This window comes from Azolla caroliniana, unplaced genomic scaffold (genome assembly GCF_043228905.1).
Source record: "Azolla caroliniana isolate FFs.n. ecotype wild unplaced genomic scaffold, voAzoCaro1.0.p SCAF_14, whole genome shotgun sequence".
Lineage (NCBI taxonomy): Eukaryota > Viridiplantae > Streptophyta > Polypodiopsida > Salviniales > Salviniaceae > Azolla > Azolla caroliniana.
In genome coordinates this window covers 4,934,455-5,078,633 of record NW_028230449.1, presented here as the reverse complement: position 1 = coordinate 5,078,633, position 144,179 = coordinate 4,934,455, and the positions used below count along the sequence as shown (strand labels likewise).

The window sequence follows — 144,179 nt, the reverse complement described above, 5'->3', positions numbered from 1 at the left end:
TTGGTTATAAGTAGTAGTTGATCTTGCAGAACCAAGTGAAAAGCTAGAATTGGGATCTAAAGTTAGTTTTGAAGGTAGCTATCTACATGAAAGTTAACTAACTAGATTCATTGAATTTTGGGTTAGCTAAAAGTGATAAGACCACAAGGTTTAAAACCACCTTAAACCAATCATTTTTGCTCGAGTGAAGGTTCAAGAAGAACTATTATCATTCATCTCTATTATTCATTCATTAGTGAAACTATATGAGTATTGGGCCACTATTAAAGTAAATCAACATTGCTTAGTCGATCCAAATTTATGACAATGATCTCCAATTTGCCTATGGTTCCATTCATCGTGGGTATTCTTTTTGTGTTGTTTTCAATTCTTTGCGTTGCAGCAATTTTTGTACTATGCTACAATTGGGCACTATATTTCATGAAGAACTTAAACGTAACACTATCACCGTCGAGCCATCAACAACAAATGACAAATCCTAATGGGAGTCATCCTACACAAGTAGACTTCTTAATGACGCTTGATCATGTAATTCTTTTCATATTTGAATTTTGTATTTGGGTTGTAAACAACCAAAATACCAATTGTAAATTAAATTTTAAAGTGTTGTGATTGTGATTCAGGTGTGCCCATGTCCACCTATTGTGTATATGCCAGGGGAAGCGAGACCAACATTCATTGCTTTTCCATTACCATACAATAATGTTGATGATGATGTTGAAGATACTAATGCCCAATTGAAAATGCAAAAACTTTCTGTTGGAGACACAAATGAAGGGAATGGAAGTTCAACCCTTGGGAAAACACTTAGTGAGATTAGACTCCAAATCCACTTATCCACCTAGAGTGCAGAAGGTGGCCGTTTAAATCCATTTCTTCACACTTGTTCACCCATACTTCCTCATTGAAACTTCAAGAGCACATGTTATTGTCATTTCGAACTTTCCCTCTTCATTGCAGAAACTGTATCACATTTTGATCACACTATTGACACTTTATTAAAACACATATTTTACATTCATTGCTTCTTCATCAACTTGTGATTACCATCGACATCAACATTGCCCACAACTTTATAGGTAGATAAAACACAAAATGAAAATTTTGGCCATGGAAAAGCAAATCCAAATTTGGAGAACAGACTCCACATGCCCACAACTTTATAGGTAGATAAAACACAAAATGAAAATTTTGGCCATGGAAAAGCAAATCCAAATTTGGAGAACAGACTCCACATCCCGGTGTTCTCATATAGTGTGAAAGCTCTTCTAGTCAAAGATATATTTTGGAACCAATTTAATATTTTCAATCACATGTTTACAAAACATCAACATTGTTATGCATTTCTCATTGAGGCTTTATTTGACCACACATTTATGTAATATTCCTGACATCTTCATCAACATTGATACATTCATTGTCATCATTATCAACACTTTTAAGTGACCTCGTGGTGAATTTCTCCACCTAATTTTCCTTCATTCAAGGTGTTTTCCTTGTGATTCCTTAATGTGGTGTTCTCATAATCCAATTTTCAATTACTCAAATTTCCCTCACTTTTGTCCTATAATATATTTTTACTCAATGATACATTTATATTCCTCAATTATCAATAAATCCTATTCACACTGTTTACATACTATGCATGATGAGGGCAGTTCGATTCCATCTTCTTTATAGAAAATGCACATTAAGTGTCACTTTGTTCATTTTTTCAAATTTCATCCAACTTATGGAACTTGCCACAATTGGATGACCGAGAGTATGTCACTTTGTTCATTCTTTCAATTTTCATCCAACTTATGGAACTTATCACAATTTGGATGACCAAAAGTATGTCTTCTATATTAAAAAACCATATTGATATTACCTTGTTGTAATTTAAAAATTTTTACCTATAGCATTTAATGGATGTGTAATTTAATATGTTTTTACCTTGTGCTATAACATGTAGGGTCTTGTTCAACGTCAATAAGCATGCTAACGTTGAATGTTGATGTCATCTTGTTTTAACTTTTCTTTCTTGAGAAAGAAATTGGATCTCTAGATTTATATTATTTGCAAAATATCTGAATGAATTCATATTTACACAGTACAAGTTTTGATAACATAAGAAGAGTTCTACAATATGTATCTATACCTCTCTTTCAAAAATTGATTTCAGCCACATAGCCCATTGTACAGAATTTTGTATTGTGTTAATGTTAAAAGCACATTCCCACATAAGATATAAACTTTTATACCATTTCGTAACATATGTGTCACTATACTTCCCATTCATAATTTGATTTCCATCACATAGCCCATTGTGCATACTTTTTATCGCGTTAATGTTAAAAGCACATTCCCATGTAAGCTATAAAATTGTACATCATTTGGTAGCGAGGGGATAAAAACGACGTTGGTTGAATGATGACAATATCCGCATTGATTATGATTCACAAGAAAATATCAGCATTATCCATATATTAACCGTATAAGGGAAGTGAATATTATTTGAAAGCAATGACAAAGCATGCTAAGTTTTGAGTTAGTTATATGAAGTCTATAATATTTTGTCTATTTTCATCTCAAACATTGCAACCTTTTGTACGGCTCACATTTATTCTCTTATAATGTAGATTTCTTTGAATAAGATCATATTAAAAGCTCAAAATGAGAAGAGAGGTCAAATTACATTACATTAGTCATCAAGGCGACTAAATAAATCTTGATCCACATCAACAATAATAGAGAAGAGCTCAACCTCGTCAAGAAGTAATAGCCGCATACAGAACCCAAAACAAATTATTATTTCACTATAGAAATAAAAGAATAGTTGGAAAAGCTATTAGTAGGTATCGAGATTGTGCTCCTTTCATGTTGCATTCTACTTTATCTTGGAGAACATAAAAAACTCTTAAGGACCACCTTATTTTGAAGTAATAACGCAATTGTTTGTTCCTTATTCCTTTCGAGTTTCATTTCAACTTTATCCCAAAATAGATGAAAACCTCTAACAAGTCAAATTTGATGGTTATGTGATTGCCATCCACTCAAATGTGAACTAAAAAGCTCAAATGGTGGATCTGAAATTGCTTCCACGAAACATCTTATCTACTATTTCTTAAGAGCATAATTCACCTAGTATTTCTTAAGTACTACCAATAAAAAATATTTCTACATTTGAATATAAACATACAAAAATATTCCTATACTTGAATATACGCACATACAAGAATATTTAGATTTTCAAAGCACCTAGACAAGTGTTATAGTGGAAGTATGGGTGGTAAGATCCCTAGTTTTCTTAGAGAAATATTTTGGAAATTTCCCAAAACATTTTCTAACAAAGTTTCTCCAAGTTAAGTAAACACTTACACCCTCATACTTCTTAAGAGAGGATCACTTCTCATTGAAATTATGGTCCATGGATATCAAAAGGTTTGTTGAGTACATACTCAAACTTCCAAAAGTTCGCTCAAATGGACTTCCTAAAATTGCATGATAAGTAAGTAAAAAATTCTAAAAAATGCATAAAATCTTTTGTGTTTTGGTGGATGCAAGATATGGAAAAATGGTTTGGATGATGGGATACAACACACTTTCTTCATGATGAATTACTAGATTCCTTTGTGAATGAGGCATATTTGCAATGTCAATGTATCGTGGCATGAGAAAGTTATAGAAGCTTTTTATTCACACATTATACTACATATGTTGCACCTAATGGGAAAACCATATTCTTCATTAAATGGACAAATTACAGATTGTTTCGAGTCCATCTTGTTATTTGACACTTAACCATTTCTTCCAGGTGACATTGGGGAACATGTGCTAAGAATAGTCAACTATGCACATTTTCCAACTTTGAGACAATGCTCAACCATTGATCATATTTGATTATGTTTTCCACACATCTTGAAATCAATGCAATACGTGCACACATTTTATTTTTTTTCGTAATTACCTTACCTTAATGGTAAATTGTTAAAACTACAAGCATTGTGTCTTGGGTTTGTAACCCAAATTTCTCACTTCTCTCTATTATATACAGTAAGCATTCGGTTAAGTTCGCACTTTGAACGCATGGGTGAAGTGTGCACTTAACCGAGCTGCGCAATTAGGGGTTTCCTGAAAATTTTTGGGGTTTTTAAAATTTATTTAGGGTTTCTAGAAATTTTTTCCTTCTATGTTAGTATCATATGTTTCTTCATTACAAATTTGATCGATTAATGTGATATAAGTGACTTGAAATGTTTATGGTTTCAACATACTCTTGTTTGATACCACTGTTTCCCGATTTCATATTACCTTGAGTTTTTGCCTTTTTGTTAGGCCTACCTAATGAACTTCCTTGGATATGATGAGATTTTTCCTTGCATTCTCTTCCTAGTGGCGGGAGGTTTGAGGAATCGTAGTACAGGTGGAGATGGAGGAGACCGGAAAAGAGAGAGGAGGAGCAAGGGAGAAAGCATAGGTTGGAACAGAAATAAAATAAACAAGATGCACAGAAAGAGAAAGAGAGGGAGGAGGGAGGGAGGGAGAGAAAGAAAGAAAGAGAAAATTAAGAATGAACGAAGCGGTGGCGGGTGGGGGCGGCGACGGTGGCGGTGGCGGGAGGAGAGATGGAGAGAAAGAAAGAAAATTAAGAAAGTGAGGGAGGGAGAGAAAGAAAGAAACATAGTTAAGAATGAATGAATACAGAAAAGGAAAAGGAAAATTGGGTTAAGTAAGAAAGTTTATTTTCTTTAACGAGAATCAAAATTACCGTCTCGCAGAAACACACACACACACATACAAAACATAACACACACACACACAGACACTACGACTCAAGAGACCGATTCCGAAATTTGGTTCTTTTTTTCCTTGCATTTCTCTTTGTGCATTTCCAGGAGACCCCCACCCACAATCACGAGACCCCACCCACCATCACGTAACAAATTCTTTTAATTTTTCTTTTTGTTAGAAACTCCTTTCTTTTATTGTTTTTTTGAATGTTTGGAACATAGTTTTAATTTCGCTCGATGTAATTTCATCATGAACAATGTAATTTTTTTGATCGGGATTTTGACCTCTATAGAAAGCGCACTTAATAGAATGGTGCACTTAAGTGGGCACACACTTAACCGAATGGTTACTGTACTTCCTATATATCTCTTAATTCACTAGATGCCACTATGGAATGTAGGGGTTGAACCCATGACCACCTGGTCTCCATTGGGCAACCTTACCAACTAAGCTACATCCATCTGGGCTCGTGCACACATTTCTCTCATAGTGACAATGTGCACTCTCAATTGAAACATTCATTAGTACAATCCTTATTCATCAAGAGTCATCTGAGAATAAGTATCACATCAATTAGCAAAAGGCGTTACACGTTTCTAGATGTACAACCATCAATAATTCTTGTTTATCAACTCAATTGCTTTGAAAATTCTAAAATGTCCAATGAGAGAGGAATACTGACAGCACATATTTCCTTCCATTGTCCTTCTCTCGCATGCCACATGAATGTGTGGAAAGCTTCAAATATCTTGGCCTTGAAATTCCGTCAAATCATAGATGCAATGAATGTGCTACATGCCGCTTAGAGGTAGGAAAGCGAGCATATTATGCATTTGAGAACACATGCAATCATGGTGATACTAAGTGTTGGGTTCTCAAGAAATACCTTTTCGACACTTTAGTGACACCAATGCTTCTTTATGAGGTGGAATTATAGGGTGGTAGCATCCCTAAATCTACTTGGAAAGAGTTTTGAAAATGTCAAAAAACATTTTCTTACAAAGCTTCTACAAGTTAAGAAACAAACGTCATACATCCTCCACCTTGAGATGGGATCACTTCCCATTGAGATCATGGCCATGGAAAGGGTTGTCGAATTCAAAAACGTCCCACACACAGACTTCCTAGAATTGCATGGGAAACAAGCAAAAAGATCTAAAGGATGCATAAAAACAAAATTTTGTGTTCTCATTGGATGCAAGATATGAAAAAGTGGTTTGGTAGATGGGATGCAACACATTTGCTTCATAATGCATCACTAGATTCCTCTGTAAATGAAGCCTTTTTGCAATGCCAATGCATCATGACATGGGAAAAATTGGAGGCTCACGTGGTCATGAAGATTTTCGACAACGGTGTGAAAATCACATGGAAAGGAGAAAACCGAGAAGGGTTCGCTTTCGTGCTTTTCTCACTGTTTTATTCTCAGTGAGTTATCCCACATATATATGCAGCTAATATGACTCTCTCTATATGTATAAAGACTCACTTATCTTACATATATATATGACTATGTATATATATATGTGTGTGTGTGTGTTTTCGTCTGAACTTCTGTTCGACCGACTACTGTTTGACTGAATCCTATTTTGGCTTTTCGGTCGATTTCGGCCAATCGACTCTTGTTTCGGCTTTTTTGACCGATTTCACCAGCCGACTCCCATTTCGGCTTTCCGGTCGATTTCGACAACTGACTCCCATTTCAGCTTTTAAGGTTGATTTTGGCAACCGACTCCCGTTTCAGTTTTTCGGTCGATTTCAGCCAACCGATTCTTGTTTCAGCTTTCTGGACGATTTCGGCCAACCGACTCTCATTTCAGCTTTTTCGGTTGATTTCGGCCAACTGACTCTCATTTCGGCTTTTTGACCAGCTCCCCCCCACAAGGAGCGACAACCTTAAATAACACAATTGACTTACCACAAAGCCAAGTCATTTCTTTAAAGGTTGTATTTTCATCATCATACTTTTTTATATGTAAATTCTCATACATGAGAGCTTGAATGAGTGACATGGTTATCATGCATCACATCTAATGCATGAGCACCAAATGGCAAACATGCATCACATGCATTTCATACATTGCATGCATTGTATGCATGTCTTGCACCCTCACATGCATGGGGGCATCTATAAAAGATTGGAGGAAAAAGAAATGGGGATCAATCAATCAATTGATCAAGCAAGCAATGTACTAAATCAAGAAGAAATTTAAAAAAAAATAAAATCTAGTTATCCTTTTGGTAATATATCTTGTCCCTCAAAAAAATTGAAGTCAAGGGTTCAAAATCTCGCTCTCAATCTGTCTTTGTATTAGAATCTCCGTCTCTCAATCTCTCTCTCTTTGTATCTATCTTAAATACTTTCTCGCTTATGCTAGTACAGACTTCGAATCCTTCCGGTCTAGGACCCTAGTGGTCCCGCTTCATTTTCGCGAACACGCGAGGATTTACTCAACATCTTTCTTGGTGAACCTTACGGGAAGAAGCGGTAGGAAGGATCAAGATGAGGATCGACTGATACTTGGAGATGGCATCCTCAAGCAATCAAGCGGGAGAGTTTGAAAGGATGATGGTAATCGTCGAACAAATGATGAGATCTCGAGACAACGATGTGAGCATGGAGAAGGCTGTCGACCGTGTCATGGAGATCAAGGGTCTATTTGATGGAAGGAACATTACGAAGTTCCTTGATGCATGTCAAATCTCAAGTTTCAAGAGGGTTGTCACCAACAACATCCAAAGACAGGTCATCGAGCTTCAAGAAGGGAAGACAACATGTTCCGAGTTGAGAAAGCAATATTAGCGGTGTTCGTGACGGAAGAATTGTCAAGGATGATTCGACATGTCTTGATGAAGTGGATAGAGAAGAAAAATAAGAAGATGGGCTCCTCGAGGGTATATGACGAGTTCAACCAGATGTTTAGTCGTCTCCCCGCCACGGACCAAGTGATGCTTGAGGAGGACAAGATTTTGTACTTCCTGAAAGATGCGGATAGACGAGAACTGGGGACTCTCCTCGAAGATGACACCCAAGTGAACGGGCTTGTGGCAGACTGGACTATGGTGAAGTGAGAGTGCAATAGGCTCGACAAGCGTCGTCAATGGGTTGATGATACTGACTTGGTAGGATTGAGCGGGGAGAAAACGAGACAACCAAAAGTGGTTGAGCCGCCCAAACAAAGCAACCCGGAAGAAAAGAATATTGATGATGACATCGTCGAAGAACTGGCGAAGAAAATTCGAGACGGCCACGTTAGCAAACATGAATCGTCGGGACCTAAAAGGAAAGGAACCCTTTAGATGTGTGTGGTGCGACAACATGGACCACATGAGAAGGGATTGTGCGAGCCTTCAAGAGGCCATCTAACAAAATATTGTATACATGGATGACAAAGTATCACTGGATGGTCGGATCTGGTAGATGACAACACCATACTCGAGGAAGTGATGTGTGACAACCACGAGGTATTCGTGGATGAAAAGAGAAAAAGAATGGAAGGGCAAGGTAACCCATCAAAAAGACATGAAACAAGGAGCGCGAATGTTACGAGCATGACCATATGTTAAGTAATTAGGTAATTAACTAGGGTTAATTAGAGACTAATTATATGGTTACGTTAAGCAGCGGAAGATTAGTATGATATGCGCGTGATAGTGTGTGAGAGGAAGTTACACTTAAACACAAAGATAAATGGGGGATGATTGACTATATTGAAAAGTGTCATCAACGTTCAAAAATACCCACAATGAGGTATATATACAACCCATGTGCAAAGGTGCACATGTGTGGGTAGAACATAGGTACTTATGTGTAAGTCCTACATTAAATGTACTAAGGAGTGGAGGATCTAGAATATCCCACTTAAGTACAAGGTCCTATTTAAAGGCTTAAGGTCAACACATTAACTAGATTCGATCTAGATAACTACTAAGTTACATGTGTTGACTAACTAGATTAAACTAGTTGAGCTTGATATCTCAACAACATATAATATCCCGTGGTCACAATTTACCGTAGTATTCTATACACGTGGATAAGTGTGAGGGTTAAACAAGAGTGTAAAGAAGGGGAGGATTACTTTTAATCCTCGGGATTGAGACAACCCATTAGGCCAAGTGTGAACATGGCTAGGGACCTTGGGTATCGCTATAAAAAAGAGGCCTAGCTACCCTCATTTCATCATCTATTGACTACGTTGAGACGTTGTTCGTGAGTGGTTCAACTCTTGTAGCGAGCATGCTAGCACCAGGTACGACTCGACGCAAGGCGGTGGTATGGGACGTTAATCAAGGCTCGAATCCGTCTCAATCCCTTCGCTCCGAGGTGGTCGGGTGGATCGACACCCTTCTTTCTCTCTCTCCTCTCTATCTAGATCTATCTATTCAACTATATTCCATCCTTATCTAATGCTTACATTAGTCTATGTCTCTAAAAGTTGGTATCAGAGCTCATTTTCTAATGTTTCTTTTGTTGTCTTTTGTGTTCTTGATTGATGGCGATTGATCTACGTGCGGTCGGCCTTCATGCAGACAAGGATCAAGAAAGGAACTTCGGTAATCTTTCTTGTTTTTTTTGTCTATTTTTTCTTCTCCCATCTAATCATGTGTATGGTTAATATGTAGATTTTTTTCATTAATTCAATGATGTTGTAGTGGTAATTCATTGGTTGTATAAAACGTTTACATATGTGTATGAGGTCAATACCTCATTTGACGTATATTGAATATGTGATGAGTGTTGTATGTGCACGAGGTAAATACCTCAATTGCGTATTACATTCACAAACATATGTTACGCTTGCGTATGAGGTCAATACGTCGATTCGTTGTAAATGATATGCGTTTGGTCTCGTATGCGTAAGAGGTCAATACCTCAATTGCGTATTACGATTAACCCTTATTTTTGGATGTCTCGTGTGCGTAGAGGTATATGCCTCGATTACGTATCTCGATTACGCCATTCTTGGCTATTAAATATAACGATTTGTTTAATATAGGCATATGTGGTCACGTGTATACGTAGTTGATCGTATATATGTGATAATATACATATGTGTATATAAGTTATTACGTGATTTTAAATCGAATGTTTTCCTTTTCGGGGAAAGGATCTTGGTGGCCATCCTCACATTTTTGTGAGAATAGCGTTGTCACCATCCCTTTTTTCAACAATTTTTTATTGTTGAAATCCCCGTTGGTGACTTCGATATTTCGTTATGTAAAGAAACGCCTATAGCCATAATGATGTTGAGTACGTAGGGCTTGACCCACTTCATGTGAGGTCGCTCCTATGACACACGTATCCAACATCCCTCCCTCATTACATGGATACGATGCCACCATGAGATCATTCTGTTAGGAAACAGGTCCCTCCGGATGGGAAGTGAGAAGAACCGTGTTGATGAGCAACTCGGCCGAGGCCGAAACCGGATGTGGAGTACCCGGCAACGGAAGACCCAGTGAGAACCAGATGTGGAGTACCTGGCAACGGAAGACCCGATGAGAACCGGATGTGGAATACCCGACAACGGAAGACCCGGTGAGAACCGGATGTGGAGTACCCGACAACGGAAGACCCGGTGAGAACCGGATGTGGAGTACCCGACAACGAAATACCCGGTGAGAACCGGATGTGGAGTACCCGGCAACGGAAGACCCGGTGAGAACTGGATGTGGAGTACCCGGCAACGGAAGACCCGGTGAAAACCGGATGTGGAGTACCCGGCAACGGAAGACCCGGTGAGAACCGGATGTGGAGTACCTGGCAATGGAAGACCCGGTGAGAACCGGATGTGGAGTACCCGACAACGGAAGACCTGGTGAGAACCGGATGTTGCAGGCCCAGTGAGAACCTCTCAACGGATGGAAGGGACATATATATAAATATGTTCCAGAGAGCCCATTGGGGCTATATTTGTAAATAGCTTGAAATTCATATTAGTATAAATATCACCTAGGGCAAACTTAATAGATTATGATAGAGTTATTGGTGTAACTTCTGTATAGTGCGTAAGAGAGTGATATACAGAGTTTGTTGCCTCCGTTGTAACCGCCTGGTGGCGAAGCGAGGGAGCAAGAGGTCGTTGCCTCTGTGCCCCATTGTTGTAATCTTGATATAGTGATATTTTTGCAGTCTGAGGGCTGTCGTGGTTTTTCCCATATTTGGGTTTTCCACGTTAACATCCTGTGCACTCTCTTCTTTATTGTTTCGTGCGTAGATACATCTCTCCACATCCTTGTTTTCTTTGATTGATCCGACGTCTCGGTTGTGGCCAAGCATAGTTGGAGACAAGTATCCTATCAAATTGGTATCAGAGCGAAACGACACAAAAAAATGGACGATTCGTTGGGAGGCATGTTCAAGCTCACCGGCTCCAACTATTCAATGTGGAAGTCGAAGATGAGGGACATGCTCGTGGTTAAAGATCTTTGGTTGCCGGTTCAGTTCGGGGAGAAGAGACCGGACAAAATTGATGCCACGATATGGGAGGTGATGCACATGAAGACAACGGCGTACATACGGTGCTTCATCGACATGAGTCTATACAACAACTTCAATGAAGAGAGCAAGGCTCATGAGCTCTGGGAGAAGATTGACATTATGTTTCAGAACAAAAATGATGTTAATCAAGTTTCGGTACTTCAGAAGCTAGTAAGACTCCGGTACCAACATGGCTCCAACATGGCGGAACACATGAATCCCTTCCAGGGGCTGATACACCAGGCAACATCATTGGAAGTACCTCTCGCCGATGAGGTACTACCACTACTCCTACTCGGTTCCCTCCCGGATAGCTGGGAGATGTTGGTTGTCACTTTGGGCAACGCCGGGCCGGAAGGGAAACGGTTATCCCTAGCAAGAGTGAAGTCGAGCTTGCTAGATGAGGAGGCGCGTCGGAAAGACAAGGATACGAACTCCAACTCCAAAGCGCTCATTACCGAATCAGAACGTGGAAGACAAAGGAACCATAGTCCCCAGAACCGGGAGAAGTCAGGGACACGGTCAAAGTCAAGGGGGAGGCCTACCTGCTTGTACTGCGGCTAGCCAGGACACTTCCAGAAGAAATGTAGGCACTTCCGAAAAGACAAGGAAACTGATGGTACCGATTCGAAGCGGACACCGGATCGGAACGGTAAAGACCGGAGGGGAACAGACCGGAAGGGAACGATGGCAATCACGGCAAGTGAAGAAGAGTTGATGCTCATCACCGAGGAGAGTGAGTTGAACCTTGCCGGCGACGAGACAACGTGGGTTGTTGATTCCGGAGCGTCGTTCCACCTTACCTCGGACCGTAAATACTTCTCATCCTACACAGCCGGTGATCACAGTTGTGTCCAGATGGGGAATGAAGGTACATGCCGAATTGTTGGCATAGGAGACATGCTCGTGGCAGCATGTTCAAGCTCACCGGCTCCAACTACTCAGTGTGGAAGTCGAACAGGAGGGACATGCTCGTGGTTAAAGATCTTTGGTTGCCGGTTCAGTTTGGGGACAAGACATCGGACAAGATCGATGCCACGATATGGGAGGTGATGCACATGAAGACCGGCATACATACGGTGCTTCATCGACATGAGCCTGTACAACAACTTCAATGAAGAGAGCAAGGCTCATGAGCTCTGGGAGAAGATCAGCATTATGTTTCAGAACAAAAATGTTGTAAATCTGGTTTCGGTATTTTGGAAGCTAGTGAGGCTCCGGTACCAAGATGGCTCTAGTATGGCGGAGCACATGAATGCCTTCCAGGGGCTGATTCACCAAGCAACCTCGTTGGAAGTACCTCTCGCCGATGAGGTACTTGCTTTACTCCTGCTCGGTTCCCTCCCGGATAGCTAGGAGATGTTAGTTGTCACGTTGGGAAACGCTGGGCCGGAAGGAAAATAACTATCCCTAGCAAGAGTGAAGTCGAGCTTGCTAGATGAGGAGGCGCGTCAGAAAGACAAGGATACGAGCTCCGACTCCAAAGAGCTCCTTACCGAATCGGAATGCGGAAGACAAAGGAATCGTAGTCCCTAGAACCAGGAAAAGTCGGGGATACGGTCAAAGTCAAGAGGGAGGCGTACTTGCTTCTATTGCGGCAAGCCAGGACACTTTCAGAAGAACTGTAGGCACTTCCGAAAAGACAAGGAAACTGACGGAATGTGGAAGACAAAGGAACCGTAGTCCCCAGAACCGGGAAAAGTCGGGGACATGGTCAAAGTCAAGGGGGAGGCCTACTTGCTTCTATTGCGGCAAGCCAGGACACTTCTAGAAGAACTATCGACATTTTCGAAAAGACAAGGAAACAAATAGTACCAATTCGAAGCGGTCACCGAACCGAAGGGGGCCAGACCGGAGGGAATGACGACAATTGCGGCAAGTGAAGAGGAGTTGATGCTCATTACCGAGGAGAGTGAGTTGAACCTTGCCGGCGACGAGACAACATGGGTTGTCGATTCCGGAGCGTCATTCCACTTGACCCCGGACCGGAAATGCTTCTCATCCTACACAACTAGTGAGAACGGCTGTGTCCGGATGGGGAATGAAGGTACATTCCGAATTGTCAGAATAGGAGACGTGTGATTGACAACACCAACCGGATGCAAGCTGATGCTGAAGGATGTCTGACACATTCCGGAGGTTCGACTGAACCTGATATCAGCCGGTCGGCTAGATGATGAAGGCTACACGGGTAGCATCCGGAACGTTGTTATGAAGTTCAGCAAAGGGAGCCTGATTGTGGCTCAGGCCCGGAAGGTCAACACACTGTACCTGATGAATGCCCGGTTATGCCTGAAAAAAGTGAACGTGGCTTCTAACAGTACCGGTGAGCTGTGGCACAAGAGATTGTGTCATATGAGCGTGAAGGGGATGAAGAGGCTTGCCGATGACAACCTCATTCCAGTGAAGAATGTGCATCTTGAGAGGTGCACCGACTGCCTAGCCGGTAAACAAAACCGGACCTCCTTCTGATCGAGGCCACCGATGAGACGTAATGCACCACTGGAGTTGGTGCATACTGATTTGGGTCAAGTGGACACGAAGTCACATGCCGGATTGCAGTACTTCGTGACGTTCATAGACGACCACAGTCGGAAGCTGTGGGCCACACCGTTGAAGACGAAGGATCAGGTGCTATCTGTCTTCAAAGAGCTCCATGCGAGAGTGGAAAGAGAAACCGGCCGGAAGCTGAAGGCGGTTCGAGCAAATAACGGAGGTGAATACCGGGGGCAGTACGAGGAGTACTGTCGCTCGAAGGGAATCCAGCTTGAATTTACCGTGCCGAAGACGCCGAAACTAAACGGGCTGGCCGAGAGGATGAACCAGACCATAATGGAGAGGGTCTGGAGTATGCTGGCGCATGCAAAACTACCCAAGAAGTTTTGGGCTGAGGCACTGTCGACGGCGACATATGTGATAAACAGATCACCCTCAGTACCCTTGGACAGAGACACGCCACAGAGAGTCTGGACCGGTAAGGAAGTGTCCTACCGGCATCTAAAGGTATTCGGGTGTCTTGCGTATGTGCATGTAGCTAAGGACCGGAGAGGAAAATTAGATCCGAAGACCCGGCCATGCATATTCCTCGGTTACGGCGACGATGAGTTCGGCTACCGAGTGTGGGACCTGGCTGACAAGAAGGTATTCCGGATTCAAGATATTATCTTCATGGAGGACAAGACGCTCGCCGACTTGGAGTCGGAGAAGAAGATAATGAACTCCAAGTCGACCGGTAAGGATCGATTCTACGATGAGCAGACCCAACCGACAAGAGACCGGTTAGCACTCGATGAACCGGCCGGTGACGGTAAGGAGACAAGACAGGCCGAAGAAGAAGGATTAAGTGAAACCGGAACCGGCCAAGACCCTGAATCGGATTCGGATGAAGACCAAATAGAGGAGCCGGTTGCCGAAAGCCAAAGACGGAGATATCCTCTCAGAGAGAGAAGGCCCCCCCAGAGATTTCCAGATGCAGAGCATGTGCTGCTAACTGATGAGGGGGAGCCAGAAAGCCTCGAGGAAGCTAAAAGTGACACCTACAGCCGCAAATGGTTAAGTGCCATGCAGGATGAGATGGATTCCCTGCATGAGAACCATACATACGAATTGGTGGAGTTGCCGAAAGAAAAGCGGGCACTCCGAAATAAGTGGGTGTACAAGTTGAAACCGGGAGATGCCAACAAACCCTCGAGATACAAAGCCAGGATCGTGGTAAAGGGGTTCCTGCAGAAGAAGGGTGTGGACTTCGACGAGATATTTGCCCCGGTAGTAAAGATGACTTCCATCCGAACGGTGCTGAGCATAGCGGCAAGCATGGACCTCGAGGTAGAGCAGCTGGACGTGAAGACGACATTCCTTCACGGTGACCTCGAAGAAGAGATCTACATGCAGCAACCGGAAGGATTCGTGGAGACAGGGAAGGAGCACCTGGTTTGCCGGTTGAAGAAGAGCATGTACAGACAGAAGCAGGCTCCCCGGCAATGGTTCCGGAAGTTCAACTCCTTCATGACCGATCAAGGGTACCACAAGACGCAGGCCGATCACTGCGTATTTGTGAAGAAGTTCTAAGGTGGAGACTTCCTGATACTCCTTCTGTATGTGGATGACATGTTGATTGTCGGACGGGACCAAGCCAAAATACGGATGCTGAAGAAGGCTCTCAATCGAACCTTCGTAATGAAAGACTTGGGCCCAGCAAGATAGATACTAGGGATGCACATCATCCGGGACCGGTCGAAGAAGCAATTGTGGTTGTCATAGGAGAAATACGTGACAAAGGTGCTTTAGTGGTTCAACATGTTAGAAGAAAAACCGGTCAGACCGACACTCCCGGAAAACTGCAGACTATCCGGTAAGTAAAGCCCGAAGACGAAAGCAGAGAAGGTAGATATGATGAAGGTTCCATATGCTTCTACCGTCGAGAGCTTAATGTACGCAATGGTGTGTACTCGACTGGATATTGGATACGCAATCGGAGTGGTGAGTGGTTTATGAGCAATCCCGGCAAGGAGCACTGGAACGCGGTCAAATGGATACTTCAGTACTTGAAGGGCACTTCGATTATGTGTCTCCGATTCGGCTCCGGTAAACCTCAACTTGACGGTTTTACCGATTCGGACATGTCGGCTGATGTGGATACCAGCCGGTCTACATCCGGGTATGTAATGACATATGGAGGGGGAGCTATTTCCTGGCAGTCGAGGCTGCAGAAGACGGTTGCGTTGTCAACCACGGAGGCGGAGTACATGGCGGCTGTGGAAGCCGGCAAGGAAAATATTATGGATGAAGGACTTCATCGGTGAGCTCGGTATCCGACAAGATGAATACCGGCTCTATTGCGACAGTCAAAGTGCCATCCACCTTGCTAAGAACGCAGCGTACCATTTCAGGACGAAGCACATCCAACGTAGGTATCACTGGATCCGAGAGCGAGTAGAAGATCGAGAGTTCACGCTGACAAAGATCCACACGGCCGAGAACGGGTCAGATATGCTGACCAAAGTACTGATACCTGACAAGCTGGATGCATGTCGGAAGCGGATCGGACTAGTAAGATATCCCATGCCGGAGTGAAGGGGGAGTTTGTTAGGAAACAGGTCCCTCTGTATGGGAAGTGAGAAGAACCGTGTTGATGAGCAACTCGGCCGAGGCCGAAACCGGATGTGGAGTACCCGACAACGGAAGTCCCGGTGAGAACCAAATGTTGTAGGCCCGGTGAGAACCTCTCAACGGATGGAAGGGACATATATATAAATATGTTCCAGAGAGCCCACTGGGGCTATATTTGTAAATAGCCCGAAAGTCATACTAGTATAAATATCACCTAGGGCAAACTTAATAGATTATGATAGAGTTATTGGTTTAACTTCTGTATAGTGAGTAAGAGAGCGATATACATAGTTTGTTGCCTCCGTTGTAACCGCCTGGTGGCGAAGCGAGGGAGCAAGAGGTCGTTGCCTCTGTGCCCCATTGTTGTAATCTTGATATAGTGATATTTTGTAGTCTAAGGGCTGCCGTGGTTTTTCCCATATTTGGGTTTTCCACGTTAACATCCTGTGCACTCTCTTCTTTATTGTTTCGAGCGTAGATACATCTCTCCACATCCTTGTTTTCTGTGATTGATCCGACGTCTCAGTTGTGGCCGAGCATAGTCGGAGACAAGTATCCTATCACATTCTTACGAGAAGCATTCGTAATGACGTGACCATGTGATGGGCCACGTGGGCTTCTTATGAAAAGAGGGCTCATTTGTCTTGAGCATTAGGTTGCACTTTGGCATATGCCATCATAATTACTCTTGACGGGAACCCAACGTTCCTTATGCACGACACTCGGCCACAACCGAGCGTAGAAAGATACACAGAAAACGGGAAGTAAAACACGACACAAAGAGGAGGAAGATATACACACACTACACAGGAGGTTTACGTGGAAAACCCCAAACTAGGGGAAAAACCACGGCAGTCCACAGGCTGCAAACTGTCACTATGTAAGAATGTACAAAACAGTGAGTCCACGGAGGCAACGACCTCGTGCTCACTATCTTCGCCACAGGCGACGGTTACAACAGAGGCAACGACCTCGTTCTCTCTCTCTCTCTCTCTGTACAGTTACACACTCTAATTTCGTGCAAGACAGAAATTGACAACAACAACATAATTAGTTTTGCCCTAAGTCATATTTATACTAATATGACTTTTCGGCTATTTACAAATATAGCCACAATGGGCTCTCAGAAACATATTTACGAATATGTCTCTTCCTCCGGTTTATACTGGGTCTGCACCATCCAGCTCTCCGTAGCCAGGTACTCCTCATCCGGCATCCGGCTCTCCGTAGCCGGGTACTCCTCATCCGGTTCATACCGGGCCTGCACCTTCCGGGTCTCCGTAGCCGGATACTCCTCATCCGGCATCCGGCTCTCCGTAGCCGGATACTCCTCATCCGGTTCATACCAGGCCTGTATCATCCGGCTCTCCGTAGCCAGGTACTCCTCATACTGTTTCGGCCTCGGCCTATCAGCCTCGGCCAAGTTTGTTCGTCGGCACTGTTCTTCTCCCTTCCCATCCGGAGGGACCTGTCTCCCAACAATTACGAGACTTGAGGTTAGGTAATGTACCAACATAGTTGTAGTAAATGAGGGCGAAATAAGGACTGTTGACATATATGTTTCTTTTAAAAAAAACATATATGGGCAAATTCCTCGCATATCTCTTATATGCATTAAGCCTTAAACATTCAAGAAGAGCAACCTACTTGGTAGGCTCAAGTGTTTAATACATTTGTTCTCGAGGTCTCGAGTTCAAATATGACAAAGACCATACAACATTGTTGATACATATGACTATAACACATGTTTAGACTTGAGGTCTAAGTGCACTTCGGGGTCCTCGTAATAGGACTTAAAGAGCCGAAACCACATATGTGGGCACTGAAACATAGTTTATTGTTAACATTTTTTTCGTGTATAAACTATTCATGACGCGAACATACATGGTTGAGCCTCGGGGAGCCGCCATGAAAAAATCGATATAGAGATTAGGGAAAGACATTCATTTGTCACCCCCATGGTTTTTAAAATACCTTTGTGTTACCATAGTAACCTGATCTTGAACTTCATCTCATATGTCTAGAGGGGTATTGATGTGAGATCATGATATCGATTAATGTTTTCCCATGATATGTTTACATCACGACATGATGTTATGACTATTTGTCTGACCTTATCCTATTTCTTTGCCAGAAATAATCATTCAATGGCTCAAAATAACGACCCGATGTCATCCGCTCAAGTGGAAGGAACTCAAGGGAATCCTCTTGGACAAATGTCCATTGAGATGTATTTTTTTCAAATAAGCCAATACCTTAGTTTCACCGCTCAACAGATGACCGAACTTTGGCAATCTCAAAGTGCTCTCGAGGCACGTGTCATTAGTTTACAACGTGAGACTAATAGACCTGATGAGCGACAGGGTGAGACATCGTTTGTCGTTAAGCCATTTACGTGAGAAAAAAAGGAAAGAACCGAAGAAGCAATTTGCACGTGGCTGGGCCGATGGGAGTCTCATTTGGAGCTAGAATCCAAATCCAAAAATCGGGTCTAGAAGGGGACAACTGGTTAATAGCTTGTTTTGTCAATGGCATCCCCAATTCGGACTATCACTGGATAGTGCACGATAAGGATCCAAAATCCTTCGAAGAGGCCGTTGAAATAGTTCTTCGCTATCAACGCACTTCGAAGAAGGACCACAACAAACCCAACGAAGCACCCGGGACTAAGCAGTCGCAATTCGTTGGGAAACGCAAGACACCCAACGAATTCATGGATCGCGATTGTAAGCGACAACATCCTTTTTGCGTATTCTACAAAAAGTAGGGTCATACAAAAGAGCAATGTCGAAATCTCCAACGGAAAGAGCACGACAACAAAGCTAAAGCTGTAGACCATAAAGGTAAGATTCCTAATGTCCTTCAGGTCTGTACACATCATTTAAGTAATTGTCAATGTTCTTTCCCTCACTATGTATTGGGTCCCAATGATTTCCTACGTGCAAACGGGTATATCAATGGATCTCCCGTACAATTTTTATTTGATTCGGGAAGCTCACACAACTTTGTCAATGATCGTTTGGTTTAGATATGGGGAATCCAACCCACCGTAAGTGATCACACCTACACGGTGCACTTGGCTGATGAAAGAGTACAATACATCAACCGGGCGATTCATTCATTAGGAATTTCTATTGATACTTATATAGAGGAAGTAAACTTCCATGTAATGAATCTTTGTACCACCGATGCAATACTGGGTTATCCCTGGTTTTATAATAAAAACTCTTCTTTATTTATTGATTGGTTCATCATTCGATAACTTTTGTACTGAATGATTGTACTCATTTTATTCAATGTGTCAAAAAACAATCCCTCTCGATTGTTTCCTCGTGTCCATCAATATCCGAGTTGTCTTGTTCTACTCTATTTTATTGTGTACTTGATCCGAACATTCACATTTACAATATCGATAATGTCTCGGTTCAATTAACATATTTTGAACAACAACAACTTGATAAAATCTTAAATGATTTTCGTGATGTTTTTCCGAGTGAACTACCAGATGGTTTACCTCCTAAACGTAATATAGACCATCGTATAGATATTGTACCTGGCGTTGCACCAATAAGTGTACCTCCTTATTGCTTAAGTCGATTTGAAGAGGATGAGGTAGCTAAGCAACTCAAGGACTATTTACAAATGGGTTATATACGTTATAGAAAATCTCCATGGGGGGCACCAGTTCTCTTGGTTAAAAAGAAAGAGGGCACATGGCGTATGTGTATTAATTACCGACGCTTGAATAAAGTGACGATCAAGAATTCGTATCCATTGCCCCGGGGCTGACGATCTAATTGACCGTCTCCAAGGAGCTTGGTATTTTACGAAACTTGATCTCCGTACTGGCTACTATCAAATTCGTATAAGTGAGGACGATGTTCCTAAAACGGCATTTTGTACACGCTATGGCCATTATGAGTTTTTGGTTATGCCTTTTGGTTTGACCAATGCTCCGGCTACATTTTAACAAGAAATGAATGATATTTTCCGAGAATAACTTGGAAAATTTGTCGTTATTTTCTTGGATGATATTTTAATTTATAGTCGTACATTACAAGAACATGCTAAACATGTCCCTGTGTTTTACAAACATTGCGTGACAAACAGTTTTACGCGACGATCTCAAAATGTGAGTTCTTCAAGAAATCAACTCAAGGACCTGGTGTGCAATTATGCTATAGGTGTTGTCTTATATCAAGATGGTAAACCAATAGCATTTGAGAGTAAGAAACTTGATTCTTCTCAATGTCGGTATATCGTTCAAGAAAAGGAATTATTTGCAGTTATACATGCGCTCAAAACATGGCGCCATTATCTTTATGGAAATTGCTTTGTGGTAACTACGGACCACGAGTCCTTGAAATATTTTTGTGACCAACAAGACTTGAAAGGTCGTAAGGCACGATCGGCTGATCTCATCCAAGACTTTGATTTTTCCATACGATATCGTAAAGGTTCCATGAATACTGTAGCTGATGCACTAAGTCGCATCCGTGAAGTTAACAGGCTCTTAGCTTCATTGAAATAACATCAGATCTTTATGATCACCTTCGAGGAAAGTATCCTGATGACAATTATTTTGTGAAATACTGGGCAAGAGTTGAGTCTGGAACAGAGACCACCACATCCTCGAAGGAATACTTCCACATTGCTAACGGTCTGCTCTACCCATATTTACCCGAGGTCAAAAAGAGGATTCTTTTTTAATGCCATGATGCACCCTCAGCAAGGCACCCTGGAATACATCGTACACTTGTTCTCATCTCCACTCAATTTTATTGGCCTAAGATGCATCCTGACATACATAGCTATGTGACTAAATGTCACCAATGTCAGGTTAACAAAGCCGAGCGACTTAAAGCCACAAGACTTTTACATACCTTGGGCATTCCCAATAATAAGTGGGAAAGTATATCCATGGATTTTATTGTTAGCCTTCCTCGCACCCAAAAAGGTCATGATGTCATCTGGGTTGTGGTTGACAGACTAACTAAAATGGCCAGATTTATTGCTACTAAAACCACGGTAACAACCCTTGAATTGGCTTACCAATTCATTGACGAGTTATTTCGTTTTTATGGGTTACCGATGGATATCGTGAGTGATCGAGATCCAAAGTTTACTAGTGATTTCTAGACGCAAGTCTTTAAGAAGTTAGAAACTACGTTGAGCATGAGCTACACGGATCATCCTCAATCCGATCGATAGATAGAACAAGTAAATCAAATTATTAAGGACATGCTTCGAGCATATGTTGGTGCAAAACCAATAAAATGGGAACGTTTATCTCCCAATTTTTGAGTTTGCTTATAACAACTCCAAGCATACGTCGACGGGATATAGTCCTTTTATGTTGATGTATGGTTTTTAGCCACGAGCCCCGATTGATGTTAATATACATCATGATGAGTTGTGAAGTTCACAAAACTTTCTTTGGGATATGCAAGATATGTTGTATATTGCACGAGATAATATAAAAATAGCTCAAGATAGAGCACATTTTTATGCCGATCATCATAGGCAACCTCGTGTATTCAACCTTGGACAGAAGGTATTTTTACGTGTACCTCACAATTCTAAGACATTGTCTACGGGTAAGTGCGCTAAGTTAGCCCCACAGTTTTGTGGATCATTTACATTCCTCAAACACATTGGGTCATTAGCCTATCATCTTGCTCTTCCCAATGGTGTTGGAATTCATCTAGTCTTTCATGTGAGTCGTCTAAAAGAACTTCTGCGTTCTGGTGACAATACAGTTACAACTGAAACTCTGGTTACTTTTGAAGATTTATCTTCCAAACCACATGTACCAGAAATAATTCTCGATGTTAAAACAAAAAAATTACGTACAAAAGAAATCCGAGAATTTAAAATTAAATGGATGGATAAATCAATAAAAGATGCCAAATGGAAACGCGAAAATACTCTCAGAACTAACTTCCCTAACTTTCCATTGCAAGAGTGCAATGTTTTAAAGAGGGGGAGTATGTTACGGGCATGACCATATAATATCCCATGGTCAGAATTTACTGTAGTATTCTATACACGTGGATAAGTGTGAGGGTTAAACAAGAGTGTAAAGAAGGGGAGCATTACTTTTAATCCTTGGGATTGAGACAACCCATTAGGCCAAGTGTGAACATGGCTGGGGGCCTTGGGTATCGCTATGAAAAAGAGGCCTAACTACCCTCATTTCATCATCTATTGACTACGTTGAGACGTTGTTCGTGAGTGGTTCGACTCTTGTAGTGAGCGCACTAGCACTAGGTACGACTCGACGCCAAGGCGGTGGTATGGGACACCGATCGAGGCTCGAGTCCGTCTCGATCCCTTCGCTCGGGGGGCGTTGGGTGGATTGGCACCCTTCTTTCTCTCTCTCCTCTCTATCTAGATCTATCTATTCATCTATATTCCATCCTTAACTAATGCTTACATTAGTCTATGTCTCTAAAAGCGAAAAAGAAAGAATATGTAGAATCAAGTCGAGCTTTACGAACGGAGGATGGAGACTCAAGCCGGAAAGGGGAGTCGAGCAAATGAGTCAAAGAATTGGTTCGGCCCGTGAGGGTTGATGTCGAAGACCCTGTTCGGAAGACAAGAACTATGCCTACCTATAAACTAAGGTCGGACATAGAACAGACAACAAACCTGAAGAAGATTCTCGAGGAACGTGTTCTTGACAGCCACGTGACCTTGTCCTTGAGGGAATTGCTCGGTATTAGAAAGGAGTTCCATGATACAATCGTGGACCTCGTAAAGAGAAAACGGCAACAGTCGGATGAGGAAGAAGAGAAGCCACTAAAAGCAAAAGCCAATGCCATAACAATGGAAGGGGATGAAATCGATGAATATATGGTGGACAATCACTATACTTGGCCTCATTGGGCGTGAGCGACGACGGAGACACCAGTAAAGTTGGGAGAGAGAAAAGAGACAGTTGTAGCTTTAATAGACCATGGGTCCAAGATCAACCTTATGTCGACTGAGGTCTACAAAAAGGGAAGATGGCCCATAAATACGAATCATGGCTGGAAGATCCATGCGGCAACGAAAGTTAGCGAAGACTTCAATGGGGCATGTCCTAATATCCCCATCACGATTGGCGATGTCGACATAGATCAACAATTTTTTGTTCAAGTTTGGCATCCCATCCCATCATTCTTGGGCAACCATACATAATTGTTAATGTTAACGTGTGGAAGCATTTAGACAGAACCGGCTCAGCCGGATAGCAACAGAGAATAAGATGAAGGTGACGTGTGAATATGTGGAATAATGCTCGGCCACAACCGAGTCTTCGATCACTTAGTTGAGAATTACAATCACAGAAATGGGAATGTAGAGATAGATACACGTATACACAAAGAAACTGTAAACAGGAGAGTACACGAGATGTTAATGTGGAAAACCCTAAGAGGGAAAAACCACGGGAGCCCACGGACTCTAAACTATCACTATATCAAAGAATACAATAGGGGGCACAAAGGCATCGACCTCATGCTCACACTCTTCACCTGGCGGCGGTTACAACAGAGAATCACTCTGTCTCTCTCTCCCTGTTACACTCTATACATTAGTTACACCAATAACTCTATGCATCATCATACTCTGTTTGCCCTAGGTCATATTTATACTAATATGACTTTCGGGCTATTTACAAATGTAGGCACAATGGGCTAACAGAGACATATTTACATATATGTCCCTCATCCGGTGAGAGGTTCTCACCGGGCCTGCATCATCCGGTTCTCACCGGGTCTTCCTTGCCGGGTGTCAGCACTTTGGTCAACATATCTGACCCATTCTCCTCCGTGTGGACCTTCGTCAGCATGAACTCTCGATCTTCCACTCGCTCCCAGATCCAGTGGTACCTTCTCTGGATGTGCTTCGTCCTGGAATGATACGTCGCGTTCTTCGCAAGGTGGGTGGCACTTTGACTGTCGCAATAGAACCGGTATTCCTCCTGCCGGATCCCCAGTTCTTCGATGAAGTCCTTCATCCATAGTATTTCCTTGCCGGCTTCCACAACTGCCATGTACTCCACCTCCGTGGTTGACAATGCAACCGTCTTCTGCAAGCTGGACTGCCATGACACAACTCTGCTTGCATACGTCATGACATATACGGATGTTGACCGGCTGGTATCCGCATCAGCCGACATATCCAAATCGGTGAAACTGTCAAGTTGGGGTTTACCGGAGCCGAATCGGAGACACATACTTGAGGTGCCTTTCAAGTACCGGAGTATCCAGTTTACCGCATTCCAATGCTCCTTGCCTGGATTGCTCATAAACTGGCTCACCACTACGACTGCGTATCCGATATCCGGTCGGGTACACACCATTGCGTACATCAAGCTCCCGACGGCAGAGGCATATGGTATCTTCATCATATCCGCCTTCTCTGCCTTTGTCTTCAGGCTTTGCTTACTGGATAGCCTACAATTTGCCGGGAGTGTCGATTCGACGGGTTTCGCATCTGACATGTTGAACCGCTGAAGCACATTTGTCACGTACTTCTCCTGTGACACCCACAATTGCTTCTTTGACAGGTCCTGGATGATATGCATTCCTAGTATCTGTCTTGCCGGACCCAAGTCTTTCATTGAGAAAGTCCGGTGAAGGGCCTTCTTCAGCATCTGAATCTTCGCTTGCTCCTGTCCGACGGTCAACATGTCGTCCATATATAGGAGCAATATCAGGAAGTCTCCTCCATCGAATTTCTTCACAAATACGCAGTGATCAGCCTACATCTTGTGGTACCCTTGGTTGGTCATGAAGGAGTCGAATGTCCGGTACTATTGTCGAGGAGCCTGCTTCAAACCGTAGAGGCTCTTCTTCAACCGGCAAACTAGGTGCTCCTTCCCTTTCTTCAAAAATCCTTCCGGTTGTTGCATGTAGATCTCTTCTTCGAGGTCACCGTGAAGGAACGCCGTCTTCACGCCTAACTGCTCTACCTCGAGGTCCATGCTTGCCGCTATGCTCAGCACCGTCCGGATGGAAGTCATCTTTACTACCGGGGAAAATATCTCATCGAAGTCCACACCCTTCTTCTACTGGAACCCCTTCACCACGATCCTGGCTATGTATCTCTTGGGGTTGCTGACATCTCCCGGTTTCAGCTTGTATACCCACTTGTTTCGGAGTGCCCTCTTTCCTTTCGGCAACTCCACCAATTCATACGTGTGGTTCTCATGCAGGGAATCCATCTCGTCCTACATGGCACTCAACCACTTGCTACTGTGGGTGTCTCTCTTAGCTTCTTCGAAGCTTTCCGGCTCCCCCTCATCGGTCAGTAGTACATGCTCTAGATCCGGAAATCTCCGGGGCGCCCTTCTCTCTCTGAGAGGATATCTATGTCTTTGGTTTTCGGCTCCCCCTCATCGGTCAGTAGTACATGCTCTAGATCCGGAAATCTCCGGGGAGCCCTTCTCTCTCTAAGAGGATATCTATGTCTCTGGGGCGCCCTTCTCTCTCTAAGAGGATATCTATGTCTTTGGTTTTTGGCTCCTTTGTTTGTTCTTCATCCGAATCCGATTCGGGATCTTGGTTAGTTCCGGTTTCTGCTTCTTCTTCTTCTTCTGCCGGTTCGGTGTCCTCTCCGTAACCGGCCGGTTCCTCGAGTGTTAACCGGCTCTTTGCCAGTTGGGTTTGCATCTCACCGAATCGGTTCTTACCAGTCGACTCAGAGTTCATTATCTTCTTCTCCAATTCCATGAAGATAATATCTCCACTCCTGAAAACCTTCTTGTCGACCGGATCCCACACTCGGTAGCTGAACTCATCATCACCATATCCGAGGAATATGCAAGGCCGGGACTTTGGATCCAACTTTGCTCTCCGGTCCTTTGCAACATGCACGTAGGCGAGACACCCGAACACCTTCAGGTGCCGGTAAGACACTTCCTTACCGGTCCATAGTCTCTGTGGCGTGTCTCCGTCCAAGGGTACTGAGGGTGATCTATTTATCACATACGTCGCTGTCAACAGTGCCTCAGCCCAAAACGTCTTGGGTAGCTTTGCAGGTGCTAGCATACTCCGGACCCTCTCCATTATGGTTCGGTTCATCCTCTCGGTCAGCCCATTTAGCTCTGGTGTCTTCGGCACGGTAAATTCGAGCCGGATTCCCTTCAAGCGGCAATACTCCTCAAACTGCCCCCGATATTCTCCTCCGTTATCTGCTCGAACCACCTTCAGCTTCCGGCCGGTTTCTCTTTCCACTCTCGCATGGAGCTCCTTGACGGCGGATAACACCTAATCCTTCGTCTTCAACGATGTGGCCCACAGCTTCCAGTTGTGCTTGCCTATGAATGTCACGAAGTACTACGATCTGGCATGTGACTTCATGTCCACTTGACACACATCGGTATGCACCAACTCCAGTGGTGCATTACGTCTCATCGGTGGCCTTGAGCGGAAGGAGGTCCGGTTTTGCTTACCGGCCAGGCAGTCGGTTCACTTCTCAAGATGCATGTCTTTCACCGGAATGAGGTTTTCATAGACAAGCCTCTTCATCCCCTTCTCGCTCATGTGACACAATCTCTTGTGCCACAGCTCACCAACAGTGTTGAATGCAATGTTCACTTCTTCCCGGCATAACCGGGCCTTCATTAGGTACAGAGTGTTGAATTTCCGGGCCCGAGCCCTTATTAGGCTCCCTTTGTTGAACTTCATGACTCCGTTCCGGATGCTACCCGTGTAGCCTTCATCGTCTAGCCGACCGGCTGATATCAGGTTCAGTCGAACCTCCGGAACGTGTCAGACATCCTTCAGCATTAGCTTGCATCCGGTTGGTGTTGTCAATCACACGTCTCCTATGCCGACAATTCGGCATGGACCTTCATTCCCCATCCGGACACAACCGTGCTCACCGACTATGTAGGATGAGAAGCATTTCCGGTCCGGGGTCAAGTGGAATGACGCTCCGGAATCGACAACCCATGTTGTCTCGTCGTCGGCAAGGTTCAACTCACTCTCCTCGGAGATGAGCATCAACTCCTCTTCACTTGCCGCAATTGTCGTCGTTCCCTCCGTTCTGGCCCCCTCCGGTTCGGTGACCGCTTCGAATTGGTACTATTGGTTTCCTTGTTTTTTCGAAAATGTCGACAGTTCTTCTAGAAGTGTCTTGGCTTGCCGCAATAGAAGCAAGTAGGCCTCCCCCTTGACTTTGACCATGTCCCCGACTTTTCCCGGTTCTAAGGACTACGGTTCCTTTGTCTTCCACATTCCGTCAGTTTCCTTGTCTTTTCGGAAGTGCCAACAGTTCTTCTGAAAGTGTCCTGGCTTGCCGCAATAGAAGCAAGTACGCCTCCCTCTTGACTTTGACCGTATCCCCGACTTTTCCCGGTTCTAGGGACTACGATTCCTTTGTCTTCCGCGTTCCGATTCGGTTAGGAGCCCTTTGGAGTCGGAGCTCGTATCCTTGTCTTTTCGACGCGCCTCCTCATCTAGCAAGCTCGACTTCACTCTTGCTAGGGATAGTTGTTTTCCTTCCGGCCCGGCGTTGCCCAACGTGACAACTAACATCTCCCAGCTATCCGGGAGGGAACCGAGCAGGAGTAAAGCAAGTACCTCATCTGCGAGAGGTACTTCCAACGAGGTTGCTTGGTGAATCAGACCCTGGAAGGCATTCATGTGCTCTGCCATACTAGAGCCATCTTGGTACCGGAGCCTCACTAGCTTCCGAAATACCGAAACCAGATTTACAACATTTTTGTTCTGAAACATAATGCTGATCTTCTCCCAGAGCTCATGAGCCTTGCTCTCTTCATTGAAGTTGTTGTACAGGCTCATGTCGATGAAGCACCGTATGTACGTCGTTGTCTTCATGTGCATCACCTCCTGTATCGTGGCATTGATCTTGTCCGATGTCTTGTCCCCAAACTGAACCGGCAACCAAAGATCTTTAACCACGAGCATGTCCCTCCTCTTCGACTTCCACACTAAGTAGTTGGAGCCGGTGAGCTTGAACATGCTGCCAAATGAATCTTCCATTTTCTATGTTGTTTCGATCTGATACCAGATTGACGTGAATATGCGGAATAATGCTCAGCCAGAACCGAGTCTTCGATCACTTAGTTGAGAATTACAATCACAGAAATGGGAATGTAGAGATAGATACACGTATACACAAAGAAATTGTAACCAGGAGAGTACACGAGATGTTAACATGGAAAACCCTAAGAGGGAAAAAACACGGGAGCCCACAAACTCCAAACTATTACTATATCAAAGAATACAACAGGGGGCACAGAGGCAACGACCTCGTGCTCACACTCTTCGCCTGGCGGCGGTTACAGTAGAGAATCTCTCTCTCTCTCTCTCTCTCTCTTTGTTATGCTCTATACAGTAGTTACACCAATAACTCTATGCATCATCATACTCTGTTTGCCCTAGGTCATATTTATACTAATATCACTTTCGGGCTATTTACAAATGTAGGCACAATGTGCTAACAGAGACATATTTATATATATGTCCCTTCATCCGGTGAGAGGTTCTCACCGGGCCTGCATCATCCGGTTCTCACCGGGTCTTCCTTGCCGGGTACTTATATCCCATCCGGAGGGACCGAAATCCTAACAGAAGGTTTAATGGAGAAGCTTAATACATAGAGGGTATACGCGGGAGTGACAGAGAGAGCAGAACATAAATGTAGATTCAAAATAATAAAAACACACTATACATACAATGTGTTAAACAACACTATTTATACAAGTCCTCAAAGGGACTGACAGAATTATTATGCACTTCAATGCTCATACGAGCGACTGACACTAACTACGAGACAATGATTACCTAGTAGTTTAGGCTACTATTAGGCTTCCGGTTCATACTCGAATCCAGCTCCCCGATCCGTCTCCTCGATCTGGCGGGCTATTTCCGGATACCGATCCGGCTCAGGCTTGTCCAGTTGATCTGGATCCGGTTGAGCTTGCCGCTCAACAATAACTTCGTCCCGGATGGAAACCAAAGTGTTCAACAATGGTGCGGCATTTGCTCGAGTAAGGAGTCTTGATGGAAAGAAGGTCGTGCAATTCTTGACTGTACGTGCCAACCACGAAAGGAATCGAGATTGTCTCGGAGAAGATGCTTCGGATTTTTAGGATGGGCTATTTGCAAGAGGGGGGTGAATAGTCCAAACAAGCGTATTGCCAAAGAAGATAGAAAAGCTCGTGAATTTGCGAAAGGAGGTTTGCATGTAGCCTATAATGGAGTGTGCAAAATCAATACGTTTGGCAAAGAAGAAAAGTCTCGAATGCAAAGCTTCGAGGAAACCTTAAGGGAAGAACAAATATTGGAAAGAGATGAAAGCATCAAATGGGTAATGGAGGAAGCCTCATTTAATGACACCATTGGCGAAATGGGGAATGTTGTGGACTTGGGACCTCGTAGCCAGAGATCAATTCAGATAAACTCCATCAACATGTACGTTGGCATCTATGAGTATAGTCAAAGTATCATGTCAGAGAAAGTCGAAGTGAATACGAAATACAAGATGGTGGACAAGAAAGTGAAGGTTGTTGCTATTCCACTACCTGAGGATAGTTGGCAAAGAATGAAGAAAGTTGCACATGATCCAAGCCTACGAGATCCGAGAGGAATCAGACATGCCCTCACTAAAGAGACAAGAGAGAAGCTTCATATTGGGAAAGATGAATTTCTCTTACCAGAAGAGGACGTCGCATTTCGGGAAATGCTCGAAAGACATGGGAAAGCATTTGCTTTCTATCCAAATGAAATCGATGCACCGATCCAAAGATAATAGAACCGATGGTGATATTCACAATACCACATGTGTCATGGAGCCTGAAACCAAAACCGGTCCCAAGAGCACACATTCCGAAGCTAATCAGGCTCTTGAAAGAGAAGGTCGAGATGGGAATTCTAGAGCCGTCGAATGCTCCTTACTCGAATAGGTGGTTCACGGTACCAAAGAAGAATGGAACGTTAAGGTTCATACAAGATCTTCAACCAGTGAATAAAGTGACGATCCACAATGTCGGGATCGGTCCAAGTATCGATGAGTTCACAGAAGCATTTGCGGGAAGGTCCATTTATTCTATTGGTGATCTCTACTCCGGCTACGATTAGTTTCAACTAGCAGTCGAGAGCAGAGACATCACAACAATGAGGACTCTGATTGGATTGGTACAGATGTGCACCCTACCTCAAGGCGCAACCAACTCTGTACCACACATGGTAAATGCCATGAACAAAGTACTAAGAGACTGCATCCCAGATATTACGATCCCTTTCCTCGATGATATCCCTATAAAGGGGTGCCCTGAATCAGAAAAGGACGAAACTTTAGATCAAGATGGATGTCGAATATTTGTTTCAAACCATATTGAAGACTGCGAGAGAGTGCTACAAAGACTAGAAGGAGCCGGGCTCACATTATTGGAGAAAAGTCGGCATTCGGCCAACGCGAGGTCCTAGTAGTGGAACATCTTTGCGGACCATACAGACGGAAACCCTCTCTTGAGAAGGTGAATGTTATTCAAGAGATGCGAGAAGAATGTATATCCCAGACAGAGGTGCGAAGCTTCTTGGGAGCGTGTGCCTTTTATCATATCTGGATTCCGCACTACGCTCATGTCATCGAGCTATTCTATGGATTGCTAAAGGAAAGAAAGAAGTTTGAATGGCAAGAGGAGTATACAAACGCGATGCAAAGATTGAAGAAACTACTTCTTGAAGCTCTAGTGTTAAGAAAGGTCGACTATACAGAAGGAAAGCCGATTTATGTGACTGTGGATACGAGCCCAACCGGAATCGGGTGGGTCATCAACCAAGAAGGAGAAGATAGTGCACGGTATGCCATCCAGTTTGGAGCAAAGGTCCTCAGTGAACAACATCAAGGATATGCCCAAGTCAAAGATTACCGGATCGGGTCTGCGGTGAAGGTAGATAAAGACTACCTGATCGGGTCGGAAGTGATAATTGACACGGATTGCCTACCAATCCTCGGGATGATCTCAGGATGTGCGACACCAGATTAGGCCATGCTAAGGTGGATCGCCTATATCAAGTCTTTGAACCCAGAAATCCACCACATTGCAGGAAAGAACAACGCCATGGCGGATATGCTGTTAAGAGCAAGATTCAATAATGAAAGTGACATGGTTTCGGAAGATGAAGACGTCACCCTCGACTTCTTCAAGATGGCCCTTCTGTCGGCAGAAAACAAGGATGCGCCAAACCTCCATACCTTCAACGAGAACGAGTACGAGGGAGAGTGGTTACTAATCGGCAGGTTCTTGAGAACAATGACGATGGATGCTTCGTGGACGAAGGAGGAGGCTCTACGAATCCCGAAGAAAGCTTACCAATACTTTTTGAAGGGAGGATTCCTCTGGAAGTACCCAAAGAGAAGGACAGGAATGCCACGTCGAGTAGTGGTGAAGAGAGAGGACCAAGTAAAGCTAATGTCTGAATTCCACGAGAGTCCTTGGGCAGGTCATAGAGGAAGATAGGTGACGTTTGAAAAGCTAAAGGAGAAGTACTTGTGGCCGAGCATGTATAAAGATGTACTTCATTTTGTGTCCACATGCGAAAACTGCCAAGTACATTCGAACATATGTCACCATGATGAGTTACGAGCAACATACCCACTCACCATACACTTCAAATGGATGGTGGATCTAGTCTGGATGCCGATGGGAGTGGGACAGATGAAGTACTTGGTACTGGCAAGCGAAGACCTGACAAATCAGGTAAAAGGACGAGCCTTGGAAAATAAGGCGACGTTAGCCGTTTGCAAATTTCTACTCGAAGAGGTCGTCTACCGATACGGATGTGTAGGAAAGATAGTGGCTGCCCGAGGGGAGTTGGACGCACGCGAAGCAATGGAGCTGTTCGAACGACTAGGCGTGAAGCTCTCCCTCACGGCTGCCTACAATCTGGAAGAAAATGGGAAGATTGATAGTCAAAGACATCGTACGAGCATGTGATAGTTGAGTCGGGAACTGGTCGCGACTATTGCCCTATGCCTTGTGGGCCGACAGAACTACGCACAGTTCTATGACAGGGTATATGCCAGCAGAGCTTATGTATGGGCAGAAACCGGTAATGCCCATCAAAAAGACGATTGCCTCTTGGGTAGCGATACCATGGGAGAGCGAGATGACCCGAGAAGAATTACTAGCGGCAAGAATAAGGCAACTCGAAAGAAGACCTGAAGATCTCCAAAATGCGCGAAAGATAATGGAGGCAGCCTAAGTGAAGAACAAGATTCGGTTCGACAAGACACATCAACTGCGTCCCAAGAAAATCGAAGAAGGAGATTGGGTATTGATCTACAACATCAGCCTTGACAATCAACACAAGACAACAAGAAAGTTCACAAGAAGGTGGTTCGGACCATATGTGGTGACGAGGGCCAACGACAATGCCACCTACCACCTTGTGGAGCTAGACGGATCAAGGTTGCCCATACCCATTGTGGGGAAAAGAGTAAAGATCTTCAAGAAAAGACAAGATGAGGGTCCTGACCTCGACGACCTCAACAATGAAGATGATAGCGCGGAACCCGGGAACGTGAGCGAGGTCAATGAGGACGTGGAGGAATCATACTAATCATCGTAGCCAAAATCTCACTCTCTCTCTTATTGGCACGTACCGGAGGACGTGCAGTTGGGTGGGGGTGAATGTCATGAAGTTTTTCGACAACAATGTGAAAATCACGTGGAAAGGAGAAAACCGAGAAGGGTTCACTTTCGTGCTTTTCTCACTGTTTTCTTCTCAGTGAGTTATCCCACATATATATGCAACTAATATGACTCTCTCTATATAAAGACTCACTTATCTCATATACATATATGACTATGTATATATATGTGTGTGTATTTGTTTGAACTTTTGTTCGGTCGACTACTGTTTGATTGAATCCTATGTTGGCTTTTCGATCGATTTCGGCCAACTGACTCTTGTTTCGGCTTTTTTGACCAATTTCGGCAGCCGACTCTTGTTTCGGCTTTTTGGACCAATTTCGGTAGCTGATTCCCATTTCGGCTTTCCGGTCGATTTCGGCATCCAACTCCCGTTTCGGTTTTTCAGTCGATTTCGGCCAACCGACTCTCATTTCGGCTTTTCGACCGACTCCCCCCACAAGGAGGGACAACCTTACATAACACAATTGACTTACCACAAAGCCAAGTCATTTCTTTAAAGGTTGTATTTTCATCATTATACTTTTTCATATGTAAATTCTCATACATGAGAGCTTGAATGAGTGACATGGTTATCATGCATCACATCTAATGCATGAGCGCTAAATGGCAAACATGCATCACATGCATTGTATGCATGTCTTGCACCCTCACATGCATGGGGGCATCTATAAAAGAGTGGAGGAAAAAGAAAGAAGGATCAATCAATCAGTTGATCAAGCAAGCTATGTACTGAATCAAGAAAATAAAAAATAAAAAATCTAGTTATCCTTTTGGTGATATATCTTGTCCCTCAAAAAATTGAAGTCAAGGGTTCAAAATCTCACTCTCAATTTGTCTCTGAATTAGAATCTCCGTCTCTCAATCTCTCTCTCTCTATATATATATATCTATCTTAAATACTTTCTCGCTTACGTTAGTACAGACTTCGAATCCTTCTGGTCTAGGACCTTAGTGGTCCCACTTCATTTTCGCGAACACGAGAGGATTTCCTAGACAACACTTCACATATTATACTACACATGTTGCACCTAATTACAAAACCATATTCTTCAAGGAACAGTGAAACCGTACACATTGATACATGTTAGAGCCCTTCCCATTATTTTCCATTCGAACCATTTCTTACATGCGACTTAGCTCATATGCATTGTGATGTGAGACACGACGTTGGGGCACAAGTGATGAGAGTGGTCGATTATGCACACTTTTCCCTAAACAAGTTCAAGAGTTTGAGTATCACACTTTGATACAATGCCTTGCCTTTGATCATATTTGACCATGCTTTCCACACATCTTCAACAAAGCCTAATTTTTGCACGAATTTCTCTCACAACCACAGTGTGCACTCTCGATTGCAACATTCATTGGTAAAGTTCTTGAACATCGAGTGTCGCTACTCACTTTCACACTATCACGTGAAAGGTAGTAGTTTTTTGTCTCATAGGTCATATTTGACCTCCGAAGACAATAATATAATCTATCTATCTATATATATCCACTACTATCTCATCTATCCCTTTCATCATCATTCTTTCACTCTTTCTATTGCCATCTTGCCTTAGATCTGACACAAATATAATAACCCACCATTAATTTGAAAAGCATTATAATCTTGTTTCCTGAATGTGGATGATAGTTTTGTTGACATCGATGTTAAGTATATGTCATGCATAGCACGGCCTAGGAAGACATCGGCAACAACATTCATATGAAAGACCAAGTTTGAGACTAATAGAAAGGGGAACAAAACAAAGTATCTCTTCAACTTTAAGCCTAATGGCCACTCCAATGTGACAAGGGACAACCCTTTTGTAACTAAGTTATAAAAGTCACTTTTGTGCTTTTTCTAGCTCTTTCCATAAACATTGGTTTTCTCTCACCTTGTAATCTAAGTTGAAGCTCTTTCTCCCTTTTTCTCTCTCATATACTTGTGAAGTGATTGATTAGCATTAAGTATTATTTATTCAAACCCTAAGTTCTCCTCCTTTTGTGTGTACTATGGTGACTTTACTAATATAGTTATGCAATCTTCTTAACGTATGTTGGTGTCTTTAGAAGACATTAGTTAATCTCTTAGTCAAGTTATTTTCTAAAAAGAGAGGCAAGTTCGTTAGATTAAGTAGAGTGAATGATAATGTTAAGCAAGCAAGCTCAACTTGGGCCAATCGGTTGAAGAAGCTGAGAACTGGATCGGATGGAAACCGATTGGTTAGGCCCGGATTAGCTGAAGAAACCAGGAGACGGATCGGATGGAAACCGATCGGCTAGGCCGGATCTATGGGGAGCCATCAGGCCGTTAGGACTTATATTCCTTGTAGGAATATATCAGGTGTCAGTTTCAGTAGCTCATTTATGAGCATCGAAGTACTTGTATAAAGAGTGCTCACTAAGCACATTGTATAGATAGAAAGAGAGAATATTTGCTAGTAGAAGTTTTGTTGTCTGCTCTATCTCTATCTCTCTCTCACTATCTATCTTTAATCTTTGTGTATACCTAATTGTTGTGTTTCTGGAATCAACTGTGTATTTTGTGCTTAACATAATGCTTCCGCACGTAATCTTTTACATGGTATCAAAGTGCGAGGGTTAGAAGAATCCTATGTTGCCAACAAAGTGAACAAGATAGAGACAAGCTTTTGTCTTCCGAAGAAGAAAAGACAGGAACATGGACAGAGGTTTGGGAAGCACACTTCCGACAGAAACACTCGATAGGAGCAACTACGCATCTTGGTCGTACAAGATGCAACAATACCTACTTGGTCACGGATACTAAAGTTATGTCGAAGGAGCGAATGATGCAGCACCAGATGCGACACCCAAGGACTTTCTGGCTTGGGAACAGACGGCAAACAGAGTAATGTATTGCTTTGCCTCTAGTGTCAGAGATCAACTACTCAGCTACATCCGGGACTCCAAGACGCCAAAAGATGTGTGGCCAAATCTCAAAAGGATTTCGTTGTCTGCACAACATCCACGAAGCTACAGCTCAGGCAGGAGCTCGACAATGTTCGGCAGAAAGATTTGTCTATGGCCGACTACACAACCTAGATCAAGGAGATCTGTGACTCTCTCACTTCCATCAACGTGACCATCGAGGTGGACGAAATGGTGCACGTCTGTTTCGGAGAGTTAGTGTCTAGATTTAGATCATTCTAAATGGTAGTCTGTATGAGAGAGAATGTGTCGTCCTTCTTCAAGTTGCAGTCGATGCTTCTCGTTGAAGAAAATCACACGGGTGTGTTGGCGAGCACGAACACCGACAACAAGATGATGTACACAGAGGCGGATCAGCCCCGTGGTCATGGTGGACGAGGCGGGTCGGCACGCAATGAAGGCGGCCGAAAAGAACATAACCATGGCCATAATAGAAATGTCGACAGCAATTCTGGACCCTCCATGAGCAGGGGGAGTCAAGGCGGCGCCAAAAGCCAAAAAGGAAAGGCCGCAATGGACTGCTGGTATTGTGGCCGAAAGGGCTATGGAGAGAGAGCTAGTGTTGGAAAAAGCACTTAGATTTGGATAGAGCCAGATCGAGCCGAGGTGATGCAGATAGACGTCACCGATCACACTTCGCTGAAGCATCAAGGCGAGCCGAAATGGGTCCCGCAGTTGTGATGAAGCATAAGGCAAAACATATGGGAGTACGTACCACAAAACCGGAAGAGGTCTGGTACGTTGATTCCGAAGCGTCAAATCATATGACGAACCATGTTGAATGGTTCTCGAGCTTGGAAAAACTAGAACAGTCAGGAATTGTCGAGACTGCTGACAATACCATGCACCCTATCAAACACGTGGGTGATGTACCACTCCGCCATGTCGGACAAAAAGGCCAAATGTGGAATGTGTTGCATGTCTCGACAAATGCTAAGAACTTGGTATTTGTCCGACAGATTGTCAATCAAGGCATGCAGATTCGATTTAATCACCACATCTGCTTCATCGAAGATGAGAGCCGGCTGATCGTGCATGGGTGCAAAGACAGGAGGATGTTTATCCTCGAATCCAATGATGTTGGTGCCGCCATGTTTGCAAAAGGATAGAAGGTCAAATCTGACATGGACCTATGGTACAAGCGGATCGACCACATCAATTTTAGAAAGCTTCAAGAATTGCAGTCGGAACAAGTAGTTTCTGGAATGCCGAAATTCAGTAGCCGGAAGGACCGGGTATGTGATGTTTGCCAACTCGGGAAGCAACATAGGATTCATTCCCCTATGAGAAGAATCGGAGCTAGAATCAGCTAGATCTTATCCACACGAATGTATGGGGACCGGCAAGCTATATGAGCATGGGCAGGAGCCGATACTTTGTCTCCTTCATTGACGACTTTAGTCAACACACTTGGGTCTAGCTAATTGAAAAGAAGAGTGAAGTCTTCTCATGTTTCCGTGACTTGAAGAACCTTGTTGAATGGTGTCATGTTATTCTGCACGCGTAGGAGAAACCAAGGCGGGACCGCGGGGGCCCTGAACTAGGGAATAACCAAACAAAGGGAGCGACATGAAACCATGGCCGAGCCGCACTCACAAATACACAGAGAACTCACAACAAAGATCGAACAACGACTAAGGCAAATATATACTTATGATCAAGATTACAGTCGGCTAGCTGGTAAGTGTCAACGCGCTGACACCAACTCACACAACGCACACGGACATGCGGGATGGCTCTACCGGAAGCACTCCGGCTTTCCACAAAGCAGAGGAAACCTCCCAAAACCTGCAGAGAATGATGAAAGAAAGAGGAGAAGAGCTCGGTCCCAGTCTGACATCACTTCGTCCTCCACCACGCGATCCCCACTCAGTTCCCTTTCCTCTCCTTTTATAGCCCAAGGAGAGAAAGACGTTACAGTCTGTTACATCACTTTTATTCTCTGTCCTTTTGGATAGAGTTACTCCTCGATTCCCTACCTAATGCATACGCGCTACCTAGGATATTCACATCGCCGACCTGTACCTAACTATGTACAATACATCAAAACATGTGCCCGCGTGTAAGGGCCGGGTCACGCACACTATTCACAGATTCCTCCTAGGGAAGGTTTTCTCCACGACATCCGCCCCCACCTAACCGCGCATTCACCAGTATGCGCCAGAATAGGCCTTTGCTAGAGAAGATCAGCCCGTTGTCGTGAAGATTTCTAGCTATATTGTGAAACCGGGGTGGAATGGGCAAATCGGTGGTGTGCAACATGTGCACATGTATACTAGGAAATGGTGTGTAGAAAGAAGAGGGGAAATTTTATCCCACATTGTAAGGTCCCTCCCTCCTTGGGCTATAAAAGGAAGGGAGGGGTCACTTATGAAGGGTTGCCTATTTTGCGTATGAAAGGTATACCACTTAGTCTAGAGTTCTTACCGTTTTAGGGTTACGGTTTCGTTTAGGGTTTCCTTATTCATGCTCGGTTAGGGTTTTCTCATAGTCATTTGGTGCGGCCCATGCGGCCACCATTGTTGTGACAGGAACTAAACGCTCCGGATGAACAACGCTCGGCCACAACCGAGCTTAGAATCAAACACAGAAAACAGGGAATGAATAAACGACACAATGGAGAGAAGAGTACACAGGATGTTTACGTGGAAAACCCAAACACGGGAAAAACCACGGCAGTCCACTGAATGCTAACTATCACTATGTAACAATATACAATAGATGAACACAGAGGCAACGACCTCTTGTTCACTGTCTTCGCCACAGACGGCGGTTACAACAGAGATACAAACTCTTCGTCTCTTTCTCTCTCTCTCTCACTCTTTGTACACTGTTGCGCTCTAATCTTGTGCCAACAAGAATGACAACTACAACATATACTAAGTTTGCCCTAAGTCATATTTATACTAATATGACTTTTCGGCTATTTACAAATATAGCCCCGATAGACTCTCAGAAACATATTTACGAATATGTCCCTTCATCCGGTGAGCACTTCTCACCGGGCCTTCACCATCTGGCTCTTGCCGGGTACTACTCATCTGGTTCTCACCAGGTCTTCCGTAGTCGGGTACTCTTCATCTAGTTCTCACCGGGTCTTCTGAAGTCGGGTACTCTTCATCCGGTTCTCACCGGGTCTTCCATTGCCAAGTTTGCTCATCAGTACTGTTCTTCTCACTTCCCTTTCGGAGGGACCTGTTTCCTAATAGGTTGTAATCATTCGTTTGTTTTAATATAACTTGTTGAGCATCTTGCCTTGGCCGATCTCTCCTTCTATGTCATGATCTTATTCTTTCTTCTTCTCCTCTTGAGCTAAGCTTCCAAAACATATCTTATTCTTTCTCCTCTACTCCCTAGTCCGAGACCCCCGTGGTCCCGCCCCTTCTACACGCACGCGCGTAACAACGCGACATCTTTGGTGATCCCGACGTGAAGGGCGGCAAGGGAGCATGGAGATGGAAGAAGACTTCGACTTCGAGGAGATGATGGCAAAGATCGTGATGGAAGCCGGACAGAAGATGGCGAAGCGAGATGCGGCTCAACAAGTCGTCGAAAGGGTGGTCGATCGAGTCGGCCGGTTCAATGGGAATGAGGTCCTAAAATTTTTGGGAGCCTACAAGGCCGAGATGGCGAAAGGGGGCGTGGATGAGGTGATGCGGCTAGAGTATTTTCCTTGAGTGGCAGCCGTATCGGTGCACAAGGAGGTCAAGGAGCTCTGAGAAGCTCACGAGTCATGGGAGTCCTTTGAGGGAGCGCTATTGGACGCATACGGATACGCGAAACCGGAGTGGGTATCCCGGCAACCCGATGGGGAGCGGTCGGCAACAACGTGGCCCAGGAGCGGCGGAGAAGAGAGGGCGGTGAGTGGCTACGCACTACCGTCGGAAGAGAGCTCAACGCAAAACGGTTCGGGGGAGCTCGACCTAGAAGCGCTAATACGGGAGGCATGCGAGCTTGTGAAGGGGAAAATCGAAGCCGAAGAAGGGCTTATTATGGAGTCGGGCCGGAGGCGATCGGAGGATGCGGAGGAAGAAGCCTCCCTAAGCGTAGAAGACGGGGCCTATACGGAGGTTAGAAGAGCATACGACGGCGACATGGGAGAGGGTGCGGAGCAAGCAACCCTCTTGCCTTGCGGTGAAGGGACGGCCATGGAGGCCGGTAACTACGGATTCAGGACATGGCGGCCCGAAACATCGAGTGGGGAGGAGACAAGCGGCGGTGCCGCAACCTTACACACACCGGTCCTAGAGGCTCCGGCGGTCGGCCCGAGTGCCGGCGTGAGACCTAGAGCGACGGGCGGTGGTGGCGGCAAGGCGGGCAACCGAGACGATGACATGGAAGAGACGGTGGCAAGCGTAATCGAGGCTTGCGCGATTGGAGGCGGGGTAGCCGCGGACAATGACGTCCGGACGGAGGGGGCTACGGACACAACGAGCGGTGGTGCCGGGTCCTTACCCACACCGGTCCTAGAGGCTCCGGCAATCGGCCCGAGTGTCGGCGTGAGTCCTACAGCGACGGGCGGTGGCAACGGCAAGGCAGGCAACCGAGACGAGGACGAGGACGAGGAGGTAGCAAGCATAACCAAGGCTTGCGTAACCGGGGACGAGATAGCCACGGACCATGGCGTCCAAACGAAGGTGGCTACAAACATGACATCGGTGAGTGAGGGTACCGAGACTTTTCCCACACCTATTCTAGAGACTTCGGCAGTTGGCCCCGAGAGCCCACGTGAGACCGCAGAGATGGAAGGTGGCGGCGGCAAAGCGGACGATCGAAACGACGACGAGGAAGGTCATAGCGGACGGAGGAGAGACCCCTCGACACCGAGACCTGAGACTACGACGGTTGCGCTCGAATGCCAACATAAGACCGGAAAGAAGGGCAGTGGTCGTGAGGAGGCATGACCCGGAGCAAACACGTACGAAGATGAGGATGCGAGGCCCGGAACGGGCATATACAAGAGGACCGACGGAGAGGTCAGGAGCGGCAAAGAGGAGAGAGTCGGGAACCGACCCGACCGGAAGATGACGCGGAAGAAGATTGGAGCGGGGTCCGGTCAACCGGGCCCGAACCGAAGAAGAGCCAGCAAGGCCGGATTTGTTCAGACAAACATGTACCGGACGGTTACGATTACAGAAGGGAGCCGACCAAACCGGAACTCGATCAGCCGAGACCGATCCAGGCGAAGGCTAAGTCAGCATGATTGGAGGTCGAGGCGAACTAGCCGCAACACCCGGTGGGAGCCGGTGAGCACGAGAAGGAGGCCAAGCATGCATGAGGAGTACGACTCGGTGGGAGGCCAAGAGCGAGAGGAGCCCTCCACATCTATCCTTGAGACTTTGGCGGTTGCGGATCGACATAAGACCAAAGGGACGGCGGGTGGCGGCGACGAGTCGAAAGTCGGAGCGGACGAGGATACCGGAATGGGTATCCGATACGGAATGACGGACGAGCGGGCCCAGGACGATAAGCCGGGGTCGGAAGGGGCTACGGCAATGAAGGGAGAAGCTGCCGACGCGGTGTCGTGAAGAATTTCGGCTAGAGGCGGAAACCGGGAAATATTGGCTACATCGGTGGGGTGCAGCATGTGCACTCACCCTTGTACATTTAGTGTGAATAACGAGGGCGCCTTTATGGCGCCGAAGAGTAGTCAAGTCAGGACAGAGAATCCCATGTAAGTCAGGATTTATCCCACATTGTAACGCATCTCCCTCCTTGTTCTATAAAAGGAAGGGAGCGCCTCTTGTGAAACGGTTACCCATTTTTGCATTCATAGGGTATACCGTTAGAGGAAGAAACGTTCTCTCTTCCTCTTTCTTTCCTCTTGTTTACGGTTTCGTTTCCTTTCTCTGCTTCTTCCTCTTCATCGTTCTGAGTATCGAGCCTTAGCATCTCGTGTTCCTATTTTCTGCTTGTTCTCTGTGCAAGACCCCGCTCGGCACGACAAGCCCGAGAGCTCCCCTGATCGGCGGCTTGGCAGTAGACGTCCATTGTAACCTGAGCTACTTAGGTCGGGCTCGATACCAGTATTGTATCTTATTCTTGTAATATATGCATGGAGGGTTCTGCGCACCGGTGTTTGTGTAGGTGTTTTGGTGTTCTCTTACCTCCGTTTCTATACATAAGGGCGTGAGTTGGGTCGGCGTGGTGTGTGTGTGTGGGTGTGAGTCGGTGTCAAGCACGCGCTCTCTCTCTTTCTCTCTCCCGTTCGGTTGCTTCTGGAACGCGTCCGGAATCGTTTTCTCGGCTTCCCTTCTTCCCTCGTCCAAGACCCCCGTGGTCCCGCCCTTCTACACGCACGTGCGTAACAACGCGACAGCGGAGGTCGGGACTACGGCGGGAGAAGCGTGTAACACGAAGCATGCATTACGGCGTAAAACGGAGCATGCACTACGGCCGGCGAAGGGCCAAGAAGCAAGCATGCACCCGGAAGAGCGGCGACGAGTGACCGGCAACGGCGGACCAGTCGAGCCTTTGAGAGGCAAGCACACGGCAAGAGACGGAGCAGTGAGTTGCCGGGATCGGCGGATGAACGGCGAGAGCGAAGGATGGTGCACGGGGAACAACGGGGTACACACCGGGAAGAGAAAACGCGGCGGCTTCCTGGAGGGCATGCAAAGTTAAGCGGGCCAAGAGGGCGCAAGTCAAGGCGAGGCAGTAACGAGAGCCTCGAGGGACACTAACACGGAGGTCGGGATGACGGTACGCTCTACGACGAGAGAGCACGGCGGGCAAAGGAGAAGCAAGGAACGCGGAATGGGGTCGCCCAAGGGCCAAAGAATGAGCGCATATTCGGGGGACTACATAGGCGCACGGGAAGAGCCTACGGAAGGCAAGCGCAGAGCGGGAAGAGTCGACACACCAAGGTGTTCGGCATGCGGAGACAATAAAACCAAAGGAGGAACATACGCAGCACGCAAAGGGCAGAATCCGAAGTGCGATCGGAGAGATCGGTAGCGCACCCGGAGGATATACGAGGCAGACAAAGGAAGAGCAACCGGGTCGGCAACGGCGTTCGAGAGGGCCGTTCGAAGAAGAAGGCGTGAACGTCGGATATGGCGGATCGGATGGAGCCTCCGGTTTGGGGACACGCGGTGAACACGGTGGACGGGTCGGGGCCGGTAAGGGACCGGCAAGACGGTTGGGTGCCGGTAAGGCAAAAGACCCGGTTGATCACTGTCGCCGAAATCTCTCACCCTTTTCCTTTCTTGGCACATACCGGTGGATGTGCGGTTTGGTGGGGGTGGATGTCGTGAAGATTTCCGGCTATAGTGTGAAACCAAGGTGGAATGGGCAAATCGGTGGTGTGCAACATGTGCACATGTATACTAGGAAATGGTGTGTAGAAAGAAGAGGGGAAATTTTATCCCACATTGTAAGGTCCCTCCCTCCCTGGGCTATAAAACGAAGGGAAGGGTCACTTATGAAGGGTTGCCTATTTTGCGTATAAAAGGTATACCAATTAGTCTAGAGTTCTTACCGTTTTAGGGTTAGGGTTTCGTTTAGGGTTTCCTTATTCATCCTCGGTTAGGGTTTTCTCATAGTCGTTTGGTGTGGCCCATGCGGCCACCATGGTTGTAATCATTCATTTGTTTTAATATAACTTGTTGAGCATCTTGCCTTGGCCAATCTCTCCTTCTATGTCATGATCTTATTCTTTCTTCTTCTCCTCTTGAGCTAAGCTTCCAAAACATATCTTATTCTTTCTCCTCTACTCCCTAGTCCGAGACCCCCCTGGTCCCGCCCCTTCTACACGCACGCGCGTAACAACGCGACACCGCGCTTATCTTTCATTCTCCGGATCGCCATCCACTCTGAACCGGTCGTCGTCGCTATTCATGTCCTCTGCGTTCGGTTCGTCCTCGTGCCGCTTCTTGAACGCCTTGATCCTCTTCTTGGCCACCAGCACAGCTATTCTCATTCCGTCGAGCTCCGTGAGATGGTAGGTGTCGTTGTCGTTGGCGCTTGTCACCGCGTAAGGCCCGAACCAACTCCTCGCAAATTATCGCATCACCTTGTGCTGGTTGTCAAGGTTGTTGTCGTAGACCAGAACCCAGTCGCCTTCCTCGATTTTCTTCAGTCGTAATCGGTGAGTCTAGTCGAATCGCCCCTTGTTCTTTGTCCTTGCCGCACGCACCTTCGCCGTTGCTCGTTCCACGTCCTCCGGTCTTCGCTCGAGCTGTCGGATTCGCACCGCTAACAGCTCCTCCTGGCTCATCTCGTCTCTCCAGTCCACCGTGGCCCATGAGGAGATCGTTCGCTCCATCGGCATGATCGGCTTCTGCCCGTACATCAGCTCCGCCAGCATGAACCCGGTTACCACGGCCAACTCCCGACTTGGCCTTCACATGCCCGTACCAACGCCTTTACGATTGGCCCATGTTTGCGTTCCACCTTCTTGTTTGCCTCTGAATTGTTAACCGTGGTGAACAAGATTTTAACCCCTAACCGATCAAACAACTTGTGCATCCAGTTCTCCACGGTCCGCTATGATCTTCCCTACGCACCCGTACCCACATACAACCTCTTCGATCAAGAACCGGCACACGGTCGCGATCGTCTTTTTCGGTAACACTCGGCCCTCCACCTGGTTCGTATGGTACTCTCATGCTAACACCAGGTATCGCATCTACCCTACCCCTATCGGCATTGTCACCAGATCCACCATCCACTTGAAGTGGATGGTCGACGGGTAAGTCGGATGCAGCTCATCCCGATGTCGAACCATGGAATGCATCTGACAGCTTTCGCAAGTCGTTACGAACCAATGCATGTCCCGGCCACCAGTACTTCTCCTTCAGCTTCTCGAACGTGGTGTTGGGAGACAGGTCCCTCCGGATGGTAAGGGAGAAGAACAGTGTTGATGAGGAGTACCCGGCTACGGAGAGCCGGATGGTGCAGACCCGGTGAGAACCGGATGAGGAGTAACCAGCTACGGAAAGCCCGATGGTACAGACCCGGTGAGAACCGGATGAGGAGTACCCGGCTACGGAGAGCTGGATGGTGCAGACCCGGTGAGAACCGAATGAGGAGTACCCGGCTACAGAGAGCCGGATGGTGCAGACCCAGTGAGAACCGGATGAGGAGTACCCGGCTACGGAGAGCCGGATGGTGCAGACCCGGTGAGAACCGGATGAGGAGTACCCGGCTACGGAGAGCCGGATGGTGCGGACCCGGTGAGAACTGGATGAGGAGTACCCGGCTACGGAGAGCCGGATGGTGCAGACCCGGTGAGAACCGGATGAGGAGTACCCGGCTATGGAGAGCTGGATGGTGCAGACCCGGTGAGAACCGGATGAAGAGACATATTTGTAAATATGTTTCTGAGAGTCCATCGTGGCTATATTTGTAAATAGCCTAAAAGTCATATTAGTATAAATATGACTTAGGGCAAACTTTTATTGTGGGTTGTTATTCTTGTTGGTGCAAGGAGAGAGAGAGAGCGCAGAACTGTGTACAGAGAGAGAGAGAGAGAGAGAGAGAGAAAGAGGTCGTTGCCTCTATTGTAACCGCCGCCTGTGGCGAAGATCGTGAGCACGAGGTCGTTGCCTCCGTGAACTCACTGTTGTACATTCTAACATAGTGATAGTTTGCACCCTATGGGCTGCCGTGGTTTTTTCCCTAGTTTGGGTTTTCCACGTAAACATCTTGTGTACTCTTCTCTTCTCTGTGTCGTGTTTTATTTCCCGTTTTTTTTCTGTGTATGATTCTAAGCTCGGTTGTGGCCAAGCTTTGCGTATAGGGAGCGTTTGTGTTCCTGTCACGTGGCCCATGTCCCCCGATGTTCGGCCCAAGGACTCGTGGTACGCCGTTAGCAATGCTTCCTACTCCTCCTTCCTCGCCACTACCAGGAGTGGGACACCGTCTCACTTCTTCGGGTGCTTCCACATGCTTCCGTCCCGTAGGAAGAATCGGTATGCTTTCTTCCGGATCTGGTTAACCTCTTCCTTTGTCCACGCCGCGTCCGGCGTCATCATTTTCAGGAACCCACCGATCTAGAGCCACTCCCCATCGTACTTGCTCTCGTCGAACTCGTTAAGCGCCGGAGTGCCCCCCTTTCTCGTCGTCACGTAAGTTGTCTTGAAGGAGTCCACGCTGACTTCCTCGTCCTCTTAAACCATGCTGCCCTCGTCATCAAACCTCGCCCTCGAAAGCATGTCGGCCATGGCGTTGTCCTTCCCGGAGATGTGCCGAATCTCCGGATTCAAGGACTTAATGTATGTTATCCACCTGAGCATTGCCAGGTTCAGCGTTGCGCATCCGGAAACCATACCGAGAATCGGTAGGCAGTTCGTCTCTATTATTACCTCTGTCCCAATCAGGTAGTCTTTGTCAGCCTTGACCGCCAAAACGATACCCCAGAGTTCGCGTTTAACCTGGGCGTATCCTCGTTGTCGCTCGCTAAGTACTTTCGCACCGAACTAGATGGGGAATCTCTAACCATTCTCATCCTCTTGGTTGATCACCCATATGATTCCGGTTGGACTCATGTCTACGGTTTACATAAATCGGAACATGTTTGTCGTAGACCGCTTAAATGATACCCCAGAGTTCGCGTTTAACTGGGCGTATCCTCGTTGTCGCTCGCTAAGTACTTTCGCACCGAACCGGATGGGGAATCTCTAACCATTCTCATCCTCTTGGTTGATCACCCATACGATTCCGGTTGGACTCATGTCTACGGTTTACATAAATCGGAATATGTTTGTCGTAGACCGCTTTCCGGAGTGTCGGTGTCGTGGCAAGCACTTCTTTCATTTTCCGGACCGACTCCGCATGCTCCCCGCTCCACTCAAACTTGCGCCCTTTCTTCAACAACCCATAGAGCGGCTTCGCGATATGGGCGTAATGCGGGATCCAAATGTGGTAGAACGTGCAAGCTCCCAAGAACCTCCAGACTTTTGTAACCGACTTGCAGTCTTCCTTCATTGCGGCTTCCATCTTAGCCGAAGACGATTGCACAGGTGTCCGACGACCATGATTTCTGATTGTCTGAAAGCCGATTTCTCCCCGGAGAAGGTGAGTCGCGTCCTTCCAGCTTCTGTAGCACCTTCTCGTAGTCTCCGATGTGGTACGAGACAAATTTCCGACACCCGTCCGATCCGACCGTTTCGTCCTTATCCTCCACCGAACATCCCTTGATCGGAATGTCATCCAAAAACGGCATGGTGATGTCCGAGATGCAGTCCCTTAACACCTTATTCATCGCATTCACCCTGTGTGCTACCAAGTTTGTCCCCCCTTGCGGAAGGGCACACATCCGCACTAGGCCGAGAGGAGTCCGCATTGTCGTAATATCCCTGCTCTCCACGGCTAGTTAGATTTGGTCATACCCCGAGTACAGATCCCCGACCGAGTAAATCGGCCTTCCGGCGAAGGCTGCTCTCCACGGCTAGTTGGAATTGGTCGTACCCCGAGTACAGATCCCCGACCGAGTAAATCGACCTTCTGGCGAAGGCCTCCGCGAACTCGTCAATGGTCAGTCCGATTCCCACGTTCCGAATGGTCACCTTGTTGATCGGCTGCAGGTCCTGAATAAAGCGCAACGTGTCATTCTTCTTTGGCACGGTAAACCACCAATTCGAGTACGGGGAACTCGATGGTTCGAGGATGCCCATCTCCACCTTCTGCTTCAACAGCTCCATCAGCTTCGGGACGTGAGATCTGGGTACTGGAATCGGTTTGAGGTTCCACGGCATATGCGGTACCGTGAAGATAACCATCGGGTCTACGCACCGATCTCTTCCGGCGAGAATGTGAAGGCCTTCCCGTGCCTCCCAAGCATTCTCCGAAACCGTTCCTCCTCCGCTGGTAGTGGAAAGCCACCCCCACCAACCTTGAGCTCCCGTAGCGTTATGTTGGTGAACCGGTGTCCTATGCCGACCGGATCCCGTAGACTTGGGTTCGACCATGGTTGTTTACGTACCCGTATTTAACATTTAAATACGTATAGTACCTCATCATTTGTATAGTACGTATTATACCTCAATGTTGTTCGGTTAAATATCATGTACATTTGTCCAATACGGTATTTAACGTATTTATAAAAAAACAAGTATAATACGTATTTATAAAGAAAATGTAAGTAAAACCCCAACAAAAAGCAAAAGAAAAAAAAGATTTTAGTGAAAAAGAAGCCAAAGAAAGGAAGAAAGAATAATAGAAGAAACGACGATGAAGAAGAAGAAGAAGAGAGAAAAGAAGACATAAACTTGTCCTGGCTCCGAGTGTGATAATCGCAGAAGATAGAAAAAGAAGAAGAAAACGAAGAAAAGAGAAACCTATCATGAGTGTGATAATCGTAGATGATTCCTCAATCTATGACGGCATAATTGTAAATAATTACAATTTGAAGTAAAACATCATGATACACACTTACACTTATTTATAGAATAAGGGAATGTCGACATCCATATTACTACAAGTATTTTAGGATGTGAAATGTTCAAATGCCTTATATGCAGTTTAGGATATAGAACTATACTCTACATCACAAAATTGTGTAAACATAGATGTTTTTTACAATATTATAGATATTTTTTAGAAAGGTAAATAATAGTATTTAACGTACTATACGTAAAATACGTTGTCGTGAAGATTTCCGGCTATAGTGTGAAACTGGGGTGGAATAGGGCAAGTCGGCGGTGTGCAACACGTGCACATGTATAGTAGGAAAACGTTGTATAGAATAAGGGGGGAGTATTGATCCCACATTGTAACGTTTCTCCCACCTTGGGCCATAAAAGGAAGGGAGGGGTCACTTGTATGGGGTTGCCCATTTTTGTGTTAGAGGGTATACCGTTAGTTTAGGGTTAGGCAGTTTCTCATACTCTTGGTTCGTTCTAGGGTTTCTTCTTGGTAGTTCCCTTTTCTTCTTCTTCTTTGTCGTGTGGGTGGAGAGTTCGTGTCGGTTTTGGGGTTTGCTTTTGCCTAGCCTCCTGTGCAAGACCCCGCTCGGCACGACGGGCCCAAGAGCTCCCCGATCGGCGGCTTGGCAGCAGATTGCTGTTGTAACATACCCTACCTTGGTTCAGCTCGAACCTGGGGTTGTATTCTTTCCCTTGTAATATACATACTCATATCTGTTTATGCATATTGGTGTATTTGGTGGTGTCGGGAGCACAGCCCCTTGTTTCCTGTGAATAAGAGTCGGTGCCACGCGCGCATGCTTTCTTTCCTCTCTCCCTCTCTCATGTTCGGTTGCCTCCGGGCCGTGTCCGTAGTCGGTTTTCTTGTCTCTCGAGCTCCCTCGTCCAAGACCCTCGTGGTCCCGCCCCTTTCTACACGCACGCGCGTAACAATGCGACAACGTAAAATATGTATGTTATTAGTATTTAACATATTAAGAAAACATATTTAACGTATTTTTAAATTGGGAGGTACTATACGCGTATTAATACGTTATATATGTATGGTATCCATACCGTACCTAACATACCTAACAACCTTGGGTCCGACGCGACCCCTTTCATCCATAACTCGCTACCCTCCGGCAAGGGTGTCGCGATTGGCCTCACCTTCCGATTCACAGTCTTGTACTTCGTATGCACATGGGCCGCCCGATCCAACTCAACACTCTCCTCGAAGTCGGCGATGACTTCGTACATCATTTCCAAACTAACCGGAATCGTCCGGTCTTCGCTGAGGCCTTCTTCGAACACCTTCTTTAATCCCCCCAAGGTGTCGTCGAAAGAGACCGCCTCCACGGCTCCACCAATCTCATCGTCGGGGCCTAGGACTCCGCACGCCCTGAGATGTCTCTCTGCCTGTTTCTTCTCCTAGCCGCTAATGTCGGTTATCGTACAGCCTCCGTTGTTGGAGAACCAAAATTTCCTATCTATAGTACAGGGTTTCCTTCCTATGGTACACGTGTGGGGTGTTTCTGGGGTGTCCGGACTATCGCGGCCCCACGCCTTGATAGCCCTCTCTAAAAATCCCCTCAGCTTTCGCCGCCGAGGGTCTTGCGGTTGCGCTCGTGGTTCGGTCACACCATTAGAAATTGGACGGAGTGTCGCCCATCTTGGCTCTTCACGCGTGTGTACGCCGAACCGTTATCCAGCACCTTCATCTCCATGCGTGCTGTCGTAATGTACGGTTCTCCGAGTATCACCGGATGGGAGGATGTCTCCTGCACGAAGAAGTGCTAGTCAATCTCGACATCACCGATTTTCACCCGTACATTTGGGCAAGCCCCATGTAGCTCCTCCATGGCGTGCGTCGCCGCTCGTATTTTCCACCCGTGCTTGGTGTTGATCGACCACTTGCCCTTCTTGTAGAAGTTCATAGACATCAGGTTGATCTCCGAACCGTGGTCTACCAACGCCACCACCGGCTCCTGGACGTCTCCAATCCGAACTGGGGTCTCCGTAGTGGCTCTTGCCCAGTGCGGCTTCGAATAGTGGCTTTCTGCCAACTCGTCTTCCAGGGCCATATCTTCTATGTGCGTCGTTCGCACCTTCACCGGCTTCTCCGGCTCCAGCTCTGGCTTCATCGAAAGCCGTTTTCGCTTCACCAAGTCCATGATGGAGTCATGGAATTCTTTCTTGGCGATCCCAAGCACTTCCCTCAACGAGAGCTCCACCTTGCTGTCGAGGATTCGTTCCTCAAGGACCTTTCGCAGGTCCGTCGTTCTTTCTATCTCCGTGCTCAACCGATAACTGGCTTTCTTTGTTTTATCCGGTGTGTCGGAAGTACCAGCGTCATTCTGCTTCGGCCCGAACCAGGTCTCATACTGCTGTGAGGGTCCGGCCCCTCCAGCCTTCCCGCACGCTCGTCTTCTACCAAAACCTCGTAGTTCTGGCACGCAGCTTCCACGAAGCCGGTCCTTTCCTCGACCGGATCGCTCCACCCGGTGACCTCCCAGACCCATCTTTCCGCACGGTCCGCTTCCTCCTTCCTCAACCGCACACCGGTGAGGCCTTCTAGCACCAACGGCCAGAACCCGGAGTCCTTCGTGTTCCTGCCTTCGTCACTCCCGACCCAAATTCCTGCCGACGCCGAGTAGTGGATGGTCTCCACATGGCGCGCCACCGCTTCTTCTATCAGCCTTTTCATTCCTCTTCGTCCGATATTCAACTCCAGGGTTCTCCGGGTCTCGCTAGCGTGCACCCGCCCGTTCCACAAGTACACCACATTAGCCGTTATCGCTTCTGCGAAGTCCACGCAGTACTTTCATATGTGACCGACCGCGTCACACCACAAGCACCGATGCCCACCCGGAGGCCTCCGATCGCGAAACTGTTCGTCGTCGTCTCTCCGGCCCTGCGCGATTTGGAGATCGCGCACCATCTGTATCAACTCTTCCAAAGCCGCTCCTCGAACAGGCCTTTGACCATGCCAGTCGATGTCAAGCCTGCCTCGAGCCAATCCTAGGTTTCCTCCCTTCGCATCAGCGGGGATCCCTCGAGCTTTCCTGCCGCAATAGAACCCACCCCCGATGAGCCCTTGTCGCCCCACTCACGCCGTTTGTCGAAACGGCCGCAGACTTTTTTCACCACGGCCCAGTCAGCCGTCAGCCCGTCATCCGTCTCCAGTAGGAGACCCACCTGGTCTCGATCCCACACGTCCACGGATTTGACAAACAACAAGACGCGGCTCGTGTCCAACACTGCTCTATCCAGCGTCGAGAGCCACGCAAAGCGTTCTTCAAACTCTCGGAGAAGCGCCGATGCATTCCTCCCCTTTCTGGGGGTCTCCACCCAATCCATGAAGTCCCTCTTTGATAACCGAAGCATGTCATCAAGCATGTACCGTTCAAGGAGCCGCGCTTCGAATTCTTCCTAGGTCCAGCATCTAGCCTGCACCTCGAGCACCTCTACGTGGATGCACAATGTCGCCACCCGAGGGAACCCAACCAGATGCCTTTCCTCCAGGATGTCCCTCATCACCATTTCGGCTCAGTAGGCCACCAAATAACTCGTGGCGTCCTTCCCATCGAACCGGCCTATTGCACCGACAATTGCTTCATTGGCCCTGTCAATGGCGCTCGTGCCCTCGCGAGCACTTACTATCCGATCGACTATTGCCGCCATGGCTTCGACGAGCTCTGATGCCCTCATCTTCGACTCCTCTGCCGCCTTGTTTCACATTGGGTTCACCAAATATGTCGTGTTATTCTACATGTGAAGGAGAAACCAAGGCTAGACCACGGGGGCCCTGAACCGGGGAATAACCGAACGGAGGGAGGAGCGACACGAAACCACAACCGAGCCACGCGCACAAATACACAGAGAACTCACAACAAAGATCGAACAACGACTAAGGCAAATATATACTTATGATCAAGATTACAGCCGGCTAGCCGGTAAGTGTCAACGCGCTGACACCAACTCACACAACACACACGGACATGCGGGATGGAGCCTCTACCGGAAGCACTCGGGCTTTCCACGAAGCAGAGGCAGCCTCCCAAAACCTACAGAGAACGATAAAAGACAAAGGAGAAGAGCTCGGTCACAGTCCGACAACACTTCGTCCTCCACCACGCAATCCCCACTCAGTCCCCTTTCCTCTCCTTTTATAGCCCAAGGAGAGAGAGACATTACAATCTGTTACATCACTTTTATTCTCTGTCGTTTTGGATAGAGATACTCCTTGATTCCCTACCTAATGCATACGCGCTACCTAGGATATTCACATCGCTGACATGTACCTAACTATGTACAATACATCAAAACATGTGCCCGCGTGTAAGGGCACAGTCATGCATACTATTCACCAATTCCTCCTAGGGACGATTTTCTCCACAACAACAGGAAACTGAAAGGAAGATCAAGTGTCTACAGTCAGATGGCAGAAAAGAGTACTGTTGAGAGACAAGCTCAACATCGGCCGGATTGGCTGAAGAAGCCGAGGACCGGATCGGTTAGGCTGAGTGCATAAACCGGGAGGCCGTTAGGAAAGATATTCCGTGAGGAATATATTTGGGAGTTAGTGTAGGAGCTCTTGATGAGCATTGAAGTACTGTCAGTACTTCGGTCAGTCCTTCTAGGACTTGTATAAAAGTGCTCACTGAGCACGTCTTATGTACAGATTGAGTATTATTGTTGAATATAGTTTTTTTGTGTTTCTCTCTCTGTCTCTCCCGAGTATACTGCGTAAGCTCAAGCTCTCCATTGAACCTGAGTTTCCTTCCTTCTGTTCGGTCTTCATACTTGCTTCCGCACGTTACTTTCTACATGGTATCAGAGCGCGAGGGTTAAGAACCTCTCTACAGCTGACACAGCTTGACGAAGAAGAACAAGAAGAACGATGGATAGAGGCATGGCGAGCTCGCTTCCAACAGAGAAGCTCGACGGAACCAACTACGCGTCTTGGTCCTACAAGATGCACCAGTACCTGCTCGGGCACGGCTACTGGAGTTATGTCGAAGGAGCTAATGACGCGGCACCCAAATCGACACATAGAGACTTTCCGTCGTGGGAGCAATCGGCGAGCAGGGTATTATACTACTTCGCGTCGTGTGTGGGCGAACAACTATTGAGCTATGTGCGGGATGCAAAGACGCTGAAGGGTGCGTGGGAAAATCTGAAGAAGATCTTCGCCGCGAGCACCACAGCCAGGAAGCTTCAGCTCCGACAGGAGTTGAGCAACCTATGACAACGCGACTTGTCGGTGGCGGACTATACCTCGAAGATCAAGGATATCTGCGACTCCCTCGCCTCCATAGAGGTGAACATCGAGGAGAGCGAGATGGTCCAGATCTGTCTCAGAGGTTTGGCGTCGAAGTTCGGAGCGTTCCGAACGGCTGTGTGTACCCGGGAGAATACGTCGTCCTTTTTCGACTTACAGTCGATGCTCCTGGTAGAGGAGAACCACGCGAGTGCATCTACAAGCACGCACACCGACAGTAGAATGTTGTACACGGAGGGAGATAGGCCCCGTGGAAGTGGAGGACGAGGCGAGTCGGCACGCAATGGAGGCGGCCGACGAGATCAAGGAAGAAGGCACCGAAGTGATGCCGACAGCAACTTCGGACCCTCCGGAAATAGAGGGAGTCAAAGCGATGAGAACCGGCAAGGGAAGTCCATCGCGGAGTGCTGGTACTGTGGCAAGAAATGCCACAAGGAAAGTGAGTGCTGGAAGAAGCGCGCCGATTCGGAGAGAACTGGTTCCGGGAACGGCTCCAGACATACCGACAAGGGAAATCGGCAGCGATCGCACTATGCCGAAAACTCCGGGAGAGCCGGAGAAGGGACTGCCTTCGTGACGAGACACGAAGCAAACTCAATGAAGCAGACCACCCCGAGATCGGACGAGGTGTGGTACGTAGACTCCGGCGCGTCAAACCACATGACGAGCCATAAGGAGTGGTTCTCGTACCTTGAAAAACCGATACAACCTGGAGTAGTCGCAACAGGAGACAACACTCCGCATCCGATCGCGAATGTCGGAGAAGTTCCCCTTAGCCATTGAGGGCAGAAAGGGAAACTCATGAACGTGTTGCACGTTCCGACAATCACGAAAAACTTGGTCTCGGTCGGACAGATCGTCGACCAAGGGATGGAGGTTCGGTTTACACACCTCGGGTGCTTCATTAAGGAAGAAGGCCGTGTGATTGCGCAAGGGCGCAGAGACGGGAGGATGTTCATCCTCGACTCCACTGACGGCGGCACCAAAATGTTTGCGAAGGGACAAAAGACCGAGTCGGACATCGACTTGTGGCACAAGCGGATAGGCCACGTCAACCACCAACGGCTTCAAGATCTGCAATCGAAACAGGTAGTGTTCGGATTGCCCAAATTTAGTGGCCAAAAGGCACAAATTTGTGAAGCCTGCCAGCTCGAGAAGCAACACCGACTTCCCTTCCCCAACGAGCGAAACCGGAGCCGGAACAAACTCGACCTTATACACTCCGATGTGTGGGGGCCGGCACAAAACGTTAGTCTTGGCGGGAGCCGATATTTCGTCTCCTTCATCGACGACCACACGCGGCACACGTGGATCTACCTCATTGAGAGGAAGAGCGAAGTCTTCGACTGTTTCCGGGACCTCAAAGGGTTCGTGGAAACCAAAACGGGACGAAAGATCAAGTGCCTGCGGTCGGATGGCGGGAAAGAGTACTTTTCCTGTCAATTCAACGGTTACCTACAACAAATGTGAATTCGCCGCGAATTTAGTTGTAGATACATGCCGGAGCAGAACGGCGTGGCCGAGAGAAAGAATCGGTCGATTGTGGAAGCGGCACGGGCAATGCTGGAGGAGAAGAGCTTGCCCAAGTTCTACTAGGCCGAGGCGGTAAGGACCACGGTATACATCCAAAACCGGATCGGAGACAAAGTGTTGGCGCACGAGCTATATTTCGGAACGAAGCCGAACTTGCGACACTTGAGGGTGTTCGGTAGCATTGCGTATGTGCATGTACCGAAGGAGAAAAGGAGGAAGCTAGACGCAAAGGCTGAGAAGTGCATCTTGGTCGGTTACTCGGACGAGCAGAAGGGTTATAAGTGCTATAACCCTTGCACCAAACAAGCGCGTGTCAGCCGCGACGTTGTGTTTGATGAGTCCGCGTCCTGGTACCTGCCCCCGACTCCAAACCTTGCCCCCAATCCGAGCTCTAACGATGAGGTCAGCGAGGCCGAGATGCCTCCGGATGAGCCCGAAATCGAGACCTACGAAGAGAGTCCGATTTCACTCCGGTTAAGTGGACCGATTGGACGACTGGGTCGGTACGACCAGTCCGATGAAGAGCCTGCGAGTAGTGGAGACTCGGCCGTGCATTCCCCGCGCAGGAAGCTGAGGAGATGGCTTACGCGCAAAGAAAAAGGGAAGAAGAAGGTGTCGGATTCCGGCACAGATAGGAATGAGTCAGACTGACGCGAGTCCGACTCCGAGGGAACCGGTGACGGGTCTTTAAAGGTGAAGACCGCGTCGACCGAGAAGGCCTCGACATCGGCTAATGTGAGATTACGCCGATCTACCCGCCACAAGAACCCAGTTGTGTGGTTCGGATACAACGAGTACATGGCGCATCATTATGCGTACATGACCCATGTAGCGGAAGTGCGTGAGCCGGAGAGCTACGCAGAAGCAGCTAAAGACGCTGTCGTAGTGTATTTTGTACACTACGTGAAAAACGTATATAGTATTAGATTCAATAAAAAATGAAGAAATAGAAGAAAATAGCAAAATAAATGGAACATGCATAGGGCAAGATTCGAACCTTGCACCTCCATGTTAATAATGTAATGTCTTACCATTACACTAGCATTTCATTAGTGTTAAAGCATAGATGTCCCACATAGAAAGGTAAATTCACGCTAGGATAAACATTAGAAAAACGCATAACAAAAGAAAAAGCTACACATACACATCTAGCGTGCATGATAAAAAACGCACAAGTTAGAAAAAAAGCATGATCACTTTAGATAAAGCATATAGTCTATCTATAGGAAAAGCATGGGGTCTATAGTTAGAGAAAAAGCATAGATTACTAAGACTTCCTCATCACTACATAAGGATGGGGAGCACAATGTAATTGTGTGTGAAAAATATTTGGGAAATTGGATATATTTCCTAAAACACCAACAATCAATAAAATATACTCGTGGGATTCACGAAGTTTAAGATAATCTATCTCTTTCAATCTAAATTCATATTCTTACATAAATATTGATTAATGTAATACTTGTGGGATTCACAAGATTAGCCTCAAATTCTTCCTCCTCCTAGTCCAAAACCTCGGCGGTTCCCACCCGACTCACGCAACGATCCGGAGCCGAAAGGCACGACACAGTTGGTGAACCCGACGTGAAGGCGGGTGGCAAGGAGATGGAGAATCAACAAGAGGCGATGAACATGATGATGATGATGTTCGAGAGAATGCTACAAGAACAACGCGAGATGTCGGAGATCACGACAGTAGTACAACGGCTCGTACAACGAAACGGACAATTCAACGGAAACGATGTGTCATGCTATCTACGTTGTCGCGAAGATTCGCGCGTGCGTGTGCTACTCGAGCGACCACCGGGGTCTTGGACTGGGGAGGACGTTCGCGGAATTATCGATGCTAGATGACGATCAATGTAAGATTAGATGAAATTGGTTTACTTGAGAAGGAGAAAAATTGTACACTTGAGAAGTAGAAAATAATGAAGAAGATAAAGACAAATATAATTATATTGATGATAATGGTGTTGGTGATATCACATATTGAGCCCCCCTTACACAAGCCCAACTAGAGGCTTTTATAGGTCTTTCCATGCTCGTGACATGCACAAAACCATGGGCTAAAACCATGGTTTTGTGCACACGGTTTTGCTTATGTCATGCACAAACCATGGGTTTAAAACCATGGTTTTGTGCACATGGTTTTCTATGGTTGTTTCGTCTATAATTTGTATATGAAAAGGAAATACATATAATCTACACTATATGATAGTTGTCCTAGTGGTAAGGCAATTATCTTGTATGCTAGAGGTGCAAGGTTCAATCCTTGCTTGCACCCCTCTGTATGAACTCAAGTGCCACTAGGCTAGGTTTATTTGCTAAGTGCATGTGCAATGTTGCACATCCTTGGTTTATTCGTCTCACTCGGTTTCACACCGTAGCCGAAAATCGTCACGACATCCACCCCCACCAAACCCGCACATCCTCCGGTATGTGCCGAGAAAGGTGAAGAGGTGAGATCTTTGGCAACGGTGATCAACCGAGTTCCTCTGCACGCTCGTCGACTTCATCTTCCACTTCGAGTATGCGCAATCTTTCCAACCGAACCACCGTAGCCACCCGATCCACCATATCCGGCGCTCACACCTTCTTCCCCGATCGGTTGTAGTAGATCTACCGAACGATGTCGTCGATACGACCGCTCTTCCTTCGTCCACCGCGCGTGTCCTTCGATTGGACTCCTGGCCACTCCTCACGCTCACCGTCTTCAACTGGGTATTGTAGATCGTTCGTGTCGATCTCCGATTAGGCCGGGTTTGCCCTTGTCCGGATCGGTCTCCACCGATCGCTTCTTGGCTTGGTTGGCCTTCGTCTGCATTCACATTTCCCCGGGTCGGGCTCGACCGATTGATTCTGGCTGGGTCGGCCCCCTTTTGGATCGGAATCGTCCGATCGATTTTCGCCGAATCAGGTTTCGGCCGGGTCGGCCCCGGTCGATCGGCTCCCATGTGGATCTTCCTTCGTTCGGGTCGGAATCCCGGCCGGATCGTCTTCCGGTTCAACCGGTTCTCGACTCTTCCTTCCTTCCCGCATGCAACCTCTCCATCGAACTCAACCGCAGCTTCATCCTTGGCCTCCACGTCGGCCATATCCTTCCCTCTGTGTATGCTCGCCTCGAGCCATATTGTCTCCTCTTCGCCACCTCCTTTATCTTCGGTCTTATGTCGACACACGGTCTCGACTGCCGAAGTCTCCGGAACCAGTGTGAAGGAATCCCTTCGTTCATTTACATTTACCTTGTCTTCTTCATCGCCCTTCCGGTCGTCCTCTTTTTTGTCCACACATTCTGTCTCTCCGGTCTCACGTTGGCGCACGTGCACAACTGCCGAAGTCTCTAGAATAGGTGTGGGGATATCCTTTCTTCCTCGATCTTCTTCCTCTTTGTGTTGGGCCTTTGTCTTCCCGTCACCACCTTCCGTCTCTCCGGTCTCACGTTGGCACATGGGCGCAACCGCCGAAGTCTCTGGAACAAGCGTGAAGAAAGTGTCGACATGGCTATCCGTCGTCGTCTCATCCATAGCCACCTCCGACTCGATGTTGTTTGTCATGGCTACCTCCTCAATCTCTTCAGACTCAAACAGTTTTTCTCCCTCGATCATGCAAGCTTTTCTCATGCTTGCGCCGTCATCACCCGATGTTTCGTACACAATGCGTGTTCCGAAACATTTATCCTCCCTCGAAGTGGCGTTTGCCGTCCTCGAGTCATCGGCCTCCTCCTTCGCCGTCGTTTCTTTGTAAGACAAGAAGGTGACTTGTTTCACACCTTCTCTCTCGGTACCGTCATACCGAACCTTAGCCTTTGTATCGGCCACTTCATTAACCCGCATTTGTTGGGAGGTCTCTTCTTCCTCGATCACCATTTGCCTCGGTTTTGTCTCCCTTTTAAGCTTCATTTCTTTTGTTGGTGGCGCGTTGTTGCATCTTGTCCCTCTTCGATCGTCCCTCATGAGCCGTCTTGTTGTCGTCGATATTCTCGCTTGCCCCTTATCGTGTAGTCGGCATACACTTCCCACTTTGCTCCAATCCTCGATGAGGCCATTTGCACCATCATCTTCTTCGAGTTTGAGACCGATCGCCATCCTTTGCATTCGATCGATTGACTTCACGAACATAAGGACCTTATCAACCCCCACCAATCTTTGTTCCCGCTCCGACAATTGAGAAAATTGATGCTCGAAGTCTACGAATGCTTGTGTCGCGCCTTGGTGGGTCTTCGCTGATGTCACCCATTGGTCGAAGTTGCGTCGATCTTGTCCCTTCTGCCTCTCATAGCCATATTCCTCCAATAGAGCCTTCTTGAAAGTCGCCCACGAATCATGAGCTTCTAGAAGCTCTGTTACATCTTTGAAGATCGGTTGAGACACCACCCGACAAAAGTACTCTAGCCTCATAGCTTTGTCCACACCTCTTGAATCCATCTCCGCATTGTAGACTTTTAGGAAACTTTGGACTTCGGCACCGTTGAAATAGCTCATTCGTTCGACTACTTTGTCGACGGCTTGTTGGGCTTCATTTCTTCTTTTCTCTTCTCTCAGAAACTCCATCATCCTTCTTGACATTGCCTCCATGAGATATTCGCCATCCATCTTCGTCCTCCCCTGCTGCTCTTCACGTCGGGTTCACCAAATGATGTCGCGAAGATTCGCGCGTGCGTGTGCTACTCGAGCGACCACCGGGGTCTTGGACTGGGGAGGACGTTCGCGGAATTATCGATGCTAGATGACGATCAATGTAAGATTAGATGAAATTGGTTTACTTGAGAAGGAGAAAAATTGTACACTTGAGAAGTAGAAAATAATGAAGAAGATAAAGACAAATATAATTATATTGATGATAATGGTGTTGGTGATATCACATATTGAGCCCCCCTTACACAAGCCCAACTAGAGGCTTTTATAGGTCTTTCCATGCTCGTGACATGCACAAAACCATGGGCTAAAACCATGGTTTTGTGCACACGGTTTTGCTTATGTCATGCACAAACCATGGGTTTAAAACCATGGTTTTGTGCACATGGTTTTCTATGGTTGTTTCGTCTATAATTTGTATATGAAAAGGAAATACATATAATCTACACTATATGATAGTTGTCCTAGTGGTAAGGCAATTATCTTGTATGCTAGAGGTGCAAGGTTCAATCCTTGCTTGCACCCCTCTGTATGAACTCAAGTGCCACTAGGCTAGGTTTATTTGCTAAGTGCATGTGCAATGTTGCACATCCTTGGTTTATTCGTCTCACTCGGTTTCACACCGTAGCCGAAAATCGTCACGACAACGTGACTACAAGGCGGAGATGATACGATGTGGGATACCAGAAGGATTGCAAGTGACATCCTTCAATCGGGTGGCCACGGATGAGCTACAAGAGAGAATCCACAAGATACGGCAACAAAACTCGACATGGGGGTCATTCGAAGAAGCTTTACGAGAGGCATATGATTACAAGAGATCGAAGGGAAAAGATCGGCGAGAATTCGACGAATGGGTGGCATCGGAGAAGACCCACCGAAGTGCAACACAAGCATTCCTAGAGTTCGAGCATCGTTTTGCTCGACTCTCGGAGCGGGAACGAAGATTGGTGGGAGAAGATAAAGTCTTAATGTTCGTAAGATCGATCGATCGGAAAGAAAGGATGGACATTGGGATCGAACTCGAAGATGATGACGGTGCGAACGGCCTTACCGAGGATTGGGCCAAAGTCGAAAGGGTATGCCGAAGACATGATGAAAGGAAGCTGAGAATCTCGTCAACAACGACATGGCCCATGAAGGATGGTCGATTGAGGAAAAACGATGAAGCCAATATGAAGGCCGAAATACAACATGATGGTACCACGGGAGAAAGAGTGGAACAAGACACCCACTCGTCTTGTGAAAGAACGATGGCGAAGGATAAGGCCGATAATTCAAGTGTAGAAGGAAATTTCGGGATACAAGTGCCCGAGACATCGGGTCAAAAAGGGGTAAGCATAATAGATGTTTGCATAATTGATGCAGATAAAGAGTGTGAAGCGGATGTGATTAAGGAGGTAGCCACAAAAGAAGAAATCGAATCGGAGGTGGCTATGGACGAATCAATGGCGGATTGCCATATCGAGACTTCCCCACCACTGATTCCAGAGACTCCGGCGGTTGCGATCGAAAGGCAACGTGAGACCGAAGAGACGGAAGGTGGCGGAGAGAAAACGAATGTCGAAGCCGACGAATACGATGAAGAGATAGCCGAGAAGAATGCTAAGGGTGAAACTACGAAAGAAGGTAATACCGAGGATTCATGCCAACAATATCTAGAGACTTCGGCGGTTGTGTCCGAGAACCAACGTGAGACCGGAGAGACGGGAGATGGCGGCGAGGAAGGTAAAGTCGGAAGTCGGTTCGGATGGAAAATGATCCATCCGAAATTCCAATCTAAAAGAAAGTGCGACAATGCGGAGGTCGGGTCTACGACGGGAGAAGCGCGTAATACAGAGCACGCTCTACGGCGAATAAAGAAACGCGTGTTATGGCGAATAAAGAAGCACGCGCTACGGCGAGAAAAGAAGCATGCATTACAACCACACGAGGACCGAACAACGAGCACATATCGGAGGACCTACGTGGCGAACAACGGAAAGAAGTGCCGAAAGTCGAACCGGACAAGGCAGGTGAAAACGAAGAAAAGAAAGCAAATCCGGACGAAAAGAAAAGAAAAGAAACCGACCCGAAAGAGCACTGAATCGGTAAAAACCGATCAACCGAGTCCGGATCGACCGAATACAAATTGGAAAGGAAGCCGAACTAAACGAAAGACGATCCGACGAGACCGAATCGGAAGTAAGCTAATCCGACTAAACCGAAAATCCGAAAAGAAGTCGAGATTGATGAAGAAAAGAAAGAGGGCAAGAAAAGATACTACCGCGGATGACAAGGACCAAGCGGGCCATGCAAAAAGCGAACATAGAATATGGTGGATCGGATGGCGACAATGGTTCGGGTGGAAAGAATGGGTCTACTCAAAATGGAGAGACAAAGTTGACATAGCGGGACAAACGGAGGATGAAGGAGGAGACTAACAAACACCAACAACTTCGGCACATACCGGAGGATGTGCGGGTTTGGAGGGGGTGAGTGTCGTAGTGTATTTTGTACACTACGTGAAAAACGTATATAGTATTAGATTCAATAAAAAATGAAGAAATAGAAGAAAATAGCAAAATAAATGGAACATGCATAGGGCAAGATTCGAACCTTGCACCTCCATGTTAATAATGTAATGTCTTACCATTACACTAGCATTTCATTAGTGTTAAAGCATAGATGTCCCACATAGAAAGGTAAATTCACGCTAGGATAAACATTAGAAAAACGCATAACAAAAGAAAAAGCTACACATACACATCTAGCGTGCATGATAAAAAACGCACAAGTTAGAAAAAAAGCATGATCACTTTAGATAAAGCATATAGTCTATCTATAGGAAAAGCATGGGGTCTATAGTTAGAGAAAAAGCATAGATTACTAAGACTTCCTCATCACTACATAAGGATGGGGAGCATAATGTAATTGTGTGTGAAAAATATTTGGGAAATTGGATATATTTCCTAAAACACCAACAATCAATAAAATATACTCGTGGGATTCACGAAGTTTAAGATAATCTATCTCTTTCAATCTAAATTCATATTCTTACATAAATATTGATTAATGTAATACTTGTGGGATTCACAAGATTAGCCTCAAATTCTTCCTCCTCCTAGTCCAAAACCTCGGCGGTTCCCACCCGACTCACGCAACGATCCGGAGCCGAAAGGCACGACAACGCGAATTGGCGTGCCGCGATGGAGGAAGAGATGCACGCATTGGCGGAGAACGAGACCTGGGACCTGGTTGACGCACCGAAGGGGGTAAAACTGATCGGGTGTAGGTGGGTGTACAAGGTCAAGTACAACACCGATGGCTCGGTCAACCGGTACAAGGCTCGGCTAGTGGCAAAGGGCTACGCGCAGAAACACGGCATCGACTACGATGAGATGTTTGCGCTGGTCGCGAAAATGACGACCGTTCGTGTTTTGCTCGCAGTAGCCGCGACCAAGGGGTGGCACCTACATCAAATGGATGTAAAGAATACGTTCCTACAAGGTGACCTTGAGGAACAAGTGTACACGGTACAGCCCCCCGGATTTCACTCCGGAACGAACTCCTCGGCAGTATGCCGACTGAAGAAGTCCCTTTACGGACTGAAGCAAGCCCCGCATGCCTGGAACGCGAAGATCACGCAACAACTGTGTCGGATGGGTTTCGTCACGTCAAAATCGAACTCTTCCCTGTTCATCTGGAAAGGTCGACTCGGCCCGGTTAGTATTCTACTATATGTCGATGACTTGGTCATCACCGACGCCGACCTAGGTGAAATCGACCGCGTGAAGCTCCAGCTTGCGGCATTGTTCGACATGAAGGATCTGGGAGACCTTCATTACTTCCTCGGGATCGAAGTGATCCGTACCCCCGAAGGCATATTGATCAGCCAACGTCATTACGTGTTGAATATGCTCTTCAAATTCGGGATGGCCGACTGTAAGTCCATCTCGACTCCTCTGGACAGAACCGTCAAGCTTCGTCCCGATACGGGAAAGGTATGTGACCCGACGAGGTTCCGACAAATTGTCGGAAGCCTTATATACTTGACCATCACCCAACCCGACCTCAGTTATCCGGTCGGGGTGATCAGTCAGTTCATGGTGCGACCTACCAAGGAGCACCTTCAGTGTGTGCAACGCATACTTCGGTATGTCAACGGCACTAAGGACTGGGGACTGCTATATCGGACCGGTGCAGCCACGCAGTTAGTCGGCTACACCGATGCTGATTGGGCTGGCAACGCCGCCGATCGCCGATCCACGTCTGGATACGCGTTCTCCCTCGGGAGTGCCGCGATCGCGTGGAGTAGTAAGAAGCAGCCGACAGTTGCACTGTCGAGCACCGAAGCCGAGTACCGAGGAGCGGCTGTCGTGACATGCGAAGCCATATGGTTGAAGCGGCTACTTAAGGACCTGTGAGAGGAGGTGTCCGATCCAATGACGATCTACTGCGACAACCTCGGCAGCATCCAACTCGCGAAGAACCCCGTCTTCCACCCACGGACCAAGCACATTGAGGTGCACTACCATTTCGTCCGTGAGCGTGTTCTTTCCGGTGAAGTCGAACTTCAGTACGTTCCGATGGATCGGCTGACTGCCGACATCTTCACCAAGCCTCTTGGTCTGGACAAGTTGCGGCAATTCTCAGGTGCGCTCGGATTGCGTCACCTTGACATGCCAAACATGAGGGGGAGAACAGTCCCGAACGACCAAGCAAAGCAGCAGGAAAGGAGCGGAGACCGCAACACCGAGTCGGTTGTCGAGTTCGACTTTGGATCGGTTGAAGAAGCCGAGGGCGGACCCGCCGAAAAGTTCGGAAGCGGACAGAAGGGGAGCAACCGAAGGAGAGAGCCGAAGCCAACCACGCATGAGGAGGATGACGCCATCGAGGGCGAGAAGACTGAAGACGAGTTGGAGACAGCCAACTCAGACGAGAGCGAAGACCGATCGGAGGTAGCCGAGTCGGTTCGGATGTTTGATTCAGACACGCTGAATCAACCGAGGCCCAAGCGGAAGAAAAGGCAGTAGAAGAAGCGTCAACACCGCAACAACAGAAGAGCTGATGAGGGCCACATGAGCAGACAAGCCGATCGGAAGGGTCAAAGCGCGCAGAGTCGAACAAGTCGAGGAGCGCGAGCGAGGCGAGAAGCCAGGAGGAACCGGTGCTGTGAAGATCCCGAAGAGCCTCAAGTTGAGCTTGAGGGGGAGTGTTGAGAGACAAGCTCAACATCGGCCGGATCGGCTGAAGAAGCCGAGGACCGGATCGGTTGGGACCGATCGGTTAGGCCGAGTGCATAAACCGGGGGGCCGTTAGGAAAGATATTCCGTGAGGAATATATTTGGGAGTTAGTGTAGGAGCTCTTGATGAGCATTGAAGTACTGTCAGTACTTCGGTCAATCCTTCTAGGACTTGTATAAAAGTGCTCACTGAGCACGTCTTATGTACAGATTGAGTATTATTGTTGAATATAGTTTTTTGTGTTTCTCTCTCTGTCTCTCCCAAGTATACTGCGTAAGCTCAAGCTCTCCATTGAACCTGAGTTTCCTTCCTTCTGTTCGGTCTTCATACTTGCTTCCGCACGTTACTTTCTACAAGTACTTTTCTGACTAGTTCTCAAGCTATCTGCAGAAGGAGGGAATCTGATGTGAGTTCTCTTGTGGATACACACTGGAGCAGAACGGTGTGGCTATGCGGAAGAATCAGACGATAGAGGAAGTAACACGGGCAATGCTTGAGGAGAAGCATATGCCGAAGTTCCACAAGACCAAAGCAGTTAGAACAGTCGTGTACCTTTAGAATTAGACATCTGTAGCTGGAGGAAATGTGTCGCCACACGAGTAGTACTTCAGGAAGAAGCCAAACTTGGCACACTTGAGGGTGTTCGGCAACATAGCATATGTGCATGTGCCGAAGGAGAAGCAGAGGAAGCTATACGCCAAATCCGACAAGTGTATCTTGGTCAGCTACACGGATGAGCATGTCTGAGTAAGTCAAGATGTCGTATTCAACGAGTCGGCTTCGTGGTACTTGCCTCCGTTTCTGACCCCCATCAACTCCATTCTGAATTCTGAAGATGAGGCCAATGAGGCCGATCGGATGGTTGAGCAAGATATCGGTACTCTTGAGGAGAGTCCAGTGTCATTTCAGCTAAGTGGACCGAATGAGAAACTGAGTCGGAACGACCAACCGGATGAGGAGCTGACGAGTAGTGAAGACTTGGTCGTGCAGTCGCCGCACTAGAAGTCAAGGAGATGCTGAAATACACACAAGGAGAAGGTGAAGATGAAGATGTTGGAATACGACACATCAGACCGGAGTGAATCCGAAGCGGTCAGGAGCGAAGATGGACCTCATGAGTTGAGGTCGGAGTCAGACAAGAGGACCATGAAATCGACGACACCGAAGTTGCCCCAGTCAACCCGCTAGAAGAACACCGTAGTTCGGTATGGGTACAATGACTATATGGCGCATCACCATGCGTATATGACGAATGTGATGGAAGTGTGTGAGCCAGAGAGCTACGTAGAGGCGGCGACAGACACGAATTGGTGTGGCCATGGAGAAAGAGATGTGTGCTTTGGCCGAAAATGAGACTTGGGACCTGGTTGACATTCGAAAGGGAGTAAAGACAATCAGATGCAAGTGGGTGTATAAGGTAAAATACAACGCTGACGGCTCTGTCAACCGGTACAAGGACAGACTGGTGGCAAAAGGCTATGTGCAGCTACATGACATCGACTACGATGAGATGTTCGCATCAGTCGCAAAGATGACGATCGTCCATGTGTTGTTGGCTATAGCAAAGGCAAAGGGGTGGCATCTACATCAGATGGATGTAAAGAATGCATTCGTGCAAGGCGGTCTTGAGGAACAAGTGTACATAGTACAACCCCCCAGATTTCTATCCGAATTGAACACATCATTAGTTTGCCGACTGAAGAAGTCCCTCTACAAATTGAAACAAGCCCCCCAAGCCTGGAACACAAAGATCACGCAAAGATTGCGTCAAATGGGGTTTTAGCCATCCAAATCATACTCTTCCTTGTTCATTCGGCAAAGTCGGACCGGACCAGTTAGTATATTGTTATATATCGATGATCTAGTCATCACCGATGCCGATCTAGAGGAAATCATTCGAGTCAAGTCTCAATTACCGACATCATTCGACATGAAGGATCTTGGGAACCTTCATTACTTCCTCGGGATCAAAGTGATCCACACCACCGAAGGCATACTAATTAGCCAAAGGGACTATGTACTGAGTATGCTCTTCAAGTTTGGAATGACGGACTGTAAATCCATCGCGACTCCTCTAGAACAAAATGTGAAGCTCCACCAAGGTTCGGGAACGGCGTGCGACCCGACACAATTCCAACAGATTTTCGGAAGCCTTATCTACCTGACCATCACCCGTCCGGACCTCAAGTATCCGGTCAAACTGATTAGTCAATTTATGTCGCAATCCACAATCAAACATCTTCAGTGCGCACAAAGAATCTTGCGATATGTAAGCAGCACGAAGGATCAAGTGATGTTATATCATACCGGTGCAACCGAACAACTGGTCAGCTACACGGATGACGATTGGCCTGGAAATGTCAGCAATCGAAGGTCTACATCAAGTTTTGTGTTTTCACTTGGAAGCGTCACGGTCGCCTGGAGCAATAAAGAGCAGCCAACGGTTGCATTATCGAACACCGAGGCCGAATATCGAGGAGCGACTGTCGTGACTTGCGAAGCCATATGGATCAAGAGGCTCTTGAAGGATTTGGATGTGGAGGTATCTGAACCGACAGTGATATACTGCGATAACCTCACCAACATCCAACTTGTGAAGAACCTTGTCTTCCATGCCCAGACCAAGCACATTGAGGTGCACTATCATTTTTTCCGTGAGTAAGATATCTCGGGTGAAGTGGGACTGCGATATGTTCCGACTGATCAATAGGTGGTCGACATCTTCACCAAACCTCTAGACATGGACAAGTTGTGGCATTTTTTGAGCATGCTTGGCTTGCAACATCTCGACATGCTTAACTTGAGGGGGAGAAGAGAAAGTGAGAGGGAGAGAGATGAAGTCCGAGCCAAATAGGATGGGGAATTCGATTTTGAGACGACTAAAGAAGCCAAGGGCGGATGCAGGGGGCGAGTGACCAAAAGAACGAGCCAAAGCCGGAGCCAACCAACAAAGGGGAAGTTAGCCAAGAAAGGCAAGACAAGCGGCAGAGCCAAGAAGGGTAGAGCCGACCTGAACAAGAAGGCCAGAACCAAGACGTGGTCAGATGTGTTCAAGGGCCTGCCCAAACCAAGCACATTGAGGTGCACTATCATTTTGTCCGTGAGCGAGTTCTCTCAGGTGAAGTGGAACTACGATATGTTTGTTGTATGCAGCCATCTAATGCGAAACAATATCTCAGCGCTCTTGATTATGAAGATCATCAGATGAATAGGTAGAGAAACTGAAACTAGATCATAAGACAAGATCAACAAAGCAATAGGAAGAAGAAAAACAATGATAGCACAAGCAAGATGTAACTGTATTATTCAAGGTCTAAGTTACAAACAAATGGTGGCAACAACCAAAACGAACAACCTTAACATTAGGTACAAAAGTTAGTTTGAATACTAACTAACTTAGGGCAACAACCCTTTCCACTATTTACAGAAATAGCCTAGACCTAGTGTATCCAATGGGACAATGTGAATACATCCACTAGAGGCCCGTATTCAACACTCCCCTGTAATGGGCGTATACAATAGGGAATTTGTAATAAATGAAAAGGAGTACAGATTTATACCAGGTTGTCGAACAATTCAATTTTGTTCGAGTCGGAAAAAATCCGAGAGCAGAAGGCCAAATCGGTCGAGGTCAGAAGAACTGAAGCCGAGCCTCAAACTATCGATGATGATTATCCGAAACCGTCCTGACTGTCCGACTCAATTGGATTGATTCTTCATTACGCCCATCTGGTGCCGAAGGGATCATAATCAATTCACCGAAAGACACTTGGTCATCCCATTTGTGACATTATCAGCTGTAGGTATCTTCTTGAGGCTGATTTTCCCTGAAATGACGCAGTTCTGAACAAAATGGTATCTCACATTGATGTGCTTCTAGGCATTGTGTTGAACTGGAATTTTCGATTGAGCGATAGGACCCTGACGGTCATTGTAGACAACTGGAGCCGAGTTGAAATCAACTTGTCGAAACGTGCGAGCCAGCCTCTTTCGCCGCATCGGAAGTGGCAACATATTTGGCCTTGATCGTTGACATGACAGTGCATTCTTGAAGTTTCGACTTTCACGAGATTGCTCCATTGCCAAATTTAAAGCAATATACAATTGTCGACTATTAACTCTCTATGAAGTCGGCAAAGTCTGAATCGGTATAACCGACTACACTTGAAGTGTCGTTCGGGCCAAATAGAATGCCATAGTCCTTTGTGCCCACTAGATATCTGAACACATGCTTGACTACGTTCCAATGCGATCAGCCGGGATTGTGCATAAAGTTGCTAACGACTCCAACGGAGAGCAATGTCAGGCCGTGTCACGACCATCACATACATCAAGGAGTCGATTGCCGATGCATACAATACTGACTTCATAACTTACCCCTCCGGACTGGATGTCGGGCAGTCTCGCTGAGACAGTCGAAGATTAATGGGGAGCGAGGTCGAAACATATTTGGCCGATTGCATGTTAAAGTGTTCTAAGACACATCCAACATAGTCAGATTGAGACAGAAACAATTGTCGTCGATTCCGATTTTGACTTATCTTCATCCTGAGAATGTGTCTTGCCGGACTGAGGTCCTTCATTGCAAACTTCAACCGCAATTGCCGAACAAGTTCGGTGAGCTCTTCAGCATGTCGACTGGTGAGTAGCATGGCATCCACGTAGATGATGAGAAAGATGGGAGACCCATCTTGAGCTATTTTGGTGAAGAGGCAGTGAACCTCATCGCTCTTTGAGAAATGAACTGATTTGATGTAGTCGTCGAACTTCTTGTACCATTGTCTCGGTGCCTGCTTTAGGCCGTATAGACTCTTCTTGAGTCGGTAGACTAGATGTTCTTGGCCGGATTCCACAAAGCCTTTTGGCTACTCCATATAAATTTCCTCCTCTAGATCGCCATGGAGGAAGCCCGTTTTTACATCTAGCTAGATCAACTTCAAGTCCTCGGCTGCCACTACGCTGAGTAGAAATCAAAGGGTCGTCATTTTCACCACTGATGAAAAGATATCATCGAAGTTGACACCATATTCTTGTGGGAAGCCCTTAGCTACTAATCTGGCCTTGAATTTTGGGGTGGCCGAATCGGACATCTCTTTTAATCTGTAAACCCACTTGCACGGAAGAGCACGTCAATTTTTCAGTAGTTCGACCAAATCCCAAGTCTTGTTTGCCTGAATGGAGTTCATTTCCAACTCCATCGGTTTGCCGGTGTCCGTAAAGAAGATTCCAGGGGAGTACCTCTCGGATCGACAGTCTCTCGGATCTTCGAGGTATGATTGGACTAGTCGCATTGGGTGTCAGAGTCGGATGTTTCAAAGCCGAATCATTCGATTGTGTGAATCGAGCGTTGCCGAGTCGGTGCGGTTCTAATTTGCGGCAGTCGTCTTTCGGTATGAGGGCGTACGCCTCACATCCTAAAATCCTCAGCTTGCCGTAATTCAGCTTCCTGTCGGTCCATAATTCCTGAGGTACTTGAAGTCCTAGCGGCCTACTCGGTGACATGTTAATTATGTGTATTGCTGTAAGTAGGGCCTCTTCCCATAAGCAATCCGAGAGTCGGGAGTGTTGGAGCATGGATACTATCCATTCTTGAATTGTCCAATTCATCTGCTCGGCAATTCCATTCTACTCCAAACTGTGGAGTGCCATGTATTCACGTCTGATGTCGTGTTGTTGGCAAAATCTAACGAATTCTTCCGACTTGAACTCTCCTCCATTGTCAGTCCCAAGGCATTTTAGCTTTCGACTGGACTGATTTTCTACCATTGCGAGCCATTTGGAAAAGACCAAGAACACTTGATCTTTGGTTATGATCAGATAAGCCCACACCTTCCGAGTTGAATCGCCGATAAAACTAATGAAGTACAGTGCACTACCGAGAGAATGATGCGGCATAGGGCCACAAACGTCCAAGTGGACCAAATCAAGTGGACTATATTCTCTCGGTACTGTCGTTGGGTGTGATGCAGCTATCTATTTGCCATACTGGCAATGCTCGCAGAATTGATGATCAGAGAAGGAGAGTTTGGGAATGTATCTGGTTTTGCATAAATGCATGATGTCGGCCTTGCTGAGGTGTCTGAGTCGTCCATGCCATAGCGACGACACAGGAATGTCCACAAAAAACAAGTCACCCTCTCTGAGTGTGACATATAACGGGTATAGTGAATGTACCTTCAAGCCTCGAGCAAGCAGGAGGTTCCCCTTGTGGAGTGTCCACCCTCCTAATGAGTAGCGGGCACAAATGTCATCTTCGTCCAATTGTCCAACTGAGATCAATTGTCTTGAGAGCTCAGGTACATGTCGGACATTGTGTAGTACAAGTGTGGAGCCACCTGGAAGGTTGAGCTCTACAGTGTTGGTTCCGATGATAGCGCAATGTTGCGAATTTCCGACTCAGACTGAGTCGGAGTGTCGGACTGAATATTGTCGAAATTGGGATCTATGAGGAGTCACATGATAGAACACACCCAAATCGAGGAGCCAAGTGATTGACTCTTCAATCGTAACCAGAACTTTTGATTCGACTAAGTGTTCAATAAACAGAATGTTCAGGTCCTTTGACAGTACTTCGGCTAAAGAGCCGATGTAATTGACCTCTTCATGCCGGCCATTCATCTTATCAGCTTGCTGAGTTTTATCGTTCTTGGCTTTGAGTGCACATCAATCATCTTTGATGTGGCTGGGTTTCTTGCAATAATTGCATATTCGATTGTCCCGAGACTTGCTCCGACTTCGCTAATTGTTTGGCGGTCGGGAAGAACTTCGTCCTCAACTATTCAATCGGTTAATCAAACTTTGTACTACGTAAGCGTCATTGGGCGAGTCTTTTGCAAACGATTTGCTCTGAGCATCTTCATTCAGGATTGCGCTTGTAACTTCAGAGTACTTCACGACGGCAGTCGACACATTGCACACGGTTGTGATGATTGTTTCCCACAAGGGGGGGAGACTACTCATAAAAAGCATGGCTTTTAGTTCATTCTCAATAGTCGTCCCCTGAGCCAAGATTTGGGAACTTACGCTTTTGTACTCGTTGAGGTGTGCCTGGACCGAATCGGATTCTTTCATCCGAAGGTTGTAAAGGCGCCGAATCAGATATATCTTTGTGGTGGCTACCTTCTTCTCATAAGTGTCCGAGAGTGTCTTCCATAATTGAAAGGCCGTTAGAAACGATTGCATTGTGAAGTACACTGACTCCAACAAGCGCATCTGAATGGTGGCTTGGGCAATTCTATCAACTTTCGTCCACTCATTCGGCTTGATTCCTTCTGGAGGGTTTTCTGGCCCAATCGGATCTATCTGACCCTTAACTATTAGATAGTCTTGCATCTGTTCCTTCCAAAAGTTGAAGTTCAATCCGTCGAACTTCCTTAAACTCATCTCTAATGAGTCGTTTGTTGATGCCATTTGTTCGGTTGATTAGGCTCTATTCAGAGTTGACTACAAACGGTGGTGGGATGCAGCCGATTGGCTCACCCGATATCATTCTAGTCGAATTCGAACACAAGTCAAATCGGCTTTGACTATTGGTTGATTCTATGCGAAGTGACTCCAACCAATCGACTTAGCCGAGTTGGATACAAATCTGTCAATTGGAATTAGAATAGCAATTGGGTGCTAAACTTGCTCGGAGTTGCTATGGTGAGTAGGGGAACAGAGTCGACTAATCTTCCCAAATATCACCTAATCAAATTGAGCACAATTAACCTCCAATTCAATTCCAATGTTGATTTTAAGATACCGATCACAGAACATGTGCCAATTATCCAAGCCGATCTTGCTTCGAATGACTACGATGATGAGAGGGACGAAGCCTGTTGGTCCTCCCGAATGTCATCTAACGGAATGAAGCACGGATAGGGGTTGTTCCCTGGAACCCAATTGCTACGAGTGATTACGACGAGTGAGAGAATAGCGTCGATCGACCTATTCGATTGTCATCTAACCTGATGAAGCACGATTAGGGCAGAACTTGCAGAACGAAGTCTCACTCCGAGCAGCTGCAATCACAAGAGTAAAGCACAACCGACTGGCTTACTTCAAGAGTGATTTAGATCAATGGAGTGCAGACTTTCCAAGTGTTTCTCTTTGCTGAATATAATCTTGTGAAGAGTTGCCAAACGAAGGATTTCAATAGGACTGAAATCTTGGAATCTGTTATACCAAAAACTGTCATCGGAAGGGACAAAAAAGAGAGTTGTTGATGAAGAACAAAGTAGACGACAGCAACGGGATCAAGAAAATACCAAGCTCTAATACCAGATGTTGTATGCAGTCGTCTGATGCGGAACAATATCTCAGCACTCTTGGTTATGAAGATCGTCAGATGGATAGATAGAGAAACAGATTTATAGCATTAGGCAACTAGATCATAAGACAAGATCAACAAAGCAATAGGAAGAAGAAAAACAATGATAGCACAAGCAAGATGTAACTATATTATTCAAGCTCTAAGTTACAAACGAATAGCAACAACAACCAAACAAACAACCTTAACATTAGGTTACAGAAGTTAGTTCCAATACTAACTAACTTAGGGCAACTACCCTTTCCACTATTTACAGAAATAGCCTAAACCTAGTGTGTCCAATGGGACAATGTGAATACATCCATTAGAGACCTGTATTCAACACAATGCCCCAACATTAAGACCAATATACATACATGGATTCCCCCATATTTGTTGCAGTGTACACGAGCCCGACTGATATTGGATGGGTACTCAATCAAAAGAGTGAGGATGGGATACGATATGTAATTCGGTTTGGGGCAAAAGTCTTAAGTGAAAGAGAAAGGAAGTATGCTCAAGTGAAAAGAGAAGTGCGGAGAATTGTAATGGTAGTAATAACGGGCCGAGATTACTTAATCAAGGCGAAAGTTGTTATTGAAACAAATTGTCTTCCAATTCTTGACATGATTTTTGAATGTTCAATACTAGATATTGCTACTTTGCATTGGATGGCATACATGAAATCACTTAACTCTGAAGTCCGACATGTGTCTAGGAAAGATAAAGCTTTGGCGAATACATTGTCTAGAACTAGTTGTCAAGAGAAAATCGAAGAGTTGGTGGATCATGAAGAGGAACTTGATGTCATGGACACACCAACCATGGACTACGAGGGAGCACATATGACGGGGCTACAACCGATAAGGCTACAAACGTGGATTTGGAAGTGACGAGGCTAGGAACTCTGAACTTGAATTTGGAACTAACGAGGCTAGGAGCTCTGGAAGCTGGGAGAGACAAGGCTAGGAACTTTGGAATATGGGAACGACATGAGAGCAGGAAGATAGAGATGAAGGAGACAAGATGGAATGGAACAAGAAGACTAGATTGATGTGTCAATGACTGTTGTTGAATCCCTTGAAAGAGACCAAGGAGGTTACAATTATAAAGAAGTACATGCATTAGAATATTTTGGAGAACCTTACTCATGTCTAAGAATATTCCAACTCCTACGGCTCAAAAGCACTGGAATAAGTGGGGTATATCAAGCAGTCATTTGAAGGCTTATTGGAAATGGATTTGGTCTTTTAGGGGACCAACAAAATACACTCTCTTCAGATGGCTTTTGCTACATGCAACACTACCGGTAGGTCAATCTTTGAAAGGAAACGTGGCACCCGTTCTTAGACAGTGTAGTTATTGTGGTGACTTGCAGGAAACTACAAAGCATGCTCTCTGGTCCTGTTCACTAGCTCAACAGGTATGGAATAAAGTTCTTTCTTTATTCCTGACAATTAATGTAGGTTGCCTATTCACCTGGGGATCAGCGGTATGGGGGGTTCTCCATTCCAGTCTATTATTGTATGAGGTAAATGATGCTCTAGAGGCTAAGACTGTCATCAACAGGCATCTAATATCTGTCTCGCCTTTTCGACAGCCTCGAAAGCAAATGCGTGCAGCCCAAGTATGGAAAACAGTATCCACGGTTACATTATGGACCTTATGGAAGTATCGATGTAAAAGACGATATGATTCCATAGTACACCTTCTCTCAGATATATTGCTAGAATTATGGGACAACTTACTAGTTGTAGTGCGTGGGCAATATGACAATATGCCGGGCCCTTCGGAGGTTGTTCTTAAGAAAAGTTAAAAATTACTACAATTATGGAGGAAGTTGCCTCTGTTCACGATCTCCTCTCAAGGACCAACCTGGAAGTATCATCATCCCTGGCCCTTCCCCTGATTATCCTTTTTGTATATAATACTCTCTAAATTGTACAGTTTGTAGCCTTATGGCGTTTTTCTTAATACTAATGAAGGAAATTTTTTTGGGAAAAAAAAAAAGAATATTTTGGAGAATATTCTAGAACCTTCTAGTTCTAGAACTTTCTAGAGGTATATGACTAGAGAGTATTTCTAGATCAAGTACATTATTAATACATGTTCATATCAAGATGGTTGAGCATGACATCTTGTTGATGTGAGGTTGTAGGTTCAATACTCATCAACGATGTATTTTATGTCACTGTTCGTGACATTATCCTCCCCTTTACGGTCTCCTTTTCAAAAGCATGGTGTAGAGGTGAGTTGAAAGGGCAAACCGAAGTATAGATTGATGAGTGGGTGACCATGAGCAGTCCTCAACAGAAATAAGAACACAAGTGAACGTGAGCGACCATGTGAGGTCCTCACGAGAGACTAGAACATCAACGGGCGCGAGCGACCATGTGTGGTCCTCATCGGGAACACGAACACCAACATGCATGAGTGACCATGTGTAGCCCTCACGGGAAACTGGAACACAAATGGGCGTAAGAAACCATGAGGTTCTCACCGAGAACTGGAACACCACTAGGTGCGAGCGACCAAGTGCAGTCCTCACTGGGAACTGGAACACCAACATGTGAAGGAGTGCAGGCGAAGCAGTCGACTCAACTTCTTCTATTATGAGAGGATAAATAGTCGAGGTTGACCCAAAACACGACACAAACAATAGCTCTAAAGATAAACTATGCGATCCCCACTAGGAAAGTGAGCGGGTGTGACCCCCATCGGAACTAGAAGGTGAGCGATCAAAATCGATCCTCGTCAAAGGAAAGTGGAGTGAAATGTGGACCAAATGAAAATGGAGTGTGAGCAAGAAATGATTTGATCCCCACTAGGAAAGTGGGTGGTTGTAACCCCCACCAGAACATGGAAGGTGAGTGATCGAAATCAATGCTCACTAAAATTGTGATTCAAAATGATACTTGTAGATGATGACAACGATAATTATGACGATAATGGCCAACCAAGCAATGCAATGCTGACAACGATGAAGGTTGAGCGAAGTAGCATTGATGAAGACAACAAGAGGTGCTAAAAATGATGATGTTGAAAGGCGAGGCAGTGAAGAAGATGAGGAGGAGGAAGCGCCTGTGGAAGGAATGATTGTGACTATGGTGATGATGGCGTCTCTAGAAGCAATGACAATTGTGACAATGATGTCTCTAAACCCAAGGATGTTGATGAAAGTAACTCTGCAAGTAAGGACGATGACGTTGGTAACTCTGCAAGTAAGGACTGTGACGACGGTGTCTCTAGAAGCAATGACAATGGCAATGGTGTCTCTACAAGAAACAATTGTGGCGATGATGATGTGATACCTCTAGTGGAAGGGATTCAAATTGTCATGGACACACCAACCATGGACTACGAGGGAGCATGGACGATGGGACGGGGCTATGACCGATACAGCTACGAACATGGAACTGGAAGTGATGAGGATAAGAACTCTGGAAGGTGGGAGTGACGAGGTTAGGAACTCAGGAAGTTGGGAATGCCATGCGAGCATGAAGATAGAGATAAAGAAGCGGACAAGATGGAATAGAACAAGAATACTAGATTGATGTGTCAATTACTGGTGTTGAATCCCTTGAAAGGAACCAAGGACATTGAAACTTTCCTAATGGCAGGAAGGAGAGGAACGAGATGATGCTTGATACGTCACTAAGTTCGCCTCTAGAACTTGTGACTAGAGAGTAGTTCTAGATCAAGTACATCATATACAAATACATGTTCATATCAAGATAGTTGAGTGTGACATCTTGTTGACATGAGGTTGTAGGTTCAATCCTCACCAACAATGTATTTTATCGTGGCACTTGACTTTTTCAACGAAGCTCCTACAATTGCTAAGAGAGATGGTGACAGTACATTTTCTTTGTTCAATGAAGAAGAATATGAAGGGGATTGGATATTTATAGGCCGGTTCTTAACTACATTAATGATTAATCCATCATGGACGAGGGAAGAGATCTTCGACTCTATAAAGCCTTCAACTCTAGGTCACGTTAAACTCTAACTTACCTTCGACTCTACAGAACATTCAACTCTTACTTACCTTCAACTTTGATCTACCTTTGACTCTAATCCACCTTCGACTCTAACTGATCATCAACTCTGAACTATCTTCGACTCTATAGAGCGTTCGACTCTGTAGAGCCTTCGAGTCTAATGATCTTTCAACTCCTAGGAGCTTTCGACTACGACGATCATTCGACTCTAACAAATCTTCACGTCTAACGATCATTTGACTCTAACGAGCCTTCGAGTCATCCATCCTCTTTGGTTTAAGTCCCTGGTGGTCCTGCTCAAGTAGCACACATATGCGCATAACTTCGTGACAACGTTGACCTGCTACAAGCTATGTCTTGTAGGTGACCTGTTGCAGGAGGTCACGACCCAAAAAATAATAATAATAAAACAAAAAAAATAGAAAACACATATAAATAAATAATTATGAGTAAATCATAAATTTATAATTAAAAATTAGGAATAAAAGAGATATAGGCATATATATGCATATATGTAGAAAAACATGGATAAGTTTAATTATTTATTGTTCAATAAAAATAAATAAAAGCTCGTGTTATAATTGCCGATTAAACAACAAAACCCTAAGTGGGTATTAAAGCGAAATTGAACCGCCATATAAATTGATGAACCAATCACCCCACACTTGTAGAAGAGAAATAAAATCATTTTAAAGATTATATAAAAAAGAAGAGAAACGTAGAATGCCGAAGTTCTCGAGTTGGTTGTTCTTAGATCGAGAAAATGCACTCCATTAATCGCTCCAAGATTAAGAAAATATAAAAAAGAAAAGGCAAACCAACGCAAGAAAACGTTAACCAAGCTCTGGTACCAACTGTTAGAATCTTAATTAACATTAAGCAAAATTAAAGAAGAAAATAAGGAAGAAAGGGCAGGGCGCCAGTCCATCCGACCACCCCCTAGCGAAGGTGAGAGAAATGCTCTAAAGTTATCTCCCACCGTAGGATCAAGATGACTCAATCCTTACCCTTCATCCTTACAAATTAGCCCACAACTACAGTTATGGTTATGCTCGTAACACATATGCCGACAATTTTCCTGTACCTAAACACACACACCTCCCGATGACTATGTTCTTCGGGAAAACCTTGGGAGCCCATTATCGGTCTGAATGCTCCTCGGTTCTTTTTACTTCCCGAGAATGCTCACGGTGGTCACCAGAAAGAGAGGAGAAAACAAGAAAGGAAGGAATGGGGCAATGGCCGGGCCAAGCTACGGAGGGACAGAACAGATAGTTCATCGAGGGACCTTCGTATATGTGTGTATATATATGTATATGTATGTATGTATGTATGTATGTATGTATGTATGTATGTAAAACAAGAAGAGGCTAGCTATCTATGTGCATATCATGGCAATTTAAACATGACTTCAGCTCCATATAAGCAATGGCAAGGCAGTGTTTCTCTTCTCCCCACAGGATGGACTGCTTATGGAAAGAATACTTCATGAATCCATGCTTATGTATGTATGTATGTATGTATGTATGTATGTATGTATGTATGTATGTATGTATGTATATGTATGTATGTATGTATGTATGTATGTATATATATGTATAATGTATGTATGTATGTATGTATGTATGTAAAACAAGAAGAGGCTAGCTATCTATGTGCATATCATGGCAATTTAAACATGTCTTCAGCTCCATATAAGCAATGGCAAGGCAGTGTTTCTCTTCTCCCCACAGGATGGACTGCTTATGGAAAGAATACTTCATGAATCCATGCTTATGGTACAACAACCTTAGCAACAAGGTAAGAAGAAAAACAAGTGAATACATAATTAACAAAGAGAGAGACTGGCAGACCTATAGTGAGTTTTTTGTTGGCTTTTTTTCATCCAGAACTGCATTAATTCACCAGATTTTAAACACAGAATTACGTCTCAATGTCTATGGATTGATGGGTTTTGCAATCCTTCTTGGGTTGAAGAAGAGTTGAGCAGGAGAAGAAAAGTAAGAGGAACAACAACAATGAACATGTTAGCAGGGTCTCATACGGGCGTTCTCAATGATGATGATAAGGAAGATCTAGCTATTGTTTCAATGCTTCGAGCATGCACGAAGAATAAAGATTTATGTAGAGGTGTTAGAATACATGATGAAATTGTCGAGAAAGGGTTGCTCAAGAAGAATCCTCACATAGATTGTTCTTTAGTAAACATGTATGCTAAATGTGGTATGCTTGAAAAAGCTCAAAAGTTGCATGATCAGCTTAGTGTTCGAACTGTAATCTCTTGGAATGCATTGATTTCTGGTTTTGCCCAACACGGCTATGGCCATGAAGCTCTGAGTTGTTTCGAACACATGCAAAATGAAGGTTTTTCTCCGAATCCAGTCACTTTTGTTTGCACGTTGAGAGCTGCTGGAAGCATCGGATCAATCAAAAAAGGAGAAGAGATTCATAATGAGATTGTGAATAGTGGATTGATCCTTCAACAAAATGTTGTGGTTTGCACTGCTTTAGTGGGTATGTATGTGAAATGTGGCGCTCTCGAAAAAGCCGAGAAATTGCATACGGAGCTTTGTTTCCGAGACAGAGTCTCTTGGAATGTATTAATAGGAGGGTATGCCCAACATGAGAGAGGTGAAGAAGCCCTAGATTGCTTTGAGAGAATGCAAAGTGAAGGATTTTCTCCTAATGAGGTCACCTTTGTTTGCATCTTAAAGGCTTGTTGCAGCACATGTGCCATCGAGAATGGAAGGAATATTCACAACGAGATTGTTGCTAAGGGTTTTCTTGAGCGGAATATTGTCCTTGGCAATGCCTTAGTGGATATGTATGCTAAGTGTGATGCACTTGTCGATGCAAAACAGGTGCATGGAAAGCTCTTCATTAGAGATATTGTATCTTGGTCTTCATTAATTACAGGGTATGTCCAACAACAGCAGTACAAGGAAGCACTTGAGTGCTTTGAAAAACTGCAAATCGAGGATGTTTCTGCGAATGAAATCACCTTCGTTAGTGTCTTGAAAGCATGTGGCAATATAGGAGCTATTAACAAAGGTAGAGAGGTTCATGATGAGATAAGTAGGAGGGGCTTTTTGAAGAAAAGTGACGAACTCGGAAATGCTTTGGTGGATATGTATGCCAAATGTGGCGTGCTTTCCAAAGCACAAGAAGTGCTCGAACAGCTTCGTGCTCGAAGTATAGTTTCTTGGTCTTCATTAATTGCAGGGTATGCTCAACAGGGACGGGGTCAGGAAGCACTGAACTGTTTTGAGTTGATGAAAAAGGAGGGGTTATCTCCTGATGTTGTAACTTTCATGGCTGTTTTGAAGGCTTGTGCTAATATAGGGGCTATTGACAAGGGCAAACAAATTCATGATGAAATTGCTACTTTGGGCTTGTTAAACAAAGATGTGGTGCTTGGCACTGCTCTAGTTGATATGTATGCCCAATGTGGTGTATTCTCTCAAGCGAAAAAAGTTCTCAACGAGCTTGCGGATCGAAATATAGTCACTTGGAATGCTCTAATTGCAGGTTATGCTCAACAAGGTCGAGTTGACGAAGCATTTGAGTGCTTTGAATGTATGCAAGATGAAGGTTTGTCTCCAGATGCAATCACTTTCCTATGTCTTATGAATGCATGTAGTCATTCCGGATTATTTGACATGGCTGAAAATTATTTTCATGACATGAGAGATAAGTATGGCATAATGCCAAACTTAGAGCACTATACTTGCTTGGTTTCTATATTTGGATTTGGAGGGAATTTTGGTAAGGCTATATCAGTGATTAAGATGATGCCATTTTCAGATTGTCGCCCGGTTTGGCTCGCCTTATTGGGTGGTTGTAGGAAATGGAGATATGTGAAGCTTGGGAGGTTGGCATTTGATCAAATAATGCATTTAGATAATACTTGTGCTGCAGCTTATGTCCTTATGGCGAATATTTATGCAGATGCAGCCATGCAAGAGGCTGTAGAGGAAATTGAAGCTATGAGACTGAGATATGGTGTTTCGAGAAACCCTGAAGTTAACTCTTGAGTTGATGCAAGTGGATATGTACATTCATTTTCTATTCATTGACAAAAACAATGAAGCTCCAAACTGTATTGCAAAATGCACACATGTGTAGTCATTTGGTGTGACATATGTTATATATACAAGTAAAAAACTTTGGAATACTTGAGTTTTTCTTTATCTCACCAAATGCCCCTAAGTTCTCATTATTTTGAAATGCCTCTGTTCAAGCTCAACTAGAGAGAAAAAGGGGTTGAAATGCCTCTGACGTGATGTACCGTATTGAATTCTACACTACACATATGATGGTACTTTCCAACTTGGAACCCTAAATAGCTGCATGAACTCAAATCCTGACAACTAACTACCACCTCAACCTATATATACCACAGGTCATTGCCAACCAACCCATTTTCGGATCATGCAAGCGCAATTGTTCATTACAACAAAAGTAGAGCCCAAGTCCCTTTACGGAAACACTGGTAAGGTAAGTCCGGATATGTAATCGCACTTGTATTTCGAATAGCTCGGACAAGGCCTAAACTCATAGTTAGAATAGGCAGCAAGTGATCAATCCTCGTAATTCAAGAAAGTTCTCCCATGGTTCCAGAAGATCTCGCATCTTTTCCATGTGCGGGAACTTTATTTAAATGATACAATGTGCATCTACATGTGTGGCTCGCATTCCTCAAAGTCAAGTCCACTTATTAAAAATAGTAAACATGAGCACAAGTGACTATGCCCATGAGCCCAATTTATATACCTCATTTTAACATTAAATATGGGTCACTTGTGAATTAGTTTCTTGATCTCCATTTATGTGCCCTTAGCCTTCCACGCCTCTTGTACTCTCTGATTTTTTATCCTCTTTGTGGCTACTCTTTCTTCTTTGATTACTTGTGTAGGAGGAGGTGGTCATCTTCAACCACATGTCAACACCATGCATGGGATAGTGGAATATTCCCGATGCCGAGATAGTGAGCCAATTTGTTGGACCATGCTTTCTCTCTAATATGGTCCTTGGGGAGGTTGAGAAATTGTTGTTGGGGATACGGCTACCCAATCGCAAAGTTGACCTATTCATGAAAAAGCAAGATCACACCAATTTGTTGTGGCCTATCAAACCTAGAGCATGGATTTGGGGACACTTCATCACCAAAGAAATTGTGGTGGAATTGATTCATGGCTTGAACTATACCAAGCTCCAGCATGACACCTTTGTCTTCCTTTCGTTAAGGATGCTTTTTTCCCCTAACATGGAAGGCCAAGAACTTACTCCCCCAATCCACATCTCCACCAGCCAAAACCAACAAGGAGCTTCAAAGCACCTCCTAGAAAGTGCTAGTTGTGCGTTGGAGGTGCCGCGGCTAAAGCTCTTTGGGGCTCTGTCTATTCAATCCTCCCAACCACCTCAACTCTCTATGACCTTGTTCATCCGTCAAGTCTTTGTGATCTCCAATCATTGTCACATTTCACATCTCATCTTGTATTGATTTTTATGTGTAGTTGAACATAATCACATTTATGTATTATTTACCTCTATGATTCTCGTGAAATGGTGTTGTCGACAAATAGGAGAATGTAGGAGTTGATATAAACAAACGACAAGCAATGGAAACTAAGATGAACACCATAACCAAATTTGGGTGCTACCTTGAAACTAGCCTTTCACTTTCGTGGTCTACCGCTATTAAGATGGGGCAATATGGGCCACCAAGGCCATATTGCCTCAAGCAAGACCATTAAAGGAGATCTCAAGGCTCTACGCCTACCAATAGGGGCAAAAGCAAGCAACCAATCTAGATTGCAATTCATAGAGTTGGAAATGCTTTGGGAAGTCCCTTATGAAGGCAATTAGTCAAGACATGCAATGTGATAATCACGTACTTGAATAATGTTTCAAGCACCAACATATGTCACACCCAGATTGGAGAAGACATATGCCTCAGTGGTAGTAGTTCCATCTTCAGGGCTAATGGGAGCACCTGATCCCATTTTTATGAACTCAAAGTGGCATGTTGACAAAGGGCCATTACTTGAAACTAAGACGCAACAATGTTAAGCACACACACACAATCTATGTTTCTATTGTGGTGGTTAAAGGCACATACCAGTGATTTGTCCACATAAACCAAGTAATCTTATTGTTCGGTCACATCTACTAATCCTAGTAGGCCTAGAAAGCCAACTCAATCCAATAGTTTTGGAATCCTAAGCCAACTAGATGAGGGGTCAAATGATTATGTTCGGCCAAAATTGGAGCATTTTTTGTTGGACAATCCAGAACAATGGGTTCTTCAAATCGAGTTTGTTACATTTCATCTGATCAAGTTAGCAAAGCCTTTGTTGCACAACTGGAGGTTAGTACACCTTGGTGTCATCGAGTTGTTGCCTCTACTCTCTTACATTAAGGAGCCAACTTTTTTTTTTCGTGGATCAAGAAGTTTCCTTGGCACAAGAAATCCTCTTGAACAAGCTCCCCTTTGTCTTTGCTTTGTATTGATAGATACTCCACTGCAACAAGAGATGCAGTTGACAAATTCGAGCCGGTTTGTGCGGTACTTGGTTTTTTTGGGCATGTGTAAGTAATCTCATGCAACAAAATAGTTGTAGTTCTCCTTTCTCCTACTCACTTGGTTGTTTTTGGTCATTACGTTGGTTTCGATCATTCATAATATGGAGATTATTCTGGAGAAGTCACGTGATGAAAGAGTCGTAAAGAAGCGAGAGCAAATCAAGTGATCTTAGGGGAGATGGTATTTTCAATGGCCCCTACATCTTGTTGATGGTCTAGAATACAAGGTATTGTCTATTCAATATTGTATTGTAAATTGCATTGTATAGTGTATATTGTATTGTACATTTCATTGTATTGTATAATGTATTGTATAGTGTATACTGTACTGTACATTGCATTGCATTGCATTGTATTGTATAGTGTATTGTACATTTCATTGTATTGTATAATGTATTGTATACTGTATTGTACGTTGCATTGTATAATGTAGAGTATAATGTATTGTATAGTGTATTGTACATTGCATTGTATAATGTATTGTATAGATTATTGTACATTGCATAATGTATTGTATTGAACATTGCATTGTATAATGTAATGTATAGTGTATTAGTGTATTGAACATTGCATTGTATAAAGTATAATGTAATGTATATTGCATTGCATTGTATAATGTATAAATTATAATGTATCATTTGTATTGTAGGTATGTATTTGTATACTGTATGTATGTATGTATGTATGTATGTATGTATGTATGTATGTATGTATGTATGTATATTCAGCCATTCTAATTTCTGCAGCAGGTGAGAGCAAATCAAGCGAAGAAGAAGAAGAAGAAGAAGAAGAAGAAGAAGAAGGAGAAGGAGGTGGAGGCATATATTCCTCTTTTGGGCGAATATTCTGTCTCTGTCTCTCCCTCTCAGGAGGAGAATCAATCCTTCTCCTTCCATCATTTTCTTCTTCTTCTTTTTCCATCTCTGTACTGCTTCTTCTTCTTCATCTTCATCTTCTTCTTCTGATCGATCTTCTTCCATATATATATATATATATATATCGCTTCTCTTCTCCTGGAATTCAGTCCTTTCTCCCTGCTGCTAGCTATACCTTCGTCTTCCCCGCCATCGCCTTCAACCCATTCGTTCCATCTCAATGCCTCCTGCAGCAACAGCCTCCGTTTCCTCCTGCCTCCTGCCAGCAACAGCAACAGCAGCAGGTCAGTGTCGATCCACTTTATTTCTGTTAGTTCCTGTTCGCCATAGCTTTTGTACTCTATCACGCCATTCTCATTCTTCTCCTGCTTCTTTCGTCTTGAGCTTTCTTTTTCTTTCTTTCTCGTTTTCTGTTCCTTCCATCCTCATTCTCTCTCATTCTCTCTCATTCTCTCTCTCTCTCTCTCTCTCTCTCTCGCTCTTGTCTTCTTACCAACAAATTCTTCTGCATTTTCATGTGTACTTTGACGCGCGACGATTCATTTATGCCATCTCTTCCTGCTTCTTCCCTGCTTGTTCTTTGGATTGGTTTTGGTTCCATCTCCATTCTTTTCTCTTCGATCTCTACCTTTTCTCAAATGTTTCTCTGCATCCTTTCCTGCCAAAACAGATTCTTGTGCGCCAAGCCAACGATAAATCTTCTTTCTTGTTAGATCGCGCATCATTCTTGCTTGGTAAATCTGTTCTTTCTGCTCGCCGTTTTTATTTATTTTGCCATCATCACCTCTGATTTCCTCCAACTTCTTGCTCGCTTCATGGTTCTGCTGTACGTTGGATTCGTTTCCTCTCCCTTCTCTACTTTTGTTCGAATGATTCTTTGGATTGATTTCTTCCTTCATTCTTTTCTGATGATGTTTCCATCACCAATCCTTTTCATGGCTGCTCACCTGATCGTCTCCTAATCGTGTTAGTCACATACTATACTGCAAAGAAACTAACTTCATCATCTGCAGCCATTTCTTCTTGAAGTAATTTCATTTCTTTTTTGTGTTCTGTTTTCAACTCCGTCCTCATCAAAATTTGCTTCTCTTTTATTTTCTCTGCAAAATCTCCCATCTTCTTTTTAATGCTTTCTTTCTGCAGTTCAAGAAGAGCAGCCCCTCTCTGTCAAAGACAGAAAAGGAAAAACTGTTTTAGAACTCTTCTTGTCATGAATGGCTAATCCATACTTCTCTCTTCGTTTTCTCCTTCTTCTTCTTCTTCATCTTCTTCTTCTCTGTTGCGCATTTTCTCTTTCTCTCTTTTCTCTCGTTCTTTCCTTTCCATCAGTTCAGTGTGAAAAAACATCGTTAATGATGTTTCTTTCCAAAGAGAGTTATAATGAAAATGTGAAAGCGTATCATTCCAATGGTGGCTGTGATGGGATTCCTAATGGAAAGCCTGAAAAGAATTATCATTCCAATGGGTGTTTGTGATGGAGAGATTTTTTTAGTGAGAGGACGTCATTCTGATGACATCTGTGATGGGAATCCTAATGGAAGTTTATGAAACGCTTCTTATATCTGTGATTAGGCAAGTGTAGAGAAAATGCATATTCGATCTATGGGAAATGCGCTATCAAACATATATATATAAAATATCATGTTTATCATAGTTGTTCATTGTCGATTGTTCTCTGACATCTCAGAGATCTTGACCACTGAGAGCACCCTGAGCTTGTTCTCGTCAGGAACTTAACAGTAAGAAACCTCATTATTGATTGTTTTATTGACGTCTTTAAAAATCTTGAGTACTGAGAGCTTCTTCCTGAGCTTATTTCCCTGGAAACCCTAATAATAAGAAAAAATCTATCTTGTTAAGAGATAAATTTTTATCTTTGCTGTAAGTTTGTTAATGATTTGGTTTCTTCTTTTGTGTAGAATACAAATTAATACTTACATATATGTACATATACATATACATATACATATACATATGTATATATTTCTCTCTCTTTATCTGTGTTCTTTGTCACGAGTCTGTTAATGATTTGGTTTCTTCTTATGTGCAGAATACAAATTTATACTTGTATGTGTACATGCATGCGTACATATACTTATACATATACATATATATACATATATATACATATATATATATATATATATGTATGTATTCTCTCTCTTTCTGTGTTCTTTCCTGTGTATAGGAATGTTGCAGGTATAAAAAGATATAATATCTACCTCAGAGTTGAATTCAGTTTTTTTCTGTTCTGTTTCTTTATGGATTACAGGAATGAGTAAGATTACGAAATAAAGATAAGGGAAGCAAGCAGAGAAGGAAAGAGATCTTCATTGATTCCTAAGAAGAAAGAAAGATAAAGGAAAAAAGAGTTCAGAAATTGGTTTGTATTGAAGAACGAAGAAAGAAGAAGATGGAGAATGAGAATGGTCACTTGCTAAGTATAGATGTAGCAGAGAATACGAATTATCCTTTAGGTTATTCTGCTAATGGGAATGGTGGGAGTTCTCTGAAGAGGCCTCACCCTCCCCTCAATGAACGAATCCTCTCTTCTCTCACACGTCGCTCTGTCGCCGCTCACCCTTGGCATGACCTGGAGATTGGTATGTAAAAATAAAAAATCTGAATCTCTCTCGCTTTTCTGCTATTTCTGTTGCCTCTTCTTTTGTCTTCTTCCTTTTCTCATTCTTCTTTCTTGCTGGAATCTGTTATTCTTTCAAATATATATATATTTTCTTAAATATGCTTTTCTTCCTTTCAATCTGCTCTTTTTTTCACCCAATCATATCTTCTTTCTTTCACAACTTTGTTTTTTTGGTTCGGATCTTCTTCTTCTGTTTTGCTCATTCAATTCTACAATTTTTCTGTAACTGTTCATATCTTACTTTTACTAATTTTAACAGGACCAGGAGCGCCTTCTGTTTTCAACTGTGTAAGATCTTATCTCTGCTCTGATGTTTCATGTTGATTGAGGTCTCTAGCAAAAGGCACAGATTAAGATGAAGTCACCCAATTATCTTATTAAAGTTGTTTCACTGGTTTTATGTCTGGTCTAAATCTGCCAAATTGTTGCACAAATGCTGCTACAAAATACAAAGGCTGAGACAGAAATGTAACTGATTTGTGCCCATGGAAAAATAAATGTTTGTTTCAGGTTGTGGAAATTAGCAAAGGAAGCAAAGTCAAGTATGAACTCGATAAGAAAACTGGCCTGATTAAGGTTAGGTTTTATAATTCAACTCTGGTATCATTACCATCATCACAGTGTTTATGTTTTCATGTCTGTTCTTTGGTTGTTATAATGTGTTTTTTTTTAACTTCGGGAATGTTTGTAGGTTGACAGGCTCTTATACTCTTCAGTTAGGGATTTGACGATCATCTATTGTCATGTCATCACAAGTTTCTTTTATGTGTTTTCAAATCTCTGTTTTCTTGTGTTGATAAATTGGTTATCTTTATGTAGGTTGACAGGGTCTTGTACTCCTCAGTGGTCTATCCTCACAATTATGGATTTATTCCACGAACCCTATGTGAGGATAATGATCCCTTGGATGTCCTCATTATCATGCAGGTAATGAAACTATATCTTTCAACAGATCATTTTTACAATTGATAATATGATATTTAATGAACTTATTATGTGATCTCATCAAAATACATAGTGCCCATTTTTTTGCTATTTCCCCAAATATCCTGAAGTCTTTAGTTTTTTCATTACATCCCTTTATTGAAACCACCAAAGAGGGAAAAAGGGAATGAAATATCCTGAAGTCTTTAGTTTTTTCATTACATCCCTTTGTTGAAACCACCAAAGAGGGAAAAAGGGAATGAAATATCCTGAAGTCTTTAGTTTTTTCATTACATCCCTTTGTTGAAACCACCAAAGAGGGAAAAAGGGAATGAAATATCCTGAAGTCTTTAGTTTTTTCATTACATCCCTTTGTTGAAACCACCAAAGAGGGAAAAAGGGAATGAATTGACTTGACTGTATGCTTGTCAAATATCACACTTTATTGCTTGAGAGCCGAAGACTAAGGGCATTTGGAAAATTAAATGGAAACTCAAGGATAATAGTGCATTTTGGCAGCGAATTATTTGATATTTGATCTTCTTATCTATGGACACGATCAATCGTATATTCTCATTGGTTTTTGACATATGCCTTTATTCTTTAAGTAACAATTGTAGAAAATTTCAATGTGTTTTTCTGTTTCGTACAGGAGCCTGTGCTTCCAGGATGTTTTCTTCGAGCTAGAGCTATTGGGCTTATGCCTATGATTGATCAGGTATTTTCAGAACAGGTTTATGTCCCTTATTGCTGAGTACTTCAATGTTGGATTATGTGTTTCTGTTGTTGATGATTGTGTACTTAATTCAACGTTCTGTAGTCAAATAAGGCCATAACCAGAAGTTTGTTTGCAAAATTTACTTCTAGCTGGTAATTTATGACGCAAGTTTTTCAAGTACCTCTGCAGGCTCTATTAATGCCCTATCTGTCACTATCTCCCCAAATGGCTCTAATTGACCATATAATTTCTCTAATGGCATGTATAACAGGAAACATAGACTTCAGTTATATGTGTCATTTGACCATATAATTTCTCTAATGGAAATATAACTGAAGCATATGTTTCCCATCATATGGAAAAGGGGATGCATTGACCATATAATTGCTTAAATTGCACATCTGATTGCTCAAGTGGGCATATATCAGAGTTATTCCAAATCATAAAAATGCATATTTTCTGGTGATGGGAAATCTATCTTCACTCATAGTCATACTACTTCATTTTGAACCCTGTTTTTTTTTTATACAACACTTGGGGCATTTTCATATAGATCTTCATCACTATGAAGGCTATGCTATGCTGTATACCTTTTATTGATGCTCCTATTCCCACATATATTTAGATGTTTGTTTTGAGCTCTTGGGGTAAGTTTGTATTGAGATATTCTTGGAATTTTTGGGTGTATGAAAGAAACAATGCTCCGCAGAAAATTACATTTTGAATCCCTTGGATTAATTGTTTACTTGTTTAAACATGTGCACAGGGTGAGAAAGATGATAAAATCATTGCAGTTTGTGAAGATGACCCCGAATTTCGACAATGCAAGGATATCAAGGATCTCCCTCCTCATAGGCTTGCTGAGATCAGACGTTTCTTTGAAGACTGTATGTATTGAAATCTGTATATGAAGCTTAAGCGTATTTGTTCAGCTAATAGTCTATATGTGTATATGTATAAATATATGTTCATGAAGTTTAAGCTCCGTAATCCTCTGTTGAAATCTCTAATTTGCAACTTGAGCTACGTCATCCCTGATATTGCTTTGTGCATGTAAATGTTCATTTACCTTGATTTGTTTTTCTTTTATCTATTGCTAGATAAAAAGAATGAGAACAAGGAAGTCGCAGTCAATGACTTCCTTCCAGCTGAACAAGCATGTGAAGCAGTGAAATATTCCATGTGAGCTTCAAATATTCCAGCTAAATGGATGTTAGACTATTTTTTGTGTTGTTTTTTCATCTATGATCTGTGTATAAATTTTGAGCATGGCTACTTCATTTTTTTCATCTATCATCTAGTTTGTAAGTTTCTTGAGTGCATTGTTTCTTTACTCCAGGGATCTTTATGCTTCTTACATTGTCGAAAGTCTGAGAAGATAAACAAGAAGGAAAGGTAACTCTAATTACAATCAAGCTAATTCGAAGCATCAGTACAACAAATGAGGGCGAAGAAATACTGAGAAAAAACTCGTATAAGTAAATTACATAATATATATCTGAAATACACTAAAAGAAAACAGCTTGCCTAAGCCAAAGTTATGAGTAAAGAAGGAAAGGCTTAACCAAGAGAGTAATCTTGTGTAGCTTATTATAAATGCTTTATGTTTTTGGTTCCCTTGTCGTAGTATTTATCTTCCATGAAAAACTTGTGGGGAAATTCTAGAGCCCCAATTATAGGACATGTTCTAGTTTTGGCATCTTAACCTAAAGGCTAAAAGATTTTTATAAGCAAATTGGTTTCAGGTCATAATGCCCTTATGTGTCATATGCTGCTTATGTGTCTTATGAGTTTTTCTGTAAAACTAATTGATAGTAATGCATACATGATGGTCAACCTGTTTTGAAGGGATTATTAGCATAACCAATATTTGTGAATAGGCGTAAGTAATATTTTGCTTTTTGAAGAGGAATAAAACATCAGTGATACCTACTATTGTGACAAATTGGGTATGTTGAGAATATTCCTTTATTTCCATCATTGTTCTTGTTTCATTGAATCAATTCTGGAGAGTAGTATCCATTTGCACTACTGCATTATTATTAAGTGGTGACCCAAACATGCATGGATTGAGTATAAATGCATCAATTGGTATTCTGGCGAGACTTTTCATGATGCAATCTTGTTTCTTGGACACAAACTGTTTCATGGAATGCTATTTTCAACTATGAAAAAATGTCCATGCCTCATTTCATCATTTTAACTGAAGGTAAAGAATGATTTGCCATGGTGGGGCAGATGCAGAAAGCAATTATTTCCAATAATTATTATGTTCATGAAATCCTAATGGTTCGACAATTATGTACCTCATGCTATGATGGTGCCCCAAGACTGTTGGAGCAAGTAGTTTAATTGTGAATATTTACTGTGTTGTCTTAACATTGTGTAATCTCCCAAATCATGATAACATTTTCCATATAATAAAAATTGAGAAACAATTGTACGCCCATTTGTGCATCCAAACTCTCCAATACTACTCAGATTGTGTATACAAGAAATTTCTAGATTCCTTATGTGAGTGTAGGAATTTTGGTTTTTAGGATAAGGTATGTGCATATCTGATGGAGACCTTTGTGGGAAATTGCTCTTTTGTTTATATTGTTGAATGGATGTTATAGAGATACTTCTGTTTCCTTTGTTTTTTTGGAAGGCTTTCAAGCATATTTATAATGACAAAAGAGATCTGTCCTGCACTATCATTCGTGTGCCAAACGTTTCAAGTAATTATTACGTGGTGAAACGAAAGGCTACCTATTGATAATCATAAGGAGAGGCTTGTAGAGAAAGCATATGTGCATAGGAATGGAGTGGTTTCGAGGAATCTTTTTGCGGATAGCTTGGGACAATCTGAACAATCTTGACAATGTCCATGGCATAGAACTTGACTTGTAGATAACATACAAGATGCAAGTCATTTTTGCATTTTTGAATGTCTACCTTAAAGGAGGAGATGTCCATGAAGAAGTTGTATGGCTTTAAGCTACTCAATTTAGAAAACAAGGTTTTGAGGCAACAAAAGGCCCTATAACTTGTAATAGATAACGACCTTGTCGCGTACTTCCTCCATTTATTGAACCAGCTTTATAACTCATAGCAAGTTCTAAATGCTTGTTTCTTATTTCCTCCCTCTACAAAACCAACTTGTATTGGAATGTCTTCACCAACAACAATGTCCTTCCATAGCACAATATGGATATATACAAATATATAATCTGATCATTCAATTGATATAGCCTAAATGAGCATTTGTTGGGACCAAATTGAGTTATCCCACATCACAAGTGAGCGAACAACGTTTCGCACCACATTTGAATGATGGAATTTGACCGAAAGAGAGAATTGTTTTTAAAACTACTCCAAGGATTTAGAAACAAAAAGCATCTAAATGACATCCACGTATTTTAAGTTTGTCTAGCCTTTATAATAATAACGCCAATGAAATTGGTGAAAACGAAACACTCAAGGATTTCTAAATTTCCGCGAATGCCCCCGAGGTTTCGTTAATCACCACCAAGAACCCTTGTCGAATGGGGAGCAAAGGCGTCCGCTATTTAAGTCGGGCAACTAATTAATTGGTCGATTCATTGATCTGATTCTTGTGAGGTAAATGTGCGTGTATGATGAGGAGCAATTCCACCACAAGGATAGGCATGAAATAAAGGTGTGCTTTATGATGATAATAACAACAAGAACAACAATATGTGAGACGAGTGTGTGTGTGTGTGCTTTTGTTGTTAGATGAGATTGTAAGGTGGAGGACATGGGCATGAGTGAGGCCTTACTTGTGTGTGTGAGCTCCCTAGTTTTCGGCTTCTTAGATGTCCTCGACCGCTTTCTGCGGCCGATCTTCGGGTTTCTTGACTCCATCTTCGACTCCCGCCCGACCAACCGCAAGGCGCCACGTGGCCTCACTCCCAACCCGAAGGCCACGCTTGGGCCCGCACCCGGACCCGATCCACGATGGTCCGATTGCTCCTGCTCCGCGTGCACCACGTGGCAACTAGATGAGAATCAGTTCCTCCATGTCCATGTTTCTTTGAAAGGTTAGTAATGGAGGCATTTCATTACAACGAAATCATTGATTAGCAAATGTCTTTCGGGGGCGAGGATCTCCTCGGATGGCTTCATAGGCTTGGGATTCACAAGATTACGATTGATGCATTACCTTCTCTTTTAATTCTTGACAGATCTCGATGCATCGAACATAGCTTCGGGTGCGGACATGACACATGAGAATGTCGTGTTTATCCACGGGTTCTTGTCTTCGTCAGTGATATGGTCGGACAAGATAATCCCTCATCTCCCCGTGCCCATGAATTCTTCGTATCGTTTGTTCGCCGTGGATCTACTTGGGTTCGGGAGGAGCCCGAAACCAAGGCATTGTCTCTACACCATGGCCGATCACTTAAAGGCCATAGAAGAGTCCGTGCTACAAAGATATGAGCTCCATAACATCCATCTTGTGGCACATTCCATGGGTTGTATCGTCTCACTTGCACTCGCGGCCGCACACCCGAATTCCATCAAGACCATCACACTCGTGGCACCGGTTAGTACTAATCTACTATCCAAAATATCCACGAACTTGTCAAGTGTTTAGTTTTTATAGCCAGCTTGCAACGTAATACAAAACTCTAGTACTATGGTGGAGTATTGCGGACATTTTTTTAAAAATTTTGGGTACTTTGGTGGTGTTCGAACTTATCTTCTAACTAGATTTGCATTGGAAAAGAGAAATGCTCGAAATGTAACAAGCAATGAGCCATATGTTTTTTGTTAAATTACTTTTCCTTTAAAATGTTTGTGCTAGCCGTACTTCATGGCACCAAAGAACGAATTGGCGACATCGTATGCGCTTCGGCAACTTGCGCCTCGGAGAATATGGCCGCTTGTAGCATTTGGTGTTTCAGTAATGTCTTGCTATGAGCACATTGGTCGCGGCATTTGCTTTTTAGTTTGCAAGCAACATCGCATTTGGGAACTCACACTAAAAGCATTAACATTCAATAGGTTTGTCTCATACATCTTAAACTATACTTAAAGCAAGATATACACATACTCTTGCGTCTTTGCCTAGGGGAAAGTTCTCTAGAGATTGACAAGATAATTCATGGTGTTGATGGGTCATTGTTATTGTTAGGTTTTCGACCTTTGCTATCCGTGAATTGGTGCAACACACACATCATTCTGCATGGCACATCTTCCACAATATCATATGTGGAGAGGCACATCATTTGGATACTTACCTTAGTGTGTTGGAGCAACAACAACATTGTGAAATACATGTCTTTCATGGATCCGAAGACACACTCATACCAATGCAATGCAGTGTTCGATTACAACAACAACATTCTAAGACAAAGGTTCATGTATTGGATGGGGTAAACCATTTTAGTATCCTTTATGGTCGAGAGAAAACATTCGCACATACACTTCACAATATTTGGGATGCGTATTCAAATAGAACTCGTCCATCATGTACGTGATTGTAAACTATATTGATGAGAATTGTTACGGTTATTTTGGATTCCTTTTAGTTCATACCCATGGTAAGATGGTTTGTACACTCACTATTGTGACTTCTTGCTTCCATGTTAACTTTACGAGTTCTTGCGAGTGCAAGAAGATTGTTGAGCTAAATTCTAACATCTTTCAATGGAGGAGTTTTGGGGAGATTTTTGAGATTTTGATGAATCATATTAATTTATTAAATATTCTTTGGCAATCTATCCTCATGCATATTCTTGACTCTTTCAATATATCATATGGTTAGTATTCAATTGTGAGTCATCTAGTTCTTGAACAAGACAATCAATGTGGTGTTCTAACTCATATTCCTAAGTACAACCAAATAAAGCCATTTTGAAGCTTTTTCCATCTCATTCCATATAATTGTCCATGAAATGCTTCCACCCATTCAACATTGTTTGGGAAACAATGGACTCAACACAAAATACATTGCAAGTTCCAAGTTTTGTCATCATTAGTATATTGTTAGTCATATATTGAATTGGCCATTAAATTGTGAGTTCCACGTAAACTCGCTTTGCTATCAACTTCCTCTACCATATTTTTGACACTTCCAAAAACCAAAATGGAGGTGAGATATGATCATGTCCAATAATAACAAAGTGAATTACAATACAGAAAATAGAAATACAAATGCATGATTAAGTACTATGGGCCTTGGTCTTAAAACATCATGTATACAAGGGTAAGTATTCTTTCAAATGAACCTTGGAAGCAAAATATGTGTATTGACTCAATGATACTCAATCCCCATATCGCAAAGATTTAATCTACAAGTGAAACAAAGGGAAAATCATAAAAATAGTCCCCCAAAATGTTTCCTTGATTATCCTTCCTCGAAAGAGGTACAATGTGTTCGAATAATTTGTCCACCTTCTTCTCTCAATTATTTGTTATTTGCACAACTATAACATTCATTCAACCATGTTCTTCTCTTTCTCACTCTTTTGGGTTTTTTTCCTTTGTTTTTTACTTTTTTTGGGGGGGCGGGTGTGGGGGCTGACCAATGACTAGACAATTCAAGTGATATTGTTTCTCGTAATAAAGAAATAGATGGAAAAAAAATACATGTTGAGATGTGATGTAAATTGTAATGGAGTCGTTGGGAATATGCATTTTCTATGTAACCTTGGGAAGCTCATTTCTCTTATATTGAGAAGTTGAAACATTGTGCTTTTGATACATGAAGTTATGCAAAATTTGTTGAATTGAGAGAGACAAAGTGATTCGAAAATTGTTTGTTAATTTCAGTTTAACAATCTTTTGCTAATTTGCTAATCTTGGTTCAATGTTTGAATCTACCCTAGGCAAACAAGGGAGCTAAGAATTTGAGATGTAGAGCAATCAGATTCTTTAGCCAACATGTCTTTTCTATTAATTGTCTGTATTTGTTGAACCATAACTATTACTTCATTTACTCTTAAGGAACATAATTTAAAAGATTTCATTTTATTTGAGATAATATACACGGAAGCGTGCACACACACACACACACACACACACGACCTTCTTCTATTCCTTGCTATGTTATATATGGAATGCATGTTTAAGTTTGAAGCATGGGTAAGTCATGCATAAGCCATTTTGAGTTGTCCCATTGTAGCTCTAGAGATGACACATGCTTATTCTTTTCTAAGATCGAGGTGATTTCATGGGAATAATACATTAAACACTTGGCATCGTAAAGATGTATATGCTATTAGAACAATATAATATGTGTGAACGATCTTGGTCAACATAATCGGTAAGACTATGACAAAAAACATACGATAACATTATTAATTTATAACTTGTGCTCCTAAGAATGTTTTCCTTCTAAGTTTTAGACCTAGGGTAACGTCAATTGTTTTCACCATTATTAATATCATTACTACTACTACATTGCCAAAGTTCGTATTCTGTGGTTTAGAAATAAGTAGTTTGATCATAGAACGTTCTAACTTGAAGGTGATAACAATTGATTTGGATAATAATGGAATGGAGCAATATGGGGAACTGAGAAAAGTCTAAAGTAATCCACTTTGTAAGTCGTACCCCATTGCTATCAACAAAGAAATGAAAAACAAAACCATAATTGAATCGACTGTTTACTTCCTCTCTCTTTTACACACAACGTATTGAGTCTTGAAAATCACCTACATTGATACTTTGCTTTCTCGTTTGTGTTAAAAAAATAAATTTACTAGTATTTATTTTCTTTCACTTTCATGGAATTCATGATGATGATGATGATGCTGATAACGATCAAGTAAATATAATAGAGACAATGTGTGAAGATGCAATTTGATTCGCTAAAACATAGCATTTCGTGTAGTCTTTTTAACCAAATTTCAAGCATATTTCCCCATGAGAAGCCCTAAATGAGTGGCAATTTTTCTACTCCTCTTGTCAAGAGACTTGTCGATTTGAGAAAAGAAGAAGAAAAAACTATTCATTTGTGATTGATAGACACGTCACATAGAAATCGAGGAAAACAAATTGATTATTTTCGGGGAAAAGTGCACAATGTTCAGAAACAAATTGATGCCCTTACTATCATTCACAATGAATGTTAAGCCTTTGAACTTGCTGATTGGATTGGAGATGTTTATTAGGGAACAATAATCGATATAAAAATGTTACATGTTATTTTATGTAAGTTCCCACTAAATTTGTAAAAAATTTCCATAATTTCTTATTGTTTCGTGCATAGAAGGTGAAGTCATGTGATTCTTAAGAAATGCTTCTCGAGCACTACATATTTTTTACTTCTCAATCGTTTGTTGATTCTTTACCATGATTTCTCTCAAACTCATAACTTTTGCATGTTTCTAAACATGCATGGGTTACTAATGCAAGCAAATCTCTCTCCTAGACTATAATATTTCAATAGTAGGAAAACTAGGTGCATTTACAAGATATATTTATTAACTTTGGCTCATGAAATCTAAGCATTCTTCCCTATGAATAGTCGACTTAATGTATCATATGCATGATAGTCATAAGTTATAACATGAAAAGAATCATAATCATTTAACGTAAATGTACAATTATGAAGTACTTTTTTGCCAATAGAGATCTCAAACTAGGGCCTCTTGACATACATATGAAAGAGAAACTTCAAACATTTCAGTTTCATAATATTCATGAATCTGGTTACATGTTCAATGAACCATGGGAGAAAACATTATCGACAGGGGGATTAGTATAATCATTGTTTTCTTTATTTAGTAAAAACTTCATGTGAGTATAATTAGGCTCGTGAGCCACATTATCTCGAATATGTATATAACAACTTACATGAAATCAAGCAACCTCAAAGTGCAAGGAAAACACACAAAAGAATAATGATACGAAAAAATACCAAGAAGAGGTGCATGAAAGTTGAAACACTCAAAATTAGTTGAGATATCTTATTATTATAAATAACTAATCAATTATTGTTTGGTTGTTTCCTTCAAGAAGATGAACTTTTTAAGACTATGTTGAGTGGATGTTCGACTACTATTAATGATTCAAAAATGAGGTGTGTGTGTGTGTGTGTGTGAAGATGCATGGAATTTTAGAAACAAGATAATGTTTCTTTCTTATGTTTGGTGTGGTTGTGGAATGCCAAATTGTGTGATGTATGTGATAAATTGAGAACAAAACTAAGTAACAATTAAAAGAGTCAAGGAACACAAGCACACAATGAGTGTGTGCTTGTGTGTATGCTAACTTACAAAAAGTTCCAGAGAGGGTAATGTTATTTTTATATACATACTGATGCTCTTATATTATTTGTTATCACAATGGTGAAAAGATCGGATAACATTGTAACATGGATCATTGCTATGTGTTCAATTATACTTTCTTCGCAAATCATCAAGACTTTGCATGAGTGTTGAACCCCTAAGTTGTCTTCTACATTTGTTTAGTCATGTTAATACTCTTGGAAATCCATTTCTACTATTACAAGTAGATTGAGGTAATTTGTTTGCAACATCGTGTATGTTGGTTAGAAGATAGTACATTGGGATTAGACGATTGGGTCTTCCCTAGAATGTGTAGGCACTAACCTCGATACATTTTCTAAAACTAGCCTATGAGTTTCCCATGTGGAATGTATAATGTTGCTACTTACCACTTACAAGATTGTGTCATGTGTCAGTCGTAAGGTAATTATGCATTTGTACTTTCTATGAAGCATTTTCCCAACTATGTGGTTTAACACATATGTATGTATTATATATGTATCATGTATGTATGTATGTATGTATGTATGTTATGGATAGAAATGTTGATGGTTTCTAGCAACACTTTATATTACAGGAGGTAACAACATTGTACATTAGTATTTTTCATGGATAGAAATGACGCATAGTAGTCTGATAAGACTTGTAGGGACTAGTAACTTCTATAGAGAAGATAAGACATGGGGCAAATTTAAGGGTAAGTCGTGATGGAAGAAACATTTGGATGTGTGTGTGTGTGTGTGTGTGTGTGTGTGTGTGTGGAGACATAAATAATCATTGGAGAAATGTAGAGTAGAAAAATGATAGGAAATGTATGTAAAGAGGTAAAAAGTTGATAGTAAAAAAGAAACAAAAGCAAAAATGATTGACGGATAGATAGATGATATAATGGAGAAAAGGGTCTTCGGAGTTTAAATAAGACATGTTAATACCAAAGGAGGGAAGAAATGGAGGGTGGTGATTTAAAGATAAAGACGAATGGTTGAGATAGAAATGCTCTTTGTTTTGTTATAAAGTAGGGAGTGGAGAAAGATGCTTTTTTTGACAAATGCAATGTGAATTCATTGCATTTACAAGAGCATTAGTGATTTCATTCATGTTGGGTTGCTTTGGTGGTATAGAAGTGTGTGTGCAAGAGAATGAGAAGCATTGTATGTTGATGAACATGAACATGAAAAGCCATTTCAACAAGTCTTCCTCCTCGTGGGTTCAAGGTTCGAGTCTTGGCGACACTTCCGATGTCGATTATGATAACTATGGAGGTACTTATGCTAACCAATCACCAAGTTTAGGAATGTTGAGTTATGGAAAGCTTCACACTGTCCATGAAGAAGAAGAAGAAGAAGACGAAGGCGGCAACAACAATCACGTCTATAGGAGATCCACATCACATGGAGGCATGATGGTATGTACGACTACAAATCACATCTCATTGAACATTGTACACAAAACATGTGATAATGGCGACGGTGGTGGCGAATTCATGTATAAGAATGGGCATGGTCAAGGTTTACATTATGAGGGTGAGTTGTATCATAGGAAATTTTCGGAGAAGAAAAACAAGAAGAACAAGTTGAAGAAGACCGCTCTTAGTAAGGATGGTAGTAATAGTACCAATCAATTAATGAGGACAAATTATGTCGGTGTGGTGAAGGCCACTTTCAAGAGCTCTACTCGCACTGTGGCATCCACATTAAGGCGGGCATGCCAACACCTTGCGCGTGTTGCTCATAACACGACACCACACGTGCTTCACCTCCTTCTCCCTCCAACTCCACATATAAGTCTTCCTTCCACACCTAGTACCACTACAACTACCTCTTCTCCTTCCTCTTCTATAATCAATACAATTAGAGCTACATCTCAATGTCCCTATCCTAGCATTACTCCCAACCTATCCTCCTAACCCCATTCACCTTTGTATTCATCATTGGAAATATACTAGTTGCATTGTCTCCTACTTTATCCTTTGTTTATTTTCTTTTTTTTGTCTAACGTTCATGTGTGTGTGTGTGTGTGTGTGTGTGTGTGTGTGTGTGTGAGAGAGAGAGAGAGAGAGAGAGAGAGAGAGAGAGATTAAGAGATCGGATTTATGGAATTGATGAATGGAGACTAGAATATGGTCTATGAGACAAAGTTAGCCCATGGAGAAAGAATTGGAGGAAGATAATACTTTGATGTCCTTGGGAGCCTATAAACGTGACATATGTGGCCCAAAAAATATGGTGCGTAGAGTCTCCTTCCTTGATGAAGAGGATGGTGTATTTTCTACATCTCTCTGATGTCTAAATGGAGAAGTGTGATTTTATTGCATACCATGATTAATGATGGGACGTATTGTAAGATGGACATTCAATGCTTGACATTGTAGTGTGAGCTTTACTCATCCTCAATTTCTTATTAGGGCAAAACGAAAAAATGCAATTTGCTCTAGCTGTTTCTCGCTAAGATCCATTCTCGATTTCAAGATCATGAGTAGAATTGTAAAGAAGGTTGATTTATTGTCCTCTCATATGGTTAAATGGAATGGACATGAGAAGATGTGGTTATGTGTGTCCCAATCATTTCCTTGTACATGTCTAACATGTTGGGGTTACTAGAGCGTAACAGTAAACCGATTTGTGGTTCTTGACATCCTCGTTCCGTTTGGTTGTGAGTATATCTATGTATGAGGCACTAAATTGCATGTAGTAAATAAGTGTAAAATGAAACCAAGTGCATGGGTTGAGAGAAACATGGTTTATATTAGGGTGCAATCCTAATACAATAGATCTCAAATCTTCTCAATACTTCTGAATTTGCAAAAGTCTCATATGTGCCTTTTAAATATTGAGAGAAGCTTATGGTAGTCCATGATTAAGAATCTACTTAAAAAGAATTCAAGCTAATGTGAAGACAGAAAGAGACGAGAGAATGCATCTCTCGGTATGTGATCATTTCAATTTCATTTCTCAATACCATTCCCATATTGATTTTTATTTTGCATTAAGTGTGCCTAGGAACATTTCAGTGTGCTAAATATGGTAGACCAGGAAATGTAGAGCATTGCACTAAGATGTTTAGAGACAAACATTCAAGCTAAGGCACGAAGAATGATTTTGGATATATGATACTAATGCTCTCACCTCCAACATCATGTTGTTTGCACAAACCTTGCGTACATAGAGAAAACGAATGAGGTTCATTGCAAGAACCTTGTTGAAAACCAAGATGCATATTTTTGTGGGCCACTTTGGAGGTAATTAACCACCATTCAAATCTCCAAAGTATATGGAGGAAACCTATATCATTAAAATGCGCGGCATACATCAAAATGGGTGTAAGTTTTAAAAACATTATTGGAGAGGGAGAGGGGGAGAGGGGGGGGGGGGAGAGAGAGAGAGAGAGAGAGAGAGAGAGAGAGAGAGAGAGAGAGAGAGAGAGAGAGAGAGAGAGAGAGAGTGTGTGTGTGTATGTGTTTGACTTATGTTTGGAGTTTGCCTATTAGACATATCGACGATAAGTACAAGTGTCAATGTCCTTTAAAATCCATAAAAGGACAACATAGTACATAATATGGAGTTGTATGAGTGATTCATCAAGAATGGAAGGAAAAAAAACATTGGATGGATGAGGTAGGCAATAAGTACCGTAAGTGAGAGGGGTCTCTCATGTTTGTTGCATGCTTACATGAGATAAATGCAAGTCAATGTGGGTTAGTCCCACCGATTGTTGATCATGGTGTACATGTGACAACATGTTGCATTTAAAAAAATGCCTCATACCACTATCCACCAGTTCTATGTATGTATATACACAAAGGATGCTTTCCCCAATAGATCGCGTGTTACATGAAACGTGGATGCTCCCAATAGCCCTCAAGGTCTCTCTTTTCCTAAACACTTGGAGAGCTCAAAATATAATGATATAACATTGTTTTTGGGAAGAGATAAAAGACCAAAGAATACCCCATATTTTTACATCCATCAATTGTGTCTCATGTTGTAAATCTTAACATCAACATTGACCCCTACTATTTCCTTTTCTATTCCTTCATATTCAAATTCTAGCCATGTGATTTTTACTATCCCTTCTTGCTATAATTTCCAGCTCTCACGTTTGTTTTTTTATCTCAAGGTAACAATGGTCTAGGAAATCTCTAAATAAAACCGTCGCATGTCAAGTATGTACGTTGAGCACTTTACAAGCTAGATGTTTATAGACTATTACTGTATTTTCCCCTTATCCATGTTGCAAAGTAAAAGTTTTCCATTCTACTCCTATGCATGACTCTTTCAAAATATTTTTACATGTTATGTGCCATTTTCAAAGGCTTTGGACAAGTGGCTAGTTGTCAAATACTACCACTAGTGCATGTATTGCAGATGTTTTAGTTCAAACACAAACATGTTTTTTATCACACTATTTTTTGTAATATGGTAATGCCATTGAACAGTGTCAAGAAAATACTACAATTATCCAAGAATGCTAAAGTTTTAATTGATGCATTCATTGTTTGAAGGGCGTTAAATAATTTTGTCAAGTCCCATGACAAACATGGAGCTCAAGCACTTTGATTTATGCAACTCAAAAGGTGTCTAGGCTTTTCACAATTTTTAGGAAATCATGTGGTGTAATACATTATTATAGGGGCAATATGTGTGCGACCTAGGGTGAGGTCCAACTCGACTTATCGTGAAGATATTTGAGGCCTTGTGTAAATGACATTGAGGTTTCATATGATAAGTCAAGGGCACAATCTAGGGTGGAACTAGCCAATGAATATATAAGCTTTGGTATATGAGAAAATATGAAGTTGTGATGAATTTTGCACATTCAAGGCCTAGTATGTAATTTGTAGAGATGGAGCACCTAGGGCCATACAAAGGAGAAAATGTTGGGCCTTCAACAATTTGGGAGCATAGTGTATTAAAAGGTTTGCGAACCTATATGAAATATCTTCACAATAATACCTTGTTCAAAAAGAATGAATACGATAAAAAGCAAGACATAAAAGGCTTGTAATTTATGATTCTCCAATTCCCTAAGACACGCAATTCTCGATTTAGAGTTCTAACTCAATCATTGATCTTGTATTATTCTTTTATTTGTGGAAGAGGTTCTTCATTTATCAAGTGCTTGAACTTCTTCATGCCAAAGTTTTAGAGTTGTGGAATGGAACTAGTGGTCAAAGGTTCAAATTTTGGTAGACTATAGAAAAAATACTTTTGACTATTTTGGAGCTTCTTTCATGGGGGAAAAAACATGAATAACATTTTTGGTTTGGTTTTCTTAGAGATGATTATTGTCTCATCAATGTATGGTGTGTAGGTACTACTACCATTTGTGGTGGATCATATGCTTTAGTATTTGGGTCAATTCAAGGTATCAATGCACACACCAATATATGCAATTCTATTCATGCTACCATGAGGCAATTAAGTTAGACAAGTTACTAGTAGTGTACATAGAGGTAGAGGTCGTCAACCCTCCCCACATTGCACACAATGTGTTGATCAGAGAAGCAATTCTCAAAAGCTATACTTATACGCAGTGGAAATACAAAAACTATGTTTGCTTATGTTTGGAATTGTCAATATATGCTTTTGACAAAGGTGAACCTCCTAATTACATGAAAATTAGCATTAACCACATGATGGGCCCTCAAATGGAAGGCCTAACATCTATCAATCTAATGCATGGTGGTGGGGTGGTGGGGAAGGAGATCTTCTCACTAATGCATGATGTTGTGCCATACACTACTTCTCTACTTGCTTTTCTAAGGAATCCAACTCCCAGCTACACGCTAAATCATTGACCCAATAACAACTAATTTGAACTTACTACAACCAATCACAAACCCAAATGTTTGATAAACGTCTCTGTTAAATAAAGGAAAGGCTTGGTTACCTCAATTCTTTAGAATGGAAAAGACTACATTGTAGGAATAAAGGAAGATAAAAGGAAACTATACGCAATCCCAATGTTGGGCATGACGTTTCATGACCTAAAGTTCGAGATCTTGCCTTTTTAGATTTTTTGAAACCCTACATAAAGGAAAGTGGCTGGTTGTAGGACGCAAGGGAGATACAATGAGGACCATAGGTAGCACCAAAATTGGGCATAGTATTTTGTTTCCTAAAGTTTGAACTCTTGCTTTTTACACAAGTTGGGTTTATGGAAACCCGACAGGATCCCTTTACATTCTAAGCCCAATGGGTAGTTCCTATAGATAAGATGTTTCTAATAAAATTTGGGATAATGTCCAAAATCCATAATTGAAAATATTGAGGCACATGGGGATATTACAACAAAACATGCTTTCAAATTAATCATGATTCATGACATTATTTTCCCTAAGACTTGTCAATCTTATTTGTATAAGGTAGGAGAGAACGATATCTCTTCATTAACACATAAAACAATGCATTTTCATATATTGTTTATTTGCTTGCTTTGTCAATGAGCCTCTCTCACAACTACAAACAAGCTAGCTCATCGACCCATTAATAGCTTATTTACTTGTTGCAACTAATCCCGAAACAAAAAATTTGCTATATCACAACAAGAGGCATGATTGGGTGCAATATTCACAAAAGTGTAACCATTAAACATGGGGCATTTTGAATCTTAAGTTTGAATCATCTTTGCTCATGGCACCCAATTATAAGCATTATGCATCTCTTCTTAAGGAGTGCCCTTCTTTAAAAAGCACACAATTTGGGTCTTATCCTATTCCCCAAGGGTGGAGATACTCAAATACGCTCATACATACTAGAAATTCAGAAAACATGTTTTCTTATGCTCAAAATTGCCAATCTATGTTTTCCCGAAGTTGAGGCTCTAAAAAGGATGAAAATTAACATTAACCACATTTATAACTCATAATGCATATGTGAGGTTCCAACAATTAATTTGCAATAACTAGTAAAGATATTATTAGAATTGCAATATTCGATAACATATTGGTAGTATCATATTTAAGAGACCTAATACTCTTCAAGATCTTATGTGCTCTCTCTCCCTTGCACATACCACCATGACCAAAGAAATCATCAAGCCATTGTATTCAAGGCAGATGAGATAAAAGTTGTTTTATCAGCGTATGTCTTTGCCCAAGTCCTGAACTAGCACATTCTGAACTAGTCGGATGTGGCACCCTTTGTTATTTTCTTCGAGGGTTTTGATTTGCTTCCTTATTCATGTGAATGTTGATTTGCACTAGAGGGATTTGATTTGCTGATACTCTTTATGAACATGAAAATGAGACACAATCCAAAATACCCATGCCTTTCACTTCACTAGGACAAATGTTCTTCAATTTCCATTCATCCAAATGTCCATGTCCAACCTCAAGGATATGCATTAGCTGCATTGTATTTTAAGCAAGCGATTATTTCATCAATTCATCTACACACTCACGTGTTCCTTGGGCGATTTTACATGCTGAATTTGTCCTCTTTTCATCTGTTTTGAGGGCTACGAGGGGAGGGACATTTGAAAAATAAAAACATCAGGGTTATGCCAGAGCTGAAATTTCAACTTGAAGAAGACCAAATGAACTTCAAGAATCCCATCCCAAGCTTTTTTACAGTATACTTTAAATTTGACAGCATGTTAAACTGGAAACCTAGAAATAGGATACAAATATGAACGGCTCTTCTCATATGACATACCCGAAGAATATTAAACTAGAAATGAATTAGAGACTCATACAATGTAGATAAGATGAGACATGCAGAGGAGAACCTATGCTCAGATTCAAAGATCTTCTTGCTTAGCTGAAGAAAAGTATATTGCATTTCGCTGAACTAATCGAAAGATGTTCCTTTGCTAAAGCAGAAGGTATATCACAATTTCTCTAAGAACTAAATGAACGAAATATTCTTGTTTAGCCGAAGCAAAGATCTGTGCTGTGCATTTCCACGGTAGACTTGTTACTCCTCTTAAAGTGAGGAGTGTGAAAAATTAGAAAATCACATTGCAACAAGTCTGATTTTCCGCAATAGTTGACTCAAATCACCCTCTTGAGGTGAGAAGTAATAAAATAAAAAATGACATAAGCCGTGAAAAGTTCAGCAGAAAATAACTCACTGCAAACAATGCTGAGCAGATACAAGACTTTTATGTTCAAAACTTTTATCATGTGGTTCTCATGCAGGAAGAATAGAGTGGAGAACAACCCCATTGCGAGCTAGTGGATTTCGTCCCCATCTACCCAATCGAGGCTCCTAATACATCATACACAATAAAAAATCAGGTTTGGTCTTCCAATAAGAATAATTCATATTTATCTGAACATATTTTGTATATATTAAATATACCTGTCCATGACCAACAAGCAAGAATTTGCCAGATTTTGCAAATGCCAGTGAGTTGACAAATCCATTCTGCAGAAACATGTGAGGGGCAGTCAGTGAAATTGGATTTCTTGCTGTACTCAAATATTCTTCTCAAACACAATTTTCCAACAGCGCTAATATTCTGCATGAGCAAATATGCTCAAATTATTATTTTTTGACTCCTATGTGCCATCCCAAGAAATAAGTTTTACCACTGGCAGACTGTGTAATGCGCGTAGATGTTTATTATCTTCTTCAAGAGCCCAAAGTTGAACTTTTCCATCACCCGCACCGGAGGCTGCGAGATCACTTCCTCTACAAACTGCCAATGCTCCAACCCATGCTTCTACTCCTGGGATCATTTTTACTGGAGCTTCAGACTTTATTTGATCCTCCACACCGTTTCCTTTTCCTGCAAATATCCTCATACTCATGAGCCTGGTATTCTTCAAGATTCAGCATCCACACAGTTCATAAAATGGGTTCAGTTTAAATAGCATGCAAATGTGTAATTATGTGTAATTCATAAAAAAAGCCAGAAGAATTATGTACCATTGCAATTACTGCCATCCGGCAAATTGATCTGCTTTTGGTTTTCACTCAATTTTTTAGCATTATCCTGGTGTACAAGCCCGTGAGCATTTTTAATAAGTGTTACAGGTTTTTTCTTCAAGACATTCCATAGTGCCACACAACCATCATCCGAGCCAGACAAAAATTCAGTATTTGTCAAGAAACAGCAGCATTCCAATGAAGCAGCATGCCCTCTAAACACCAATTGGGTTTCATCTGGAACCTAGAGAACACACATGACATATGTATTGCGTTTAGTAGATTTCCTTGGAAACCATTAAGAAGATATAAATTACATTTCATAATTAATAATATTGAAACATTTCCCTGAATGGTGTTGGAGCCCGAAACGGCAGATAAAAATAGTGCTAGGACGGTAGCATCTACCAATATCAGAGACTGAAATCCTAAAGAATCATCAAATGATCCCTATACTGATGTCAAAATTGTTGAAATTGTTACAATTGAGGTGATGACAAGCCGAAGTATGAAATCCATGCATTGAAACCCTTGGTTTGTTGCATACAAATATATGAATAGAATGTACCAAAACTTATGGAAATGAGGATAATTAACCAGGGCAGTCAGCCTAAGTAATCAGTAGCATGGAAAATAATGCCAGATTGGGAAACAGTTGTAGAAGAGAAATATGGTTCTTAGTGGGAGAGCATCAACAGACAATAAGATTCTGTGAGGAATGGTTAGAGATTAAGGATCCAAGGATTCATCAAAATGAAGCAGCAAAGCAAAGTGGTTGGCATCTACCAATAACGGGTTTGTACAAGAGAGTATATGTTTCTTTGAATCATGCTAGGGTGAAGTCCTAATAATGATACAGAAGGAATATGCAATTATGCACAGTCCAGGGCATGGTATTAACTACATGCAGAGGTGGTGAGCATTGTGTTTTTGCAAAGCCATCAGCTAAGTAGCAGTTATCATGTAAAGTTTGAGCACAGTTTTGGAATAAGTATTCATAAGCATCTCCTACAATTTTCTCATTCACTCTGTTTTTGTTAGTCTTTTTTGTTTCTCAGTTTGTCAATGTGTTTTTAACATTTATCCATATGTTTGAGTTTAACAGCTTTACTTTAACCCATTTTACAATTGAAGTCCTATGCGCATTCTGTCTGAAATATGTAATTATGCATGTACATTATGCATATATCCTTAAAATGGTTACTGTATCCATTCTGTTTCAAAAGTTTGGGAATGTCTTTCTCTTATTTAAATTCCATAATGTCACATCATGCTCACACAAGTAGTCACATCAAATGCAATGATGACTGAAAATACATTAACCTGAGAAGAAAACAGTAAGATGCACAATCAGCCCATCTTCAGTATCACATCCATACTCTTGCCTCAACAGGATATTGTCCCAAGCATAAAGACCCTGGTTAAGGTACAAACTTCCTTGGGCTAGAACAAATTTGAAAGGTAAAAAGTTCATCCCTTTCCCAGAATATTCTAGAAAGTATTTTGATTTACCTTCCAGATGCGCAAAGTGTGATCCCTGCCTGCAGATAACACGCGCTCTTGTCGCAGACAATCAATCGATAAAACTTCACTTTGATGACCATAGAGTGTATCTATGTAAGACCTATCCTCTACACTCCATAATTTAATTGTCCTATCAAATGAGGCAGACATAAGTTGTTGTGTTCCTTGTCTGAAGACGAGGGATGAAACAGCTCCTCTATGTCCAGGAAATGCCTGTATGAAAGGAAATCGATTGAATAAAATTTACCTTGCACAAACTAACGGTCCTATAACATATTAAATTTTGAGGCAATAACCTGAAGATGTTCTCGAGTCCGTGTATCCCATAGATGAATGATTCTATCTAAACCACCTGTTGCCAAATATCTGCCATCGGAGCTTGTCGCCAAAGCTAATATGTTTCTACTTGGTTTCCTAACCTTTCCTCTAGCACCTACCACTACTTTATTTCCACTTGCTACATTACTAGGCCAGTTGTACGTATCACTAGCTCCTGTCTCAATATCCCAATGTACAATCAACCCATCCTTTGATGCTGAAAAGCCTTTAGAATCATCCTCAGATAAGGCAACTGCAGTGACTGGTTGCCTATGCCTCCTTCCCACTTTCTTGCCTTCTGATGGTGTAGTTGGTTCAACTACTCTGTTATCACAACAAAATAAATAAATGCAAATCCTTAGGAAACATAGTTTGAGAATTCTGAAATTGAATTCATAAAAGAAATTTACAGAATTAGGAGAATGATTTTCTATATGTTTTGGTCATCGTGGAAGCAGCAATACGTGGAAAAGTCGTAAAATTGCACAAATGGAGTTTATAATACAGTAAATATTGTAAAAGGCATAATTATTGTGCAACCATTTGGTTGCTTTATGTGGTTCTAGTTAACATATTTTACTTTCTGAAACATTAGAGGATTGAACTTTGGTTGTCCTCAAGTTCACAGTGTTTCCAATTCAGTGCTGGACATGCCCATCAGTTAACAAAAAGGTTATGAACATGTTTCTCAATGAACACATTTGCCAATTCAAAGTCAACAGTGAATATTTGAACTTTGTATTAGGTATTACATGTGACAAGCTCTACATCATTGCTGCATTTTGGCTTTTAAGGTTAGCAGTATAAAGTATGAATATGTAACAGTAAGTTTGTCCTTCAAATTGACAAAACACCTATGCAGTACAAGTGAGTCAAATCATGAAATTTGGATCATAGAATGAATCCTCTGATGAAAAATGGCATGGTGACTAGAACCTTCACGATTTTGGTTCTCTATGAGTAGACCAAATTTTATGTTGTTTAAGACAGAGTTTAGAGGTTCTTCAACCCCACTGAAATGTTGATGAGAAATGGTACATGTTTATAATCATGTCAAAGTTTATTCACCCGCTATTTCATGTGCATACAAAATAAATCATGGTTTCGCAACATTTAGCTCCACATATAAAGAGAGCAAGCTTGCTGTTCAGCTGAATCTGAAGTTCAAAAAACAGAATCCCAATATTTATGACATTTAGGAAGCACTACTTCCCAGTGTAGAAAACAGCATCAAGAAAACAATTCTCATTTCCCTGTAGTACATTGTTTCCAAGAGAATACAGAAACATAAACTATATATGCCAAATCAACGGCAGAATTAGCTAGCAAATTTGGGAAAGAGTGGGGAAACACTATATATACTATAAAGTAAAAAGGAAGCTGCATGTGTTCTTACAATACTAGTGAAATTCAAGGAAAATATTGAAACAGAAGTGGGAAGCATACCACTTCTGATGCTTAAATGCAGAAGTAAGAAACTTCACAAGTATTTCAATCAATCAGTCATTCTTGCACAAACTTAACTGACCACTTCTGAAGCCTAAATGAAGTATAATTAAGAACAAAGTTTTTAACTTGCAAAGGATAAACCAACTTAAACACCACTTCTGAAGTCTAAATGATGGGATATTTTTGCTTGAAAAGGTTTAAGAAATCAAGAATTCCTGCTCCAATTCATTACTACCAACTTCCAAACCCAAATAAAGCATAATAAAGAATTCCAATGTTTTAATTTGCAACCAATAGAGCATTCTTGCACCAAATCCTTACTACTTCTTAAATCTAAATGAAGTGTGCTAGAGAGCTTGCAGAGTTTTACTCTGCAAAAGTCTCAGTCAGACAACCAATCTTTCAATCAATGAATTTCTAGCTGTGAGATGAGAAGAGAAGAAATTCCAGACCTGGAGGCCAATTTTCTCTGCACTCTCCCGCCTTCTTCGAGCTGAGCTTGTTGAAGAAGATCTGCAACCAGAGAGTCTCTAGCTCCTAAAGCCTCCTTCTGTTTCGCTTCTTCATCGGCATCATCATCATCATCAACATTATCTCCATCGACACCATCCTTATCTTCATCCAAACCTTTCACAGAAGCTCTAATCTCTTCCAGGTAAGCTTTGGCTACTCTGAGGCGTTTCTCATCGGCAGTCTCGGTTTCCGCCCCCTCTCCATTCTCTTCCATTTCCCTTGCGCCATTCCGTGATGACGACAGATGATACTCTTCATCATCGTCGTCGTCGTCACCGCCGCTGCTGCTGCTGATGAGCTCCTCGTCTCCGCCAGGTCCAGCTTCGAAGAAATCATCGTCGGTAGGCTTAACCTTCTGCTTCTTCTTTGCGGAACCATAGCCGCCGCCGCCGCCGCCGCTTTTGAGAGAAGAACCGGTGCGCTGCCTGCGCTTTGGCATCTGCCTCTGTATGTCTCTCTGTCTGTCTGTCTCAGTCTTTGCCTCTGCCTCTGCTTCTGCCTCTCTGCCTCTGTTTCTTGCTCGCGCGAGGGGGCAGCCTCCAACACAGACAGACAGAGACAGACAGAGACAGAAAGAGGAGGGTTTAACGAAGCTGAAAGCCTTAACCGAACCGAACCGAACCGCCAAACTGTTTAACAACGGTTTGGAGACTCGGTCTAGGCTTGAACCGAGCCGTTTCCGATTTAATCTTGATAGCAGAGCTCAAAGCAATATCCCGACTCAATAGAAATCTCAATAGTATGGCTCAGAGAGTAACCTGAATCAATATTAATCTCAATAGCTTGTTACCCTTAAGGGTATGAAACGGACAAGGAGTGGAACCAGAACGGCTAGCAACCGGGGATAGTTTGGAGGCCGAAGCCGAAGCTGACTCGGACGAAGTAATATGAAGTCGAAGTTAGGAGTCATTGATGGTCGTTCCATTGCTTCCGAAAATATCATATAACAGTCAAAGCCCATTAATATTGTCCTAGATAATCTAGCGTGTGTAGTATCATTTAATATAATTAGTATCCCAAAACATCCCATTGTTTTAGGATTACCATGGTTTGAATTACATAACCCAGACATAGATTGGAGAACAAGAGAAATTCGGTATAGACAAGCCTAAGGATCTACTCATAAGATTGCAACCATTTCGCTACATCAGTTGTGGGAAGAAGGACGCAAGGAAGAAATGTTTCGTTAGAAAAAACAATACACAAAGAGAGAGAGAGAGAGAGAGTACACGGGAGAGACAAAGAGAGAGAGAGAGAGAGAGAGAGAGAGCAAGACACACTATTCTTTAAAATTATATGAATACTCTATGCACTATGTTCTGTCTATCTACAACGCGCTCATCAGCGCTATTTATACAAGTCCACACAGGACTGTTAGGAGTACGGTGTACTTCAATGCTCACACGAGCATCTGACACTAACTACGAGACTATAACTGCCTAGTAGTCTAACCTATACTAGGCTTCCGGTTACGGATTGGATCCGGCATACCGACTGCCCAGCTCACCGGTCCTTACTGCTTACCAGCTCGGTTGCTCACCGGCATACCGATTCATCTCGCTTACCGGCTCAGGCTTATTCAGCCGATCTGGTTCCGGTTGAGCTTGCCGCTCAACACAATATCAGTAAAACCCTCAGACACCACTAAAGAGGAGTCCACCATCCAACTTCCAAAGAAGTATCATCATTATGCCGATGTGTTCGATAAAGTACGAGCCAATATGCTTCCTCACCATCGACCGTATGATTGCCCCATTGATTTACAACCGAGAAAAGAGCCACCATGGGGACCGATCTACAATTTGTCACCAACCGAGCTAGAAGTCATTTGAGCCTATATAGGGGAGAATTTGGAAAATGGTTTCATTCGGCATTCGAAATCTCCAGCCAGCACACCCATTTTCTTCATCAAGAAAAAGGATGGATCACTTTGTCTCGTTGTAGAGTACCGTGGCTTGAATAAGGTCACCATCAGAAATAGGTGTGCACTTCCCCTTATCTCAAGTCTTTTAAAACGGATCAATGGTGCAAGGTTCTTCACTAAGATCGACTTACGGATCCGACCAGGAGATGAATGGAAGACCGCGTTTCACACCAGATATGGGCACTTCGAGTATACAGTCATGCTGTTCGGCCTCACTAATGCGCCAAAAGTCTTCCAACACATGGCAAATGATATATTCCGAGATCTCTTGGATGTTTGTTTGATCATCTATTTGGATGATCTACTGGTTTATTCGAAGACCCAAGAAGAGCATGATTCTCATGTACTGTTAGTACTAAAACAACTTCGAGAACATGGTCTTTATGCAAAGCTGGAAAATTGTAGTTTCGGGTGCAACCAGGTGGAATTTCTAGGCTATGTCATATCCTCAGAAGGCATCTCCATAGATCCAGCTAAGGTCAAAACGGTGGTAGAGTGGCAAACTCCGCGTTCGTTGCGAGATGTGCAATGCTTTTTAGGCTTTGCCAATTTCTACCGCAAGTTTATACAGGATTTACTCAAAGCTTGTTCTGCCTCTCACACAACTTACTAAGAAGGGACAGTCGTTCGTTTGGTCTGAAGAAGCGGACATGGCTTTTGAGAATCTTAAGAAGGCATTTACATCAGCTCCTATTCTAGCTCACGTTGATCCGGAAAAACCATTCATCATGGAAGCGGACGCGACGGATTTCGCATTGGGTAGCATTCTGTCACAACAAGGTAACGATGAAAAGCTACATCCTGTGGCTTTCCACTCACGCAAGTTTGACGCCGCTGAAATCAAGTATGAAATTCATGATAAGGAGCTATTAGCAATAGTGGACTCTTTGACACAATGGAGGCATTTTGTAGAGGGGTCCTCTTATCAAGTCATTGTATTCAGTGATGACAAAAACCTTGCCTACTTTCAGAGTGCTTGTGTGTTAAATCGACATCAAGCCCAGTGGCCCCAATTCCTCACGTGTTTCGACTTCAAAATTACATATTGTTTGGGGAAGCACGAAGGGAAGGCAAATGCATTATCATGGCGTTTGTATCTAGCACCGCGTCCTAGTGAGCCAACTTTTGATAACCAAAAGTAAGTAATTTTGGGACCGACACGACTACAAGCAACATAGGTCTTCGGCATGCCCTTGGATTCCCACGTTATCGATACCATACGTGAGGACTTGAAGACATATGCTTTCGCCCAAGCTATTCTAGCACAAATTGATCCCTCTCGAGCATCTTGTTCACAGTCGCAACAACTAGGTACGTACTATCGACAATTCGAATGTCATGATGGATTACTATTCTTTAAGAAACTCTTGTATGTTCCTAATGGTTATTGTTGCCATCAAGTAGTCCAAAACTGTCATGAATAAAGTTGGGCATTTTGGTAGTACTCAGACATTAGATTTAGTACAACGATCATTCTGGTAGCCATGTATGCGACAATTTGTCAAAGATTTTGTTCGGACTTGTGATACATGTTCCAGAGCAAAAATGCCAAGGCATCATCCATATGGTTTATTAGAACCATTACCAATTCCAAGCAAGCCATGGCAATCCATTGCTCTAGATTTCATCACAAATCTTCTAGTCTCTAAGGGATTCAATGCGATTTTAATAGTAGTAGATCGATATATGAAGATGGCTCATTTCCTGCCATGTACTAAGGAAATCTCCAATGAAGAAACCACTGAAATTTTCATGTGTGAAGTATGTCGACATCATGGCCTTCTTGATAATATCATTAGTAACCGTGGACCCCAATTCGTCTCGAAATTCTGGAAGCATCTTTTTTAAATGCTCAAGGTCACTTGTAACCTCTCCTCCGGCTACCACCCGCAAACCGACGGCCAAGTAGAACGAATAAATCAAATGCTGGAGCAGCATCTTCGGTGCTTTCTAAGCTATCATCAGGATGACCGGGCAGATATTCTCCACTTCGCTGAATTTGCCTATAATAACTCGCTCCACTCATCAACTAAAGTTAAGCCATTTTATGCTTATACATGTTGTCACCCCCAGTGGTGTGTATTTGAAACCCCAGAGTTACCCACAAATCCTTGCGCAGAGGATCGTTTGGAGCAGTTACGCAAGATACAAGCAGATTTATCTACTCATCTACAACAAGCTCAACAAACACACAAGGTTTACGCGGATCGTCATCGGCTTCCATCTAGTTTTAACATTAGAGGTCGGGTATGGCTACTACGACGACACATCCAAACTACTCGCCCATGCGAGAAGTTGGACTATGTTAAGGATTAGGTAATTAATTAAGGAATAATTATTACCTAATTATGTGATTAAGTTAAGTGCGGAAGATTAAGTGATATGTGTGTATGTGTGTGAGAGGAAGAGAGAGAGAGAGAGAGAGAGAGAGAGACTTATGAATGACACAAGATGGGGGATGAGTAAGTATATTAAATTAGCTTCAACATCATCAAATACAAAAATACCTCCAATGAGGTATATATAGGTTTCATGTGCAAGGGTGCACATGTGCTAGGAGAATATAGGTACAATGTGTAAGTCCTATATTAGATGAGCATGGAGTGGTGGATCTACAATGTATCCCACTGGAGTACAAAATCCTATTTAAGGCTTGATGGTCAACACACTAACTAGATTCTATCTAGGTAACTACTAAGTTACATGTGTTGACTAACTAACTAAACTAAGTTGAGCTTGATCTCTCAATAGACTATCGACGATTAGGTCCTTTCTGTATTATCGAAAAGATTAATGATGTCGCTTTTCGTCTCGATCTACCCCCACAACTTCGCATACATCCAGTGTTTCATAGTTCTCTCCTCGAACCCTATCAAGACAGCACCATTCCAAGACGTATTCCACAAGCTCCATACAACTTGAAGATGGACTTGAGTACGAGGTTGCCGCCATCCTCAATTCCAAGATTGTTCGCAACAAGCTCTACTATTTAGTCGATTGGCTAGGATATAGTCCCAGCGAACGTACTTGGGAACCAATAGAGAATGTGACCAATGCTCGTGCGCTTCTTGAAGACTTCCATCGTCAATATCTAAATAAACCGGGTCCTCAATCCAAAATGACTTGTGACACTCGTCGTTTTAAAGGAGGGATAGTGTCATGATATGGAAAGACTCAAACTTGTGACCTTATGTTACATGGGTCGAGCTCTTGACCATTACACTATCTATTGTGATATGTAAAATATCATTTTTATTTAAGTTTTACTATAGAAAATTAATGTATATTCGAGATTTCTCGGGAACATTCTAGAAGCTTCAGGATTACTCCTAAGAACACTATAAAAGGAGGCACAAGGCATTATTTCGAACCAAATCGGTTCAACGCCGGTCTTAAGCCTCCTAGCCTTCCTTGTATATTCTTCTCACATAATATATCGTTGTCATCATCATTTTCTCTCCCCCGATCTCTCACTCTCACTCTCACACACACTCTCTCTCCTTCTCTCGAGTGTTCTACACCCTCTATTCCTCTTAGTACTAATATTCCTCTCTTAGTACTAATTTCTTCTTTGTCTTAGTACTATTCCGGACAACGGCAAGGAAAGTCTGCGATGGATTGCTAGTACTGTGGCTGGAAGGGCCACAAAGAGAGTGAGTGTTGGAAGAAGAGCCTTGATTCCGAAAGAACCAGATCGAGTTGGGGTGACGTAGATAGGCGTTAAAGATTGCACTACGTCGAAGGCTCAAGGCAAGCCGGACGGGCCCGACCTTTGTAATGAAGCATAAAGCCAACTCGATGGCGATGAGCACCTCGAAATCAAAGGAGGTGTGGTATGTGGACGCCGACGCATCAAACCACATGATGAACCATGAAGAATGGTTCTCCTATCTTGAGAAGTCGAAGTAGTCGATGGTCGTCGAAACCGACAACGATACTCCTCACCCTATCGAACATGTCAGAGATGTCCCATTGAGCCATGTCGGCCAGAAAGGGATCATGAGGAACGTTGTCGTGAAGATTTTTGGCAATAGTGTGAAAATCCCATAAAATGTACGAAATCGAGTATGAATCACGTAATACAATAATTGTGAAGATAACATTTTTAATATCTAAGTACAAAATGATGGAGGTTTCGAATGCACTTTATTACACGAGAAATGGACAACTAAATGTCAAGATATGAGGGTATAAAGTTTGTGAAAAGAAAAGAGAAAATTGTGAGATATCCCACATAGGCACGACAAATACGGCTCTCATCATATATAAGGTGGAGCAAAAGATATTATCTTTGTGTCTATGTGTGGAGCATAGAGAGTTCAAGGTAACTTGAACTTAGAGTGGAGGTGGCTAGCTACTCGAAAAGGGTTTTGGCCAACCAAAACCGGACCGGCGATGGAGCCGGTGATCCGACGGCAATCCGACTGCGGCACCGGTATCCGGCGACGGCGTCGACATCCGGCGAGGCACTGGTATCCGGCGAACCGGCGACTAGATAAAATAAATATATAAATATATATACATATTTACATATACAAGGAGGGCAAGTATGGATTCAAACCTTGCACCTCCACGTTAGGAGGCAAATGGCTTACCATTAAGCCATGGTATTTAGTTGAAATTATATTTCTATCATTGTACTTTTACATGTAAATTCTCATACATGAGAGCTAAAATGAGTGACATGGTTAGCATGCACCACATGTAATACTTAAGCGCCAAATGGCAAACATGCAATTTATGCATGTCTTGTACCCTCACATGCATCATATGCATGAGAGCATCTATTAAAGAGGGAAGGGGGAGGAGAAAAAGGATGGTTTTTTTTTATGAAAATTAAGAGGAAGAAATTCATTTTCAAATCAATCGTGTAATCTCAACTTCTCTCTTTCCCAATCTATCTTAAGTACTTTCTCGCCAAAGCTTGTATCGACTCTAAAATCTTTCTGGTCCAGAACCCCGACGGTTCCGCCTCACGATCCGCGCGTAGTGACGGATCTTCACGACAACGTCTTGTACGTTTTGTCAATCACCAAAAACTTGGTGTCAGTCGGATAGATAATTGACCAAGGAATGCTGGTTCGATTCACTCACCATGGGTGCTTCATCGAAGAAGAAGGCAATATCATCGTGCAAGGACGTCAAGAAGGGAGGATGTTTATCCTCAAAACGAACGATGTTGGCACCGCTAATGTTCGCCAAAAGGCTGAAGGCTGAATCGGATATCGACTTGTGGCACAAGCAATTCAGCCACGTCAACTTCCCGCGGCTTCGAGAAATGTAGATAAAGAACATTGTTTTCGGTTTGCCGAAATTTAGTGGACAAAACAGTCAAGTCTACGAAGCATGTCAACTTGGGAAGCAGCACCGACTTCCATTCCTCAACAAGCATAATCGGAGCCATAACAAGCTCAATTTAATCCATTTGGATGTGTGGGGGTCGGTGTAGAACGTGAGTATCGGTGGGAGTCGTTACTTCGTAACCTTCATCGATGACTACACTCGGCACACATGGGCATGCTTGATCGAGAGGAAAAGCGAAGTCTTCTCCTGTTTTCTCAAGGTGAAGAGCCTTGTTGAATGGGAGGTCGGAAGGAAAATCAAGTGCCTCAAGATTGTCAACTCGGGAAGCAGCATTGACTTCCATTCCCCAACGAGCGTAATCAAAGTTATAACAAGCTCGATTTAATCCATTTGAATGTGTGGGGGTCGGGTGCAAAACGTGAGAATCGGTGGGAGTTGTTACTTCGTAACCTTCATCAATGACTACACTCGTCACACCTAGGCATGCTTGATCGAGAAGAAAAGTGAATTATTCTCCTATTTTCTCAACATTAAGAGCCTTGTTGAATGGGAGACCGGAAGGAAGATCAAGTGCCTCAAGACTGATGGCGGAAAAGAGTACTTTTCCGACCAATTCTCAAGCTATCTGCAAAAGGAGGGAATCCAACGTGAGTTTTCTTGCATCGAAGGAGACTTCCTTATCCTCCTATTGTACGTTATCGACATTTGATCGTCGAACGAGACTCGATGAAAATCGGAAGCTTGAAGAAGACTCTGAGCAAGTCATTCGCAATGAACGATATCTAGTAGACAGGACTGTAGATTTGTGGAAAGATATGATGAAATGCACCTTGCGAAAACAAGAAAAACAATGAATACACGAAAATACATAGTACACACTTCTTTTATGTGGAAACCCTAAAACAAGGGAAAAACCACGGGAACATATATTCCACTATATGAATAGAGGATACAAGGGAGGAAGAGCGGATTACAAACTCTCTATAACTTAGAGAGTACCCACTTAGGGTTCTTGGCAAGTTCCACAGTGATTGTGCCACCATTGTCTCACGCTCACTCTTTCTCATTCTCATACACACTCTCTCTACAAATAGTGTTATGTTATCTTCCTACATCTTCCTACAACTGCTGACATTTTCCCTAGCTTCACATATTTATATGTATGGGAAACAATTATTATTATGATAATAATAATAATAGTTAAGTTAATCGACTCATTGACTCGACTGTCCGACCCACAAGTCGACAATCTAGTCGGCCTGACTAGTCAACTCTCATGTTGACAACACAATCGGTCCAATTGGCTCGACTGGTCAACACACATGTCGACTACTTCTTCGACCATCAAGTATCCTCAACCCTCACTTGGTTCGTCCAACCAGTACAATTGATTGCTACAGTCGACTCTCCATTCCTTTAGTCGGTTGATTGTTGAGTCGACTTGATGATCGATCGATCATCCCGACTTCGACTCCCGACTTCTTGACTACCAATTCTTCCAATTGATCAACCGACTTCTCCCTTAGGAAGGACAACATCCGAACATGATATGGGTCTGACAAAGTAGATCCTGGGAATGCACATTGTTCGGGATAGGACAAAGAATTTGTTGTGACTGTCACAAGAGAAGTACGTGACAAAGGTGCTCCAGAGATTCAACATGCAAGATGTGAAGCTGGTCGGTTACACACTACCGACAAATAGAAAATTGTCTGGGAGCCAATTTCTGAAGTCGAAAGTGGAAAAATTTGAGATGATCAAGATCCCATATGCCTCAGTTGTCAAAAGCCTAATCTACGCAATGGTGTGGATCAGGCTGCTATGTCGCGCTTTTTCACGCGTATGCGTAGAAATGGGGCAAGACCATGGGGGCCTTGAACCAAGGAGTCGAACACAGAGGAAGAAAAAGGGAAGTGGAGCCAACTGACTATCTCCACTTGCACGCGACCTTGGAAGATCCTAATGTCGCTTGGACCCAAACTGACACAGAATCGAACAGAACAGAATAGAACGGAAAAGATGAGAAAAGAACACATAGTCAAAATTCGATTAGGCGTAGAACATGCAGTGAGTACAACCGGGCACAATAGGCTCTAACTTTTGACTTTTAATTTTAAACTCTTGTTTTAATTTATTAAATTTTATATGTATTATATGTAGTGTCTCAATTATGATAAGTATGATGACCAATTATGATAAGTATGATGATCAAATTTATGATCAGTATGATGACAATTTTTATGATAAGTATGATGAGTATGATGAAAAAATTTATGATAATTTATAATAAGTATGATGATTAATATCAATAAAAAATGGTTTGGTTTGGTTTGGTTTGGTTTTAAATTTTTCATAAACGGTTTGGTTTCTCCTATTCTTTAAACGGTTTGGTTTAACGGTTTGGCTCTAAACGGTTTGGTTTAAATGGCTTCATAAATTTTAAAACAGTTTGGTTCGGTTTTTATTATTAATAAATGGTTTTCTTTGCTTTGCTTTGCTTTCAAGGCCAAGAAACCGAATCGGGCCAATTGCTACTCTCTATCCCTCTCCATCCGTGTGGTACTAAAGTACCTATCTTCTTTCCTAGTAATCACCAAACCCTATCATTACTATGTTATTTACATATGATTGTACAAAAGACGTGCACTTGTGCACACTCGTGTTCACACGGTTCCAACTTTGTTTCCTCATATGGTCGGAGTCCTTCACGACATCCACCCCCACCAAACCGCACATCGGTTGGCATGTGCCAGGTAGTGAAGCAGTGGAGGGTTTTGGGCCAGTCTTTACTCGTCCTCTGCGGTCTCCAATGTCGGGTCTGGTTCCACTTCGTGCCGCTTTCCTGCTGTTGGTATCGCTATCCTTGTCTCGTCGAGCTCCGTGAGGTGGTATGTGGTGTTGTCGTTTGCGCTGGTCACTACGTACGGCCCGAACCATCATTTCGTGAACTTTCGGGTGGATCAGTGTTGGTTGTTGAGGTTGTTGTCGTAGATTAACACCCAATCACCTTCCTCAATCTTCCTTGGCCGGAGCCGGTGCGTCCCGTCGAACCAGGCTTTGTTTCTCTTCCGCACCTTCTCCGTTCTCATCGTCGCTCGCTCAACGTCTTCAGGCCTCCGCTCGAGTTGTCGGATCCTTGCTACTAGCAACTCCTCTCGACTATTCTCATCGGTCCAATCGATTGCCATCCATGAGGTGATCGTTCGTTCAACCGGCATGATTGGTTTTTGTCCGAACATGAGATCCACTGGCATGTACACGATCACCGAACTGTGCGTAGTTCAGTTAGCCCACAGTGCGTAAGGTAGGAGCCCATCGCGTGCGCGTACTATAGCTTTTACGATCGGCCCATGCCCTCGCTCGACCTCCCCGTTTGCACCCATATCGATAGACGACATCCTCTATTAGGAACTTGCATACGGTCGCAGTTGTCTTGTTCGTCAATGCTCAACCTTCCACCTGGTTTGTCAGATCTTCCCTTGCTAGCACTAGGTACCGCATCTGCCCTACTCCCATTGGCATCGTCACCAAGTCAACCATCCACTTGAAGTATATGGTTGGCGGGTAACTCAGATGCAGCTTGTCAAGGTGTCATATCACTGAGTGCATCTGGTAGCTTTTGCACATCGACACGAAGTGGTGCACATCCTTGTACATTCCTGACCACTAGTATTTCTCGTTTAGCTTCTTGAACGTGGCTCCTGTCCCTCGATGTTCAGACCAAGGACTCTCGTGGAACTCCGTCATCAACACCGATTGGTCTTCTTCCCGCGTCACCTCCCGAAGTGGTGTGCCATTCCGCTTCTTCGGATGCCGCCATATTTTCCCACCTCGTAGGAATCTTCCAATCAGAAGCCACTCCCCATCGTAGTTGTCCTCATTGAACTTGTTCAGGGGCGGAGTGCTTCACTTGTTTGTTGTCATTCGGGCCGACTTGAAGAAGTCCACGCCAACCTCTTCGTTTTCCAACACCATGTCGTCCTCGTTTTCGAACCTTGCTCTTGAAAGCATATCGGCCATTGCATTGTCTTTCCCGGAGATATGTCGTATTTCCAGATTCAGGGACTTGATGTACGCAATCAATCTGAGCATCACCAGGTCTAGAGTCGCGCATTTGGTAAGCAGTCTGTCTCTATAATTACGTTTGTCCCAATTAAATAGTCATTGTCGACCTTAACCGTTGAAACGATACCCCATAGCAAGCATTTAACTTGGGTGTATCCTCGCTGCCGCTCGCTTATCACCTTCACGCCGAACCAGATGGGAAACCGTGCGTCGTTCTCGTCTTCCTGATTTACGACCCACCCGATTCTGGTCGGACTTGTGTCCACTGTAATGTAAACCGGAGTATTCGGCTTGTATATGGCTTTCCAGAGAGCCGGTGCAGCCGTCAACATCTCCTTTAGTTTTCGGACTGCCTTCACATGTTCTGCGCCCCATTTGAATTTCCGTCCTTTCTTCAGCAAGCCATAAAGTGGCTTGATGATATGCGCGTTGTGTGGAATCCAAATGTGGTAGAAGCCGCATGCCCCCAAGAATCATCAGACTTCGGTTACCGACCCACATCCTTCCTTCATAGCCGAGATGGCTTCTACCTTCGCTAGGGATGGTTTCTGGCCATATGGACCACACATGTGGCTGACCACTAGGATCTCCGGTTGTCCGAAAGATGACTTCTCCCCGGAGAAGGTAAGCCGAGCGCCCTTGAGCCTCTGCAATATCTTCTCGCAATCGGATATGTGTTCCAAGACAAACCTACAACATCAGTTTGTTCCGATTGATTCGTCCTTCACGTCCTCTGGACATCCCTTGATTGGAATGTCATCCAGGAACGGCATGGTGATGTCCGGGATGCAGTCCCTCAACACTTTGTTCATTGCATTCACCACGTTGTTGGGGTAGTTGTGGTTCGTGCGGCGAAGTCGCAGGGACTAAGGTTAAGGGGAGTTGAAGGAACTTTTATTAGGCTTGCGCGCAAATGTTAGGAAGATAAAGGATATGAGGAATAATAGTTTAAAGTAATATGTGTGAGAGAGAGACTAGTATAGATAAAAGATAGAGGCAATGTATGATTCAAGACGCAAGATAGAGACAAAGTATGATTTAAGACAAAAAAGTATATGATATGAACATGATGTATATTATGAATACAAGATTTTACCAACTTTACAATGTTTGGTAGCAAGATGAACCCTTTCTCTACCGACCCTTGATTCGAACTCTTGACTCCAACTTGGAAACACGAGCCTCTTCACCAACAAGCTAACTTGTTTGTTTCTTTGATTATCTTATTTCTCTAACTTTCTCTTGATTCATTGATTCCCTTTTGTTTTCCTTTCCTCTCTTTTTATAAGTATTTCCATGCATATGGTAATGTCATGCATGAGTTACATCTGATGCATGATCGCCATTTGGCGCACATGCATTGCATGTGATGCATGATAGCCATCATGCTCATTTGAGCTCCCATGTATTGGGATAAGTATAATGATGGATATAACCCTAAAACAAATAACTTAGCTTAGTGGTGTATGGTTTGTGCTTGATATACAAGGTTGAGGGTTCAAGTCCCTCAATTTTACTTAATACAATATATAGCTTCATTCTTATATCATGAAGCACATTTATTACACACTCTTACAAATAAATAGCCTAGCCTAGTGGTATGTACATTGTACATCGTATATAAGGATGTGGGTTCAAGTCTCTCAAATATTATTAAATACAACATTTAAGCTCATTTTTATATCGTGAAGCACATTCTTCACGACAACGTGTGCCACCGAATTGGTCCCTCCTTGCGGTAGTGTACACATCCGAACTAAGCCAAGAGGGGTTCGCATCATCGTGATGTCCCTGCTTTCGACGGCTAGTTGGAACTAGTCATACCCCGAGTATAAGTCCCCGACTGAGTATATGGACCTTCCGGCGAAGGCCTCTGCGAACTCGTTAATCATCGGTCTGATTGTTGTCCGCAGGAATAGTAACCGACGGACAAAAGCGTAGGAATAAGAAATAATATAAGAGCATAACGCATGTAACGGTTCACACAGGAAGCGTGAACGGCTAAATAGACCTTGTGTATATAAAGGGCAAAAAACCTCTGATAGAGAGTGCATGTAATTTTGGGAATGTAAAGAAACGTCTGATAATAGAATCCTATCTTCTCTGATTTCTTGTGTATAGCGACGGCTAAACTACTGTGTGTGTCTTGAATACCTAAGCGTTCAAGTGCGTTAAGTGTAACCCTTGGTAGGGATTCGGTTGTAGTCGTTCCCCGTATACGCTGATAGGTTACAGGGAACCTTCCACTACACATTACGCTTAGACACTGATTCGTTGTTCCACAACCACTTGGAGGTCCAGGTCGAAGGACTGACCACGGACCGTGTTCCTAATCGGTAACACTTTTGGCACGCTTGGTGATCTGTGTCTTCTCAAAGATGAACAAGGATGAATGGATGTTTAGCCGCAGACGCCCCAGAGAACCAACACGACAAGACCGGCCAATAACAAGGTCCGTCACACGCCAGGCAGAAGAACGCGCACGACAAAAGTCGCGCCTCAACGACCTCAGTACTGCCTTCCGTGATTATAAAGGTGATTCGTTGCTCCCCAAACACCTCGACGACAAGCAGAGACCACGCTCACCACAGCCACCCTGTGGCCTTTCCCGACCCGCCGTAGCTTCCACCATGGCCTTTGCCTACCCCCGCTTTAACGGCGAAACATACACCGCAACTCATATTCGCATGTTCCTGAATGTCTGGAATGCGAACCACATGGCGCAGAGCCTTTCGGAGGCGGTAGCACACCAATCGAAAATGACGGAGTTCGGGTTAACATTAGATGGGCGTGCAGCGTTTTGGCACTCACAGATGGACTTACCAGCAATAACAACCTTCGATTAGCTGCAGTCCGCTTTCTTACGGTTCTTCCATCGGAGGGTTCCACAACGTGAAATCCTCGGGTAGTTTTACACAATTAAGCAACTGCCGACCGAGACGATGGCAGACTTCAGCTTACGTTTCCAAAATTTACGACAGAAACTGGAACGAAGCCCCGCAGAGGACGAGGCTCGAGAAACATTTTTGGCAGCTTTACGCCGGCCCATCCGGGCAACGCTCAACAACAATAGCGTGAAAGGGGAAACAACGGATATGGTAATAGAACGAGCATTACAGCTCGAGTTGGATGATGAGGAGGAAAGGTTTGTTATGTCCTCCTTATGACAAGCATTACCTCAGGATGAGGAACGCCAGTTTCGTCAAGCCATCCAGTGCACAATTTGCTTGAACTCGGGGCATTCCGCAATGGAGTGCAATATGTGAATCCACTGCTCCATCTGCCACTCGAAGGCCCACACAATCAACCAATGCGAATACAATATGTTGAACAAAGCCGCTCCCGCAGTCCGCAGCATGGACACGCAGCGTCCACCACACCGGATTGAACCAAGGAGGTAAGAAGACCGACCCCGGTATAGGGATCGCAACCCACGGGATGACCGGAACCACCGGAATCGCCAAATCACAACCATTCCGAGGAGGACGAACCAGAGGATGAAGAGTACCGTGGACAACCGACTTATGCCAAAGGAGGTCGGCGCTACGAGAATCACCGGCCGACAAACAAACGGGGTGGCTTCAACGGTTATTGTGGTAAGCCACAGCAATATCGACATCACCGGCATTACGACGAAAGCTCAGGAGATGAGCGGCACCAGGAACAACGACGGGACCAACAACAACCACCACGTACGTTCCGACAAACAAGGCCGGACCGCGAGGAGCAAGTAGCACCAGGGGAGCGGCACACACCACCAGGAGCCGAGAAGGGTGAATCAAGCATCCATTGTTTCATTTGTCAGCAACTTGGACACCATGCCACGCAATGCCCAGCACGCAAGGGAAAGGGGCCCGCTGTCAATACGATTACGACGGAAGTGCAGCAAGTCACGACATGCCAGCAAACAAAACGGTTGATTGGGCTGCACAAGACGAGATACGCCGACAAGCCCAAGCGTGGGTGGAAAAAGCAAACGCGACAAATACCGAACGCATGCGGAAGGAGTCCGCCAACACAATGGAGCGAACAGAGGACGAAAGACCGGTCCCATACCCCATTTGGCAGGCGTTAGCAGGCTGTGAGATAATGTTAACCATGGAGAAACTGCTATAGCTAGTTCCACGCTTCCGCCAGACCATGGAAGAATGGGTGACAAGCCTACCCGGGGTAAGTGTCGCCACAAACCTGACAGACGTTAGCGATGGACCGCCGGTGGTGGATCAACACAACCCGACTATTACGTTAATATTACACGGATAGGAAATTCCTGGATGTGTAATCGACGACGGCTTAGGTGTCAATGTAATTAGTGCGAAAACTTGCGAGCAGTTAGGCATTTCCGAATGGGAGGCTTGCCCATTCTGGCTTCGAATGGCAGATACCCGCTCAGTACGACCATTGGGGTTAATTCACAAAATAAGCATTATCATGGGCGGACACCGCTTCGACATCTCGGCGGTCGTCCTCGCTTTGGATGCCCCAGGGGCATACCTAGTGCTTCTGGGCAGACCATGGCTTCGGACATCAAATATCAAGCAAAGCTGGCAACACGAGTGTATAAGTTTCCGGCATGGACGCACCAAGGTTCACGTACCTACGGAAGGAAGCACGCCACAACCCAAGGGTATAACACCATTATATGCGGAGGATATAAATATGTTGGCTGGGGTGGAGGATGCAGAATTAGAGGCATACCTTGACGAACACCCTCAGATTATTCCGCTGTTTGAAATAGACGTCATCGCAACTGCGACAGAATATGCCACGACCATTGTTCCTCACGACGAGCCTTACGAACAAAACCCAGAGTCCATATTGGAACTCAGCAGAGCACGAGCGGCATTCGAAAGGGAAATGGAGATTTCATGACGAGTCACCGCTTCCGCTCTCGAAGAAGTAAATGTGGGTACGGAATCGGAGCTCCGGGTCCTGTCCATCGCAAAGGAATTAAGGCTGGCCCAGAGAAGCACGATGATCGCACTACTCACGGAATATAGGGATGTGTTCTCTTGGGCTCACGAGGACATGAAGGGGTTAGATCCCAAGTTCTATCAGCATAAGATCAATTTAGCAACCGACGCGAAACCCGTCCAGCCGCGCCGCTACCACATGAACCCAAACTGCGCGACCCGCGTGAAAGTAGAAATCGACAAGCTCCTGAAGGCGGGGTTCATACGACCAGTTAAACAAGCGACATGGTTAAGCCCGATAGTGGTCGTCCCAAAGAAAAACGGCAAAATACGGGTATGCGTCGATTACCGAAAATTAAACGCCGTAACCATCACGGACGCATTCCCCTTACCCTTCACCGATAGCATACTGGACGCCGTTGTAGGCCATGAGATATACAGTTTTTTAGATGGCTTCAGTGGCTATAATCAGGTACGCATGCATCCCAAGGACCAGGAGAAGACGACATTTGTTACGGACTGGGGAGTATATGCGGTAGTCGTCATGATATTTGGGCTAAAGACAACGCCGACAACATTTCAACGGACAATTACTAGCAGAAAGAACGGAATCGACCTTTTCGGACCGATGGCTTATGGAAATGACGCACTTTTTAACTACGGGACTGCCTCCACCACAATTACGCACGGACGAGAAGAAACAACTAGTCATCCGAAGCCGTCACTTCTGCCTCGTCGAAGGCGTTTTATATCACAAAGGAAGTGACGACATTTGGCGACATGGGGTATGTTAGGATGAGAAGGAAGCAGTTTTACGGGAGGCACACTACGGCATGGCAGGCGGCCATTACGCGGGCGACGTTACAGCCCGGAAAGTATGACAGGCGGGCCTATGGTGGCCAACAACGCAGAAGGACGCATCCGAGTATTGTCGAAAGTGTGATTTGTGTCAACGGATGGGACAGCCCGCGGAGGGCCCAAGGATGCCACACCAGCCCGTATTACCACTAGACCCCTTCCAAAAGTGGGGATTGGATTTTGTGGGGCCCTTCACACCAGCGGCGGCTCGTACGGGCAATAAATACATATTGGTAGCCATAGATTACTGCACCAAATGGGTAGAAGCAAAGGCCCTACGTGAAAATACGGCGGCCGTCACAGCCAGATTCCTTTACGAGCACATCTGGTGCCAGTTCGGCTGCCCGATTGAGCTCATCAGTGACTAGGGGAGTCACTTTCTCAATACTGTGGTTTGGGAACTACCACATCATTACGTCGTAGTCCATAAGAAGAGCACGCCATATTATCCGCAGGCGAATGGATTAGTAGAATCTACCAACAAGACGTTACAGACCATTTTGAAGAAAATCGTCAATGAAAATAGAACGGACTGGGATACCAAACTACAGAGTGCGTTATGGGCATACAGAACCAGCTACAAAACAAGCATACAGTCAACACCGTTTCGACTAGCGTTTGGGCTAGAGGCTGTGATGCCGGTCGAATTTCAGATACCTAGTTTGTGAATTCAGGTACGGAACCGACTATCAGAAGCCAAGTCGGAGGAGATACGGCTCTACCAACTCCTCGAACTAAGGGAAAAACGTGTCCACAGCATGGCAGTGCTGGAGCAAGAACAGCGACAGCGTAAAGCGTTTGTGGATTGACATCGGAACGCAAGGGAAAAGGAGTTCGCCATGGGTCGAGCGGTGCTAGTTTTCCAAACACGCATGAGCCATATGCCAGGGAAGTTACGATTCCGCTGGACCGGCCCATACTGGATAATTGGAGTAGAACAAGGCACGTTCCAACTAGGTACGCTGGCCGAAGAAGTAGTACGGCAAAAGGTGAATGGGTTTCAGCTCAAACCTTACCTGGGCCCTACGCCACCTAACCCATTCATAGCCGAACGGGACAGAGCCGGAGAACCCGGAACGTAAAATGGACGGCCCCACTTGTATCATAATGTAAAAATAGGTAAATAACCGTTACGAAAAAAAAGAAGAAGAAGAAGAAGGAGAAGATAGCGACTATTAAAACGACTAAAGGCATGCACAAACTCCTAGTTCAAGAACACGCGGCACCACGATGGCTCACCGCCCAATGAACCCTAAGCCACAAATAGAAGGAAATAGAAGATTTTCTGCACAAAACAAAAACCCATCTTCTAGCTATCAACACTCCCATCGCTCCTCCCCCTCACCTTCTCCCCCATCCTATCATAGAGCTTCAGCCCACCGCAACCACCGGTCTCCTTCCCAAGAACCTCTCCTGGCGATGTCGATCTTCATCTCTACTGCCTTACGTCAATGGCTCATGGAGAAACGCCTGGATGGGTACATCCGGGTCGCAGAGGCACCTCCACACCCGGACGCCATGGGCATCGCCAAGAAGCTTAACATTGACACGGTCACCAACTCCTCCATCCGGAAGAAGTTGGACCTATCATCACTAGGCGAAAGGCATTTCGAAATACCTCCTGCAGAGGTGTTGCAACGGTATTTTGGTCCATATTCCTCCTCCGCAAAGGCCTATAGAACAAAGCAGATTCCGGATCCCTTCTTCCGTGAAGTTGCCAAGTTCCTGCTAGAAGTCGGTTGCGTACATATCAACGCATATGGGATGCCTAAGCAGAAGGCGGGCATCATTATCGATACCTTTGAAGGGCATGCCGTTGACTAGGGGGTCATCACAGGGCTGACGTTAAGGGAAGGCCTATATGCGTACCAGGCAGGCAAAAAGCTTAGGCCGATCATACAACAGTACCTTACAGTACTATTTCCACCTCGAGGCTTGTTGGCACCGCAGCCCAACCGACCCACGCCCCTGCCCCGATCCGCGAAGCGCAGGTTAGCGGAGTTATCGGCCCCAGAGTGGGAAGAGGAACCCCAACCCGCCCAGCCGGACCCAAGGATAACACCTCCTACCGACTAGCCGGACACACGGACAACGCAGGAGGAACAACCGACACGTTCCATGGAAGCAGCCCTAGAGCCAGACATCGAAACACGGCGAGAGAGTCCCAGACCAAAACGGCGTAGATTGGACAAGAAAGATGGGCGGGGGTTGGTCAAAAACGCCCCCACAACGACAGAAAAACTGACTGAAGGTGATGGCTCCGCAGCTACGGAACCCAATACCATCTTCAAAATCATCCGGGAGCCACGACCGATCATTACGACCCAATCCCAACGAGGGAAAGCCGTATTGACGACGGAAAGCGAGGTTTTGGCATATCCAAATATCCCGGATACGACCCACGAGTTCAACGCCCTCTTACAGTTCGACACTTCTTTTGAGCTCATGGAGTTCCTGGCAACACAATAGGTAAAAGCCGCCCAACGAATGGTTGAAGAGCACGTGGAACGCCAGATGATCGAGCGCGCCCTAATACAAACGACGGAGAGCGACGATGAGGAACGGCTAGCCAGGGTCGGCAGACAGAGGAACGCCGGGGTACGCCGGGTGGGGATGGAGATACCCCCATTAAACACAGCCCTAGTCAAAGTCCATCGGGAACTGGCAAAGGTCAGCACGGGCGCTAAGGAGATGGCCATAAAAAATAAGAATGTCTGGAAGAAGGTTAAACTTACCCAAGTCGAACTGCAAAAAGCCAACGCACGCATCGCGGAGTTGGAAGCTCACACGACTACGGCGCAACACGCAACCCCGCCACCGAACCACACCATCGATGCTCTAAAAGAAGAAATAGAGGCTTAGACCGCCATCGCCTCAAAAGCGAAAAGGGTCGTGCAACTAGCAGAATCAGAAATTGACCGCCTTCGAGAGGAACTACGCCAATCCTCAGACAGAGAAAAGGAGATACGGGCTAATGGCCGAAAGGCGGTAAAAACCCTTGAAGAGAAACTCGCTACGGAGGTAGCTCAGCACATCCGGACAAAAGACGACAATGCCCAATTACGGGAGGACGCGAAGAAATCGGAGGCGGCAATAGCGGGACTCCTGGCCTTATTAGAAAAAAAGAAGGTATGGTTCGATGAGCAGTTCGTGGTCGAACAAGACAGAAGGCATCAGCTCGAAATCCGCCTAAACAATGAAATGGGGAAATTAGAAGAACAACATGCAAAGGAATCCCAGTTGTGGGCGGGCCTGAAGACCACGTATGAGGAAGCGGCAACGGTTAAACAACAGGAAATCTCAAATCTCCAGAAGTCGATGGAAGACGCACGCAATCGTTGCCAGGCCATCACAGATAACATGCGTATCCTTCTCCAAACAAATTGAGAAAGGTTCACAGTGCAATTGAAAACGACGATGGACAAAGGATGGATGGCGTGGGCAACCCAAGCAGTGGAATTGCACACGTATCGTGCGGACTGGGAGAACCGGTGAAAAGACGGTCAAGGTTTCTATAAACTAAATGAGGAGAGCATTTCGGCCGTATGAGAAGATCTAGCGCAAGACTATCGCGCGCTAGCGGACCAACACTCCGAAGAACTCGCGCAGCTCTTAGATGATTTTGGTGAATGCTAGGAGGAGCTATTTCACCAGATCGCCACAAACCGGTAACACACGCACAAACGAGGAATCCAGCGCGATGCCAATTCTGGGCACGGCCGAAGAAGAGGAACCTCAGGCCCGATCACCAGAAATGACAACAATGGAGAATAGCGGGGACTGACGTGTTGGTAGACAGGTCCCTCCGGATGGGAAGGGAGAAGAACAGTGCCGACGAACAAACTCGGCCGAGGCCGACAGGCCGAGGCCGAAACGGAGAACCGGATGAGGAGTACCCGACTGCGGAGAGTCGGATGGTGTAGGCCCGGTATGAACCGGATGAGGAGTACCCGACTGCGGAGAGTCGGATGGTGTAGGCCCGGTATGAACCGGATGAGGAGTACCCGACTGTGGAGAGCCGGATGGAGCCCATCGAGGCTACATTTGTAAATAGCCGAAAAGTCATATTAGTATAAATATGACTTAGGGCAAACTTTTAGTAGTTAGTTGTCATTCTTGTTGTTATTCTTTTGGTGTGGTGCAGAAGAAGAAATCAGAGCACGTAACTGTACAGAGAGAGAGAGAGAGAGACGAGGTCGTTGCCTCTGTTGTAACCGCCGCCTGTGGCGAAGATCTGAGAGCACGAGGTCGTTGCCTCAGTGATCTCACTGTTGATATTTCTACATAGTGACAGTTTGCAGCTTGTGGGCTGCCATGGTTTTTTCCCCTATTTTGGGGTTTTCCACGTATACCTCCTGTGTACCATTTCTCCTCTTTTGTGTCGCGTTTCATTACCTGTTTTTCTGTGTATGAAAAGAATCTCGGTTGTGGCCGAGCGTCGGACATAAGGAACGTCGAGTTCTCAACACGACGAGTGGAGTTCCCCACAGGACCAGACAACGAAACCACTGCACAACAAGAGGTTCATTCGCACGAGCCCACACTATCATCAGACCACACGGAGAATGGTGCGGACCAGGCGGAATCTTCGTCCCGCTCCCCGGAACGTACAAAAACGGCCGACACTACGGAGGACGCAACAATAGAGGCAGAGCCGCAACCGACTGCAAGCACGACAACGGCGGAGCCCAACCCACTAGCTCAAGAAGAGTTCACCGTACCCGGACCGCCCACAAACGACGACGATGACTCCGAGAGAACCAGCCTGACCAAACAGGGGAGCCACATCACGATGCACCTACGGGCCCTATGTCACCTACGGATGCAGACACCGCAACAGAGCCAAACATCCAGGCCATTTTGGAAGAGGATTAACAGGATGGTTCCGACATGCCAGGGCACTGTCCCACAGGCGTGCCAGATGTTGTCCGCCGGAATAGTAACCGACGGACAAAAGCGTAGGAATAAGAAATAATATAAGAGCATAATGCATGTAACGGTTCACGCAGGAAGCGTGAACGGCTAAATAGACCCTGCGTATATAAAGGGTAGAAAACCTCTGATAGAGAGTGCGTGTAATTTTGGGAATGTAAAGAAACGTCTAATAATAGAATCCTATCTTCTCTGATTTCTTGTGTATAGCTACGGCTAAACTACTGTGTGTGTCTTGAATACCTAAGCGTTCAAGTGCGTAAGTGTAACCCTTGGTAGGGATTCGGTTGTAGTCGTTCCCCTATACACTGATAGGTTACATGGAACCTTCCCCTACGCATTACGCTTAGACGCCTATTCATTGTTCCACACCCACTTGGAGGTCCAGGTCGAAGGACTGACCGCAGACCGTGTTCCTAATCGGTAACACTGACAATTGCATTTCGAATGGCCACCTTGTTGACCGGTTGCAAGTCCTGAATGAAGTCATCGGTCGGCGCACCCGATCTCCCCTAGTGAGAATGAGAAGGCTTTCTCGTGCCTCTCGAGCATTCTCCGAAACAGTCCTCTTCCATCGACAGTAGGAAGCCACCCCCACCTATCTTTAGCTCCTTTTTCCTCTAGAAGAGAGGAGGGATAGGGCTTATTTGGGGGTCACCCATTTTGTCGTATGGGTGTACCACTAGGGTTTCATCTTCTTCTCCTCTTCTTCTTGGGTTAGGGTTTATAGCCTCCTTTTCACCTTATCCCTTTATCCTTCTTCTTTTCCTTCTAGGGTTAAGGTTTGAGAGCTTCTTCTTCCTACTTTTCTTCTTTTCTCCTCAACATACTAGAGGAGTTAGGATTTTAGGGTGGTTTGAGAGTTTTGCCTCTATTATACTTCTTACTCGAGATATTTTAGGGCTTGGATTCCTTAGACATCAACTTCTTCGGCATCTCGGTGGTAGTCAACGCGGTAGCCGATGGCGTAAGGGAGGTTGTAGTGGCACGTGGGCTACTCCGAATCGAGGCAACATAACCGTCGGAGTAGTAGTTGAGCCTAGAGCCCACTAGACTCGCTTTCGCTAGATTATTTTAGTTTTTGGTTGATTTCTAACCGATTATTGTAATAACCACCGAAATCGTGGTGTCAAGCCTAACAATTGTAAAAAAATAAAAACAAAAAACCTAATTTATATCAAAACTTATTTATATTTCCCCATGTCTTGTTCTCCCACTTCCTCACTGCTTATGTCTCCCCGGTCCAAGGTTCCAACAGTCCCGTTCGAGCGACACATGCACGCGAAATTTCGCGACACCAGTGTCCTATGCCGGCCGGATCTCGTAAACTTGGGTCAGTAGCGACCCCTTTCATTTGCTCCTAGTTGTCCTTCGACAAGGGAGCCACGACTGGCCTCACCTTCCGGCCCACACTCTTGTACTTTGTGTCCACGTGGGCAGTCCGGTCCGCCCTGATCTTCCTCTCGAAGTTCGCAATGACTTCATACATCTCAACTGAATTGACCAGTATGACCCGGTCTTCGCTTAAATCCTCCTCGACTACCCTCTCGATCTCTCCAAGGGTGTCATTGAATGAAACCACATCCACGGCATCGCCGATCTCCTCGTCGGGCCCCAAGGCTCCGCACGCCTTCGAGCGCTCTTCAACTCGCTTTTTGTCCCATACACCAATGCCGACTATAGTACAACCTCCGTTGTTGGAGAACAAAATTTTCCTACCTATGGTACAGGTGTGGGGTTTGTTTTGGTTGTCTAGACTATCGCGGTTCCACGCCTTGATAGCCCTCTTCAAAAATCCTCTCCACCACCATTGCCGAGAGTATCCCGATTATGCCTGTAGTTTGGGCGAACCGTTAGAAATTGGACGAAGTGTCGTTCATCCTAGCTCTTCACCCTCGCGTATGCCGAGCCATTGCCAAGCACCTTGGTCTCCATTCGAGCCGCTGTGATGTAGGGTTCGCCGAGGATGACAGGATGGGAGGATGTTTCTTGCACAAAGAAGTGTTGGTGTATCTCGACGTCGTCGACCCGTACACAGACATTTGGGCATGCTCTGTGTAGCTCCTTCGTGGCTCGCGTAGCCGCATGTATCTTCCACCCGTGCTTGGTGTTGATCGACCATTTTCCCTTCTTATAAAAGTCCATGGACATTAGGTTAATTTTCGACCCATGGTCGATCAATGCCACCACCAGTTCCTTTACATCCCTAATCCGAACCGGGGTCTCTATTGTCGCCCTCGCCTAATGCAGCTTCATGTAGTGGCCCTCGGTAAACGCATCTTCCACAACCACCTCGTCGAGCAGTGCCGCATTTACTTCGATCGGTTTTTCCGGTTCTGGCTTTGTCGCGAGTTGTTTCCTCTTTACGATGTCGCGAAAATACGACGAGGATACGTGAACTTTGAGGCAGGACCCCGGGGCCTCCGACCGGAAGATATCATATTCGTATGATTATATTAAACAATTAAAACAAAATGATAAAGATTCACAAATTTCATTAATAAAGGGAAAGAAAGATTACAATCAATCTCAAGATTGAGATTACAAAAGCTTTATCTTAAGGAGATTGCTAGAATAATAGATTAGAAGAAACTAAGATATGGATTCCAGAGATTTAGGGTTCTTGGCTTTGATAAGAGATTATGGTTATATGAGTATTATGGCTTCCGTAGGGAAGATTAGCGTTTTTGAGTGTTATGGCTTCCGTAGGGAAGATTAGGGTTTGAGTGTTATGGCTTCCGTAGGGAATTTTGGGTTTATGAGAGTTATGGCTTCTCTAATATAAGGGAGCTAAGAAGGAAAAGAAAAATAATGGAGAGAGTATATAATATAGGAAAAAAAATGGAATATATATGGAGTTCCCCGTTGATCATATGCATGTCTACCTTTTGTTGCATGGCCTCTACTTTTAGTTGCTTAGCTTTTTCTTTTAGTTACATCTATTTTTAGTTGCATGCCTTTTTCTTTAAGTTGCATGCGACCGTCCACATGACCTTTTCTTTAGTTTTCCTCACTTCACTTTAATTAGCCACATGATCTTGTTATCCGTTAGGTTTGTGTCCAGCCTCGTCCGGTCGCCGATTGTCACCACCAGTTCTGGTTTGCTTACCGACCGGTTTTCGATTTTGCTTACCGGCCGGTTCTGGTTCTGGTTCTGGTTTGTTTACCAGCCGGTTTTCGGTTTTTCTTACCGGCCCGGTTCCGGTTTGCTTCCCGGCTGGTTTCCGGTTTTGCTTACCGGGCCTTCCGGATTGCTTCCCGGCCGGTTTTCGGTTTTGCTTACCAGCTGGTTCCAAATTTGCTTGCCGGCCGGTTCCCGTTAGCTTTCACACGACAACGAGATCGACGATGCCGTCGTGGAACTCTTTCTTTGCTATTCCTAGCACTTCCTGCAGCGTGAGTTCCACGCGACTATCGAGGATTCGCTCCTCCAAGACCTTCCGTAGGTCGATCGTTTTCTCTATCTCTGAGCTTAACCGGAAGCTCAGGAACTTCCCCTTTTCTTTCGCTTGTGAATCACTTCTCTTGGGTCTGCTCCAGGTGTCATACCTCCCTGAAGGGCCTGCCCCTCCAGCCTTTTCGGCCTTTCCGGCCCGCTTGTCGTCGACCAGAACCTTGTAGTTCTGGCACATGGCTTCCACGAAGCCGGTCTTCTCCTCAACTGAATCACTGCATCCAGTGACTTCGCGAACCCGCCTCTCTGCGCGGTCCACTTTCTCCTTCTTCAGCTTCTTTCGAGGGAAACCCTCTAGTATTACCGACCAAATCCGAAGTATGCCCCGGAGCCGATGGCTTTCTCTCTACCCACACGGATATTGGTTGAGGCCGAGTAGTGAATGCCCTCGACATGACGCGTCGCTACCTCCTCCATTATCCTCTTCATGCCGCCTCATCCGGTGTTTACTTCGAGCGGCCTCCGCATGTCGCTTGCGTGCACCCGCACCCGACCATTCCAAAGGTACACCACGTTACTCCTAAGGGCTTCGCCAAAGTCGGCGCAGTCTCTTCGGGCATTGCCCAATGACATCACACCATATACACCTTTGGTCAACTGGCGGCCATCGGTCGCACAATTGACCTCCGTCGTCCCTTCGACCTAAGAGATATGGAGATCGCGCGCCATCTTCGTCAGCTCCTCTAGAGTCACACGACCACGGTGGTCGAAACTTGGCCCGACTCGAGCCACCTTCTCGTTTCCTCCATCTAGGTCGGCGCCAGCTCAACCCTTGTCTCCGCAGTCGGACCAACTGTCGATGGCCCCGTGTTTTTCAAGTCTCGCCGTTTGTCGATACATGTGCATACTCCTTTAACCGTAGCTCAATCGACCGTGAGCCCTTCGTCCGTGTCCAAGAGGAGACCCACGTTATCACGATTGAGCAAGTTCACCGACGTAACAAACAACAGAACCTTGCTCGTATCAAGCATGGTCCGGTCTCGTGTCGAGAGTTGCACGAATCGCGACTCAAACTCCTAAAGGAGCGCCGATACGTTCCGGCCTTTCCGGGGCTCTCGACCCAATCCATTAAATCTTTCTTCGACAGCAGGAGAGAATCAATGATCGAAACCATACTTCTCGAGCAGCCACCCCTCAAAGTCTACCCAATTATGACAGTCCGCTTGCACTTCGAGCACCTTGCATAGATGCTTGGCGTTACGACCCAAGGAAATCCAAACAGTCGTTTGTCCTCCAGAATATTCCTCATCAACATCTCAGCCCAGTAGGCCTCCAGGTAACATGTTACGTCTTTCCCATTAAACCGGCCTATCTTGTTAACCATCGCTTCTATGGCCCTATCAAGGGCGCCCGTGCCCTCGCGAGCCTTAACTAGGCTGTTGGGGACAAGGTCGTCAGTGGGGAAGAACAAACAACATTTGTGATGTTAAAGGACCTGTGTATGAGAATGAACAAGATACACATAGAGGGAGAGAGAGAGAGATAGGCACAAAGTAATGTTTTATTTCTTAGCAGCACCAGTTACAAATGACAACCACACCACTAAAGGTTACAAAGTCACTTTATATAGTGACTATCCTAGGGCAACTGCCCTTTATGCTATTTACAGAAATAGCCCAAACTTGGGTTGTCCAAAGGGACAATGTGAATACGGCCATTATACACTCGTATTCGACACTCCCTTGTAATGCGCGTATACATGGGTTATATGAGATTATAGGTATGTACAAGGTTTATCGAACATATCGGTTTTGTTCGAGTCGGCAAGATCTGAAGACAGAAGACCAAACTGGTCGGGTTGGAAGAGTTAAAGCCGATCCTCAAAGAACCGATGTCGGTTGTCCGAAACCATCCTATGTTGTATGTCCGACTTTAACTGGACCGATTTTTCGTTACGCCCATCTGGTGCCGAAGGGACCGGAAGCGGTCCGCCGAAAGACACTTGGTCATTCCATTTGCGCCATTATCGGTTCTGGATATCTTCTCGAGACCGATTTTCCTTGAAATGACGTAGTCCCGAACAAAGTGATATCGAACGTCGATATGCTTGGAGGCATTGTGGTGGACCGGATTTTTTGACAAAGCAACAACACCCTGACTGACGTTGTAGACAACTGCAGTCGAGTCGAGGTCAACTTGTCGAAACATGTGCGCCAGCCGACCGAGCCATAAAGCTTCTTTTGCCGCGTTAGACGTAGCTACATATTCCACTTCGGTCGTTGAGGTGTGTTGTAGGTTTTTAGGGTTAGGGTTAATGAGAATGATAATGATGATGATTGATGATGAAGATAGACATGGTGTAATGGTGGAGATGATGAATGGTATGATGGTGAGAGATCATGAAGATGCAAGACAAGCATTGAGAAGCATTGCGGGGTGGGGGGTGGTGCCTAGAATGGCTCCACCCCCCTCCCAAGGGGGTTCAACGTTAAGGGGGAGAGAGAGAAAGATGTCAAAGAGAGAGAGAGAGAGAGAGAGAGAGAGAGAGAGAGAAATGGTTATTCATGTTTCATTCATTCCCCATAAGGGGTTAAATAGTACATGAGGGGGTAGATACATAGGGGTGTAAGCCCCCTCGAGCATTCATATTGGACACTCACTCACACCTCCTCGTATCCATCCACATGCACACATGTGTGCATGTGTTCACATACGTATAGACTCACAATTACATTTATGCCCCCTACACATACACAACATCATGATAACATTCGACCCTCGCTCATCACACTTGACTCTCCGTACATCTCGTACGGGGTAACACAATATGGCACGCCCGTGGGAAAGTGCCTTGCACGTCGATCCCACATGCCTTGATGATGATATTTCTTCGACCGGAACTTCCATCGGTCCTTTCAACGATCGACAACATCGATCGGAATGCTTGACTCGAACATCTTTGTCGGTCAGCAAATCGTCCGCGACACAAACATTCTCGTTCTGTCGGCTTACGAACTTCATCATGGGTCCAAAAGCACGTTGTGTGTATGTGTGTTCTTCCTTTAATTTTATGTGAGTTGTTGTTGTTGATCACATCCATTTCTCTAGGTGGATGAGTTTTTACAATTTCGTCGGTGCCCTCAAGTTTATGAAATTTTAGGTTGCTACCCTTTGTTTTTGAAATATTATCAAATACCCTCATGTTTTAAAATTATGTTCCATACCCCTATCATTCTCTCTTGCCCTTCCTCTATTTTTCTTCCCGGCCTATCTTCTGCTTCAATTTCTTCTTTATCCATTCCTGTCTTCTTGTTTTTGTAATGCTCCAACTTCATCTTTATCTCTAGGTTATTGTTGTGGTCCGTTATTACACTCTCTCTTGTGTGTATCCCTCATCTCTTTCTACTTCTTTCTGCTTTCGTTTCCTGCTTCTCTTCTTCTTTTCTCTGTCTGTTATTCTTCTTCTTCTATACCCCTCTTCTTTCCTTCTTGTGTTCCATTTTCCACCTCTCTGTTTCTTCTTCTCTCTGTTTCTTCCACTTCGTCCTTGTTCTGTTTTTGCGTTTCGGGGTAGGGAGGAAACGCGACCTTCACTCTCCCTTTGCTTGCACGTCATCTCCTTCTTTGTGCTACCGTCGTCGTTTCCGTCCTTCTATATTCATTGTTGTCGCTTCTGTGGCCGTTGCTATTCATCGTCCCGACGCCTTTCATCTCTGTGTCAGTCATCACCATCTCCCTTTCTCGTCGTCGCTAGGCCTATCCGGCCCAGTCGGCTGTCTGTTTTGGCCGAGATTCGTCGCATGACCGCTCTATTCACTCGTCAATATTTCGCCATCTATCCGGCCGTTCTTCCGGCCTCCGTTCTGGCCGCGGTTCGACTGTGTCTAGCCGTTGTTGTCTGTCAGCTGTCAGTTGGTTGCCGTCTCTATCTTTGGCCCTTCTGGTCGTGTCTTTTCGGCCGCCTCTACAACCATTTGATGTTTGCTATTCCGGCCATCGTCCGTCGCTTTGTCCAGCGTGTCCGGCGTGTCCGTCGATTCCAGTCCTCCTCCCGCCATCTGTCCGGTCATCGGCTATCTGATGCTTGTCCATCCCATCCGCTCGTTTGTCCGGTTCGTCCAGCTAGTTCTACCATTGTTTGGCATCGTCATTCGTTTGACCGCTTTTACTCGGCCGTTTGTTGTCCGACCATCTTCGTCGCTGATTTTTCGTTGTCGCCGCTGATTATTTGCCGCCACTCTTGTCGTTGTTCAGCTATTGTCCCAACCATTTGTCTGTTGTCTTCCGGTCTGTCGTCCCGGTCGCCTGTTTGCATCCGGTTATTCCGACCGGTTTCCGACCCTTCCGACCGCTCTCCAACCGCTCAGACTGTTGCCCGGTTGCACTTCAGCCATTGTCTAGCCGTTATTCGGCCATTCCGACCTCTCTACGGTCGCTCCGACTGTTGTCCGGCCACTTAGACACTTCGACTGCTATCCGGTCACTTCGGCCACTCTTGCCCGCTATCCGGCCATTCTTGCGAGTTCTGCCCATTTGGTTGTATTTCTGGTTCCTTGTTCCGGGCCATTTGACTAGTCGTGTCTTTCCGTGTCGGTTTGTATTTCTTTCGCTTTCTTAATTGCCTTCTCCATCTTTGTTCCAACAATTCCCTTTGGTCCAGTCGGTTGCTTTCTGGCCATGTGTGTCCGATCATATGTGGATAGAAATGCACTCTCGCATCTTTGGAAGATACAGCATGTGGTGGTTGGGTCTCGCATAGATCATAGGCTTTATTTCTCCCTTGCTTTTTTCTTCTTTCTTTGCGATCAGATCCAAGCCAAAAAGACCAATCACATGTCAAACAAAATACACTTGTATAGACATTAATTTGTATCAGAATCATGGCACGGATAATCAATCTGTCATTTCTTGCTTCTCATGCACATCATGGTCGCCATTTTTTGCATATTGTTGTCGATTCCATTTCTTGCGGATCATCACCACGTAACATTCTTCATCTTCCTTGCGCACAACATCACCCTGTTGCATTCCTCGACGGCTTTCAATCACCATCACCATTTCTTGCATATTTTGTCGTTATTGACTTGCATCACCACGTATCATTCTTCGACTCCGTCTCCAAAGGGGGGTTGCCTTAGTGGTCGCCAAAAGGTGTTGTAGTTTTTTAGGGTTAGGGTTAATGAGAATGATAATGATGATGATTAATGATGAAGATAGACATGGTGTAATGGTGGAGATGATGAATGGTATGATGGTGAGAGATCATGAAGATGCAAGACAAGCATTGAGAAGCATTGCGGGGTGGGGGGTGGTGCCTAGAATGGCTCCACCCCCCTCCCAAGGGGGTTCAACGTTAAGGGGGAGAGAGAGAAAGATGTCAAAGAGAGAGAGAGAGAGAGAGAGAGAGAAATGGTTATTCATGTTTTATTCATTCCCCATAAGGGGTTAAATAGTACATGAGGGGGTAGATACATAAGGGTGTAAGCCCCCTCGAGCATTCATATTGGACACTCACTCACACCTCCTCGTATCCATCCACATGCACACACGTGTGCATGTGTTCACATACATATAGACTCACAATTACATTTATGCCCCCTACACATACACAACATCATGATAACATTCGACCCTCGCTCATCACACTTGACTCTCTGTACATCTCGTACGGGGTAACAAGGTGGTTGTGCACTCCTGGAGTTTCGACTTCCACGAGATTGCTCCATTGCCGAATTTGAAATAATATCCAGTTGCTGATTTTCGACTGTCCACGCAGCTGGCAAAGTCCGAGTCGGTGTAACCGACTACGCCTGAGGTTGAGTTCGAGCAAAAAAGAATGACGTGGTCTTTTGTGCCAACTAGATATCTGAACACATGCTTGACTGCGTTCCAGTGCGATCGGCCTGGGTTGTGCATGAATCTGCTGACAACTCCTACGGCATGAGAAATATCATGTCATGTCGCGACCATCACGTACATAAGGGAGCCAACTGCTGGTGCATACGGTACTAACTTCATATCTTCCCCCTCCAGAAGGGATGTCGGGCAGTGTCGCTGAGACAACAGAAGGTTAATGGGGAGCGGGGTCGAAGCAGACTTGGCCGAGTGCATGTTGAAGTGTTCCAAGACACGTCCGATGTAGTCGGTTTGAGACAAGAAAAGTTGTCGTGTATCGCGATGACGACTAATCTTCATACCAAGTATGTGTCTGGTCGGACCGAGGTCCTTCATGGCAAACTTCAACCGCAGTTTCCGAATGAGTTCGGTGAGCTCTCCGGCATGTCGGCCGAAGAGTAGCATGTCATCCACGTGAATGATGAGGAAGATGGGAGACCCGTCTTGAGCTGTTCTTGTGAAGAGACAATGGTCCTCATCGCTCTTGGAGAAGCCGACTGATTGGATGAAGTCGTCGAACTTCTTGTACCACTGTCGGGGTGCCTGTTTCAAGCCGTATAAACTCTTCCTGAGTTGGCAAACTAGATGTTCCTGGCCGGATGCCACAAAGCCTTTCGGCTGCTCCATATAGATTTCCTCCTGTAGGTCACCGTGGAGAAATGTCGTTTTTACATCTACCTGAATCAGCTCCAAGTTTTCGGCGGCCACGACGCCGAGCATGAAACAAAGGGTTGTCATTTTCACCACTGGTGAAAAGATTTCGTCGAAGTTGACACCATGTTCTTGTCGAAATACCTTCGCAACTAATCTGGCCTTGTACTTTGGGTTGGTCGAGTCGGATGTCTCTTTTAGTCGATAGACCCACTTACACGGAAGAGCACGCCGATTCTTCGGTAATTCGACCAAGTCCCAAGTCTTGTTTGCGTGAATGGAGTGCATTTCCCAGGTGGCTGAGTCGGCAGATGCCGATGCTTCTTCGTAAGACATCGGTTCGCCGGTGTCGGTAAAGAAAATTCCGGGAGAGTACCTTTCCGGAGGTTGCAACAGCCTCTCGAATCTTCGAGGTATGACTGGACTGGTCGCATCGAGGTTAGGTGTCGAATGGTCGGAAGCCGAGCCATTCGGTTGTGTTGAATCAGTGGATTCAGGAGGGGAGGTGTCGGTTACCCGTGAAACCGATCTCGTGTGGTGGGCTGGGCCTTCATGAAGGGTTGGCACTTTGGAAAATATTACCCTTCGGACTTCAATAGGCCTTTCGGCCGTTTAATGCATAGCCGACTCGTTGAACACGATGTCCGAAGTTCGGACGATTTGTCTGTGCTCGGGGTCCCAGAGTCGGTATCTAATCTCGCCGTCGGGTCCATATCCAACGAAAATGCATTTCCTTGATCTTGGTTCAAGTTTCCGGTGGTCGTCTTTCAGTATGAGGGCATACGCCTTGCAGCCGAGGATCCTTAGCTTGTCATAATTCAGCTTACTGTCGGTCCATGTTTCTTGAGGTATTTTAAGTCCTAGGGGTCTACTCGGCGACATATTTATTATGTGTACTGTCGTAAGTAGAGCCTCCACCCAGAAGCCATCCAACAGTCCAGAGTGTTGGAGCATGGATACTATGCGTTCTTGAATCGTCCGATTCATGCGTTCAGCAATTCCGTTCTGCTCCAGACTATAGGGTGTCGTATATTCACATCGAATGCCGCATTCCCGACAGAATTTGACGAATTCGTCAGACTTGAATTCTCCTCCATTATCGGTTCGGAGATATTTTAGTTTCCGACCAGTCTGGTTTTCGACTATTGCAAGCCATTCAGAGAAGATCGAGAACACCCGATCTTTGGTTCTAATGGGGTAAGGTAAGCCCACACCTTCCGAGTCGAGTCGTCAATAAAACTGACGAAGTACGAAGCACCGCCTAGAGACTGATGTGGCATTGGGCCAC

At 44.3% G+C, this 144,179-nt stretch overlaps 5 protein-coding genes across 5 annotated transcripts in view; 4 read left to right on the top strand and 1 right to left on the bottom strand.

Annotated features, from left to right (window-relative positions):
• Positions 1 to 1,547, top strand: part of LOC147855340 (uncharacterized) — a 1,572-nt gene extending 25 nt beyond the window's left edge. The window contains exons 1-3 of the mRNA XM_087330014.1: positions 1 to 528; positions 624 to 1,079; positions 1,167 to 1,547. The exon at positions 1 to 528 is cut by the window's left edge and continues 25 nt beyond it. Of these exons, the coding sequence (XP_087186140.1) occupies positions 301 to 528; positions 624 to 845 (450 nt within the window). The 5' untranslated portion in view covers positions 1 to 300 and the 3' untranslated portion in view covers positions 846 to 1,079; positions 1,167 to 1,547. The remainder of the gene's footprint in view (positions 529 to 623; positions 1,080 to 1,166) is intronic.
• Positions 1,548 to 78,948: 77,401 nt separating this feature from the next.
• LOC147855339 (pentatricopeptide repeat-containing protein At4g38010-like) lies at positions 78,949 to 81,540 on the top strand. The gene is made up of 2 exons (XM_087329943.1): positions 78,949 to 79,090; positions 79,180 to 81,540. The coding sequence occupies exons 1-2, from the start codon at positions 78,992 to 78,994 to the stop codon at positions 81,322 to 81,324; spliced, it is 2,244 nt and encodes a 747-aa protein (XP_087186069.1). The 5' UTR covers positions 78,949 to 78,991; the 3' UTR covers positions 81,325 to 81,540.
• A 5,482-nt stretch (positions 81,541 to 87,022) lies between these two features.
• On the top strand, positions 87,023 to 90,778 carry LOC147855338 (soluble inorganic pyrophosphatase 1-like). The gene is made up of 8 exons (XM_087330121.1): positions 87,023 to 87,353; positions 87,654 to 87,682; positions 87,905 to 87,970; positions 88,214 to 88,321; positions 88,971 to 89,036; positions 89,803 to 89,923; positions 90,137 to 90,218; positions 90,376 to 90,778. The coding sequence occupies exons 1-8, from the start codon at positions 87,164 to 87,166 to the stop codon at positions 90,416 to 90,418; spliced, it is 705 nt and encodes a 234-aa protein (XP_087186247.1). The 5' UTR covers positions 87,023 to 87,163; the 3' UTR covers positions 90,419 to 90,778.
• Positions 90,779 to 92,749: 1,971 nt separating this feature from the next.
• Positions 92,750 to 94,577, top strand: LOC147855337 (putative lysophospholipase BODYGUARD 1). Its single transcript, XM_087330120.1, has 4 exons — positions 92,750 to 93,079; positions 93,224 to 93,585; positions 93,847 to 94,046; positions 94,177 to 94,577. Exons 1-4 carry the CDS (start codon positions 92,797 to 92,799, stop codon positions 94,520 to 94,522), a joined length of 1,191 nt encoding a protein of 396 aa, XP_087186246.1. The 5' UTR covers positions 92,750 to 92,796; the 3' UTR covers positions 94,523 to 94,577.
• Positions 94,578 to 106,130: 11,553 nt separating this feature from the next.
• Positions 106,131 to 111,522, bottom strand: LOC147855336 (U3 snoRNP-associated protein-like EMB2271). Its single transcript, XM_087330473.1, has 7 exons — positions 110,895 to 111,522; positions 108,972 to 109,317; positions 108,664 to 108,888; positions 107,152 to 107,395; positions 106,812 to 107,011; positions 106,582 to 106,647; positions 106,131 to 106,488 (listed from the first exon to the last, which is right to left on the bottom strand). The coding sequence occupies exons 1-7, from the start codon at positions 111,392 to 111,394 to the stop codon at positions 106,411 to 106,413; spliced, it is 1,659 nt and encodes a 552-aa protein (XP_087186599.1). The 5' UTR covers positions 111,395 to 111,522; the 3' UTR covers positions 106,131 to 106,410.
• Between the last annotated feature and the right edge of the window lie 32,657 nt (positions 111,523 to 144,179).

Excerpts from the sequence above, each read along its gene's own strand:
- LOC147855339 (XM_087329943.1), top strand. The coding sequence starts at position 78,992 with ATGGCAAGGCAGTGTTTCTCTTCTCCCCACAGGATGGACTGCTTATGG. Across the intron at positions 79,091-79,179 it reads ACAACAACCTTAGCAACAAG|AACTGCATTAATTCACCAGA; the intron begins GTAAGAAGAAAA and ends TTTTTCATCCAG.
- LOC147855338 (XM_087330121.1), top strand. The coding sequence starts at position 87,164 with ATGGAGAATGAGAATGGTCACTTGCTAAGTATAGATGTAGCAGAGAAT. Across the intron at positions 87,354-87,653 it reads TTGGCATGACCTGGAGATTG|GACCAGGAGCGCCTTCTGTT; the intron begins GTATGTAAAAAT and ends TAATTTTAACAG. Across the intron at positions 90,219-90,375 it reads GAAGCAGTGAAATATTCCAT|GGATCTTTATGCTTCTTACA; the intron begins GTGAGCTTCAAA and ends TCTTTACTCCAG.
- LOC147855337 (XM_087330120.1), top strand. The coding sequence starts at position 92,797 with ATGGGCATGAGTGAGGCCTTACTTGTGTGTGTGAGCTCCCTAGTTTTC. Across the intron at positions 93,080-93,223 it reads TGTCCATGTTTCTTTGAAAG|ATCTCGATGCATCGAACATA; the intron begins GTTAGTAATGGA and ends AATTCTTGACAG. Across the intron at positions 93,586-93,846 it reads CCATCACACTCGTGGCACCG|CCGTACTTCATGGCACCAAA; the intron begins GTTAGTACTAAT and ends TGTTTGTGCTAG.
- LOC147855336 (XM_087330473.1), bottom strand. The coding sequence starts at position 111,394 with ATGCCAAAGCGCAGGCAGCGCACCGGTTCTTCTCTCAAAAGCGGCGGC. Across the intron at positions 107,012-107,151 it reads GGATGGCAGTAATTGCAATG|GAAAAGGAAACGGTGTGGAG; the intron begins GTACATAATTCT and ends GGATATTTGCAG. Across the intron at positions 106,648-106,811 it reads CATTACACAGTCTGCCAGTG|AATGGATTTGTCAACTCACT; the intron begins GTAAAACTTATT and ends ATGTTTCTGCAG.